This window comes from Microtus oregoni, unplaced genomic scaffold (assembly GCF_018167655.1).
Source record: "Microtus oregoni isolate MIOR12 unplaced genomic scaffold, Mior012 000023F_ref0000262, whole genome shotgun sequence".
Lineage (NCBI taxonomy): Eukaryota > Metazoa > Chordata > Mammalia > Rodentia > Cricetidae > Microtus > Microtus oregoni.
The window spans coordinates 1,285,760-1,393,550 of NW_024543082.1; the positions used below are offsets into that span (position 1 = coordinate 1,285,760).

The following is a 107,791-nucleotide window of genomic DNA, read 5'->3' on the forward strand; positions in this document are numbered from 1 at the left end:
ATATTAAAAACAAACAAACAAAAAAAAAAACAAAAGGGAAGATAAGAGAAAGGACAAGTTATCCACAAAGGACGGACAACTGGCAGACTTAAGACTGGAGTTCAGACTATAATAGTGCAGATGTTGATGGGAGACACGTGTCGGCTTAGCCTGGAAACCTTGAGAGTAAGAAATGATCATCTGCCACTGAGAGCCCTGGGTTAGCGTGGAGAGATGACTCAGGAGTCAAGGGGTCTGTTGGTCCTGCCGAGGACCGTGGTGCAGATCACAACCATCTGCAACTTCAGTTCCAGGAGATCCAATGCCATCTTCTGGCCTCTGTGGGGACCAGGGGCACATAAGGAAGGAAAACTCACCTCAGAAGAATACAGAGTGATACAAGATGTGACAGGGCTCCCAGACCTTAGCACAACTGTCTCCATGATGGAAATGCCATTCAGGCTGTAACACTCCGCATGTAGACAGTACCACCTGCCAATCTAAAAACAAAGACCTAAGCCGGGCGATGGTGGCTCACGCCTTTAATCCCAGCACTCGAGGCAGAGGCAGGTGGATCTCTGTGAGTTCGAGACCAGCCTGGTCTACAGAACTAGTTCCAGTACAGGCTCCAAAGCCACAGAGAAACCCTGTCTCGGAAAAAAAAAAAAAAAAAACAAAGACCTAATCCATCAAAGTCCATATAGTTCTGGCTGGGAAAGTCTCTAATGTACTAACCTTGCTTTTTAGCTCCTGTAGTTCTGCTTCTGGCCAATTGCTCTTGTTAACTGAAGCATATCAACCCAAGACATGGTTTCTGTGCTTAAAGGCTCATCCATCCGGAGAAAGGCTCAGAGCTACCCTGGGATCCTGAACACCCGGTGTAATTGCCAGCTGGCTAATAAAGGCTTTCTGTTGGCTTCACCCATGTTCAGGCAGCCTTCTCTGGTGAATACCCCACAACACAAGACAAATGAGAGAATGCTGCCAGGCTAGTGGCACGAGCCTGAATCCCAGCATCCTGGGGGCTGAGGCAAGAAAATCATAGCACATCTGGAGCCAGCCAGGAATACACAACGAGACCCTGTCTCAAGAAAAAAACTTTAGGACTGGAGAGATGGCTCAGTGGTTAAGAGCACTGACTGCTCTCCCAAAGGTCCTGAGTGCAATTCCCAGCAACCACATGGTGGCTCACAACCATCTGTAATGAGATCTGGTGCCCTCTTCTGGCCTGCAGGCATACATGCAGGCAGAATACTTTATACATCTTTTTTTAAAAAAGAAAAAACTTAAAAAGAGGAATTGCTGAATAAATAAATGTAAATAATGCATACAAGCTCCAAAAATCCTTTTAAAATAGTGAGAGTAAGCTTAACATGGTAGGCGGCGACCGAACGGGTTGCAGACGCCAACATGCAGATCTTTGTGAAGACCCTGACGGGCAAGACCATCACTCTTGAGGTCGAGCCCAGTGACACCATCGAGAATGTCAAGGCCAAGATCCAAGACAAGGAAGGCATCCCACCTGACCAGCAGAGACTGATATTTGCCGGCAAGCAGCTGGAGGATGGCCGGACCCTGTCGGATTACAACATCCAGAAAGAGTCCACTTTGCACCTGGTGCTTCGTCTGCGTGGTGGCATCATCGAGCCGTCCCTTCGTCAGCTTGCCCAGAAGTACAACTGTGACAAGATGATCTGCCGCAAGTGCTATGCACGCCTGCACCCCCGTGCAGTCAACTGCCGCAAGAAGAAGTGCGGCTACACCAACAACCTGCGCCCCAAGAAGAAGGTCAAATAAAGCCAGGGCATTAACTGGCCCATGACCCTGGGACCAAATAAAGTCCCCTTCCATCGAAAAAAAAAAAAAAAAGCTTAACATGGTAGCCCGTGCCTGTAATCCTAGCACTCGGGAGTCTAAGGCAGGAGGATAGAAGGCCAAGTTCAGCCTGAACTCTATACATAGCAAGGCCTTGTCTCAAAAACAAATATTTACACAGTGATTTTACAGAGAACATAAAATTTCTCTACCCAGGAATTGTATAGCAGTGTGCTGTGCAACATAAAAAAAAAAAATCCTAAACTTCAGCCAGAGCCAGTGTCACACGCCATTAAACCCAGCCACTCAGGAGGCAGGGACAGGGCATTGGGAGTGCAAGGGCAGCTACTGTTTGCTATTGTCTTAGTTACTTTTCTATCGCTGTGATAAAACATCATAACCAAGACAACTATAGGAGAAAGGGTTTATTTGGCTTACGGTTCAAGAGGGACCAGAGTCCGTCGTGGCAGGGTAGTGTGACAGCAAGCAGCAGACAAGGTGGCAGGAGCAGAAGCCAGCCGTCCCCATCCTGAACCACAAGCAAGAAGCAGAAAGGCAAAGAGAGACCAAGGAAGAAATGGCATGTGTCTTTAAACTCCGAAAACCTGCCCCCAAGCAGCACACTTCCTACAGCAGGGCCACACCTCCTAAACCTTCCCAAGTAGCATCACCGACTGGGGACCAAGTTCAGATGTCAGAGGCTGGAGGACATTCATCACTCAAACCACGGCAGCTGTGCAGTGAGACCCCGTCTCAGACGACAAATCCTGATGTCGTTTGCACCAAACTCTTCTTAGATGTGTACATCATGTTAGGGTTAATGGATTTTCTAAAAATCTAACACATTTTCCACGTGTTCAGATTTTTCTGTCCTTCTGCAAAATTTAATGTTTCGTTTTGATTTTTGAGACAGTGTTTCTCTGTGTAGCCCCGACTGTACTGGAACTCTCCCAGCATTGCGGAAGTTCGAGGCCGGCCTGGTCTACAGAGCAAGTTCCAGGACAGACAGAGCTCTGTTACATAGAGAAACCTGTGTTTAAAAAACAAACCAAAGGGCTGGAGAGATGGCTCAGCGGTTAAGAGCACTGACTGTTCTTCTAGAGGACCTGAGTTCAATTCCCAGCAACCACATGGTGGCTCACAACCATCTGTAATGAGATCTGGCACCCTCGTCTGGCCTGCAGGCATACATGGAGGCAAACTGTTGTATACATAATAAATAAATAAAATCTTTAAAAAAAAAAAAGGCTCGAAAAACCAAAAAAAAAAAAGGGAAAAGAAAAGAAATGTGCGCGCTGGGCGGTGGTGGTGCATGCCTTTAATCCCAGCACTCAGGAGGCAGAGGCAGGCGGATCTCTGTGAGTTCGAGACCAGCCTGGTCTACAAGAGCTAGTTCCAGGACAGGCTCCAAAGCGACAGAGAAACCCTGTCTTGAAAAACCAAAAAGAAGGAAAAGAAAAAAGAAAAGAAAGAAATGTACGCAAAATAAAAAAAAATGTGTGTGTGCCACCACCACCTGGCTTATTTCTTTCTTTTTAATTTATTTATTTTATCTTATTGTTTGAGTGTTTTGCCTGCATTATGTCTGTGCAGTGTGTGTGTGGTGCCCTTGGAGGCCAGAAGAGGGCACCAGATCCCCTAGAACTGGAATCACAGATGGTTGTGAACAAACATGGGAGTTGCTGGGAATTGAACCCAGGTCCTCTGCAAGAGCAACCAGTGAGTGCTCTTAACCACTGAACACCTCTTCAGTTCCTTCAGGAGAATTTTAAAATTTAATTCATAAGTATATTAGATACATCTCATTAAGTTTATTCCTAAATAGTAAGCTTTGTTGCTTTTGTTCTTCTTATCATGGTAATGAACTTAAATGAAATTTTTTCATTGGTTTTCTAATAAGGTGAGGATTTTTTCCTTTGTTTTTGTTTATTCTGTTTCTTTCTTTTTTTTTTTTTTTTTTTTTTTTTGGTTTTTCGAGACAGGGTTTCTCTGTGGTTTTGGAGCCTGTCCTGGAACTAGCTCTTGTAGACCAGGCTGGTCTCGAACTCACAGAGATCCGCCTGCCTCTGCCTCCCAAGTGCTGGGATTAAAGGCGTGCGCCACCACCGCCCGGCTGTTTCTTTCTTGTGAGAGTTTCACTATGAAGTCCTACCTTACCTGGAACTCACTGTGAACTTAAAAACTCAGAGATCTTCCTTATTTATTTATTATGTACACAATATTCTGTCTGTGTATGTCTGCAGGCCAGAAGAGAGCACCAGACCTCATTACAGGTGGTTGTGAGCCACCATGTGGTTGCCGGGAATTGAACTCAGGACCTTTGGAAGAACAGGCAATGCTCTTAACCGCTGAGCCATCTCTCCAGCCCCTGAACTTGTTTTTATTAAAAAAAGAAGACAAACTGGGTAGTGGTGGCACACACCTTTAATACCAGCACCTGGGAGACAGAGGCAGGTGGATCTCTGTGAGTTCGAGCCCAGCCTGGTCTCCAGAGTGAGTTCCAGGACAGCCAGGGTTGTTACACAGAGAAATCCAGTCTTGAGAGAAAAAAAAAGATGCAAAGTTGAAATGAGATGGGGAGGTAATGGGTGGATCTGAGAGAAGTTAGGGGAGAATTTGGGGTGAATATAATCGTCTTAGTGATTCTATTGCTGTGAAATGACCAATAACTAGGCAGGAGATAATAGGTGGGCCTTTCAGGGAGAGAGAGGAACTGGGGCAGAATCTGAGCTGTGTGGATTTCTTCAGTGAGATGCAGAGCAAGTTGGTCACATCGTACTGGGGAGCGGTAAAGAAACAGGTGCTAAAATGTAGACTAACAGAAACGGGTTAATTTAAGTTATAAGAGCCAGTTGAAAACAAGCCTAAGAAGGCCAAGCCTTCATAATTAATAATACGTCTCCATGTCATTATCCGAGAAAGAGCTGCCACTCCAATAGAGCCACTCCCTGTGAGCCAAGGGGGCCATCTTCATTCAGACCACCACAGTGACCAAAATATGTTCAATGAAATTCTCAAAAAAAACAATAAAAATATTATATTGGAGAAAGGAGAGAGAAGGGGAAGAAAAAGAGGGGAAGAAGGGAGAGAAGAGCAAAGAGACGCAGAGAAAGAAGAGACAGAGAGCACGGAGAGAGAAGAGACACAAAGAAAGAGGACTTCGCCTCTGCTCAGAGGGTTCCCCACACCCCTGCTTTCCTGACCCCATTACTTTCGCACACTCCCCCACACCCTGCCCCAGAGGACATATTTGTTTCAGCCCCTGCACCTGGGTAAACCATCCCCTCTGAGCTCTGTGGCCTATCTTGGGCCTCACTCTTGGAGACCAGCATTGTGTGGCTTTTGACAAATTGATGGAACATAGAATGGTTTCACCGCAGGACAAAATCCTTCATTCTCTTCATCTTCATTCTGGCCAACCCCTTGTCCTTTTGCTACTCCATAGCTTTGTGTTTTCCAGAAGGTCATACAGTTGGAAGCGGCTGTATGGATGCTGTAGGTCACCTCTCACCTAATAAAATACACTCAAGAGTCCTCTGTGTCGCCGAGATTGAAAGCTTATTTCTTCTTAGTACTCGATAATTTTCTGTTGTCTGGAGAGTCCGGATCATCCATCCACTGTTGAAGGTACCTTGATTATTTGCCGAGAATTGGCAACTTGGATAAAGCTGGTACAAACATTTTTGCTCGGGTTTCATGTGATTGGAAGATTTTAGTTCACTTAGTTAAGTACCAAGGGCTCAGCTGCTGCTTCGTATGGTGGTGACAAGATCTTACTTTTGTGAGAAATTGCTGAAGTGACTTCCAGACGGGCTGTGCCACTTTGCCTTCCCACCAGCAACAAACGGGCCCTTCTGTTGCTGTTCGTCCTTGCCAGATTTGGATGCTTCTTAGCTCAAGGCCCTTGGGTTTTCCAGGTATAAAACGATGCCACCTGGATAGAACCTTTCTTCCCTTTTGGAGTCGGTATCTCTCTGTTCTAGTTCCTGCCAAATTCAGAGAGCATTAAATAATACCTGTGAAATGCTTGTGTCTCTCTTGTTCCTGACATCAGACTAGGGAAAGCTTTTATTTTGTGTACGTAAACCACGATGTTGGCTCCAGTACTAAGATAAATATATCTTATAATGAGAAACTCTACACCTACTCAATAGAAGTGTCTATGCAGAATAAATTGTTGAATTTTCCACCTCTATAAGAGTAAAGTTTGTGGTGTGTGTGTGCACATGGGTGCATTCATGTGTGTGCATGCCCTTGTGTGCATACATGTATGTGCATACATGTAGAAGCCAGAGGTTGACATCGGCTGTCTTCTTCCGTCACCCTCCAGATATATCATTTCGGTTTGTTTTTGTTCTTCAATACAGGGTTCCTCTGTGTAGCTCTGGCTGTCCTGGACCTCGTTCCAGCTGTAACCACAGCATTTGGGATGCTGAGCTGTGCTGCCTGACTCTGCAGGAAGACCTCATCTTCTAAAGAAAAAGAAAAAAACAAAAAACACTGCTCAGGCTTTCTCATCTCACAGCCCTGAAAGAAACAGCTACAGAGTTTCAACAGATACAAAACCTCAGGGAACCCTGGGGGGGATGGGAGACTGTAGGAGTCAGAGGACCAGGGGTTTGCTGTGTGACTCTGTCTTTTAGTAATGGCTGAAGCTACATCCATAAGGTCTCACCAACATGTCTGTCCAGGTGTGAGCTGAACACGCATGACACCTATAGACGTGCCAAAGTGGATGAGGGAAAGACCAGCAGACCGCAACGCTGCACAAAGAACTAGAGACGACCAAGGAACACACACACACACACACAGTCTTCCCCAAGGAAGAGCACACCAACTGGTTATCCAGTACCAATGGGCAGCCCTGAAAACATATGTGAGTAACATGGATTGAGCAGGTTTTATCTATGTATTTAATTATATATATATATATATATATATATATATATATATATAGTGTGTGTGTACATAGCAACAATTAATGAAAAACAAGGACATGAATTTGAAAGAGAGAACAGTAAGTGGTATATGAAAGGGTTGGAAGGAGAACGGGAAGAGATAAATTATATAATTGTATTATAATCTCAAGAAAACAAAAGAAATCGTTTGAAAAGGAAAAGGAAAGGAGCCTCACGAAGAGAAATTCAACAGACCCTAGAAGGGAACAGGGACTTCTGCAGCAAGTGAGCAGAGACCTCACAACAAGTAAGCAAGGACAGCTACAGACTTTCTTATCTGAGCCTTTGTCTCTGAGGAGAACCACAAGACAGAGGTGGGAAAGCTGCGTGTGCAGAAACAGCTCGGCCACGATGCGCGGAAGAGACGGGTGGAGCTCCTAAGGGCAGCTGTCGGGACAAAATGCTCTTTTGATCTTCAGGTCAAACCAGGGTCTCTTTAGTGAGGACCAGGCTGAAGCCGCGCACCCAGCCTTTGGATGAGTCCCACCCACTCTCGAGGGTCATCCTGTTAATGATTTGAGACCTTCCTGGTGTGCTTCAGCTTCTTTCACAACGCGGGGGGCCCAAAGCCCTGCCTGTGGGAGCCAAGAAACAGGGAATTGAAAGTCAGCGTCACCTGGGCATGACTTGTCCTTAGAGTCCCATGAGAAAGAAAGGCTCCTGGGAACCATGGAGATCAGCCGAACGAGAAATGGGAGGCCTCACTTTGTGGCTCAAACCTCTGTGACGGTTGGCTCTCCACATAAGGTCTGGAGCAGTCTAAAATGTTCCCTTCTCCCAGCAAGGGACCCCATGCCTCTGACAGCAAGACCTGAGAACTGTAGGTTGCATAGGATTCCAGACAGGAGATCTCCATGCCTGGGTCTCTGGTCACCCCGCAGCCGGAGCTGCACGGTAATCCTACCGGCTGGTAAAGGAATCCACAGAAAGGGGACAATGTTTCACTGATATAAACCAGGGGAAAGTGCCCAGGGCAGAAGACTAGACATACATTAGGAGAACCGTATGAAATGGCCGATTCAAAAAAAAAAAACCCGCATCACTACCAGATGCAACCAAACCCCACCTTTGAGACGGAAGCACTCACAGAGGCGGATCCATGGTGCCACCTAGTGGGCATAGCGAGAGAACAGCCTGCTTCGTTGATGGTGACGTCAGATCTGTGGGGCTCCCACTGGGTTTCACAAGCTAATTAAAAAGGGCGTGGACTCTGGGAACCGTCAGAGCACTTTTGTAACATAAGCCAGACTTGAGTTCAAGGCTTCTAAGCTAGACACCAAACATTGTGAGGCCCCAGAAAGGGCACACGTATTTGAAAATCTCTGCATATCAAGATGAGAGGAACCATGAAGGCGGGTACTGTGTTTTTCTGAGACAGGGTTTCTCAGTGTAGCACTGGTTGTCCCTGGAACTTGCTCTGTGTACCTCACTGACCTCGGACTCAGAAATCCTAAGGCAGGTATTATTAAGTTGCTTTAGAAGGAACTGGAGAGGGGCTGGAGAGATGGCTCAGTGGTAAGAGCATTGCCTGCTCTTCCAAAGGTCCTGAGTTCAATTCCCAGAAACCATTAAAAAATAAAATAAAATAAAATAAAAAATAAATAAAAAAAAATAGAAGGAACTGGAGAGATGGCTCAGTAGTTAAGAGCACTGGTTGCTCTTCCAGAGGACAGGGGTTCCTCTCCCAGCACCCACACAGTAGCTCACAAATGTCTATAACTCCAGTTCCAAGGTTTCTTACTCCACCTTCAGACACCAGGCATGATGTAGTGCACAGACATACACGCAGACAAAATGCCCATACACATTCGCTGTGGAACAATCCTTCTGTGCACTGTAAATATGCGTTATTTTCATTGGTTAATAAAAAGCTGATAGGCCAGCAGCTGGGCAGGAAGTCAGCTGGAAAAGCCAAACTGAGAATGAGGGGAAGAAGGAGAGTGAAGTTGAGAGAGATGCCAGGCAGCCAGGGAACAAATGGGAAGTGTGAAAAGTAGGCAACGAGCCATGAGCCATGTGGTAAAACAAACAGCAATATGGGTTAATTTAAATGTGAAAGTTGGCTAGTGACAAGCCTGATCTGTCAGCCGAGCGTTTATAAGTAATATAAGCCTCAGGCTGGTAATTTGAAAGTGGCTGCTGGGACAGGAAACTCTGCCTACACACATTAAATAAGTAAATCCACTTAATAGCCTTTTAGAGTCTGTGAGATGGCTCAACGGATAAAAGTGCTTCTTGTCAAGTCTGACCACCTGATTTCCAGGCCCCCAAACCACAGGATGGAAGAAGAACACATGCGCGCGCTCATTCGATAGATAGATAGATAGATAGATAGATAGATAGATAGATAGATAGATGATAGATAGATAGATGATAGATAGATAGATGATAGATAGATAGATAGATGATAGATAGATAGATAGATAGATAGATAGTTGATAGATAGATAGATGATAGATAGATAGATAGATAGATAGATAGATAGATAGATAGATAGATGATAGATAGATGATAGATAGATAGATAGATAGATAGATAGATAGATGATAGATAGATGATAGATAGATAGATAGATAGATAGATAGATAGATAGATGATAGATAGATAGATAGTAGATAGATGATAGATAGATAGATAGATAGATAGTAGATAGATGATAGATAGATAGATAGATAGATAGATAGATAGATGATAGATAGATAAATGGGTTTTTCAAAGGGGTGGTTTGGAGTTTTGTTTGTTTGTTTTCTGTTTGTTTGCTTTGGTTTTATTGAGACAGGATTTCTCTGTGTGGCCCTGGCTGTCCTGGAACTCACTCTGAAGACCAGGCTGACCTTACACACAGAGATCTTCCTGCCTCTGTCTCCTGAGTGCTGGGATTCGGACCTGAACCTCAGCTGCTCCTGAGCCTGGCATGACTCAGGCCTCTGTGCCCTCCTTTGCAACTAGAGGACAGTAGGAAGGGGTGGGGTGTTGTGGGATATTTAACTGTGTAAATATGTGTTACACAATAAGGGTTAAATAAGGGTTAAACAGAGCTGGGCGGTGGTGGCGCACGCCTTTAATCCCAGCACTCGGGAGGCAGAGGCAGGCGGATCTCTGTGAGTTCAAGACCAGCCTGGTCTACAAGAGCTAGTTCCAGGACAGGCTTTCCCACAGAGAAACCCTGTCTCGAAAAACCAAAAAAAAAAAAAAAAAAAACCAAAAAAAAAAAAAAAAAGGATTAAACAGGAGAATGTTCTTACTATGACCTGTCTTCTCTTAAAACTACTGAAGTTTTTCCTTTGTTTTATTTGTGGGGTTCTCTGATTCCTGAAAATGCCATTCTTTGTTCCCATTTATTTACTGTCTTAGTTAGGGTTACTATTGCTGCGGTAAAACACTGTTGACCAAATCAACTTGGCAGCTTATGGTGCCACAGCGCAATCCATCACTGAGGGAAGTCAGTCAGGACAGGAACTCAAACATGGCAGGAACCTGGAGGCAGGAGATAATACAGAGGCCATGGAGAGGTGCTGATCACTGGCTTGCTCAGCCTGCTTTCTTATACAACACAGGACTACCTGCCACAATGATCTGGGCCCTCCCATATTGATCACTATTTAAGGAAATGTCTCATAGGCCAATCTGGTGGTGGAGACACTAATGTTGGCCTTGAACTCATGGCAATCCTTGTGCCTCAACCTCCAGATTATAGGAATTACAGGTGTGAGCCACCACACAGACACCAGTGGCTCTATAAGAAGATGGCAGAGAGGCTAGAGAGATGGCTCAGCAATTAAGAGCACTGGCTGCTCTCCCAAAGGCCCTGGGTTCAATTCCCAGCACCCTCATGGCAGCTCACAACTGTCTGTAACTCCAGTTCCAAGGGATATGACACCATCACACAGACACACATGCAGACAGCACACCAGTGCATATAAAATAAAAATACCTCATTAAAAAAGATTTTCTTGACCTCCTAGAGTATGGAAAAATTAATTTGAATGTATCAGACCCCCAAACACACTGATTCAATGTCTTCAATTACAGACCAAAACATAGGAGGAAAACCGGAAAGTAGGCAAAACTTTCTTTGATCCAAAAACATGGTCCAGGACTGGAGAGATGGCTCAGTGGTTAAGAACATTGACTGTTCTTCCAGAGGACCTGAGTTCAATTCCCAGCAACCACATGGTGGCTCACAACCATCTGTAATGAGCTCTGGCACCCTCTTCTGGCCTGCAGGCATACATGAAGGCAGAACGTTGTATACATAATAAATAAATAAAATCTTAAAAAAAAACAAAAAAAAAACAAAAAAAAAAAACGTGGTCCAAACCAGGCCTGAAAGCACAAACCTATAATTTTAGCTACTCAGGATTCTGAAGGAGGGGGAGCACCAGTTCAAAGCCTGCCTGGACTATAAAGTGACTTCAAGGGCATCTTAAATAACCTAGTGAGACCCTGTCAGAGAGAAGGGGGGGAAAAAAATCACATTTTTTTTTTTTTTGGTTTTTCGAGGCAGGGTTTCTCTGTAGCTTTGGAGCCTGTCCTGGAACTGGCTCTTGTAGACCAGGCTGGCCTCGAACTCACAGAGATCCCCTGCCTCTGCCTCCTGAGTGCTGGGATTAAAGGTGTGCGCCACCACCACCCAGCCGAAAAATCACATGTTTAGGCCAGGAGAGATGAATAAGGTACTTGCTACACAAACCTGAAGATCAAAATTCCATCCTCAAAACCCACGTAAAAAAAGACCAGGTGTGGCAAGGCGTGATGGTGTCTGCCTTTAATCCCAGAACTTGGTTTGTTGTTTTTTTGTTTTTGTTTTTGTTTTTGTTTTTTTCGAGACAGGGTTTCTCTGTGGCTTTGGAGCCTGTCCTGGAACTAGCTCTGTAGACCAGGCTGGCCTCGAACTCACAGAGATCCGCCTCCCTCTGCCTCCCGAGTGCTGGGATTAAAGGTGTGCGCCACCATCGCCCGGCTAATCCCAGAACTTGGGAAGCAAAAGTAGGCGGATCTCTGTGAGTTCAAGGCCAGCCTGATCTACACAGTAAATTCCAAGACAGCTAGGGATACATAAGGAAATTCTATCTCAACAATACACACACCCCCCCCCCAAAAAAAGAAAAGAAAGTCAGGTGTATACGCTTGAAATTCCAGTATTGGGGAGGCAAAGAGGAGGTCCCTGAGTACGGTGGGGGGGTTAAAGAGGAGGTCCCTGAGTACCGGGTAATATTCTTTTTTAAAAAATGCTCCAAGACCCCAGCGGCAGTAGGCAGCAGAAATGCTGTAGGTCCCAAATGGTGGTAGCGGGCCATGTGGCTACAGGCAGCGGGCCCTGGGAGCAGCCAGTCCCAGGCAGAGACGGCTGCTGGTCCCAGAGCAGTGGTGGCGGGCCATGTGGTGGCAGGCAGCGGGCCCTGGAAGCAGCCAGTCCCAGGCAGAGATAGCAGGCCCTGGGAGCAGCCAGTCCCAGGCAGAGACGGCTGCTGGTCCCAGAGCAGTCGTGGCGGGCCTGTGGCAGCAGGCAGAGAGCCCCAGGCAGAGATGGCTGCTGGTCCCAGAGCAGTGGTGGCGGGCCATGTGGCAGCAGGCAATGGGCCCCAGGCAGAGACGGTTGCTGGTCCCAGAGCAATGGCTGGTCCCAGGCAGGGAGATACATGGCAGGTGGGCAGGAGACAGAGACATGGATAGACACAACTTGCAGAGTGAGGTTGAATGTTTCTTCAGGGGGTTGTGGAGAGGAAAGAGTGAAGGAGAGAGAGAGAGAGAGAGAGAGAGAGAGAGAGAGAGAGAGAGAGAGAGAGAGAGAAGAGGAGAGACAGAAAAGGGGGAAGCGGAGAAGTGGGGAGAGAGGCAGAAGCAAAGCTGCCTCTCCAAGAGGAAGATGGAAAAGAAAGCAAGCTCAGGCCAGAAGCTGGAGATCAGCCTGCCTCAGTGGATGGGGAAGGGAGTGGGCGTGGCTTGTCTCTTAAAGAGACAGAATACCATAAACGGGGGGGGGGGGGGGCAAAGAGGAGGTCCCTGAGTATGGGGGGGGGAAGAGGAGGTCCCTAGGACTTACTGACCAGTTAGCCCAGCCCAACCTTCTGGCTGAGCTAGAACTCAGTTACAAACTACCTCAAAAAACAAGATGCGAAGCTTGCCCCCCCCCCCCCTTCTCTCTTTCTCTTAGAGACAGGGCTTCTCTGTGTAGTCGTGGCTGTCCTGGAACTTGCTCTGTAGCCCAGGCTGGCCTGTAACTCAGAGATCTGCCTGCCTCTCCTCCCTAGCTCTAGCATTAAAGGCGTGTTGAGGGGGGTCCTGCAGATGTCATCAGAGAAGAGAACCGTGCAAAGAAATAAAACTGAAACCCGGTGCAGACTGACTTCATCAACCTGGATCACACTTCGGGAGTCTAATGCCAGGCGGTTCACTGTCTGCATATTTAAACACAGTACAATCTGGGAAAGGTCTCCAGGCAACAGTCAGCCCAATTCCAGGTGCACAATAAGCTTAAGACGTGACTACACAGAAACTCCTTTACAAAGTACATGTGAGAGGCCGGGCGGTGGTGGCGCACGCCTGTAATCCCAGCACTCGGGAGGCAGAGGCAGGCGGATCTCTGTGAGTTCGAGACCAGCCTGGTCTACAGAGCTAGTTCCAGGACAGGCTCCAAAACCACAGAGAAACCTTGTCTCGAAAAAACCAAAAAAAAAAAAACCAAAAAAAAAAAACAAAAAAAAAAAAAAAAAAAAACAAAGTACATGTGAGGGTGGGTTCTGTAGCTAAAAGGCCTAGAATCTGGTGTGGTCTCTGACCATAGCATAGAGGTCTGCAGGCCATAAAGTATTTGTGACACCTCCCCCAAGGATGGGTGACAGTCCAGGGAGGGAAGAGTCTGAGGTCATCATTCTGGGGGATTTCAGGTCTGCCTCTGTAGCACAAGGTGGGTGAAGTCTGCCTCCACAGATGGCCAAAGGTCATTAACAAAATCCACTCATTTTCTAGATCAAATTTGGGTATTTGATTTCTATCTCCTCCTTTGAGGAGACACCCTTCATGACTAGTTTCATTCCTGTTCTCTTTGTCCTTTTCTATGAGTGCAAGAACCTCTGTGCCTCCAACAGGATGTGCTACCACCGCTCCGAACCAACAGTACCAGAGGTTGACCTCTGGCACACACACTGTACACGAACATGTAAGTACACACACACAAACACACTCCACATGTGTGCACGCCCGCTTTAAGGGACAGGGGTATGGCTAAGTAGTAGAGAACTTGCCTAGCAGGTATTCAACCCCAACACCAGATCTAGCATTAGCCATAAAGGGAAAACAAATTATTTGGGGTAAGCCCAAACCAGTCTCAAATGTGGCTTAGCCACCCTTCCTGTCTCTTCCTCCCCAAGTACTGAAGTTACAGGTGTGTACCCCACACCCAGCTTGGGAAGTTTTAACACATTAAATGCTGTCACAGTTGGAATCTGGCTTTCTGAGTGTCGCTGTTGAGAAGACACAAAACGGGGGTTCACGAGTGTATCTCAGTGGTGGGGTGTTTGTCTAGCATGCATGAGTTCCTAGGCTCCATCCCTAGCAATGAAAATGTTTACAGAGAGAGATGCGAGAAGTGAGCCGAGCATGGTGTTGAGGGTCAGTAACCCCATACTCAGATGGAGGTAGGATGGTCATGAGTTCAAGACCACCCTGGGCAAGGTGAGATCCTGGAGAGAGAGAGAGAGAGAGAGAGAGAGAGAGAGAGAGAGAGAGAGAGAGAATGTGAATGAACAGAGACTCAAAGCCATGACTTTAAAAGAAATAGTGTAACTACTTTGCAAAACAAGTTCACAGCTTCCTGTAAAGGCAAAGAAGGGCTAGCCTGGTCAGGTCTGCCGGTTCGAGCCCGTATTTAGACTTACAGGGAGTACTTACAAATTTAAGGCCAGTCTGAGCTACAGAATGAGTTCAGCCTGGACAACTCAGTGATGCCCTGTCTCAAAATACAAAGTTAAAGGGGTGGTGGTGGCTGATAGCTCAGTGACAGAGCATGCGTGGTGCCCTCCTTCAGCGGGCAACGCCGCAGCGGAAGACGTACTCCACCCTCCCGCAAACCAGCCCACCCACTTCTAGGAATTTTTCCAAGAGAAATGAAAACAGATATGCACACGAGTTTTATAGACATATGAAAGTCATTTTTATTCACAGTATCCCCAGCTGGAAACAACTTTGGGACTCTGTGAGGGTGCCCCGACTGTTTAACGGGTAAGACTGAGCAGTATCTCCATGCAGAGGAAAACCCCAGTGACAAGGGGGACACTATAGAGACAATCTCTGTCAAGGACTAGAGAGTGTATGTTGCCTTAGAGGCCATTTTGAGTTCAGCATTGACTCCTTTCTGAGGTTTCTCTGTAGCTTTGGAGCCTGTCTTGGAACTAGCTCTTGTAGACCAGGCTGGCCTCGAACTCACAGAGATCCGTCTGCCTCTGCCTCCCCAGTGCTGGGATTAAAGGTGTGCACCACCACCACCTGGCTTCCAGAGCAAAGATTAATCACCTTTACAGCTTCCAGCTCTGCCCCTCCCAGGTTCTTATTTTTCAATGTTAAATTTAATATACCTTTTAAAGTTTTATTTTTATTTTATGCACATTGGGTTTTGTTGTTGTTTTATTTTAAAAGCCTATTTATTTATTTATTTATTCATTTATTTATTTAGTATACAGGGTTCTGCCTGCCTGTGTGCCTATACACCAGCAGAGGGCACCAGATCTCATAATACATGGTTGTGAGCCACCATGTGGTTGCTGAGAATTGAACTCAGGACCACTGGAAGAGCAGCTAATACTCTTAACCTCTGAGCCATCTCTCCAGTCCCCTCCCAGCTTCTTAATAAGGTTCAGACATCTAAGCCTACACTGTACCTGCCTCAGACCTGCTTGCTTTAACTAAACAAACCAATTAGAAGTTGTTTTGGTGTGTCTTTTTGGCTCTGGTGAAGTCCCTGGCCCATCTCCTTCTGGATCCCCAGCAGCTGGTTGAGGACAGTGAGGGGGAAAGGCCCCAGCCATCCCTGCCTTCCACGGGGTCTATAATATACCAGCCATAGTCAGTGTGTTTCCTTAGGTCATCTGCTCTTCAGCTCACATGCCTAACACCCCAGCCCAATTTTTTGTTATTTTGAGGGAAAGGGGGCCAGGTTTCTTCTAGGGAGGACTGTCTTTCTAGGAATAATTCAGACACCAACAAGAGAAGAGCCACACATTATGAACTTGCCATTGGGAACAAATTGCCTGTGTGGGGGATGTGTGGTCATAGGTCACACACCTAGGCAGCTGACACCCTCCACTCATCTGTAGCAGGAGAGAGACATTGTAAACATTAAGTCCAAGTCAGGAGCTCTGTCCAGTGACAGACCTCAGTGCTGAGTCAGAGGAGAATACAATCGTCTGTTGTATTCGACCACTGGGGTGGACTTCAAAGGCATTGTGCTCCGTGAAAAGAGCCAGGCACACGAGAGCAGTGGCTGACTGCTTCTGTTTAGAGGACATTCTGGGAACAACGGGGGACAGTATTAGAAATCAGAGCAGCACATGTCTGGAATTGTGGAAGAGGTCGAAAGGCTGGAAAGAGGCTAGAAGGGAGCTTTGGGGGAAATGAAAATATGTTTCTTGAACTGGGGCAGTAGTTAGTCTGACCTTCCATTTGCCAAAAGCCTCAGGTCTCAGCCAATACAAACACTTTCTGGCATTTATTGTAAATAAATATTATCTCCATATAGTAGTTCTTTAGCTTTCTTTGTTGTTTGTTTGTTTTTTAATGTGAACACTATTGTGGAGCCTGAGGGAGTACAGACAAGTGACTCTGTCCAGATCTTACTAAATCAGGATTTGGAAGAGTCAAGCCTTCCTCCACCTTGCCAATTTAGTAACCCGAGAAGCTTTAGGGAAACATCGTGCCACCAGGGGGCAGCTTCACAGCCAGCGAGCCACAAGCCCCTCCAGCAGTAGGCGGGGATACGAAGGACCGGTGGAAACTACAGGCTCCGGAGTGGTGCATAGATCTGCAGAGGTGGGCTGTGACGGGGCTGTGACGTGTCCCTGCGTGGTGGGCACTGCATCGCGTGGCTACGCTCTGCACACGGCCCTTCTCGCAAAGGCAGCATTGGTGCTAGCCTCCCCGAAGCCCCCGCCCCACAACTCTTGGGGCGGGGCCAAGACTTCTGCCACCCTTCGCTCTCCAGCAAGTAGCCGGTCCGCACCTGCACCAGGCACAAAGGGACAGCCTACGTCAGCCTGGAAGGCGCTGCCTCCAGCAACTGCCTGGAGAGCTCAGCATCCCGGGAGAACGGAACCGGCTGCAGAAGGACCACTTCCCTGTCCCACTCCCTTAGTCGATCTCCGCCCCTGGCACGGGAACCTCCTCTGCGTTCATCTTGGTTTGGTTTGGTTTGGTTTTAGTGGGGTTTGCTTTTGTTAGGGGCTAAAGACGAGCACAGGACCTCAGTCATGCTAGACTAGCTCCCTACCACGGAGAAATAAACACACACACACACACCAGCATAGGGTGACTGTTTCGAACGACAAAAGTGTGTGACTGAAAGCTAGTGTGGTGGCGCACGCCTGTAATCCAGCTCTAGAGAGGGTGAGCCGGTGGATGGCAAGTTCGAGGCCACCGAGACCCTGTCTCAAAACAAGCAAGCAAAATGTACAGTGAGAAACAGTCTGGCGAGACTACGCTAGTACTAAAAAAGGAAGCTAATCTGGCATGGGTTTACAAGGAGGCGCTGCTGACAGTATGCGCTCACGGCACTGGCAAAGTAGGATCAGTTCCTCAGGAGTCCCCACCGCGACCACGGCCGACTGCGGGACTGGGGGCGGGGGCGCACACAATTGTCCCCGTTCTTCTCCGCCCCGCCTAGCGAGTTCTCCCTGATCTCTGGCCTAATTCCCTGGTGGAAGTCCAGAGCAGGCTGTGGAGAGGGAAAACCATCGCCCCACCCCACCCTGCAATCCTCTGTCCCGCAGGCGCAGGGCGTTAGAGCCTAGGGCGCAGGCCCTCACTCCCGATGACCCTGGTAGCCAGCGCGGCAGGTGCAGCCCGAGGCAGCGCGTGGGTGAGTCAGTCCCAGTCTGGGAAGAGTGGCTGGGGACGGGATGAGGGCGCAATGCGGGCAGGCAAAGGGGATCCGCCTTTAGTTTTGCTCCGAGCCCAAGCCCACAGACCAGCAGGGGAACAGTAGCGCTCACACGCAGCTTTCCCCCAAACTGCTCTGCAGGATGTGAGAACGCTGACCGGCAGGGAACCTAGGGGACAACAAGGAACTCTTGATGACATTTTGCTGGGAAGGGAGGCTCAGGGCACTTTCCGTATTAGAGCACTGGCTTAGGGCCCAGAAGGCCTAGGCTTGTATCCTCTCCTGTTACCGGACTTGCCTCTCGGAGAGCCAGGGTCCTAGGCGGTTCCACAGCCATACTGAGTCTCCGTATCCCTATCTATAACACAGCAGCAAGGTCCCAGTGGAAATGAAACTTTAAAACGCTTCAAAGTGTGGCGAAAGATGTCTGTGTGCACCAAGAGATCCCCTAATTTTAGCTAGGAAAATAGACTGCCTTTCTCCTGAGAGAACGGGACCCAGGAGTCGCATGGGGGCAAAGGGAAAGAGAAAAGGGGACCCTGTACGCCAGCACAAAGCTTTCTTGTGGGCGGCTGGGACAGTTGCTTTCAGTCAAGAGAACATCCTTCCCCTGTCCTCAAATGTCAAGCATCTCCTCCAGACACTTTTACCTCAAACCATGGAAAGGAACTGTCAAAATGGTCAGGGACCGCCGGGAGGTGGTGGCGCAGTCCTTTAATCCCAGCACTCGGGTGGTAGAGGCAGGTGGATCTCTGTGAGTTCGAGGCAAATCTGGTCTACAGAGTGAGTTCCAGGACAGGCTCCAAAGCCACAGAGAAACCCTATCTGGGGGTGGCGGTGGGGGGGGGGGGGGGGGGGATGATGGTCAGGGCCTTGGCTTTTTCTGGTAGGAAGCAAAGTTCCCATTTGATGGCCCGGAACTGCGAGGGTGTGGTAAACTTAATGGTATGCCCCAGCTGCCCGCTCCCTTCCACTCTCCTGATGCATTTAAGGTTGGCTGTTATATTCTACGTCAATCAAAGAACAAACAGTTCCCTTCCGGCAACCAAAAAAGGAGGCTTGGAAGGTAGAGTCCCCTGAAGAGTTCAGTGCAGACTCAGGGTCAAGGTAAGGGTGGGTGAAATGCCAGCCAGCAGGAAAACAGGGTTAGAAGTCACTGCGAAGTCCAACAAGGATCCTGGAGACTAAGCGAGTTCTTGACTTAGTCTCTTAGTTCTTGGTAGTGCTGGGGCCCTTCTCCCGTGGCGTTTGAAATCCCTCCAAACGTCAAACGCTAGATCCAAGAAGATCCATCCTAAGGACCTCCGTCCTTTTTAGCAAGGACCCAGCAGCTATGGACTGGAAGATTCAGTTTGAAGGTAGGGACTTTCCTTACTACACTGGGCCACACATAATTGCAGCCCCCAGAGCAGGTAAGGTGCTGAGCATCAGAGAAACACCAGGCACCAGGAAGTGGACCCAGGCCTCTGACTCAGCGGGCAGCCTCTCCCTTCTCGGGTCCCACAGATGTCCGGTCCCCCAGCTTCCACCTTGGTGCGCTGGTTATCCCCATCTTCTCGGTCTTCACACCCACTCTCTCGCCCTAGTCTCTTCACCACCTCCTGGGAGTGGTCCCTTTCACCCAACATGTCTCCTGGCTCTGGGAGACTCACAGGCAGGGGGCTGCGGGAGACGCAAGATTTGGACCAGAGCTCGGGCAGATGTGTGTGTTCAATTGCCTGAACCAGCAAACTAAACCGGGTTGGGCGAGACTTGCCATTCCCCACCACACAGACACGGGTGTTGGCTCAGCCCCCAAGGTTGTCTGCGGGAGGAGACCACTGAGAGGGCTTCTGTAACCTGGCACCAACCTGGGGAGCCGCTGGGGTGTGTTGCGGGTCTCGAGATTCTGGCATTTGTGGTCAGTGCACCCATCTTGCCACCTCCTCTTGGGGACCTTCTGTTATTCGTGACAGATGTCCTCAGTGGGTCATCTGCACTCTGGACTGGGTCTAAGTTGGAGTCCAGTGGATCTTAGCCCCGGGGGAATCTCAGCCCAGCAGGGTAAGAAAGGATCAGGCGACTGGCAGAATGCACTGGGGTGCAGGGTGCCTCACAGGGATCTTGGCAAGGCGGCTTAGAGTTGAAGAAAAATGGATACTGAAATCAACTATTTGTTACATCTGCCTTTTTTTTATCCTTTTTTTTTTCTTTTCCCCACAATGCTAAGGTAGGCACTCATTTACAGCCGAGAAATAAATTGGTTTTGAGACTGGTTTTAAGTGCAAGTGACAGGGTAGGAACTTGAACCCCACGTTGCTTGATGCCACAGCTGCTTTTAAGCTCTATGCAATCAGAATAACAAGCAATGGCAGCAGTAGTAAGCAAAAAAGCTCCGAGGAATGTCTCCGAGGAATGTAAAAAAAAAATAAATGGTAAATGGTGAGGGGCTGGAGAGATGGCTCAGTGGTTAAGAGCACTGGCCGCTCTTGCAGATTTGCAGTTCAAATCCCAGCAACCACATGGTGGCTCACAACCATCTGTAATGAGATCTGGTGCCCCATGCAGGCAGAACACTGTATCCATAATCAATAAATATTTAAAAACAAAAACAAAATAAATGGTGTGGTTGGAGTGCCAAATTGCATCTAAAAGGGCTTTCCAGCAAAGGCGACTCACAACCAGCTATGTTCCGATGTTTGGGGTTCCATTCCTTTACAGTCGATGTTCATCACATTCACAGTAGACCCCCCCCCCTTCCGATGTTCACAGCAGGTGCCCCTCAAGACTGGGGATTCAGTTTCTCAAGGTTCAGGGTTTACTTCAGCATCTGAGACAGCAGAATGGTGCACTCTCAAGAGTGGAAGGCAGACCTAGCCCAGAGTCCACAAAAAGGGCTGCCTCTCGTGCTGGGACTTGCAAATCCCACTGCCCATCTCTGGGACTGTCTTGGGGGACGGCTTCCTCGAAGAGGTGGAGGGTTTTTTAGAAACCATGCTTTCCCGTAATTCAGTCAGACACAATTACAGAAATATGTGCAAAAGAGCAACCAGCCATAAAGTTGAGAGACGGACTATGGAAAGAGCAAGGGTTCTTGAAGAACATATGCAAGGGTTAACTATCTCAAACACAGTCAAGCAACGGTGGTGCACCCCTTTAATCCCAATACTCAGGAGGCAGAGGCAGGTGGATCTCGATGAGTTTGGGGCCAGTCTGGTCTACAGAGTGAGTTCCAGGACAAACTCCTAAGCAACACGAAGAAACCCTCTCTTGAAAAACAAAACAAAAAACAAAACTATCTCAAAAAAAAAGCTCAGAGTTTACTGGGGAAAGAAAAATGATGTTTTGTACCTGCTCCTGGAGGCAGGGTTCTTCCTGGGGGTGGCACTTTCTGGGATCCCTCCAGAGCCTGCTGGGCAGAGCCTTGTCCTTCCTACCTGACCTGTCTTATACAAGCCCTCTTACTTATCTTTCTCAGTTTACCAATCTTGCCATTTTAACCCTAGCTTTTATTTTTCCCCCTAAGATTTATTTATTATGTATACAATATTCTGCCTGCATGTATGCCTGCAGGCCAGAAGAGGGCACCAGATCTCATTGTAGATAGTTGTGAGCCACTGAACTCAGGACCTCTGGAAGAGCAGCCAGTGTACTTTACCTCTGAGCCATCTCTTCAGCCTCCAAACTTTCATTTTCTTAAATATTTATTATTTTATGTGTATGAATGTCTTGCCTGCATGTGCATACCTGTTGAACCTGGGTGGTGTTGACGTAAGCCTGTGATCCCAGCCCTCAGGAGGCTGAGGCAGGTGGATCTTTGCAAGTTCAAGGCCAGCCTGGTCTACTGAGTGAGTTCCAGGATAGTCAGGGCTACACAGAGAAACCCTGTCTTAAAAGAACAAAAAACAAATGAACAAAAAAAGAGGGGTTTGGACCCTCTGAGACTGGGGCTACAGGTGGTTGTAAGCGACCCTGTGGGTGCTGGGAATCCAATCTGCCTTCTCTACAAGAAGCTACAAATGCTCCTAACCACCTTTAACATTAATCTTTTTTTCTCTCTTTTTTTAATTTATTTATTTATTATGTATACAATATTCTGTCTGTGTGTATGCCTGCAGGCCAGAAGAGGGCACCAAACCTCACTACAGATGGCTGTGAGCCACCATGTGGTTGCTGGGAATTGAACTCAGGACCCTTGGAAGAGCAGGCAATGCTCTTAACCTCTGAGCCATCTCTCCAGCCCTCTCTAACATTCATCTTAACTGTAACATGGTTGCTCTTTGTTTTAGTTTGGTTTTTCACCTGATCTTTTTATGTCTGCCAAGTACTGGGATTACTGGATACACTACCACATGTTAACTTTTTGCTTTGTTTGTGTGTTTGTTGTTGTTTTGGCTTTTCAAGATGGGGTTTCCACATAACAGTCCTAGCTGTCCTGGAACTAGCCCTTGTAGACCAGGCTGGCCTTGAACTCACAGGAATTCACCTGCCTCTGCTTCCCAGTGCTGGAATTAAAGGTGTGCACCACCACCGCCTGGCCTTGTTTTTGTTTTGTTTTGAGACAGTATTTCTCCGGTGTCCCAGGCCTGGAACTCGAAACCCTCCTGTGTCCACCTGTCCCCCTGTCCCATGTTGGGACTACAGATGTGTGCCAATCATGCCTTAGTGTTATTGTTTCTATGTTGCTGTACGGTGTAGTCCACGTTACAGTAACCACCAAATGTCATCCTCCCAGATGTTGATCTCCAGAGTGGCACCCGTGACAGCTGTGACATCATCCCAGGCTTTCAGCCCTGTGTTTGACCTGATGTGAAGATGGCCGCCAGGGTGATCTGGGGGAGCCTTGGTCTGCTTCGGGTTGTGTGGTGTCTCCTTCCCCAGACTGGCTACATACACCCAGATGAGTTCTTCCAGTCACCCGAGGTCATGGCAGGTAAAACCCCCACGTATTTTAATAAGACTGGGGTAGCAGTCGACATTTGGTGGGGGTGAATGAGCAGGCAGAGCTGCAGCCTCTCTGGGGTTAGAACTTGAGGTGGGAATGGACATTCTTCACCCTCCGGAGGATGTTAATGAAAAAACTGCCTCTTCCGTGTTTTCCTCCTTGGGCCAACAGATCACTCAGCATGTGATTCTGGACGTGTCAGCAGAATGACTTCATAGCTGGGCTTTCCTGGTGGCTAGGGAAGCTTGCCTGACATAAGGGAAGTTGTGAAGTTGTCTCGTGCAGGCTCAAGGAGAGTCCTCTCCCTTCAGGCCAAGATTAGTAGTCACACACAAACCCTTTTCTTTCTTTCTTTTTTTAAAAAATATTTATTTATTTATTATGTATACAATATTCTGTCTGTGTGTATATCTGTAGGTCAGAAGAGGGCACCAGACCTCATTACAGATGGTTGTGAGCCACCATGTGGTTGCCGGGAATTGAACTCAGGACCTTTGGAAGAGCAGACAATGCTCTTAACCACTGAGCCATTTCTCCAGCCCCCCTTTTTTTTCTTTATGTAATTTTTTAGGTATGAATATTCTATCTGCATGTATGCCTGCATGTCAGAAGAAGGCATCCATCACAGATGGCTGTGAGTCAGCAGGTGGTTGCTGGGATTTGAACTCAGGTCCTCTGGAAGGGCAGCCAGTGCTAACTGCTGAGTCATCTCTCCAGTCCTTTTCTTTTTTAGACATGGTCTCTCTATGACACCCTGGTTGTCTTGGAGCTCACTCTGGCCTCAAACTCAGCAAGGCCCTCCTACCTCTGCCTCCCGAGTCCTTGATTAAAGGAAAGGAGTTCACCACTATTCCAGACTCACCGTCTTTTCTTTTATGAGACAAGGTCTCATGCAGCCCAGGCTGGCTTTGAACTGCCTATGTCCACGAACCTGATTCTTTGGCCCCCACTCTTAGAGTGCTGTGATCACTGGCAGGTGCCGCTATGCCTGGTTTATGCTGTGCTTGGGATTGAACCCAGGATTTTGTGCACAATGGGCAGGCAATTATTTTGTTTTTTGAGACAGGGGCTCACACTGCAGCCCAAGCTTGCCCTTAAACTCATAGCAATGCTCCTAGCAAGGCTTCTGAGTGTGAGAGTCACCACACCACCTGACTGTTATACACTTCTAGCCCACTGGTCAGACTGTATCACATGACCACATCAGTCATAAAAACAGCTGGGGAATAAAGCCCTTATATCTGGCCACGTGCCCAGCTAAAAGACTGAAGGAGATGAGAAAGATTCAAAGACACTTGGTTTGATTTTCTTTTCTTTTTTTTTTTTTTCTTTTTTTGGTTTTTTTTTGAGACAGGGTTTCTCTCTAGCTTTGGAGCCTGTCCTGAAACTCACTCTGTAGACCAGGCTGGCCTCGAACTCACAGAGATCCACCTGCCTCTGCCTCCTGAGTGCTAGAATTAAAAGCATGTGCCACCACCACCTGGCGGTTTGATTTTCTTGCCCTTTTAAGATAGCATCTCTCTATACAGTTAAGGCTGGTCTCAAATTTGTAGCATTCTCACTCAGCTTCTAAATGTTACAAGTGTGCACCAGCAGCCAGTTGTGGTGGTGCATACCAGTAGGATTTGTGAGTTCAAGGCCAGCCTGGTTCCAGGATAGACTCCAAAGCTACAGAGAAACCCTGTCTCAAAAAACCAAAAACCAAACAAACAAACAAAAAACCAAAAACAAAACAAAAGAAACAAAAAAAAACAAATGCATTAGCACACTCAGCTTGAGGACTAGGATCGTGGCATAGGAAGCCTAACTCTGCCACCCTGCTCAAGAGGTAGATTTGAAACCGGGCGGTGGTGGCGCACGCCTTTAATCCCAGCACTCGGGAGGCAGAGGCAGGCGGATCTCTGTGAGTTCGAGACCAGCCTGGTCTACAGAGCTAGTTCCAGGACAGGCTCCCAAACCACAGAGAAACCCTGTCTCGAAAAATAAAAAAAAAAAAAAAGAGGTAGATTTGAACTGTAAGGTGGATATTTCAGTCTCCTCCCTGTATTTCTGAGATAAGTCTCTTTCATGGGCATAGGCACAAACTCCCTGACCTTAAACTCTTGATCCTCCTGCCTCTGCCTCTCAAGTTATGGAGTTCTGGGCAGGTGCCACCATGCCTGGCTTCCAAGCTCATTCTTGACGGCAGAATCTTATTCACCCCACTTATGGAAGGAACCATGTTCACTCTTTCCTTGCCGTTTCTGGAGGTCCCCCACATTGTTGTCAAAGGCCCTTTCATCCTTAAACCAGCCGGGACACATACAATCCTTCTCTTGCTTTGTTTCCTTGCCTGTGTCCTCTGCATCCAGGATGGTCTCCGCTGGTCAAGAGCTGGGGAGAGAAGACAGGCCACCTGAGAGATTCTCCCACAAAGTAGCTTTACCAAAGCAGGAAACCACCTGGTGCAAGCCCAGGGGTTGTGCTGGAAGTGTCCACTAGGAGGCCTTGCAATCTTGGTGCTGACTCCTAACTCTTCCAGACACAAGCCTAAACTTCGAACTGGCTCACCCCTGCCTCTCTCTCTGCAGAGGACATCCTGGGTGTGCAGGCTTCACGGCCCTGGGAATTTTACCCCAGCAGCTCCTGCCGTACTGTGGTCTTCCCACTGCTGACCTCTGGCTCTACCTTCTGGTTGCTCAGGTTCTGGGAAGAGCTGGGGCTCTGGCCTGGTCTGGTGAGTGGCTACGTGCTGCTGGTGGGGCCCCGACTCCTCTTCACTACCCTCTCCTTTGCCCTGGACTGGGCTGTGTACTACTTGGCCCCGCTGTGGGGGTCAGATCGCTGGAATGCTATGTGCCTGCTGTCTGGGTCCTATGTCACCCTGGTTTTCTACACAAGGACTTTCTCCAACACCATCGAGGGACTGCTCTTCACATGGCTGCTGGTGCTGGTGTCCCCTTATGTGGCATGGAATCCCACATCAGAGAAGCCTACTCCAGGCCCATGGTGCCATAGTTGCCTTCTCGGTGCTGTCATGGCTGCCGGCTTCTTCAATCGCCCAACCTTTCTAGCCTTTGCTCTGGTCCCCCTCTCTCTCTGGGGCATCCACAGAACCTTGAAACCTAGCATCACGGCCTTGATCCAGGAGGCCCTGGTGCTGTTGCCAGGGGCTGCTCTTGCTGCAATGCTGTTTATAACCATGGACAGCTGGTACTTCTCCAGCCTCTCCAGATCCAGTAGCCTTGTTCTCACACCTCTCAACTTCTTGTACTACAATCTGGACCCCCAAAACCTCGCAAGGCATGGCACACATGCACGGCTCACTCACTTGGCAGTCAATGGCTTCCTGCTCTTCGGGGTATTGCATGCTCAAGCCCTGCAGGCTGCATGGCAACAACTCCATAGCTGCTTCCGTGTGTTTGTGCAAACGGGCTTCTTGGGGATGCTGGGTGCCCGTGGCCTACTGTCTAGCTCCAAGTCTCATCTCCTTCTCCTCTACTTCACACCCCTGGTCCTGCTATCTGCCTTTAGCCACCAAGAGCCTAGATTCCTGATTCCCCTCATAGTCCCTCTAGTCCTGCTTTGCAGTCCACAAACCCAGCCTATACCCTGGAAGGGCACCCTGGTCCTCTTCAATGCCCTAGGTGCTCTCATCTTTGGCTGCTTGCATCAGGGAGGCTTGGTACCCGGCCTGAAGTATCTGGAACACGTAGTCCATGCACCCGCCCTCCCGGGCACGACCACACACTACATGCTTCTCTTTACTCACACCTACATGCCTCCCCAGCACCTCCTGCACCTCTCAGGCCTGCCATCGCCTGTGGAGGTGGTGGACATGGGTGGGGCTGAGGACTGGCTCCTGTGCCAAGCCCTGAACAACTTCAGCGGACAACCAGCCTGTCGACTGGCCGGCGGGCCACAGCTCTGCCGCCTCTTTGTAGTAACTCCAGGGACCAACAGGCATGCTCTGGAGAAGTGCGGTCTTCCTCTCAAGAATGAGACCCTCCTGTTTCCTCACTTGACCCTGGAGGACCCTCCAGCCCTGTCCTCCCTACTCAGCCAGGCTTGGAGGACCCACCTTAGTCTTCACATCATAGAGCTGGAGGACGCCCTGTCATGACAAAGGAGCCATGGCCCAGGATTCAGCCATAGAAGGAAGGTGCCACCCCACCTTCTACACAGGCTGCTGGGCTGGGACACTGGAACAGACTCCCACTGCTGGCTCTTCTGGGCACAGTGACAGGTTGTTCCTCTAGGTGAGACACCAAAGATCTGACCAGTCATGGTCCCAATGCCAAGGTCCCCAAAGAAACCTAGCACACCCACTGGCACGTGTCTATTTCTACGCCATTACTTCCGATTGCTGTAATGTCTAAAATATATAGTCGCACCTGGTTATCAAAGACAGTGAACTGCTGCTGACATCCCGAGTGGGCCTGCCCAACTTCTGACAATGCCTGACTTCTTGCTACCATCATTTCCAATCTCACAGTGTGAAGTGGGGACAGAGGGGCCTCACAGCTCTAGTCCCTAGCCTGTGACTCACAAACTGACGTGAAGGAAGTCCCTTCCACTTGGCCAACCACCACCCTGACGGATGAGAGGATCCTGAGGTCAGTGTGAGCTCACGTCCCATGGTTTGATACGCATGTCTCCACAAGGCTCTTTCTCTAGGAAGCCGTAGTTGTGTTGTATTTCATAGCACTGTGGTGCCTGCAGACGCAGTGTTTGGGTAGAACCAAAACAAACCATTCTAGAAAATGCCTCCTTCTCCTCTCCTACTCCTTTTCTTGAGCAGTGGTGGAATTATCCCAGCCATTCTCTCAAAGATTGGGTAATGTAGCTCAGGAGACGAGTGCCTATTTAGCAGGCTCAAAGCTGTAGGAACTACCCCCTGCACCAAGAAGAATCACTCTCCCAGAATGAAGAACCCAGGTGCTCTCCCTCCTCAGCGCTGCCATGAGGCCCTCTTAGCCCGCCCCAGGGGGAATTGAGAACACAGACTGCTCAGAATCTGGTACCCAGTCTAAAAGCTTTTCCAACAGCTTCAAGCCTTCCAGATGCCAACGTTAACTGAGTGGCTTAAATAGAGGTCTAGAAATTGAGTTAGGAAGCCTCAAAAAGACAGGGGGGTTACATGCATGGGTCTCCCAATCACAGTTTAGTTAGCTGGCTACAGTGAGTACCCTAGCAGACCCTCGAGAGCAAGAAGAGGAAGCCAAACATCGTGTGTCACTGTATCAGAGGGGACAGAAAAGGCAGTCTCTGAGTAGCACAGATGCTGTGAAGAGTAGTGGGGGTGATCAAGACTACAGACCCTGGAGATACATGCCTGGGCTCCTCACTCTGCAAGGCTTCTGAGTTACTCGAAAAGTAGCCTCCATCCTCACACGAATGGAGTTTTAAGTCAAAAACCACACAGAATGTAAGAGCAAATATCAACAGACACTCAATGTGTTAACTATTAAGTTAGCAAGATCCTTCAGACTTATCAATCAGCTTACACATTTAATCAAAGATTGTGGCAACCTCAGGGTTATCATTCCATCCACCATCTTCCCTGTTATTCTGCTCCAGACGTAGATGCAGCAGCATTTATTCAGCTTCAGTCCCGCTTGTAGAGAGCAGGCCATGGTTGGCCATGGCTCTCAGTAGTGCAATGTTCAGGTCTAGACTCTTTTATCTCTGGTGGCCTTCGGGGTCTTTATGTCCTGCCAGTCATAGGACTAGCACATGTCCATTTGAACGTAGGCATCTGCATGTTGACAATCCGAGTCAGGATTCGAAGCAGTGCATCGTGCCCGAGATGACTCCTGAACGCAACGGTCGGTGTAGATCACTGAAGGGAGGAGGGGACGTGACCTCGGCCAGGCAGAGTCCAGTCTGTGCTTACGCCTTGGTGCCCGGGCCCTTCTGATGACCTGGGGGTGGTCCTGGACGCTCCCGGAGGCCGCGGCGGAGTTCCTGAGTGAATGTGTCCTTGAACCGCGCGACTCGGCGCCCCAAGGAGCCCGGGGACTGACCCGCGAGGGCTCGCAGGCGTCCGGCTGCATCGCGGCCGCGCAGTTGCAGCTGCAGCAGGGCGAAAGCTGTGAGTTGCGCCGCCCGCCGGATGGGCCGCGACTCGGACAGCCGCTCCACCAGCTGCGGGTTGTGCAGCAGGGCAGCCAGCAGCCGCCGGAAAATCATCGTCCTCCGAGCGCCCGGGAACCCGGAGCTCGCCGCGCTCGCTTTCCTACCGGCCACACCGGACGACGGACAAGTCGGCGCCTCCTGATGACGACACAGCCGCGGCAGGATTGGACCCGACCACGTCCGCCCACTGCAGCACGCCGCCCACATTTCCGTTTCCGCCGCCGCCAGGTTCTTCCAGCCGTGGCCGCGTCGTGGTTCGCGTCTTCGCACCATGTCCGGTGGCCTCCTGAAGGCGCTGCGCAGCGACTCCTACGTGGAGCTCAGCGAGTACCGGGACCAGCACTTCCGGGTGAGGCGGCCGGGCCACGAGAGGGGCAGGCCTTGGGTCCGAATGCTGAGGAACGGCTTGCACCTGTCTTATTGTGTCTTCCTGCCTGTTTTGTTGGGGTCCTAAAGTGCGAATGGGGTCCTAGCGGTGTTTGGATATCACTGAAGCCCTTTCTCTCCTAGGGAACCTGAGACTTGTTTTAACATTCTCTTACTGCCGCTGCGCTTACCAGCACCGATGCAGGGAGGTCCGGGTGTGGTGGCTGTGGATGGGCTTGTCCTGCTTGGGAAAGTGACTGAAATGAAGAAGGAGGTATCCCTACGATGGCTCCGTACATTATTGCCGGGTTTTGTTTGTTTTTTTCGAGACAGGATTTCTCTGTAGCTTTGGAGCCTGTCCTAGAACTAGCTCTTGTAGACCAGTCTGGCCTCGAACTCACAGATCCGCCTGCTTCAGTCTCCCGAGTGCTGGGATTAAAGGCGTGTGTCACCACCGCCCGGCTCCGTTTTTGGTTTTAATAATCAGCCAAACACTGCCGTTTGGCACTACAGCCCTTTGTTTTGTAAGACTATCCTACAAAGTGGGCAGTAAGTAGGAGACTCAAAGTTGAATCCTGTTTTTGCTGTCTGTCGGGCATCGGAAATAGACAAGCCACACGAGTCACATCAAGGTCTGGACGACAAAATCCAGTACAGCCATTGACTACACAGAGAAACCCTGGCTCACAAAACGAAAAGAAAATTAGCCTAATTTGAAAACGTCTCCTGTGTGTCTGATATGAATTTCTGCCGCTTTTTACAGGTCTCACTACTTTGAACAGTTCCACATTAACACCTAACCGTTTTCCACCTGAAGCTTCCTGGGTAAAACCAGGAAAGGACTCTTTTGTCAAAAGCTTGTAGCTCCCTTCAAACAGTAATGATTTCTGTCATGTGCATTTTCAAATGTCTTCTAAATGGAATGTATCAGGGCTGCACTGAGTGGGAAATTACATTATGCTGAAGCAGTAGACTGGATTTTACTTGTGGGAAAAGAGCAGCAGTACAAAGTGAATCCGCTAGCCCGTTGTGGTGGGGACATCTGTAGTCCTCAGTGAATCCGCTAGCCGTGTGTGGTGGGGACATCTGAAGTCCTCAGAGTGAATCCGCTAGCCGTGTGTGGTGGGGACATTTGAAGTCCTAGCTGTTCTGGAGACTGGGGCAGGAAGATCACAAGTTTGAGATCCGCCTGCACCTGTACGAAGAAATGAAGTGATTGTTTTCTCTAATGGCTCGTCTAAAGTTCTAAAACCTGAGGCTCATTTGGGTTTTTGGTTGTTTGTTTTGGGGTTGTTTTTTGAGACAGGCTTTCTCTGTGTAACCACCCTGGCTGTCCTGGATCCCCCTGCAGATCCGTCTGTGGCAGACTCAGGAACGCTGGGATGAAAGTGTACGCCACCCATCATCCGGCTGTTTATTTGTTTGAGCACACAGTGACTACTGTTCCATAGACGTCACCTGTTCAGACCTGCCGTGATCTTAAGGCAATGCTGCAGTGGGGATATAAGACCAGAATTTTACTTTATTTTGCTTTCTGAGACAAGGTCTCACTTATAGCCTGGCTGACCTGGAACTCATCATGTAAACCAGGCTGGCTTTGAACTCACCAGAGGATTAAAAGGGTATACTCCACCATGCTCAGCCCAAAACTAAGTTTGAATTCTGGATATAACTCCTGTGTTTTTCCCTTAGCTGAAACTGTTTTCCCTCACATGTACAATGGGAATAATACATTAGGACCTACCACATCATAGTTCTGAGAATTAAAGAAAACTTAAATGTAGCTTTCTCACCTGCAGGCCTTTGTGCCTTCACAGGGGCAGGCAAAATCACTTGCGTATTATAGCTCCACGTTCTTCCTTTTTAATACTGTAGCTAGGAGGGTCAGAGAGATGGCTCAGAGGTTAGCGTAGACTGTTCTTCTGGAAGACTTGGAGTCGGTTCCTAGCACCCACATGATGGCTCACAATATCTGTAACTGATTCCAGCTGATCTGCTGCCCTCTTCTGGTCTCCGAAGACACTAGCCATGCACACGGTGCACAGACAGACAGGCAGGCAAGACACCAATACGAATAAAATAATAGACCCAAACCAAACAAAAAACAAAAAAAAAAACTGGAACTTGGGAGATGGGTGTGATGATCCATTCCTGTTACTGAAGCCTGTGGTGGAGGTAGTAGCATGAATGTCACGAGTTTGAGGCCAGATTGGGCTATGGTCTTATCTCAAAAGCAAAACAAAGTAACTGGGCTACTTAGACATAGCTCAATAGGTAGAATGCTTGCCTAGCATGCAGGCAGGAAGCGCTCAGGTAGACCCTGAGCTGTACATAAACCCAGAGTGGTGAATGCCTGTAAACCCAATACTTGGAAGATGGAGGCAGGAGGATCAGAAATTCGGTGTCATCTTTGGTTACATAGTAGGTTCAGAAAAGCCTTAGCTACATGAAACCCTGTCTCAAAAGCAAAACAACAAAAAAAGACTCACCTTTTTTTTTTCTTTTTGTGGGGGAGGTGCGGTTCTAGATAGGGTTTCTCTGTGTAGCTTTGGAGCCTGTCCTGGAAAGAACTCGCTCTGTAGACCAGGCTGGCATAGAATTCACTTATACCCACCTGCCTCTGCCTCCCGAGTGCTGGGATTAAAGGTGTGCACCGCCACCGCCCAGCTTCAGAACTGCCTCTTATGGCAAGGACGAGTATGTCAGGGGTCGGATGATGCAAAGCTTTAATTTCCAGATCAGAAGGGGCATCTGTGTAACTTTAAGATTGTAACTTTAAGCAGGCTCTAGAATTTAGTTTTCAAGTTCGTTCATTTTGTGTGTGTGTTATGCTTGTGGAGGGCACAGGAAATGTCAGGAAGTGTCCCTCACTTTCACATCTGAGGACTCACTCTTGTTTCTGCTCTACACTGTGGACTCCAGGCGAGGCTGGCCTCAAGCTTCAAGGAGACTGTCCCATCTCACAGCCCTGTCTCCTGTAGGAGTGCTGGGATTGCCCATGCGAGACACCACATCCAGCTTTTCACTAGGAAGGGTTCCAGGGTCAAGCTCAACTGTCCGGCTTGCACAGCTGGCGCTTTACTGGCTGGGCATCTATAGCCCTAAGCACATCTCTTTTGAGGTTGTAATGTTTCACTTGGTCTCTATTTGAAATTCTAGGGGGACAATGAAGAACAAGAAAAATTACTGAAGAAAAGCTGTACATTATATGTTGGAAATCTTTCCTTTTATACAACTGAAGAACAGATTTATGAGCTCTTCAGCAAGAGTGGTGATATAAAGAAGATCATCATGGGTCTGGATAAGATGAAGAAAACGGCCTGTGGCTTCTGTTTTGTGGAGTATCCTTCTTGGGGCTCACCCTATGGCCCTGGCTCATCTGGAGCCTGTCCCTCCTGGGTGTTGTTTTTAAGGCACTAACTTATTATAATCCTATACTTTTCTCTCAGTTCTTCCTGAGTCATACTCTGTGAACTGGGAAACTGATAGGTGTTCTCTGTTCAGAAACTTCACAGATGAGTCTTTAAGAAAAAGGGTCTAGGGGGCTGGAGAGATGGCTCAGTGGTTAAGAGCATTGCCTGCTCTTCCAAAGGTCCTGAGTTCAATTCCCAGCAACCACATGGTGGCTCACAAACATCTGTAATGAGGTCTGATGCCCTCTTCTGGCCTGCAGGCAAACACACAGAATATTGTATACATAATAAATAAGTAAAATATTAAAAAAAAAAAAAGAAAGAAAGAAAAAGTGTCTAATCCCAGCACTTGGAAGGCAGAGACAGGTGGTCTCGGGTTCCAGTGAGTTCCAGGACAGCCAGGGGTATACAGAGAAACCCTGTCTTGAAAAATCAAAAAGCGTTCTAGTCGGGTGTGGTAACACACACCTTTAATCTCAGCACTCAAGGCAGAGTCAGGAGGAATCTCTGTGAGTTAGAGCCCAGTTTGGTCTATATATTGAGTTCCAGGACAACCTGAGCTACATGGACCCTGTCTTGCACGCACCCCCCCTCCCCGCCGCCTCAAAAAAAAAAGAATCTTGTGGTGTTGTTCAGACTAGCTCTCCACCCCTGGGCCAAAGTCCCCAGGCCACTGAGCATTAAAAGGCCCATTCCACCACAATGTTTGGTGTCTGATTTTGGAGCCCAACACATTTCTTTCATTCTTCCCCTAGACATAAAGGACCAAAGTTTTGTACCCTAGCAGCAGTAATGTAAAAGGGTTCACAGGGACAACAGGGGAAAAGATAAAAAGGCCCTTAAGAACCAGAGTGTTTCCATTTGCCTGGCAAACATGTGCTCAACATTTTTGCTAAGTTACAAAAGCAAGCTCACTGTTGCTCCTTGGTTTTGCTCTGTCAAGCGTTCATGGAACAAAAGTCATTAGATGCCTGCTGTTTGCTGGGCATTGTCTGGGTGTCAGTGCTGGGATTTCACTACATGTTGCAAGTCCAGTGTCAATTATAATTGCTTAAGTCAGTAATTGGGATTTTTTTATTTATATATAAGCATGTTTGTGTTTATGCATGATTTTCCTTTTTGGTGTTAGTGATTCTTAAATTTTTTATTATATTTGTTCATTTTATATGGGAGTGCTTTGCCTGCATGTATGTCTGTACTACGTGCATATTTGATACTCTCTGAGGTCATAAGGCAGTGTCAGATCTGGGAACCAACATATAGATTCTAGGAATTGAACTCAGGATCTCTGGAAGAACAGTCAGTGCTTTTAACCATTGAGCCATCTCTCCAGCCACCCCCACTCCCCCATGCCATTGTTTTTGTTTTGAGACAGAATCTTGGCATGAAGTCCAGGCTGGCCTCAAACTCACAGCAATCCCCCTACTTCAGTCTCCCGAGTGCTAGGATTATGAACATGAGCCACTATATTGAACTTTATCATTGTTCTTGCATAAGAAGTTTGTGGTCCAAAATTACATTGACCATATTTTTCTATTTGCAAATCAAAACATGAACCAAATAATTATTATCAGATATATAGGAAATCATGACTGACATAGTCTGGACAAAATGTCGTTTTCCTGTCCTTTCTGTGCTCCTAAGTGCTGTTGGTGTCCCTTAATGCTTACGTAAGATACTACTCGAGAGCAGATGCGGAGAACGCTATGCGGTACATAAACGGAACCCGTCTGGATGACCGGATCATACGCACAGACTGGGATGCAGGCTTTAAGGAGGGCAGGCAGTATGGACGTGGACGGTCTGGGGGTCAGGTATGCTACAAGGGCATAGCTAACCTGCCTGGGATTCCAGTTGTCAGTTTGTGGTTATTCCTTGTATGAGCTTTTGCTTTTGAGTTTTGATGGGATTTGGGGGGTTTTCCTAAGACATCTGGCATCAAACTTGAGATCCTCTTGCCTCTGCTTCCTGAATGTTGAAATCACAGATAGTGCACATCAGGACCAATGATAAGGAAATTTTAGATTTTGAAATATTCTGTACATTTAAGTGTTACTGAACTCAACTCATGCTAGGGGCCCTCCCCCTGCCACAGTGCCTACAACAAAAGCAAAATACACTCAAGTGAGTATTAATGTTTATGCCTTGTTTGTTCATGGACACCCGAAAAGGTTTAACTATGCCTGGCATGACTGTGGGATTAACAAACATCCCACGGTGCCTTTTTTTTTTTTTTTTTTTAAATTAAGGTTCGAGATGAGTATCGGGAGGACTACGATGCTGGGAGAGGCGGCTATGGCAAGCTGGCACAAAAACAGTGAGTGGTGAGAGCCCCAAGTACACAGCTCACTCTGTTGATGAACATTACCCAAGGTCTGAGCAGTATCTCTGTTGCACTGGAAGCCACTTCTGGTTTTCCTCTGAACTATTAAAGACAGAATCCAAAAGAATGCCTTTAATTCTAGTCTTATTAGGTTGATTTTTCTGTTACTAGGTCAAACCCGTAATCCTGGGCAACAGACTCAATCTGTGCCAATTAAACTGTCAGCCGGATACCACGTCCTTTAGGGAGACTGGAAAGTGTCAGATTTGACTTTACAAGTAGGTTGGTAATCTTCATGGAAAGTGAAATGATTTTAAGTTTGCATGTGTATTGCTGAGGTTTTGCTATAGTCTGTAGCTTTGCTCTAAATTGGAACAGGTGTTTGTCAACTGGATTTGCTTTTTTTTTTTCTCTTTTGGTTTTTCAAAACAGGGTTTCTCTGTAGCTTTGGCTAGACTCGAACTCACAGAGACCCACCTGCCTCTGCCTCCTGAGTGCTGGGATTAAATCCACCGCCCAGCTGGATTTGCTTTTTATATTGAAAATATAGTTGGCACAAAAGTCAGCCTTAAGTTGTCTTGTCTGCTTCTGTGCTTTGTATGTCAGGACTTGAAGTGTTCACTAAACACATTCCGCAAAATTTACAAATGTTTCACTGACAGTTTAAAACAAGAAACAACCCCTTAAAACAAAGAAACAAACCCCCAAACCCCAAGGACACTGTTGTGCGGAGAGCCTCTGCTGTCCTAAGGAGTGGGGGAACGGGGAGACATTGTCAGTAGGCAATGGGATGACAGTTCAGACACCGCCTTGACATGGAAACTGCTCTTGGGGCCTTAGGTTATTTCTTCCTGCTTTCAAAATGACCTTCAAGTTAATCGGGCTTTAAAAAGGGGCTTCAGCCAGGCCTATAATCTTGGCTATTTGAAAGGCTGAAGCAAGAAAATCACAAGTTCAAGGCCAGCCTGGGAACCTTTTGAGTCTGCCTCAAAATAGAAACAGAAAATGGGCAGGGGGAGATACAAGGCACGGTGGGTTAAGTACTCATTTGAGTGGTCCTAGGTTTAGTCCTCACGACTGCCTAAATAATTCAAGAGTTTGCGAACTGGAAGTGCTTAAGAACAGAAAGCCTCTTCCAGGAACTGTCTGGTTTTTTGTTTGTTTGGTTTTGGGTTTTTTGAGACAGGGTTTTCCTGTGTACAGTCCTAGCTTTCCTGGAACTAGCTCTTATAGTCCAGGCTGGCCTCGAACACACAGGGATTCACCTGCCTCTGCCTCCCGAGTGCTGGGATTAAAGGCATGCACCACCACAGCCCGGCCAGAACTTTTTCCTTCAAATCGTGCCTGCCGTGATCCATGCATTCATAGTAAGCTGGAGGTCTTTAGAAAGGGAGGCTAGAAAATTTTGCATTTTCTTTCTAATATTGCATATGAATAATTTTTCATGATTAAAGGGAAATCTTTCATCTGTTATTTTTTTCTTACTAGTTTTTCAAGGTTTGTGCAGAACATCTTTGAGGCTGCATTAAAAATGGTTTTCTTGGAGCTGTAACAACTATAATGGAACAACTTAGGAAGCAAACACTTAATGAGGAGATACTTGAGTTTTAAAATAAAGCTTTTATATTGTAGTTTGAACTGTTTATCTTATATTCTTTTGTAGTAAAATATAACTTAGATTTCTACAGTCTTATGACCCAAAACCGTGGGAATTTTATCTTCTGTAACAAGTTTCAATAAATTTAGACCAACTTATTCTGTGTATACTTCCTTGCCTATAAAGAAGGACATGTTTTGGGGCCCCTGTGTCCTGGAACAGAGTCTAAATAATGTACAGAATTGGTATGTCCGCTTCAGAGCTAACTGCTATGGCAGTGCATGAAGGGGAAAGGTGGGCACCCTGTGAAACACAGGATGCACCAACCAACCACTACTGAAGGGGCAGTGCAGAGAGGCTAGTTATCCAGATAATGGACAGGAAAGAAACGAGGCTGAATTAGGATAGTTCTTGGGCTTGAGGATGCTAATTCCGAAGGTCTCTTTTCATATACTCCTTTGTCTTAGGGTTTTATTGCTGTGAAGAGACACCATGACCACAGCAACTCTTAGAAAGAAAAACATTTAATTGGGTCTAGTTTACAGTTTTCAGGGGTTTAGTCCATTGTCATTATAGCAGGACATGGTGCTGGTGTCATTATCCAGGCAGACATGGTGCTGGAGAAGGAACTGAGAGTTCTGTATCTTGATCCATAGGCAGCAGGAGACTGTTCCGCAATGGGCATAGCTTGAACACAAGAGACCTCAAAGCCTGCCCCCACAGAGACACTCTTCCTCCAACGAGGTCACAACTCCTAACAGTGCTGCTCCCTACGGGGTGGAGGGGGCTATTTTCTTCCAAACACCACACTGTACTTTCTTATTTCAGGCATAATATCTGAACTATACCCCATTTTAATTAAAGAAAGTGAGCTCTGAGATGTGTGCTAAGCTTGGTGTAGTGACACATGCCTATAATCCTAACACTTGGGAGACTGAGGGGAAAAGACTAGCTAAGGATGGAACTCAAAAGGCACAGCCCATCTCTATCCCAGACAACAACAAAAAAACTAGAAAGCCCACAGAGACAGGAAGGCCGGATGTGTGAGTGAAGAATGAGAGCAGCCATCCTGGGACCTGAATCATTAGCTTCCTGTGTACTGTAAGCTGAGGTAGAAAACTTGAGACTTGGTTTAGAGTTCTGTTACCTGATATGGTGGTTAGACACCACATGTGGCTACTTAAAAATAATAAAATTGGGGCTGGAGCAATGGCACAGGGGCACTTGCTGTCTGCCAGAGGACCTGGGTTCACTTTCCAGCACTCATGTGGTGGCTCACAACTAATTGCAACCCTAGTTCCATAGGCTCCAATGCCCTCCATGAGTATGAACGCATGCATCATGGTACACTTACATGCAGGCAGAACACTCCTAAGTAAACAGCAATGACTCTTAGCCAGACGGGGCCATGCACATCTTTAGTCCCAGCTCTAGGGATTAGAGATGGCTCAGTGGTTAAAAATACTGCCTGCTCTTCCAAAGGTCCTGAGTTCAATTCCACATGGTGGCTCACAACCATCTGTAATGAAATACGGTGCCCTCTTGAGGAAGAGGACCTGGTCTTGTCCTCATCAACTTAGACCATGAAACTCAATATGGACAAGTTCAACAGAACTGCCATATATGGGCTGCCCATGCATGCTTCAGCATTGTCAGGGCATAAATTTCTTTTTTCTTTTTATTGTAGGGATTAGTGGGAGGCAGAGGTAGATGGGTCTAGAAATTGAGTTCCAGGACAGCCACAGCTATACAGAGAAACCAAAATAAATGAATATTGTAATTCTTTGCTGTTTTGAGACACTGTGCTCTAGGTATCCCTGGCTGTCCTGGAACATGGTTGGCCTTGAACTCAGAGATCCTTCTGCCTCTGCCTCCTAAGTGCTGGGATTAAAGGTGTACGCCACCACACATCGCAATAAAAAGAATAAAATTAGCCGGGTAGTGGTAGTGAATGCTAGAGGCAGGCAGATCTCTGTGACTTCGAGGCCAGCCTGGTCTACAGAGCAGGTTCTAGAACGGCCAAGACTGTTAAACAGAGAAACCTTATCTCAAAAAAAACCAAAAAAGAAAAAAAGAGAATTTGAAGCCTGAGTTTTCAGTGACACCAAGCACACTGTCTGTACTCAGTAGCCGCACGCTGGCCATTAGCTGTGATATGAGATAAACTAGAGCATGCCCATCCAGAAAGAGCTCCTGCTGCACTGCACAGCTCAGCAGAGTAGGGAGGCTTCCCACACCACTGTTCTTCAGAGCCTTACCACTGGAGACACTATGCGATAGTAGCCACCTAACAATACATGTTACTCAACACAAGAACACATGTTTATAAAGGCATTTAGTTTATTTTTCAAAAAAATATTTTGCTAGAAGGGTTGAGTACTGACTGTAATTTTACATGATCATAATCTTTCAAGCGAACAACTTGTCTAGGTCTGCTTTTGTAACCCCAAATATAATAGCACTTCTTGGGTGCTATTCCCCAGATCTTAGGTTATCTACCAGCCAGGAGGCAGAGCCTAGCACACAGCAGAAGTTGTGCTGTATAAGATTAACCTGGTCTCTTAACATATGAAGCAGAGCAGATAATCTCTGCAGATTAACTCACTGTTTCTCACCGTGACCCACTCAGACCCCCATTGCTTCTAATACGGGGACGGCAACAGTGAACCACAACGGGTAGAGAAAAGGGACAACTTACATTAGGTAGGTACTGGCTGTGTCCCCAGTTAGGTCTGTTACTGTTGTACTCCAACCATAAATTCAAGATAACCATGATATTCATATTCAATAGTAAACACAAAATACAGTGCAAAGACAAAACGCACTGTGAAATTATTGGCAGCAACTGCTTTTCTCTTCCTTGAGCAGCGAACCAAAAGTTAATTCTCATGATTGCCTAAGAAAACTAAAAGATGCATTAAATCTATATTCATTACTAGAAATGTAACAAAAGGAAAGAACACTGGAAAGAAGCAAATACAGCCAGATAAGTTTGCCAGGAGGACTGGGCAGCTTATTGAAGGCTCGTCATATATGAATAGCTTTAAGTTTGTGCAGGGTTTACATTCATCCCAGTGACATAAAGTCTGCCTACTTTATGGGCATCAAAAGTTCAGCGCCAAGCCAGTGACAGCAAAGCATTGCTGTAAACATCAAGACAAAAAATTCTGCAATCTAGGACTTGAAAGCTAAACAGAAGTTTACATGTAATCACAAGAGGAGAAAGAGCAACTATGTATTCTAAAACCAAGGCTCACTAATGACAGAAACAGACTTAGAACATACTCAGAACATCCAGCATTGAGGCTAAAGCAAGCTCAACAGTCCATCTGAAGATGCTGATCTTGTTAGAAGGAAAAGAGTAGCTACTTAGACCTGGACAACTGAGTCTCTGTTCATTCCTGCATGTTTCCGTGCTGACGTGACCATTTCTCAGACTGGAGAAGTGGCAACTCAGGCTCTGGACATTAAGGTTCTCCCAGGCATTGAAAATACTAGTACACCCATGTAACCCAAACATCAGGGAGGCTGAGGCAGAAGGACTGCAAGTTTGAGGCCAGCCTGGGGTAAACAAAGACCCTATTTCAACAAGATTCTCGAACACAACTTTAACTTCTCTATGAAAGGTCTGTTACTGGGGAAGTGAGATAATTCCTCACAAGATTTTTAAAAGTTGGAGACATTTTGAGTCAATCATCTCATCGCTGGCTGAAACAGTATAGGCACAGCAACAAAACCCATGCTATAAATTTTAAAGAAGTTCATGCTGGTGTAATTATGTCTGAAAATCTTAAGACCATATCTTTAGCTTGGTGACACAGACCTATAATCCTAGCATCTGGGAGAGGACTGGGAATTCAACGTCATCTTCGGCTACATAAAGAGTTTGAGGCTAGCCTTACACTTGAGACCCTGCTCCCCAAAGCCCTTCATAGGAGACCTTTAGGCAGTCTGGCCTGACATGGCTGGCTGTCATTCTAGCTCCTTGGGTGTCAGGAGTATAAACAAAGCCAGGCTTAGCCACAGAGTAAATTCAAGACCAACGTAGACAACTTCATGACACCCTGTCTCGAAATTCAAAAAGCACAAAGGAGGCTCAGTGGTAGAGCACTTGCCTAACACACAGTCCCCAGAACCACAAGAACAGAAGAGGTTTATCTTCCTCTAACTTTTCATCATCCCCAGTGGTGACACAACCTTTACCTGTGACAACATAAAGTGCCTCTACTCTCTTTTAATGACCTGAAGCACAAGAAATGCTGACCTGGTTTTATGCTTAGGCCTTTTGAGGCTGGGTGATTAAGGAGAGGAGTGAGCTAAGGCTACGGCCCAGGGTCCATACTGCTATTGAGGGTCAACCCTTACTGCAGCAGTAAGTCCCGCTCAGACATTTTACCTTTTTGTTTTTCAAACAACAAGAAGAAAATTGTCAGTTTTCTTCTGTCATTTACTTGGTATTTTTCTGCACAAGTTCATTACTCTTGCCTCCTTCAATTCAGAAAAAATAACTAGTTAGGCTTACTATGCATCTTACTTATTTTCCTTTAGAACATGTCACAAAAGGCCAGCCTAAAGATGCAAGATCACCACTTTCCTCCTAACAGAACAGCCTGTCCCCAGAGGATGGAGTTTTTGAGTACGGGATTCAGATTATTCTTACAGAAGCCAATAGAGCCATTCAAGATGCTGAGCCACCAGAGAAGACTAAAAACATTCCTCACGTGCTCTCCTAGAGACCTCGGTGTTGCCTCCCTTCTTCTCCCACTATGTGCAAGACCTCGCCAGTCTTCTACTCTGAATGTTTGTATCTCAGACACCTTAAAGCAGAAACATTTTTGGTAAATCTGTAATTCCTTGGAGAACATGGGAGGCAACAGAGAGAGGTGATAACTAGCAAATTACTTGTATGAAAAGCCTAATTTTCATTTAACCATTGATTTGGTGGATGCTAAGTTTTTTTTTTTTCACAAGTCAAACCCAGAAAAAAGTTTAGCATCCCAAGAAACCTTTATGAGATTTAATCCATTATTATAATTCTTAAGACCAAAGTGGAAATCTTACTGTAGGGTATATTAGTATGCACCTGTATTACCAGCCCTGGGGAGACAGACATGATTGGCCTGAGTTCCAGACCAGCCTAACTACTGTGAGTTCTAGTACAGCTTGGGCTACATAGTGAGACCTTGTCTCAAAACAACAAAACAAAAGAAACCTTTCTTTAAGGTAACTGGCCCCCAAGGATGCTGCTTTTTTTTTTCTTTTTTTCTCTCATACCTTAACTCTTTTCTCAAATCAGCACTGTACTTGCTAGCACTGTGTCCCTAAGCAGAACAGTCCCATCTCCCCTCGGAAGGAAGGCATCTCATGCTCAGAGACTCATCTGAGGGACATCAGCAAAAGGTGCCGCTCATTTAAGTAAAACATGACTGGCTTTTTCACAACCACTCCTAGCTACCCCTTTATGCCATAGGAAACATCTATTCTGAGCTACACTGTATCAAAAACATCTTGCATTTTTAGGTTCTGGGGTTAAATTTTAAACCTGTATTCAGTTCACATCTAACTATGTTTCAAAAGCTGCACCAAATCTACTAGGCTTTTTTTTAATACTCTTTACTGCATGCTCTGTCTATATGCATGCGTTTGGATAATAAATATTAAATATGGGAGGGATGTATGGAATCCATAAAGTTAAAATGAAACTAAACCGAACATTTAAAAAAGTACATGATAGCAGGAGAAATGAAGAAGGGCAAAAATAATTTGAGGTAACAATAGTGGCCCAATACCACCAATCTGAAATATCTGTAAAAATTCAGTAAGTATTTGGAGATTCAAGTAACAAACCATTTGCTCCAACATGGCCAGTCTTTCAGAGTCCCTGCTGAGTCTCAGTCCAGGAGCCGGCACTCACACAGCTCCTTATAGATCCTCTTCCGTACCCGAGGCATGTCTTCTTGAGAAAACTGGAAAGGCTGCTCTAGGGCGAGGCACTTGCAGTACTGCAAAAGAAAAAAAAAAAACAAAAAAAAAACGTGCTCTGTCCCGGAGACACCTAGATGGCATGTGTACAGTGCTCCCACCCACTGCCCTGTGCGTACACACACACGTACACACACACACACACACACGTACACACACGTACACACACACACACACACACACACACACCCCTAAAGTTAGGTCTGAAGCTGCAGAGTAACATGGGTCTTGTGAAATCATACTGTTTTTGTTTGTTTGTTGTTTCTAAAGACAGGGTTTTTCTGTGTAACAGTCCTGGCTCTTATGGGACTGTTTGTAGACCAGGCTGGTCTTGAACTCACAGAGATCTGCTTCCAAGTGCTGGAATTAAAGGCTTATGCCACTAAGTCAGCTTGAGAATCATGGTATTTTAGAGCCTGACTTCCAATGAGAATCAGCTTTCCAAGCAAGTGGACAGCTAGGCATCCTTCCACTCTGCCCAAGTACAGTTTGCTGAGCCTGTATGCACTTGGACCTCACAGGGAAAGTAACTCGAGTTTCCTTATAAACCCCCAAAATTCATGAGGTGTGAGGTGTACAGTGGGGCTACCTCCCAAGGTCTATGTAAATCTCTGCGTTCACGTGTCATTTTATTCTCCCATAAATACATGTCCTCCTCTGACACAGCTTTCTAAGATCCCCTGCGAGTCAGTTCTTCCTAAAGGTTACATCCACAATACAGCAACAAAGGGAGAGTGTTGTCTTCCCTAATACTAAACAGCAGGACCACCGTTTCTTCTCTCAAGACAAAACAAGCAGTTGGCATACTGTAAAGTAGAGTTTACCTGGAGCACAAAGACTCCACAGTCACTGTCATTTTTCTGTTGTGGAATACACTGAAGAGAAAAAGAAGACGATCATTAAAATAGATCAGGTGTCTGTCCACATAAGAAAACTGTTCCCATGGGTAAATGGGAACACTACTCCCAGGTAACTAATCTATACCTCTACTATTCAGATACCTGTAAGAGAGGCCACATGAAAAGACCTTTCAAGTGGCAACCACAATTTAAATGTGGGAAATGAGAAAAACAAATTTAAAAACCACTTTAAAGACGTAGCTATTAGTTGTGCTATCAGTTCAATGACAATGAATAAAAGTGGCCCTGAGGATCAGAATACACTAGTGCTCAGTGCTCATCCTCTGTGCTTCCTGGTTGTGATGCAATGCAACCAGATATCCCCTGTCGTGATAGACTATACTCTCCACGGAGCCACAGTTAGACCCCCCTCTTTGTCAAGGATTTCATCACAACAATGAAAAAACAATTACCTAATAAAGTTCCTCTTTATAGCCTTAACTTTTTACCTCAGATTATACAATTCTGCTGGGCTCTTTGAAGTAAATCATAAAGGCAAAGAATATGCTTCCAAAAAATTGGTTACTGCATCTAAGACAGGAATATGGAAGACTCTGAAAGGATGTAGCATACCTGGACGAGCTAGATGAATAAATCAGTAAATCAGACAATTTTTAAAAACTAAAATTCTGCCGGGCGGTGGTGGCGCACGCCTTTAATCCCAGCACTCGGGAGGCAGAGGCAGGCGGATCTCTGTGAGTTCGAGACCAGCCTGGTCTACAAGAGCTAGTTCCAGGACAGGCTCCAAAACCACAGAGAAACCCTGTCTCGAAAAACCAAAAAGAAAAAAAAATAAAAATAAAAATAAAAACTAAAATTCTACAAGTTCATTTCTTATGTGAACTAGTATGTAGGTTATTAGGAACAAAAAATAAAAAAGACTAGTATTTGGTTCAGTTAAAAGATGAACTAATCTTGATCTTTTGGGCTTAGGTTCAACATTTGTCAAAACTCTGTCTATAAAACTGGGCCAATAACCTAGACAGACCTGAGTTCAAGGACCTGCCTCTAACAATAGTTCCAATATCCAGTTTTCTTGTGTATGTAATAAAGACGCCTCTTAACCCTAAAGAACTGCCTGCCACACAGGTTGTAAGGAACAAATGAGACCATTATAAGGAAACAGCTGGAGGGCTGTGTCTGCCTCAGGGCCTCCACCAATTAGAACACCACACGGTTACTAACTACATCAAGGATGACATGATTTATGATTCTCAGCAAGTACTGGGAAACTGAGCCTCACAATGATTAAGTACTAACTAAGATTTTACTCTGATTGGCCTGGACTCTTCAGATCTCCCAGCAGGCACTGCCCTTGAGCCACTGTCCCCCTCACACGCTAGAGTCCCAGCTGTGTCAAACTTACCTTTGTAACAGCAGTCTGCCAACCCTGAAGAAATTCAGGTCTGTTTTTTTCTCTGGCTTCAGTCAGCAAATACTTTCTTATATTCTGGTTAAAAAGAAAGCACAACACACATGTTGTTCCATTAGCTGGTGAAAATATGGAAGCTGACCAATCAGAAAGGAAGGAAGAACAGCTGCAGTCTGTACAACCGCATGGCACTTGTTAGTTTCCAGCTGGAACTGTCCTTCAGGCTCCCAGTCACATCTGGACTGAAGTAGGCACTCAAGACTTGACCCTCACTTTATGAGGTCAACTTGCTACATTTGAAACCTTATCTTATATCTAAAGACAAGAGAAACATGGCAGAAAGCATTAATAGCTTAAGTTAAACAAAGAACATTCCGGCTCTCTTGTCTATTTCGCAGGTCTTTTCCCAACCCTTAACTCACTTGTAGAGATGCAGTTAACCATTTTCTCCAGGTCTACCACACGTCTGCTAACTTCTAGTTTTACTCACTCACTTAGTGGTTCTGAGGACTGAACCATGGGCCATGTGTATGGTGAGCCTGGACTCTTATCACTGAGCTATAACTCCAAATCTGACACAGATTTTGTAATACAATTAAATTTATCAAGCGGTTCCTTGGTGTTTTCTTCTTTTGTGTAAGAAGGCCTTCCCTACTCCATGAATGAATAAAACATTTTCTATATTTTATCCAAGATTTCATGTTTTGTTTTTTTTTTTTGCTTTTGAGATGGTGTCTCACTATGTGGCCCTAACTAAGCTGGAACTTAACAAATCTACTTATCTGCCTCCCAAACCCAAGGATTAAAGACATGGACCACCGTGCCCAGCATGTTCATGTTTTCTATCTATAGTATTAATGCAATCCTCTGTATTTTTCCAAATAGCAAATTTTGCCAGCTCAACAATTTGTCTTTTCTCAATTTTACCATATACTAAAATCTACACACACACACACACACACACGATTATTGGTGGATACTTTAGAGTGGATGTTCCAATCAATCTATATTCCTCAGCTGATATAAGTAACATTATATTTTAAAACTTTGATAACATGCTTTGACATCTACCGGAGGAGTCTGCCTTCACTGTGTACATGAATTGTTAGACCATCACGCCTTTCACTCGTCTGTTAGTGGGCTGGGTCTGGAGTTGAGTGAAGAGCTTGTCCAGCGTGCACAGCGCTCGGGCTCCTTTCCCAGCACCGTGTGAACCAGATGTGGGGACACACACCCAACATCTTGGCACTTGAGTACTAAGAGCAGAACCAGGAGTTCAAAGATATCCTTGGCCACATAGCAAGTTGAAGGCCAGCCTCAGCTATATTAGACCTCCTCTCAACACCAAGCATGGTACTGTATACTTATAATCTCAGGACTTAGGAGGCTGATAGCTGGGCTGTCTGTAACTCCAGTTCCAGGGTATCCGACAACCTCATGCAAGCAAAACACCAATGCATATAAATTTTTTAAAAAAATGCTGAATCCAGCCAGGTGGTGGTGGCTCACACCTTTAATCCCAGCACTCAGGAGACAGGCAGGCAGATCTCCGAGTTCACAGGCAATTTGGTTTACAGAATGAGTTCCAGGACAGCCAAGGCTAGACATAGAAACCGTGTATGGAAAGCAAAATAAATAATAAATAAAATGCTAAATCCAACTAGGACACGCCTCTCCAAAGGGGGTCTCAGATCTGACAGCTCGGTCACCTGCCCTGCCAGCTGTCCTCTCACACTGCGAAGCAGCGGCTGACGTCAGCTGTTCTGTCTAGAGCTATGATCTGTCATGGTCAAGCACAGATTAAAAATTAACATAGGCAGAATAGTAACTTACCTCTACACAAAATTTAAAATGAATGCCTTGGGAATCATAAAATGAAATAATTCGATTGGAGAGCGTCACAGTAATGAGAGACCAGTGGACTTCCAGGTGGATAGGAATCAGCAGAAGGCTCTTTTTAAACAAATCCACCTGGTGAAGAGAAAGAGCCATCACCACAGAGCCAACGCCATCATCCATCTACTGACCTTTGACCTGCTAACAATCATAAAATGGGGAAGTGGTAAAGCAGAATGTGAATAGTGTCTCATCTTAAAGGCCATGTTTGTAATTACTAAATTAAAATGCTCAAAAGTAAGACAAATAGTAAAATATTATTTTACACTTAATGTACAAAAACTAGTTTGGTCAACTGTCTGCTATGTCTTAACGTATTTATTATTACTATGAGGACGCACATGCATAATGCGTGTGTCAGAGGACAACTGTGTGCAGCTGGCTCTCTTCCACTGTGCGTGGGTGCTGGCTTCTGTTTTAGAGCAGTGCTAGGGAGCCGAGCGTACACTAGGGCTAGTATTAAATAGTACTAAAGACAACAAAGTTTAAAAAAGTAAAGATCATGCAACCTCAAGCAAATCTGTTTAAATTCAAAGATTGGTTCTTTTCCTTTTGCTTTATCTATTTTACTTGCTCTTTTATGCCGATTTCTTAAGAGTGTAACATGTAGGAAACAATAGTACCTACCTTATGCAGTTCTAAAGAATAAGAGAACAGGAATACACATACTAATGTGTTTCAGCACACTTGAACCTTACAGTCTCGGCTCCAAAGTTAAAATGGACAAAACTTGGGCTGGAGATGGCTCAGTGGTTACAAGTACCTACTGCTCTTCCAGAGGACCCAGGTTCAATTCCCAGTACCCATATGGCAGCTCACAACTGTCTGCAACTTCAGTTTCAGGGGATCTGACAAACACTTATTAAAACACTTCTTTTATAATCTATAAAAATTGCTATTTCACTCAAACTTCCAATGGATGGAGATGGTAAAGGCCCCTGCCCACAGCTGATGATCCGAGTTCAATCCAGAACCAACACTGTAGAAAGAGAACTATCTAATCTACATGGGAAGTAGAAAAAGACAAGATCTCCTGAGTAAATTGGGAGCATGGGGACCATGGGCTTAAGGGGAGGGGAGAGGAAAGGAGGGGAGCAATAAAATCAATAATAATAAAAATAAATAAATAGATAAACTTTCAAAAAAAAAAGCTGTCCTCTGGCCTCCCTACGTGAGCCATGCCATGTGGGTACCCAGACACACACACAATAAATTGATGTAATTAAAAATTCGAAAGGATAACAAAGTAGTAGGCAGTCCATAAACACCTATAAAAAGTGAGGTAGTGGAGCATCAGCACATCACGTAATCCCAGAGTTGGGAGATGATAGCAAGACTGTGCAAAGTTACCCTCTGCTAGCGTGAAAGATCCTATCTACAAAACAAATAAACACAAAGTTGGGCACAGTGGCACGTGCCTAGAGTAGAATAACACACATTTCAGACCTGCCTATGTAACTACAAATTCCTAGCTCTAAGTAAAAGTTTGGGGCCATCACGATGGTGTAGGTCAAGGTGCCTGCTGTGCCTGATGACTAGTTCTGATCCTATAGGGGAGACCTGTAGCGCAAAGGTGTTCGCTGCCTTCCATGTGCTGTGGCATGCATCACTCCTTCCCTCGACTGGTTTTCTCTTTTACTGTTTGAGAGTCTCGTACTGAGTCTGAAGCCATGCGTGGTCCTCGTGCATGAACTGTGAGCATCTTATCACTACGCTACCTCCCTGCTGCCACCTTTTATTTTTATTTTTCTTTGTTTTTTTAATATAAGTTTTTAAATTTTTTCTTTTAAAAGTGTTTTTGCACCTGAGCAGTGGTGGCACACACCTTCAATTCCAGCACTCGGGAGGCAGAGGCAGGTGAATCTCTGAGTTCAAGGCCAGCCTGGTCTACAAAGCTAGTTCCAGGGACAAAGTTTTTGCATGATATTTTATTCTGGAGTGCCATGTGGAGGTCCTAGGGACCAAATTCAGATAGGGTTGGTGGCAGGGACCTTTGCCTGTTGGGCCATCTTCCTGGCCCTTATTTTCAATTTGATTCATAATAAGAGAAGAATGTCTCTACAACTTTCTAGTGGCCAAGTATATGATCTGTTCTTACAAATATCCCTTGGGTAGAAAAATAAAAAAATGAAGCTGGTTTGGATGGCAAGTTTATGGCCAGCTTGGGTACATACATACTGTATATCTACATGGGGAATAAAGGGGAGCCAGAAACCCCACAGCTAGGTCTGGTCTTTAAAAATAACCTTCACCCGCCCCCGCCCCTCGTTTTATTTTTTGTATTTTATTTTATTTTTTGTTTTGTTTTGTTTTGTTTTTTGAGACAGGGTCTCTCTGTGTAGCTCTATCCTGGAATTCACTACACAGACCAGACTGGCCTCAAACTCTGCCTGCCTCTTCCTCCCCAGTGCTGGATTTAAGATGTGCTCTACCATGCCTGGCTTCCCCCCCATCTTAATATTTATATATATTGTGTGTGGACAATGCACGTCAAAGGTCACGTGTAATCAGAGAACCATTTCAAGAGTGAGTTCTCTCCTTCCACAATATGGGTCCCAGGGACTGACCCCAGGTTGTCAGGAGCTGTCTCACTGGCCCACACACTCTCTTGACGGGGTATACTGATCTATTAATTATATACCTATGCAGTTCTACTGAATGTATTGAGTTTGTGAGCTTACTTATTGTCTATGAGGTTTACTAAATGAGAGACATCTGCCACTAGCGATGTATTTTTTAAAGAGATTTATTTTTATTAGTATGTCTGAGTGTGTGTATACAAGCATATGCATATGTATTAGCATGTGAGTGTAGGTGTGTGAGAGGGTCAGAAGGTACGATGTAGACAAGGCTATCCTCTAGTTCTCAGCGATCCACATGCCTCTTATTCTGAGTGCTGGGAGATTGGGGATTAAGGGCAATTTATTTTCAAACATTCATTTTCATACTGTTTTGTTAATTTCTTAGCATTTAGCATATGACTGAAATATTTTTTTAGTTATCCTAGTTTGAGAATTCCGAGAATAGAATAATTTATTTTTGCTTAACAAAGTAATGATTATTTTTTGCAACTATTTCCTATGACCATGGCCAATGGTCTCTAAGCAATCATGACTATATAATGACCCTAAAGATGGTAGTGTTTAGGAGTCAAGCGTTTTATGTCTCACAAAAAAAACATGTCCCGTGACATGAATTATACACACACACACACACACACAAAAAAAAACTTCTATGTGTTGAGTGTTTTGCCTGCTAAAGTGTACTACATCTATGCCTGGTGCTCACAGAGGCAAGAGAAGGTGCCAGACATAGAAACCAAACCTAGGCCACTGCCATTTCTCCATCCCCACTAAAAATAATCATAGTAAAATAAAAAGAAAACATTTAAGAATTAATGGCATGCCTTTAATTTCTGGCTTTGTTAGAATTTTGTCAGTTTAAAATACGTTTACTGCCCAGTGGCGGCAGTGGCAAACGCCTTTAATCTCAGCACTTGGGAGGCAGAGACAGGCAGGACAGTTAGGGATACACAGAGAAACTCCATCTCGAAAACATATGTGTATATACATATATATACACACACACCATATATACATATTTACTATAGGAAATAGTGACACAAATCCATAAGGTTTACCAATGACTTAAAATTCCATGAAGCTGAGGTATCAATTTATTTGAGAATTTAATTTTACTAAAATTAGCAATCTCATAAGCATCTTTTTACAAATCTTTCTTTTTCCAGATTTCTTTAAAATAAAGACCTAGTGATTGGATCATCAAAAAATTGAAATGAACATTTGGTAAGTTTCAATATATATCATGACAACTAGCATTTACTGTGTATTTTACAATGTGTTTAGTGGTTTGCTAAATATAATCTCCTTTATTCTCCCAACAGAGTAAACCTGTAAACTCCTCTACAGAGGGCCTGACTTTCAGGATAGTTAAGCAAGTGTGCTTACATTACAGCCAGTTAAGTCACCAAACTGGAATATGAATTCTAGCTCTCTTAGATTTGTATACTTCAGACACTGTACTTGTTATAAAAATTATTTTTAGGTCTGGGGAAATGGCTCACTTGGTAAAGTATTTGTCTCCAATCCACAAAACCCTGGATTCGATCCCCGGCATACATAAAGGAGATGCTGTGCTCACACTGGGAATTGCAGCAGTCTGAGGCAGAGGCAGAGAACCGGGCATTCAGTTCAACCTCAGCTACGCAGGAATTCCAGGCCAGCTTGGAATGTCTAAATAAAGTAATAAATATTATTTCCATTGACTTAAGAGTTATTTCTGGTTTTGTTTGTTGGTTGGTTTGAGACACGATCTCATTGTATAGCCCTGGCTGGTGTGGAACTTGCTATTAAACTAGACTTGGCCCTGAACTCACAGAAATCCACCTGCCTCTATCTCCTGAGTGCTAGAATTAAAGGCACGTGTCACCTTGTCTGGCTTCTTTTTAAAATAACAACAAGAAAAAAAAGAGTTTCACATAGCTCCGACTAGCCTCAAACTTCTGGTCTTTCTACCTCCACATGGGCTTACAAGTTCAGCTAGGACTCACGTTCATTACTCCAATCCTCCTAGTCGGCTTAACATGTGAGAAGTACGCCAGGAATGGCAGCACACGTCTGCCTAGTACTCAGGAGGTCCAGGCAAAATCATCAGGAGTTTGAGGTCAGATTGAGCGTCAGAATAGCCTGAGCTACATGAGTCTGAGGCCTTTTGAAAAGACAAATGAAAAACAAAACTATTTCTATATTTATTATTGGAGTTTGAATTTACTGGTAACTGTCAAAATATCAAAAATCAACTCAAGAGGTTTCAAAAGTGTTTCCACTCAGGTGTCATGAAGAAAACCTGTAACCAACACTGGGAGGCTGAACCAGGAAGATGACGCGCTGAAGACCAGCTGAACTACATAAACCACGGCTAGGGTTGTAACTCAGGGACAAGAGTACTTCCCTGGCATATGGGAGGCCCTGGCTTCTAACCCTTGTCCACCACCGATAAACACGTTCTGACAGCGTCACTGAAGGCATATCAGCTATTTTAACCTTTAATTCTAAAACTCAGCAGTGACTTCTCCACACAGGCCCAGCAGGCTAACAGTAATGCTGCAGTCATGAACACCCAGACTGCAGCTCCTTCCTTACAGCACATTCAGATCCACACTCAAGAGTCTTATTCGTCAAACATGAAGATAAAACACAGTAAACAGTCACATGAGGGTTCTACTAACACCATAATGTCATTCCAGCTCTGATCCTCCCCCAAGAATCGCTCATCTACTTCAAATTCAGTATAAAGGAAACAATACCTTTTTAGTCCATCTCTTAACTCCATTATAGCCTTTGGTTACCAGCTGTCTGTGGAAAAAGCTGTTGAAGAAATGGACCTAGAACAGCAAACACAATCAACCAGGTTACATTAGGCCACGCCCAGATTCAACTTCACGAGAAAATATAAATTTAAGAATTTGAAAACATAAAATGAACAAAAGATAAATGAAAGTTTTTTCTTTTTTAATTTGAACATAGGATTTCTCTGTGTAGCTCTGGCTCTCTTGGAACTCATTCTGTAGAGCAGGCTGGCCTGGAACTCAGAGATCCGCCTACCTCTGTCCCATCATTGCCCCTTCTCTTCTCCCTCAATGCTGGGATTAAAGGTGTGGGCCACCATACCCAGCCTTTTCTTTCTTTTTTTTTTTTATGACTAATGTTTTTATTAAACATCTAGGCCTGGTCAGGTATGGATGCACGCCTTTAATCCTACACTCAGGAGGTACAGTAGGTGGATCTCTGTGAGTTGGAGTCCAACCTGATCTTCATAGTGACATACAGGCCACGCAAGGCTACATAGAGACCCTGTCTCAAAAACAAAAAGAGAAGAAAAATCAAGGCCTAGCTTAATTGGAAGAGTCCTTGCCTCAGAGGCACACAACCCTGAATTTGATCTCTAGGACCACAAAAACTGGGTATGGCAGCACACACCTGTAATCTTAACATGTAGAAGGTAGAGACAGGATGATCAGAAGTTCAAAACCATCCTTAGCTATAGCAGAGTTTGAGGTCAGTCCAAGTTACATGAGATTCTCTCTCAAAAGTACAGAAATAAGGGAGGAAAGGAGGCAGGAAGAAGGAAGGAAGGAAGGAAGGAAGGAAGGAAGGAAGGAAGGAAGGAGGAAGGTCAAGAGGAAGAAAATATATTACACAGTAAACAGAAGAGTCTATTCCAAATTTTTATTAACATTATTGTTAGCATCCCGTTAAATCCCAGCACTCGGGAGGCAGAGGCAGAAAGATCTCAATGAGTTCAAGGCCAGCCTGGTCTATAGAGCGAGTTCCAGGACAGCCAGGGCTACACAGAGAGACCCTGTTCAAAATAAATAAATAAATAAATAAACAAGCAAAAGGAAATAATGATTACTTTAAACTCCAGCGTGGAAATTATGAAATTACCCAATCTGAAGTGTGAGGATTTTTGGAGATTCCTCTCCAGTAACTATGAACACCTTCCTTTCCTTTCTCTTTTCCTTTCCTTTTCTTCTTTTGGGGTTTTCTTTCTTTCTTTTTCTTTTTGGTTTTTCGAGACAGGGTTCTCTGTGTAACAGCCTGGAACTCGATCTGTAGACCAGGCTGGCCTCTAACTCACTCACAGAGATCCACCTGCTTCTGCCTCCAAGGGCTGGGATTAAAGGGGTGCACAATCATTTCTATCTACAAGATTACCTTGGCCAAATGAAAGAGCAGGTCTACCGTGCTAAGCTTAGCTCTCTGTTTTACAGTGGTTTCTGCTCATCTGGGGAAGCTCACACTTATTACAGTTGTTGCCCTTCACTTGGTGCTAGAGACTGAACACAGGCTCTGTGTCTAGCACAGAAGAGCCCGATCACTGAGCTGGAGCTCTAGTCCCCGCTAACTTTAACTCTCTTTCTAGGATAGAACTGTCCACCCCCTGGGTGCTTGTGAATCTCAGGGTGTGGTCACCAGACCAGAATAATCACATCACCTGGGAATGTGAAAATCAAAATTCTTAGGCCCAGCTAAGACCTAGTAAAGCTGGAACTCCAGGGTAGGTCACAGTAGCCTGCTTTCAAATGCCTTCAGGTTAAATCTAAAGCAAATTCTTTTAATGCAACCTGGGCATAGTGGCTCTTCTCTTTACTCCTAGCACTGGAGAAGATGAAGCAGGAAGATCCCAAGTCCAACACTAATCTGGGGCAGTGAAAACTGTCTAAAAAAAAAAAAAAGCTAAGAGGCATAGGAGGCAGAAGCAAGTGGATCTCTGAGTTTGAGGCAAGCCTGGTCTATATAGTGAGCTCTGTCTCAAAATAAGAAACAAAGAAAAAAGAATTGAGTGCATCAGGGTACATCTATAACCCCAGCATTTCAGCAGTGGCAGATAAAATGGCCTTAGGTTCAATGCCAATTGACCTATAATAGTGAGTTCCAGACCAGCCAAAGATTTAATGGCAAGACCCTGTCACAAAAAACAAAACAAGTGCCAATATCATTCCCTGCCAACATGATGAACGTTCCTAAGATCCACCAGACATTCTGCAAGAAATGTGGCAAGCACCAACCCCACGAAGTGACCCACAGTACAAGGGTAGGAAAAGCGGCGTTATGACAGGAAACAGAGGCTGTGGTGGGCAGACTAAGCTTATTTTCCACAAAAAGGTAAAACTACAAAGAAGACTATGCTGAGACTGGAGTGTGCTAGCTGATTGCAGATCCAAGAGGATGCTGGCTAGTAAGAGATGCAAACAGTTTTAACTGGGGGGCAATAAGAAGAGGAAGAGCCAAGTGGTTCAGTTCTAAGCTGATCTTGTTATGAAGATGACAAAATCATGAACTTTAAGAGAAAAAAATCCAAAACAAAGAACCATTCTGCTGTTATTAGATTTTTTAATAGATTAATTTATTAAGAACTATTTATATTATTTATTTATTTTGGGGGGCAGAATTTGTCTGTATATCTCTGGCTATGCTGGGACTCAGACAAGATCCCTCTGCCTCTGCCTCTGGTACTCAGAAGTCAAAAGAGGGCACCAGATCTCCTGAACCTGGAACTGTAGACAGTTGGAAGCCACTATGTGGGTGCTAGGAATTAAACCCAAGTTCCTTGGGAAAGAAAAGTGCACTTAACCATCTCTCTAACCCCAAGACCAAGTTTTATTTAAAATCTATAACTCCTGTTGAAGATACCTTTAAAAAGAAGAAGAAGAAGTAGTAGTAGTAGTAGTAGTAGTAGTAGTAGTAGTAAGCTCCATTTGGGTGAGTTTCTCTGTGCAATACCACAATAACTTTGTCCTGGAACTCACTCTGTAGACCAGGCTGGCCTTGAACTCACAGAGATCACCTGCCTCTGCCTCCCGAGTGCTGAGATTTAAGGCATGAGCCACCACCACCCGAAAGGACACTGATTTTTTTTCTTAAGCAAAAAATTTCTCAAATAAAAAAAAAAAACAGAGATAGAAAAAAGAAAAAAAAGGAAAAAACAGAGATAGAAAAAAGAAAAAAAGGAAAAAAAGAGATAGAAAAAAGGAAAAAAAATTTTCTCGCTTTCTCTTTCTCCCTTCCACCCTCCCTCTCCTGAAACAAGGTCTTATGTAGTCCACAGTGGCCTCAAGTTTGCTATGAACCCAAGCATGATTTTGAACTTCTGACCCTCCTGCCTCTGCCTCCCAAAGTGCTGGGATAAAAGGTGGTGTATAACTGCACCCAGGTTAAGCAAAAATAATGATCGAAAATATGGCAAAGTCTAAAATGCAGAGTCAAGATATAATCCAACCCATTTAATCTAAAGAATACAGACAATTACATACTGTTTAAAAGCAAAAAAAAAAAAAAAAAAAAAAAAAAAAAAAAAAAAAAGGAACTTACTTTGTCTGGGACTGCATCCATTATCAGCTCACCATACATATTAATGACCTGTAAAATTGAAACCCGCTGATTAGTCCTGTAAGTTCTGACCATCCTGCGTTGATAGTAGTGAAGGTAGTAAAACCTGAGTCAGACTATTTTTAAAGAAAAATGGAAAGCCAACCCAAAAGGTATGTTTTACTGGCCAACATCTTGTGCAAGTTTCTACCCTGAAAACTACAAGGCACTAACCTGGTCATTCAACCAATTCTGACCATCCAGGGTCGCCAGGTCATCCATGTCGAGCATGTGCTTATTGTAGAAGATGCGGAAGTTGCACTTTTGATGTCTGGCCCGGTAGTTTGTTATTTCTCTATTGATAAATGATTTTCTAAAACAGGTTTTGAAAGAAAAGGTTAAATGCATTTTTCAACGTATAATTATTTCTTTTCTCTTAAGGGAAAAGTCATTTTTGGCAGTAACTACGGGCTTAACTTTTACATCACTGACATACCTATTAGAAAAGTCTTCATTAAAGACATCTTTTAATCTCCCAAGGACATCTTTTTCACTGAGTGGGACCAAACTTCCATACTTTTTCATAACCTCATCTAGGAATCCTTACATAAAGGAAAAAGAAAAACATGGGAAATTTTCAGCAAAGTTGTTCTCATAGCATGTAACACATCTAATAGAGCACACAACAAAAACACAGTAACGCCATTTAAAACAGAAGGCTAGAGCTGGACCCTGCTAGAGCTGGGCCCTTTGCCATTGCAACTCACAAATGCTCAAACTGCCACTTCACACTGGGTTTTCATGGTTTCAGCTGATCTTAACCCAAAGCTGTGCCAACAGTTTGGGGAGTGGTTTTCTTTTTTTGAAGCCAGGGTCCATCCATATAGAACAGAGGTTGGGTCTAAACCTCATCAGCCTCCTTACATGCTATGGTCACAGGTGTGTGCCACCATGTCCAGCTCATACTGTATTTTTAAACTCCTGACACTTAGAGGGCTTGTCAAGACTAAAGAGAGACATTTCCATAGTGTGATCTTGAAACCTGTGGTTCAGCTAGTGGAAAGGCTGAGCCAATGACTGACCACTGGGGCACAGGAATTCTGGGATAGCCAGGTGTGGCTTGAATAAGAATGACAGGCTACAGGGGGTGTGGCCTTGTTGGAGGAAGGGTATCACTGGGGGTGGGTTTTGAGGTTTCAAATGCTCATGTCAAGCAGTGTCAAGCAGATGTACAACTTTCACCTATTTCTCCAGTACTGTGTCTGCCTGTGTGCTACTAAGCTCCCCATCATAACAGACTAAACCTCTAAAATGTAAGCCCCTATTAAATGCTTTCTTTTATAAGTTACCTTGGCCATGGTCTCACTTCACAGCAATAGAACGGTGACTAAGACAACAGGGTAGCATAACAAGATGTTATCTCTTAGACAGGACGGGGAACGGAGGGAAGAGGATGAGAACAAACCATCTGGTTAAATATGCCTAGGGAACCCTAGTAGTTAATTTCTTTAAAAACAAAACCAAACAAACAACAGAAATGAAAAAAAAAACCTTTAAAATCGGTTAAGACCATCATCCCTGTATTACTTCAATTCAGTCATTGTTAACGCAACACAGAATCCGTCTCGGTGGCATATGCCTGCAATCCCATCTTGAGACAGCAACGGTAGGAGGACCGTAGCAAGTCTGAGGGCAGCTCCATCCACACAGCAGAGCAAACCTACTACTCACAAGGCTTGAATAGCCCCGTGAGGGGAGGGAGGCTTGACTGGGTAACTGAGCAAGGCCTTTCCCTCTGTGGCCTAGGCTGGCCTAAGACCTCCCAACAACCTCCAGCAGCAGCTGGGATTATACACCAGGCCAGGCTCTAGAGAGACCTGGTTTACAACAGGGATTTTTAAAAAAACAATTTTTATTATTTACTTAGCTGTGGTATAAAAGTTTTTCCAACAGAGCTACATCTACAACAATTTCAAAAGGGATTTTAGCCAGATTATAAGGCCGTCTGCCGTCAACTGATGTATATATTAATTTAATGGTTTCAATCATGGCCACTGAGCAAAGTCTCCAGTAAAAAAAAAAACCAACATTGCTTGTAAACAGCTAACAAAGAAGCTGAGGAAGGCTCAGGGGCTCACAAAGGGATGTGCTGAGAAGGAAGAGCCATGGCCTGCCAGGCTGACAGCTGATCTGGACTATGATGGGAAAACCGTAACCAGCTCCTTCTGTAGCTCCAAACCATGGTTTCTGCTAGGCTGTCAATTCAAAATGGAAAGAACTCTGCTGCACAGAGAAAGATGAAGACCCTGTATTTCCTCCTGTTCAGCTCCCACCAGAGTGGCTCCCAACTTTCTGGGAACCCAACTCAGGGCCCCAGACATGCTGGACAAACCACAGAATGTACCTCAGCCCTTTATTCCTTATTTTTATTCCATTCGTTCATTCGCTGTGTGTGTGTGTCTGTACAGTAAGGCACACCTGCCAAAAGCACACAAACAGAGGTCAAAGGACAGCACGTGGGAGATGGTTCTCAGGTCATTAGGCCTGGCAGCAAGTGCCTTCACCTTTTACCCACTGAGCCATTTTCCCAGCCCAGCCCTAGGTTTTTTAAATCATTACCTCTGATTCTTCACCCAAGTCTGTTGGAGGTTCTAAGAATAAAGCACACAACATTTTAAAATTTTTTGTTTTTGTTATGTATAAGGGTGTTTTTTCTGCTTATGTCTGTGTACTACATGTGTGCCTAATGCCTAAGGAGGCCAGAGCAGGGTGTCAGATCCTCTGGAACTGGAATTACAGATGGTTGTGAGCTGTCATTTTGGGTCTCTGCCTAAGCCAGGTCTGTTAATCATAGAGCTATTTCTCCAGCCTCAAGAGTATTTATGTCTGCTGTATTCCCAGTCTTTGTATTTTAATAGCTATCTTGTTTCTACACAGGGGTCTTAGTCTACATGAAAGAATGGAGAAATCAGGAAACCTTAATATTTTGAAAGATTGCATCGAATAGGTAGAAAGAGAGTACGAACTCCACAAAGCTGTCCTCTGACCTTCACAGGGAACATTGAGGAAGAGTGAGTAGAGAGAATATAAGGGCCACAGGGTGGGAAGAAGAGCTGTGATATGCTGTCTTCTGGACACATCATGACCATTGCACCCATGAGCTCACGGCAGCTATGGTCACCAGCACAAGGCCAACCAACAAAATCAGTCAACATCCCAACAGCACTGTCCAATTAGGACTCAGTGGGGACGGATGGAAGGAGCAAGGAGGGAAAAGAGGGATGTGTTAGGGGTGCCAGGGAGAGAAAGTTGGGGTTACATATGATCAAGTTACACTGTATAACACCAGGCGTGGTGGCTCACATCTTTAATTTCAGCATTTGGGAGACAGAGTCTGGAGCAGATTCTTTTAAGAACTGTGTAATCTGGGCATGGTGGCTATTGCCTCTTAATACCATTAATACCAGCACCAGAGAAGATGAGACAGGATGATGCCAAGTCCAAAGTAAATCTGGGATGCACAGTGAAAGAAGAAGAAGAAGAAGAAGAAGAAGAAGAAGAAGAAGAAGAAGAAGAAGAAGAAGAAGAAGAAGAAGAAGAAGGGGGAGGAGGAGGAGGAGGAGGAGGAGGAGGAGGAGGAGGAGGAGGAGGAGGCGGCCAGCACTTGGAAGGCAGATGGATCTCTGTGAGTTCAAGGATAGCCTGGTATACATAGCAAATTCCAGGACAGTCAGAGAGATACAGTAAAACCCCAACTAAAGGAAAAAAGATCCACTGTATACAGATATGGAACTGTCAAAGAAATAATAAATAATACTCAGTTAAGAAGAAAAAAGAAACAACAACAAAAACTTTAAAATTTGTCTAAACAACAAACAATGTTGTGGCACTAAAGAATGTTATATTCTGGGAGTGACAATCCTTGGCAATTACAATTAATTTGGCATCTTTATATCTAAACTGATATGGTGGTCCATGGAAGCAGAGATCATTGTATTCTGCTTGTTCCTATATTCATAGATACCAGAATTCTGACTGGTATACAAGAGCTTCTCATATATTAATAAAAGAGAAACAATCCTAAGGAGAACTAGGTAAAGAAAAACTATGTACCAATCAAATGCAGCCAAAGTCATCAGGCTGGGTAGAGCTCAGTTGACAGAATGTCTGCCTCGCATGCACAAGGCCCTGCGTTCAATCCACAGCCCCATATAAATCACGTACGGTGATAACATACCTGTAATCCAGCACTTGAGAGCATCACGAATTCAGTCATCCTCGACTGCATGCAAGTTTGAGGCCAGACTGATTTTACCTAAGATTCTGTCTAAAAACAAAGACCTGATCTTATAAAATTCTCATCTGTAATCTGTATGACTGACTGGTAAAACTTAGGTTTAAAAGGTAATTTGGCCATTCTCTTAAACTGTTTGAATATCAACATTCTTTTACCAGCAATTTCAATAACAATTTAACTTACAGAAACAATTGTGTACAAAAGTTCATTGAACCCTCATAGCAAAATCAATCCAAGTGTCCATCAGCAAACCGAGAAGGGAGCTAAGCAACATCTCCATAAGGGAGCAGTGTAAAAGGCACCACGAACATCCAATGGCCTCCAGGGAAAGCCATGTGTGGGAGGGTGAACCAAGACTTCTGGGAAGGATAATGGAGGGCAACAAAGAACAGTGCATACCGGAGAGGCAGGCTGACAGCTGCTCATCATCCACGGGAGAAGCCTTCTGACTGCCCTTGCCACCCGCCATTTGGTTTTCTGCTTTGAGTTCACTGCACACCAAGGGGGCATCCAGGGGACTTTTACAGTAAGGGTGGTCCAGCAGTTTAGAACTAAGGATGTTCTGCTTGACAGACCCATCCTCCTCCATCTGGAAGTGCTCGTTCTGAGGAGGCTCTTCAGACACAGGCCCATCCACAGCACCCACAGATGCGTCTGCTCCAGACACCGGCAGTCTTACCCTGTCGTCACTGACAGCACTTGTCCCACTCTCCTGACCCAGAGTCGGAACCGCTCTTTCCGTTTCCGAAGTGAGCTTGTTACTAGGAGGATGTTCTGTTAAAGGGATCTCGTGAATTTGCTCTGTACACTCCCACTTAGGAGAAGAGGGTGATTGGTCCCAGGCGTATGTGGTAGAGCCATTCTGTTGCTCAGGGAAGGCTTCATCTACATTGCGCTCCTTGTCCAAGAAAGGGCTTTCTTTAGTGTGACCATCAGGCACATGCAAGTTCTTTCCCTTCACCACGGCACTGCCATCCATGTCTGTAAGGTATGGCTGACACTGACAAGGGTCCTCAGGTTCTGGGGAAGGGACCGGGCTGCAACTGCCAGCCTCAGTGTTATCCCTACGGTTCTCTTGATGGTCCCCAGCAACCTTCTGTACCCAGCTCCTCTGGGCTTTTTTTAGCTTGCAAACTCTGTTTTTCGTTCTGAAGTGCTGGGATCTGAAAATCCTATACCGAAATCTAATCATGGATAATTTCTCATGCATCATAAGAGACACTTTGACTCTTCGATGTTGATTAAGTTGGAACTTTTTCGGAATCAAGGGTTTCCCATTCCTGTGGTGCTCTAGCCCTTGGTAGCAGCCATAACAGACACGCTTTCTATGTTTGTTCAAGACCACAATCTTGCTGCTCTCACCTGGACTCTGGCTCTCCCCATTGAACTTCATGGGAAAGTCTGAAGCCTGTGGGCCTGTCCTAGGTTTGTGACCACTGGTCTTACCTAAGACAGTATGTGTTGACAAGCTAGTGACTGCCGTCAGGAGCCTTTTCTCTCTGCAGTATCCATGGTCCAAGTTCTTTGCTGATGACAGTAACTTATCTGCTTGGAGTTTCAGGAAGCTCCTTGAGGAAGAAAGGAAGTGCTTGGTGTCCTTCCTGCTCACTTTGGCATACAAAGTGCTACCATTCTGAGCAGCCACTCCAGACCTGGCCTTTGCACAAAGTGGCACATCCTGAATCCATGACTTCTGGATGTGAGGACCCTTCTTACTACACTGGAAATGCCTCAGCTGTTGACCCCAAACAACCGGCCTTCCCAGCTTAGCTTTCAGAAAGCACAAGTTTTGAGGAAAATAGAACTTCTTAAAGCTTCCAAACCCAGTATTCCATTTCTCAGAAAAGGCTAAGTGAATTCCTTTTTTCCATAGAATTTTCTTCTGTTTTTTCATTTTTCTGATGCATAATGAGAACTGATGTACCTAAACAGAAAAAAATGTAAAGTTAGATTTCACTGTAAATATGCCATAAAGACATATCACAGCTAAGATCAGAAAAAATGAAAAAGAACATATGCGGGGGCTGGAGAGATGGCTCAGAGGTTAAGAGCACTGCCTGCTCTTCCAAAGGTCCTGAGTTCAATTCCCGGCAACCACATGGTGGCTCACAACCATCTGGAATGAGGTCTGGTACCCTCTTCTGGTCTGCGGTCATACACACAGACAGAATATTGTATACATAATAAATAAATAAATATTTAAAAAAAAAAGAAAAAGAACATATGCATTCCAATTTATTCTATCAGTCATAAAGAAATCCTACCTGACTGAAGGGCCCACTGCAAGGAGAAAAGGAAAGAAAAAAGACATGAACATTTAACAAGCCCTATTTTCTTTACACCTGCCTCTGATGAGGACATTTCAAGAACTGTCAGGGTACGGTCACACATGCCTTTAACACCAGCACTGGGGAAGCTGTGGCCAGGTGGACCTCAATCTCGAGTTGTAGACCAGTCTCTTCTACATAGTGAGTTCTAGGTCAATCAGTGCTGTATAGTGAGTGACACCTTTAACAAAAAACCACTGGTCGGTGGTGGTACACACCTTTAATCCCAACACTTGGGAGGCAGAAGCAGGCGAATCTCAGCAAGTTCGAGACCAGCTGGTCTACATAAAAAGTTCCAGGACAGCCAGGGCTACACAGAGAAACTCTGTCTCGAAAAAACAAAACAAAACAAAACAAAAAAAAAAAACTTGCCAGGCAGCGGTTAGTGATGCATGCCTTTAATTCCAACACTCAGGAGGCAAAGGCAGACAGATCTCTGAGTTAGAGGCCAGCCTGGTCTACAGAGCTAGTTCCAGGACGGCCAGGACTACACAAAGAAACCCTGTCTCAAAAAACAAAGCAAAAACCAAAACTTCTTAGTATATACCAGTTTTTGTGATTTATTTTTATTTTATGTGCTTGAGTATGTGGCTGCATGTATGTAGGTGCACCACTCACATGCCTACTGCCTGAGGAGGTCAGAACAGGATGTTGGACCCCCTGGAACTGTGATTATGGATGGCTGTAAGCTACCATGTGGGTGCCTAGAATTGAACCTGGGTCCTCTGCAAAAGCAACAGGTGTTTTTAACTGCTGAGTCTCTTCAGCCCGCTGCAGCAGAATCAGAAGAGAATTTCTGAGTTTTTAGCACTGGAGCCACCTTGCTAGGCACAGAGTTTGTTTCTCATTAGCTAAGTGACTTGAAGCATGTCATTCAGATTCTGTGAAAGACAGTATGGGAGAAGCACCAAATACCACTTCAGACAGATTCATATCAGCTTATTTATAATTTGCCAACAGGAAAACAACTTTTGCCGGTAATTTTTTTTGTATTTGTTTATTTATTATGTATACACTATTCTATCTATATGCCTGAAGGCCAGAAGAGGGTGCCAGACCTCTTTACAGATGGTTGTGAGCCACCATGTGGTTGCTGGGAATTGAACTCAGGACCTTTGGAAGAGCAGGTAATGCTCTTAACCACTGAGCCATCTCTCCAGCCCCTTGCCGGCAATTTTTTTTAAAGATTTATTTATTTATGTATACAACATTCCTTCCATGTCTGCCTGCATGCCAGAAGAGGACACCAGATCTCATTACAGATGGTTGTGAGCCACCATGTGGTTGCTGGGAATTAACTCAGCTGGAAGAGCAATCAATGAGTGTTCTTAACCTCTCGAGCCATCTCTCCAGCCCCTGGCAATTTTTTTTCAAAGGGAAAGTTATCTTTGGTCCACATAGCCATCAACCTCAGGAGACCAGGCTCCACTTCCACAAGTCAGAGTCTGTCTGTAAGGAACAGCACCTCGCCAGCTGCTCTCACCCAGTTACACTGGCTCTCAAGTGACTATAAGAGCCACAGACAAACACACACACACACACACACACACAGAGAGAGAGAGAGAGAGAAAGAGAGAGAGAGAGAGAGAGAGAGAGAGAGAGAGAGAATATGCCAGGAACAGCTGACAGAGGTGAGCAGTGAGCAGGATGAATGAAAACCAGACACAACGCTACAACAGTCAGTGCCAGCCTAGCCTGCAAAGGGCCTCTGTTCAATGAACAAGACACTGGGGCTGGAGACAGAGCACTTGCCCAGCCTGCACAAAGCCCTGGATTCAATCCTCAGAACCACATAAAACCATTAGTCATGAAGACGCACATGCATAATCAACTCTAACCCTCAGGAAATGAGGTAGAAAGATCAGCTCAAGGTCTGTAGGAGAAAGGTCATCAATCTTACACAGCTATGCACCCTGAAAGCTACAACCTACCAGGCAAGATGTGCCTGGAGCAACAAGCAACAGTGGCACAAAGGTTATGTGGACACCAACCAATTCCAGTGAGATCTGAGGCTTGCCCCCACAGAAAGGTATTCACACCTGGCACTATAAACCCCAGGGCTGGGCAGGTGACAAGCCCTACAAGTAGTAGAGCTCTGACGAAAGGACATGGGATCACAATGCCTTCTGGGTATTTATGTCTATACCCACAGATTGGTTGGTGCTGCTCTGTACGGAGTCAGCAGCAGTTAATACAGACTCATAGCTGAGCAAAGCGGTATAAACACGTGACTCGAATGCTTGGCTCTAAAAGGGACATCGGTAGCGTATATACCCTGCGAGGCTCAGGGAACAAGGAAGAAGGGACAAGAATGAAGAGCGCAAGATAAAATGCTGTGGACCGCTATTGTGTGGGTGTGACCCGGCTGCTGTGCCCACGAACTCACGGCAGCGATGGCTGTCTACTGAGTGCTGTACCCAGGAACTCACGGCAGCGATGGCTGTCTACTGAGTCTGTGCCCAGGAACTCACGGCAGCGATGGCTGTCTACTGAGGACTTGTACAAGACTGGGCCCAGCAACATTCCATCATGGAGGGCTCACCTACTCTTCCCTGAGGAGCTCTAGACAATCAAAGGTTACTGGGGGAGAGGGAATCATATTCTTCAGTAGAGTAGCCACTGGCTAAGTTATTCTTTCTCAAGTAATAACCCGTCACTCATGCTCCCGCAAGCAACAACTAAATGTAGTGGGACACCAGAAAAAGAGAGAGTGGTTGCACACTTTTAATCCCAGCAGAGGCAGGTGGATCTCTGTGAGTTCAAGGTCAGCCTGCTCAGCAGAGCTAGTTCCAAGATGGCCAGGGCTACAAAGAGAAACCCTTCCTCTTATATTTTTGGTTGTGAGCCTAGCCTTTAACGGCCAAGCCATCTCTTCAGCCCAAGAAACCCTTTCTCAAAAGTCAAAAAGAGGAGAGAGAGATGAAGTAGGAGGTGGGCTTGTAGGCGAGAAAGGGTTCTATGAGGGGGGATAATAGAATGAGAGATGAATACAGTCAAAGTATACTGTATTTATGTATATAAAACTGTGAAACAAGTAAATAAAGGAAGAGGAGGGAAGGGTCCAGGTCATCCTCAGCCACACGAGTTCTAAGTCAGCCTGGGGTATATAGCCTGTCTCAAAAAACGAGCCAAACACATGATTTCAGAAGTTAATGATATCTCGTATTACTAAAAGTTCTGTAGACACTAGCCACCGTGAGAGGAGTGGAAGAAACGACACATGATACACTATGAACCAGAAACCAACAGATAACGTGGAATGCAAGTTTGCTAACAATGTAGTAAGAAAAGGTTCCCATCTTCTCCACTCCCCCATACACATTATCCGTCCCCCTCTTGTGTGATTTTTTTGAGACAAGGGTTTCTCTGTAGCCCTGGCTGTCCTGTAACTAGCTCTGTAAACAGATTGGTCTCAAACTCAGATCCGCCTGCCTCTGCTGGCCCTAGTGCTGGGATTAAAGATGTGCGCATCAACTGCCAAGCCTCAATGTTACCTTTCTATACATCACTTTCCTGTGAGGAAAACACATGGAGGGCTAAATATATGTTTACCTTGGTCTCTTCTCCAAAGCCCAATGATACATTCAACACTGGACTGGGGAGGGGCAAGATCTTTCTAAATTACTCAGGCTGGCCTTGAATTAGCAAGCCTACTGCCTCTGCTTCACAGATGCTGGAATTACATGTGTGCGCCACTATGCTCAGCTAAAGATTTTGTGCATGTGTGTTTGGGTGGTTTTTCCTCTGTGTAACAACCCTGGCTGTCCTGGAATTCGCCCTATAGAATAGGCTGGCCTGGAACTCAAAGAGATTCACCAGCCCCAAGTGCTGGAATTAAAGGCATGTGCCGCCACCACCTCCTGGCTGGAAGTTAGATTTTAAAAAGGCAAAACCCGCCGGGCGATGGTGGCGCACGCCTTTAATCCCAGCACTCGGGAGGCAGAGGTAGGCGGATCTCTGTGAGTTCGAGACCAGCCTGGTCTAGAGAGCTAGTTCCAGGACAGGCTCCAAAGCCACAGAGAAACCCTGTCTCGAAAAACCAAAAAATAAATAAATAAATAAATAAAAAGGCAAAACCCCACTAGGTACGCATATCCTCCGATAATCCTAGCAGCCAGGGGACTGAGGCATGGCTCACAAGTTAAAGGCCAGCTTTGGTGATTTACAATGAGACCCTGTCAAAAATAACATGTGCGTGATGAGTGAGTAAAAGCCCCACAGACAAAGATAATGAAAGAAGATCAATAAAACCTGTAAAAGAAACAGTCACACTAGGTGGTATACACTTTTAATCTCAGCAGAGACTAGAGGGTCTCCAAGTTCAAATCTTTAATGAGTTCAGGCCAGCCTGGTCTACATAACAAGTTCCAGGTCAGTTAAGGCCACACAGCAAAACCTTGTTTCAAAAAACAAAAAGCAGATGAATGAGTAACACACTCAGCAGGTCAGAAAGGGCAATGCCCTGAAGTAAGCTACATGACCTCAGAAAGGTCCCAAATTAGAGGAAACAAATACCTATGAAGGTTAGGAATATGGACAGCTGAAAAAGGAAGGTCCCAGGAAGTCTGAAGAGGAAGTTACACCCCAGATCCTCCCTCCTGCCCTGAGAGAGAAGCTGTTCCCTTTCTTGGCGAAGATAAATCAGGAAAGCACAGTGCAGAGCAAGCTGAGAGGAATGAGTTCACGCTGTGGACTTGCCCTCCTCACCAACACTTTATAAGGATACACTGTCAATGAGACAATTCCTATCAGGACAAGAGAGGTCATTTAAAGATTGTAGATATTTAATACTCCCCTAGAAGGCCAAACAATTATTCTCCAGTGTATTCTGACATCAAAGAAATGCACTGTCCCTTTCGTCCCTAAGAATAGAAATTTAACCTTCAAAAAGGGTAAAATAGGGCTGGAGAGATTGCTCAGCAATTAAGAGAACTGGCTGTTCTCCTAGAGGGCCCAAGTATAATTCCCAGCACCCACACGGCAGCTCACAACTGTCTGTAATGCCAAGATGTGACACCAATACACATAAAATAAAAATAAATGTTTTTTTAAAAAATGGTAAAACAGATATTCTGTAAGGCCAGTTTGAAGGAGAATGATACAGTCAGTAAGAAGCACTCTTTTCAACTCATCCTCTGAGACTGTGGCAATCACTGGTTCATCCTCCAGAAAAGTTGGTTAGTTTGTAAGAAAATCCATAAGTCAACACACAGATATTCCCTCCACGTCGGAGCCCCAGCTAGCCCACTTCATTGACTTTTCAGAATGTGATATGACGTTTCTTCTAATAAAGACCAGCCATGCATTTCCATCAACTAACACACTAACAAACACAAAGTGATGGCCACCACAAAGATTAAGAGCCTGGAAAATACAATCAATGAAAAATTCTATAAAAAGCTGGGTGGTGCCTTTAATCCCAGCCCTCAGGAGGCAGAAGCAGGCAGATCTCTGTGTTCAAGGCCAGCCTGGTCTACAGAGTGAGTTCCAGGACAGCCAGAACTACAGAGAAACCCTGTCTCTGAAAAACTATATATATGCTGCTGCTTCTGGAAAACACTAACTGGTGGATGACGCCAGTGCAGCAGGAGGGCCCGGAGGACCCAGGGGCCCAGGATTAGGAGGCCGTGGTGGCTCCAGGAGGATTCGGCCACGGTTGTGGTCACTCGTGGTTGTGGTTGCAGGGCTGAAGACAAGGAGTGGATTTCCTTCACCAAGCTGAGCCGCCTGGTTAAGGACATGAAAATCAAGTAGAGAAGATCTACCTGTTCTCCCTGCCCATTAAGGAATCAGAGATTACTGATTTTTTTTTTCCTGGGAGCTTCCCTAAAGGATGAGGTTCTAAAGATCATGCCAGTGCAGAAGCAGACTAGGGCAGACCAGAAGACCAGGTTCAAGGCTTTCGTCGCTATTGGGGACTACAGCGGTCACGTAGGTCTCGGTGTCAAGTGCTCCAAGGTGGTAGCCACTGCCATCCGAGGGGCCATCATCTTGGCCAAACTTTCCATTGTCCCTGTGCGGAGAGGCTACTGGGGGAAAAAGATTGGCAAGCCCCACACTGTTCCGTGCAAAGTGACAGGCCGCTGTGGCTCTGTGTTGGTGCGTCTCATCCCTGCGCCCAGAGGCACTGACATAGTCTCCGCTCCTGTGCCCAAGAAGCTACTGAGGATGACTGCTGCACATCAGCCAGGGCTGCACTGCCACCCTGGGCAACTTTGCTAAGGCCACCTTTGATGCCATCTCTAAGACCTACAGCTACCTGACCCCCGACCTCTGGAAAGAGACTATGTTCACCAAGTCTCCTTATCAGGAATTCACTGACCATCTTGTGAAAACCCACACCAGAGTCTCTGTTCAGAGGACCCAGGGCTCCAGCCGTGGCTGTCACATAAGGGTTTTTATACAAGAAAAATAAAAGTGAATTAAGTCTGTTAAAAGAAAAAACTATATATACACACACAAAAAACTTAACAAAGTCATGACATATAAAGTGCTAATATTGCTAATACATATGTAGCGGCGTAAACGAATGCAGTCATTAAGAGTCCGTAGGCGATCTCTCCTAATTTGTGCTTTTTGTGTCTTAAATTTTTGCAAACCTATTTTATAACCTAAATAATTAACAGAATCTCCCTTCTGAATCTTTTCAGGAGCTAATTGCAATCCCCATTTAGGTAAAAATATCTTTATTTCTTCAAACAGTCTATTCAAGGTATCCATGTTTGAATCGGATAACAAGATGTCGTCCATGTAATGGTATACTATAGATTTGGGAAATTTCTTGCATATTATTTGCAATGGTTGGTTCACAAAATATTGGCACAGGGAGGGGCTATTTAACATACCCTGGGGGAGAACGGTCCAGTGGTATCTCCTCGAAGGTTGAGAATTGTTGGTGTATAAGTAGGCACTGTGAAGGCAAATTTTTCTCTATCTTCTTTTTGCAAAGGTATAGTGAAAAAACAATCCTTTAAATCAATAACTATGAGAGGCCATCCTTTTGGTAATAAAGAGGGCAAAGGAATTCCAGATTGCAGAGGGCCCATAGGTTGAATAACCTTGTTGATGGCCCTGAGATCTGTCACCATTCTCCATTTACCTGATTTTTTCTTAACCACAAATACAGGAGAATTCCAAGGGCTGGTAGATTCTTCTATATGTCCAGCATCTAATTGTTCTTGTACCAGCTGTTCTAAAGCCTGTAACTTTTCCTCAGCTAAAGGCCATTGCTTTGTCCATATTGGTTTCTCAGTCAACCATTTTAGAGGCAAGGCTGTTGGTATCTCTGAAGGGACATCAATTGCTTGTTCTTGTACAGCCCGAATGGCCGGTTTTCTCCGTTTGTAATATCTTTTAATATTATTCTCAGAAATGTAGGCTCTAGATTTAGCAGGAATGTTAATTTCGGTATTCCATTGTTGTAATAGGTCACGACCCCATAAATTCATTGCGATATTGGCTACATATGGCTTTAATTTTCCTATTTGTCCCTCTGGCCCTATACATTCAACCCATCTCGTGCTCTGCCTTACTCGAGATAGGGTTCCAATTCCCAGGAGCTGAACATTTACATTCTGAAGAGGCCAATACGGATGCCAAGATTCTGGGGTAATGATACTTACATCAGCACCTGTGTCCAGCAGGCCAGTAATAAAAATGCCATTTACACACACTCTCAGTTTAGGTCTTTGATCATTTATAGAAGTTTGCCAAAACACACGTAACTTATCTTTCTGATCATTATTGCTTGTAACAGTAGGCATGGGGCTTCCTAATTGTCCTGATGAGGCACGTTCTCTGCAGAAACTGGATATGACTGAACCATGTTTGCCATGGGGGCCTGTGAGGCCCCCCTCTCACGTTTCCCGGCTGTATCAGGTTGCCTTGTCTATCTCTTGTAGACCTGCATTCATTCGTCCAATGTCTGCCCTTTCCACATCTTCTACATAAACCTGAAGGCTGAGTCCTCCTATTTCTGTTATTTCTAGAAGATGCATTATTATTATTATTATTTCTGAAAGATGCATTATTATTATTATTATTTCTGAAAATCCGTTGTCTACAATTCCTTTTCATATGACCCATTTTTCCACAATTAAAACATTTGGTATTCTGGTGTCTCCTTTTACCCTTGGAAATTGCTTCTTCTACCCATGCTTCAGTGCCATAATCAAATGTATCAACATTGAGTGTATGCAAGACCCATTCTTCCAAAGGCGCTGATCTGAGCTTTAAAGGACCCAAAATCCTTTTGCATTCCACATTTGCATTTTCATAAGCCAAAGACTCAATCATTATACGTCTTGCTTCTGGGTCAGATATTCCTATTTGTACAGCCTTAGTTAATCTTTGTAAAAAGTCACTAAAGGGTTCTCTCTGACCCTGTTTAACTCTGACAAATGATTCCATTCTCTGTCCTGGGTCTTGTACCCTGTCCCAAGCCCTTAAGGCTGCTGTAGTACACATGGAGAGTGTGTTTTCATCCAAATTAGCTTATTCCTGAGGATCGGAAAAGAGCCCTTCACCTAGAATTTGATCTAGGGAAATGTCAATTCCCTTTGCTTTTTCCTGCTGTTCTAAGAGTCTAGCCTCTTGCCTGAATAAGCATTTCCATTTCAATTGAGGTCCACTCTCGAGTACCGCAGAGCTCAGCTGGAGCCAGTCTGAGGGGGTTGCTCTGCTTGTCGTGGCCCAAGATCTTAGCATCTCTTTAACAAAAGAGGCTTGCATCCCAAAAGTCATGACAGCCTGTTTTATTTCCTTGAGATCATTCATACGCACAGGCTCCCATGTATCCTCCTTGATGACCCTAGGGTTTTTGGAACCAATCACCTTCTCTGTTGTTATTACTGGAAAGGCAGGTAGAGCTGTAGGTAGAGCTTTGTGGAAATTGTCCCGGAGAGACTTACCCACAGATGTAGTTAAAATTTGCCTTTCTACCCTTTGCTCTTCCTCATCAGAATTTAGAAATTCCTCAATCTTTTCAATTCTATTCACCATTGCCTTCTGCAATGTCTGAATCTCCTGTCCAGAATTATGTTCCAAAGCCTTCATTGAGGATTCTAAAGTATGAAGTTTGTCCGTTAGAGATAACATCTCATCTTTGGACATAATTTTTATGGCATAAACCGTGCCTTCTTGTATTGACAATCTTTCCGTCAATCTGTCATAAGCTTTAGACAAAATCCGATTGTCACATTCAGCAGTTTTGATTCTCTCAGTTAATGTTTCATTTCCTACAGAAAGGGACTGAATCTTATGGTCCAGATCAGCTGTTCCCTCTTCCATAGTAATGAATTTCTCCTTAACATCAGCCTGAAGAACTTCAACCTGATTCTTGAGAAGATTGTTATCAGCCTGGAGAACTTCAAACTGATTCTCAAAAAGATTGTTATCAGTCTGGAGAACTTCAACCTGATTCTTGAGAAGATTGTTATCAGCCTGGAGAACTTCAAACTGATTCTTGAGAAGATTGTTATCAGCCTGGAGAACTTCAAACTGATTCTTGAGAAGATTGTTGTCATTCTCAATTGTTTTTAAGCGTTCAATCTCTACCTTAAGAATCCTGGATTCGTCTTGTAAAGACTTTATCATATTTCTATTATCAAACCATTTGGTGCCAATGAAAACTACGAATCCCAGAAGGATCCATATATGTGGGGTGATAGACACCTCTTGTAAAATCTCCCACATGGTACAATTAAAAAAATCATTAAATTCTTGAACAGTAATGTGTTCAGACATTTTATTTATAAAAGAAAATTTTTTTACCTGCAATGATCGGTTCCTGCCAGTGGTGGTCTCTGTGTTTTTGGAGCCTGTCCTAGAACTAGCTCTTGTAGACCAGGCTGGCCTTGAACTCACAGAGATCCGCCTGTCTCTGCCTCCCAAGTGCTGGGATTGAAGGCGTGCACTACCAAGGCCTGGCAGGCCTCAAACTTGTGATCCTCCTGCCTCTGCCTCCTTCAGCAAATCCTACCGGCGTGCGCCACCACAACCGGCCAAGTCACTTTGTAACAGACCAAATCTGACACTGTGGCAGCTTTTGTTGCAAAACCGCAAGTACTTGAGCTTCTGCTAATTCAGGCAGTGGGGTTCCGCTGCAAAACTTAGCCAAGGCAGGCAGAATGGGCCTGTGTCGCCAAGTGTGTCTCGGACTCGGCACTGGGGCCGGAGTCACGAACTGAAAAACATCACCCGGGAGGGTGCTGTGTTAGCTAGCGGGCTACCCGCTTGAGTCGGGGGCAAAATAGCCCGACGTTGGACGCCAAAATGTAGCGGCGTAAACGGATGCAGACAGATTGTAAGAATATATATATTTTTTTTTGTTTTTTTTTGTTTTTTTTTTGTTTTGGTTTTTCGAGACAGGAAGAATATATATATTTTTAATTTAGAAATAGACTTACGTTCCCGCGGAGACCAGGAAAGCAGAAGAGAGCTCGGAGCTTGCTCGCCAAATTTATAGGCAGACATTAGCCCGAGGCGAACACGCCCCTTAAGGGGCGGGACTTATCCCTACATACATAAAGAACTCTTAAATTAAGAAATAAAAGACAAAAAGCTTGATAACCTAATGAGAAAAAATATATAAGGAGGCAATTCATAAATAAAATTTTCTAAATAGCCCTTAAACATAGAAAAACAGTAAGACAGTCTCCTGGAGATCTCCAGTTACTTTCTTGACAGCTGGGTATATCTCTAGCCAAAAGATACTTTGTTTCCAAGGTACTACTTTGTAGCCAAGACCTACCTCAAATATGCAATCCTCCTGCTTCTGCCACCTGACTAAAAAAGGCATTTTCAAACTTTGCTGATGGAATTCCAAACTGACGTACTCATTTTGGAAGAGAATTTGGTTAAGATTTCATAAATTCCACAGAAGTATTTATCCTTTGATCTGGCAACCTTTAAGCAACCTGAACAGAAAACGCAGCTAGGACAATGACAAGGCAAAGACAATGTTGCAACAAGAGCATGGTTGAATAAACTAGTTTATCTACAGGTTGAATGAAGCTTCAACGGGGCAAGGATTCCTTCAGCAACCAGCTTGCAGTGATTTACAGGATCCATCCTTAGATGAAGGCAAAGTTCAGATGAGTTCCAAAGGAGGGAGGGGCAAGAAATGATGAGGGAAGGGCTGTTTCTCTGTATGTCTTTTTCTGCCAGTCTGGCTTTAGACAAACCTAATGCTTCACATCTTAAATGAACCTGGCATGCTTGCTTTTCCCCTCTACAAAACTGGAGATTAAACCAGGGCCTCGTGAATGCCCAGCAGGCGGCTTCACCACTGTGTTGTATCTCTTAGCCCCTGTATTTCAAATGATTAATACAACTACACCACAAAAGGAGAAAATTAACAGACAACTTCAGAAAACAGTATTTGGACAACATGCTCGAGCGCTAAAGAAAGACAAAGTGTGCATACAGATATTGCACAGTGCACAGCAAATCTGTCTTTTCATACAAGTAGGAGTCAATTCTGATATTATTGGTATCCTGAGGTTGAGCAAATAAATAAAATATGCTGTGGATAATTAAAGCTGGACTTTCCACCACTAGAGAAACAATGAAGCATGAAATGATGAGAGAAAAACTGGAGGTACCACTATGAGCTCAGAGTTTAATGCAGATACAGATATGGCAATGTACATACACAGATAAATATTTCTTGACTGTCAATGAAGCAACACAATCCCAGTAAAAAGTAAGCACCCTAACAACCAGACCTTGGTTTCAAAAGAAACGGTAGCACAGTGACTCAAACTTGAAATTCCAGCCCTCTGGAGGCCGAGACAGGAGCACAAGGAAATCAATGCCATCAATGGTCACACAGTCCAGTGGGAGGCCAGCCTGAACCTATGAACCTGAAATGTCACTGTGGTGCCAGAACATACACATAAATACTCTGTGATTGAGAGACAGAGAGACACACAGAGAAGGTTTCACTATGTAGTCTTGGCTGGCCTGAAACCTGCTATGTAGACCATGCTGACCTCGAATTCACAGAGATTAGCTTGCTTCTGCCTCTGGAGTGCTGGGATTAAAGGCATGTATCACTATGCCCCATATAATTTTAAAGGGTAACAAAACAGGTAGAAGAGACATCTTCTTTATACATAATTTCAAATAAAAAAAATATAGAATGAACAGGATATGGTGACGCACACCTTTAATCCCAGCACTGGAGTGTAGAGGCAGGTGGATCTCTTGAGTTTGAGGCCAGCCTGGTCTACAAAGTAAGTTCCAGGACAGTTAGGACTATTACACAGAGAAACCTTGCCCCAAAAAAACAAACACAAAAACAGGATGAATGGGAAAAATAGAAAAGAATAAGATCTGCTAAGAACTGACTGCCCACGTCCCAGGTGTAGCTACCCCTCCTACAGTCCAAGTACTCAGAAGGCTGAGGCAGATGGGTCACAAGTAGCCAGACTCTCAGGTCTCAGAAAAAAAGAAAAAGAAAAAAGGCGGAGTGGGGGTTGGGGGTGTAGAGGCTGGGAGATGCCTCAGTGGGAAAAATGCTTGCCACCTGTTGGGGACTGCAGACCCTCAGACCCTGAATTTTCTATGACCCCTTGCCTGCCAGAGTAAACAACCTGTTTTCCCGGGCTTGCAGCTGCTCTGGGCATGAGACCCTCATGAGTTCCTGATGGTAGGGGAGTGGTTTCTGGTGGGCTTGCAGCTGAAAAATCCTGAGAGCTAGGGCATGCCCATTAGTCAAAGACAGCCCTATATAAGCTGCCCAGGAACACAATAAAATTAGCATTCATGTTTCAAAGATGGCGCGTGTCTGTCTGTCTGTCTGTCTCTGTGTGTTTCAATCTCCAGCCCCTTGCTGGAGGTGCCACACTACCTGATTTTGGGTCCCCAGGACCCACATAAAAACTGAGCACAACACATTCCTATAATCCCAGAACTGGGTAGTAGCAGAAGACAGATCCCTAGAGCTTGATGGTCAACCAGCCAGCCAAATGGGCAGTTCACATTCAATGAGAGATTCTGTCTCAATACATAGAGTGCAGAACGGTCCAGGAAGAGACCCCACACAGGTTAGCGCAGCCACACCCCACTTGACTAGAAACTAGAAAGCAATGGAGAAATGCCTTCGAGGCTTCAAAGTTTTGACAGAAAATTATTTAACAAGAGAATTTTAGGCCCGCCTAAGAACTAATGATTGAAAAGGGAAAAAGGTTTTCAGACAGGTGATTTATCAAAGTATATACCTCCCATATACCTTTCTCAAAGAGTCCACAAGATAAGAAGTACCAGGACAAAATCAGGGAGTAAACCAAAAAGACATGGGAACCAGGCTCAGTGCTTGCCTAGCATGTGTGATGCTTTGGGTTCATTCAAATAATAACGATAATAATAGTAAAATTAAAGGTGGGAGAGAAAGGCAAAAGTTACTATGAAAACTGAAATGGAAAGGCAGGGTGGATGGCTCAGTGGTGAAGAGTACATGTTCTACCCCCAGCACTCACACAGTGCCTCACAATCACCCATAACACTAGTTCCAGGGGATCCAACGCCCTCTTCTGCTCCCCATAGGCGCCAAACAAGATGTGGTGCAGACATGCAGGCAAAATATGCATGTACGCTTTTTTAATATAAAAGATGGGGGGGGGCAACAGAGAAAAGCAAGCCGGGCGGTGGTGGCGCACGCCTTTAATCCCAGCACTCAGGAGGCAGAAGCGGGCGGATTTCTGTGAGTTCGAGGCCAGCCTGGTCTACAAGAGCTAGTTCCAGGACAGGCTCCAAAGCAACACAGAGAAACCCTGTCTCGAAAAAAAAATAATAATAATAATAAAAAGAGAGAGAAAGGATGTATAAACTGGGCTTGTAATCCCAACATTTGGGAGATGATAACTGAGATGGGGATAACTGTAAATTCAAGGCCAGCATTATCTACACAGCAAACTGCCTTCCAGCCTGAGCCACATATGGTATGTTTTAGGAGCAGAGTATCGGGAATCCGAGATATAGGAGCAAAGGACTCCTAAATAGGACGAAACATAAATGAGGCATCTCCCAGGTCTTCTCTCAAAGCCCAGAGCACAAATGCTATCTCCGAATGGGAGAAACTGATGACTTATCCTTATACCAGTGCTGTGCTCTATCGATAAGCACAAGCATCTGAGTGACTAGCTTTCTTGGATGCTGCACACTCAAAGCACAGATTGCAGCGAAGTTCCAACCACACAAGATCCTGGTATCTCTCCTGGCACCCTTCTCGATACTAAGCTTATTCTGGACAAAAGGCAAAAAGCATAATCAGGAATGTACCATGTGCCCTGAATATTCTTAAATGGCGTTTTAACCAGAGCCTCAAAAAAATGTCATTCAATTATTCCAACTAATTTGTACAGGTATAAGAACACGCCTACGTTCTGGCGGTGAGTTAATACCAAATAGCAGACTAGCGCTTCAATTCAGCTTCTCCGGACTCTTAAGTACAAACTCCCATGACCTTTCAGCATCTCACTTTCCCCAACAGAATGGCCTCACAGTGGAAATCGGGGTTAATACTGCCCAGCCCAGATAGAATAAAAAAGTAGCCTCCCACCAACCTAAAGCCCAAGAGTGCCATGCATAAGCGTGGTGGGAAGGAACCAAAGCAAGCAGCAAGCAGAGCTGTCGGATAAACTCAAACCCCTCGACTTCCGTAAGGCAGGAGCTGGGAGCCTGACAGCGATCTACAGGCAAAGCGTCCCCTGGCTTCGGAAGGAGCGGCCCGGGGAGCGGGTTTTCTAGCTGTCTGATCTCAAGGCTCTGGCTACAGAGGAAGAAGGGCCGCGGTCCCCGGAGACCAGCGCCCACTAGGCGGCCTGCGATGCGGCCGTGGGGAAGTGTGCGAGCCTCGGGCGGCGCTGAGCTGGCGTGGGGAAGGGCTGGTCAGCAGCGCCGCGGACGCCGGGGCTGCCCCGCTCTCGCTTACCTAGGTGCTTGGCTCCCGGCACCTAACCCGCTGCCTGGACGAACGCTGCGGCCACCGGGACCGCTGCCTCGCCCACGCCCACACCCGGAGAAGCCCGACCAGCCACCGGGACTCCGGCCTGCTCGCGGCCGGTGGGGCTGCCGAGCTTCCTGCCAGCAGCTGCGCTATACCGGCGCCCGCTTTCCGCGTCACCTCCTCCTCCCTTGCCCTTCCGCCAGGAGCTCCGCCCACGCCCTGTGCGAAGGGCGTGGCCAGAGACGGCTGCTTTTAGAAACGCTGGTGTGCTTCTGCTCCCGGCGTGGGTCGGCAACGGAGGATCTGGAGGAACTGCAATCTCGTGTTGGCCCAGGCCCCTCAAGGCAGGTTTCCGACTTCCGGCCATCAGCTCCCTTCAAGCTTTTGCCGTCAGAAAGGCTAAAACAAACCTGGTGGTGGTGGCGCGGTGGCGCGTGCCTTTAATTCCAGCACTTGGGAAGCAAAGGCAGGCGGATCTTAGTTCGAGGCCACCCTGCTCTACAAAGTGAATTCCAGGACAGCCGGGACTGTTACAAAAAGAAACCCTAACTCGAAAAAAAACAGAAAAAGAAAAGAAAAAAGAAAGACTAAAACAGACCACAGCCGATGTACGATCCACTGAGCCCTCGCACTCTCGCTCTGGAGGGGCGCAGGCTTTCCCACTCTACTTTCCCTGTTGATCTTTAGCCCCTAGTAATGTAACTTCTTTAACATCTCCCCAGGAGGGCAGGTCCTCCAATTCGATGGTAATTGGCCTACCAGAACTCAGAAAGTTTACAATAAAATTTCTCTTTCTGGTGGGTGCGTCAGCAATCACCCAATGTACTGTTTCTTTGTTTTTGTTTTTTTTTTGTTTTGTTTTGTTTTTTTTTTTTTGGTGTACTGTTTCTTTAAAGAGAGTCTCAGTGTGCAGCACTGACTAGCTTTGGACTCGACCCTCGGCCTCAGCCTCGTAAGCGCTACGATGGATGGATTACCGGTGTGCACCACCTTATGCAATGGTCGCGGAAATCCTTCTAGAATAAGCACTCCAATACTAATGAGAGAGGAAGAGGGGGAGGTGTCCCTGTAAACCTAAACCGGGACTGCTTCGGAAAGGTTCCGATCCCGAGGCCAGACTGTATATTCGCTTTATATCTAAAACCAGGTGGGGCAGGCACGCAAGCCAGATGTTACATAAGAGTGCATACATGTCAGTCAGCAGGATGCTAAGAGCAACAACCCATTGTTTCAGCAGGTCATTCTGTTTCAGGTAGCAAGGGAAGTCGTGCTAGGCAAATAAGTAGGTACAAACAGTAAATCACCAAATAAATCAACAAATCAGAATCTAATAATTGGTCTTTTTACCTTATTCTACTTCAAAACTTTTCATTTTCAGTCAGAGGGCTGAGGTAGAAGGACTGTCGTGAATTTGAAGGCCATCTTAGTCTACCCAGTGAGATTGATGATTAATTTCAATTGTGAACTTGATAGGATTATAACCATGCAGGCAGGAGTGGTGCTTTTAACCCCCGCACTCACGAGGAGACAGATGGATCTCTGAGTTCCTGGCCAGTCTAGTCTACACAGTGAGTTCCAGGACAGCCTGCAAATCACAGGAAGCCGGGTGGTGGTGGCGCACACCTTTAATCCCAGCACTCGGGAGGCAGAAGCAGGCGGATCTCTGTGAATTCGAGGCCAGCCTGGTCTACAAGAGCTAGTTCCAGGACAGGCTCCAAAACCACAGAGAAACCCTGTCTCGAAAAACCAAAAAAAATAAAAAATAAAAAAATAAAAAAAATAAAAAATATAAAAGAATCACAGGAAATTTCCCAGAGATAAGAAGCAAGATGTCAATCGAGATTTAACCAGGAGGCATTTAGTATATCAAAGAGACAAGATCAGAACAGAACTTTCCTTCCTCGTATTACAGTTAAAACATCACATATACAGAACAGCGAAAGCATGTGGAAGTGGCAAGAGAAAAAAAATGCCAATTCAAAACGAAAGCCTCATCCATCAGAGTATCACAAGATTATTTACCTGAAACTGAAAAGCCAGAACAACTTGGAATGATGTATTTCAAGTTCTGAAACCAGGGCTGGAGAATCGGCTCAGTAGTTAATAACCACTTGTTGCTGTTGCAAAGATCTAGGTTCAATTTCTAGCACCCACATGAAGCCTAACAACCATCTGCAGCTCCAGTTCCAGGAGACCTGGTGCCCTCCTCTGACCTCAGTGACCAGGTACTCATGTGGTGTGCGCACACACCCACGCACACACATGCACACTCAGGCGTGTGGTGCTGGCAATAAAGACTTGAGCCATCGCTGCCTGGCAAGAAGTAGCTTTCAATTCTAGCTGTGGACATGAGGGGTCTCTATGCCCAATCAAAAGACCCTGACTAAGCCGGGCGGTGGTGGCGCATGCCTTTTAATCCCAGCACTTGGGAGGCAGAGACAGGAGGATCTCTGTGAGTTTGAGGCCAGCCTGGTCTACAAGAGCTACTTCCAGGACAGGAACCAAAAGCTATGGAGAAACCCTGTCTCGAAAATTCAAAAAAGACAAAAAAAAAAAAAAGACCCTGACTAGTACACTGGATCATAAGGTAGGAACCATCTATTGGTTTCCTACAAGAAGCTCAACACGCCACACACACACACAAAACAGACACTGTGAGGGCAGAAGGGTGGGAAAAGATGTTCCCAGTAAACTGGATAGATAAGACAAGCAGATGTCACTGTCCTAATACCTGGAAATACAGAGTTCAAAGCAAAAAGTAGCGAGCCGGGGGAAAAAAGGTCACTTTATACTGTTTATGGGAACAACTCAATATGAAGACTGTTGTTTCTGGTGTTGGGTTCGTGTGGGTCCGAGGAAAGAAAAAACAGGTCCTCTAGGATGCTTTGCCGCTTTTCCAGCTTCAGGGGAGTAGCCTTTGGTAAACTGACTGACTCTAGCTTTGCAAAGGGCCTTTTGATGGGGGTGGCTGGAGACAGAGTTTTTGGTTTTTTGGTCTGTTTTTTTTTGTTTTTGTTTTTGTTTTTTGTTTTGGTTTTTCTTAGTGTATCTCTGGCTGTCCTAGAACTCACTCTGTAGACCAGGCTGGCTTTGAACTGACAGAAATCCACCGGCCTCTGCCTCACTGACTGTTGGGATTAAAGGGGTGTGCCACCACTGCCAGGCGCAAAGGTCTTTTTATTGTTATATAATTTACACCTTTAGCAAGTAAATTTCCTGTATGCCAAAACCTCAGAACATCTCTGTTTGCTGAGTCCTCCAGTAACCAAGTATCCTTCAAAGAGACAAAGCCAATACAAATTCCAAAACCACAGGACAACTCAGTTTGCCTCGGCCTCCTGCAACCAAGTTTTGCGTAGGCTTTGAACTTTAGGAAACTCTCAGATAAGATTTACATACTTCAAACAGAAGGTACCAGACACACAAGGGAGCGGTCACAAAAGGCAGACGAAAGCGAGGTGCTAACACACCAGAGTCCAACCAGCTGCAGCATTCTGCAGGAACTGCCCTAACAGAGGACATTAATATTCAAAGAAAACCTGTAGCCAATCTTAGAAAACAAGTATTACTAGATCTAAAGTCACAGGTAAAGCCCAGCACAGTAGTAGGGGGTTCCTTCAATATGCTGCTGTCACCAAATGACAGAAAAAAGGGAGAAACATCGGGATTGAATGACACCATAGATCAAATGGTATCAGACAGCTACAGAATATGAATATCCTATCTAAACACATACATTTTCTCAGCAGCCCAAGGAATTTCCGTTAAAATAGTTCATGTATTAGGACATAGTGGACTTTTTTTTGCTTTGCTTTGTTCTTGTTTTTTGAGACAGGATTTCTCTGTGTAGCTTTAGAGCCTGGTCTGAAACCCACTCTGTAGACCAGGCTGGCCTCAAACCTCAAACTCACAGAGATCCTCCTGCCTCTTGCCCTCCCAAGTGCTAGGATTAAAGTGTGTGCCACCATGGCCTTGCTGACTTGGTGGATCTTAACGAATCTAGAAAAGCTGAAATGATCAAAATGGAATAAAACTACACATCAACCAGAAGAGAAATGCTAGCGCACAGAATAACTCCCACAGAATAGACAAGCACGTGATTGAACAACAAACATGTCCTTGATGAAATGATGGAGACTTTAATCCCAGAATCCAACAGAATCTGAACTGTTCAGGGAGTTCTAATTGACTACACTAGATAATCAGAATCATTTTTTTTTTTTTTTGGTTTTTCGAGACAGGGTTTCTCTGCAGCTTTGGAGCCTGTCCTGGAACTAGCTCTGTAGACCAGGCTGGTCTCGAACTCACAGAGATCCGCCTGCCTCTGCCTCCTGAGTGCTGGGATTAAAGGTATGCGCCACCATTGCCCGGCTCAGATACATTTCTTTTGAGATTTATTTATTTATCTACTTTATATGAGTGCTCTCTCTGCATATACACCTGCACACCAGAAGAGGGAATCAAACCCCACTAGAGATGGTTGTGAGCCACCATGTGGTTGCTGGGAATTGAACTCAGGACCTCTAGAAAAACAGCCAGTGCTTAACCTCTGAGCCATCTCTCCAACCTGAAATCTCCAATAACTTAATGATTGACCTAAAGCCCTGGAAAAAGGAGAACAAATGAAACCCCCCCAACAATAGATCAGCGCAGAACAGCAGATGTGGCGGGCACGCCCCCTTAATCCCAGGACACCAGGAAAGATCTAGCTCCACAGTAAAGAGTGCCTCCTGCTTTTCATCAGACCTGAGTTCAATTCCCAGTACCCACATTAGGCAGCTCACAACCACCTGCAACCCAAGTACCAAGGGATCTGATGCCCTCTTTTGCCCTCCCAGGATACTCACATCCGTAAGGTACACACACACACACACACACACACACACACACTCACACACATTTTAAAAAGTAAAAATAAATCTCAAAAAAAAAATTTCCCCCTTTGGTTTTTTGTTTTTAGAGACAGTTTCTCTGTGTAACAACCCTAGCTGTCCTGAAACTCACTTTGTAGACCAGGCTGGCCTCGAACTCACAGAGATCCACCTGCGTCTGCCTCTTGAGTGCTGAGATTAAAGACATGCACCGTCACCGCCTGGCTTCCCCTTTGGTTTTTTGGGACAGGTTTCTTCATGTGGCCCTGACTGACCTGGAACTCACTCTGTAGACCAGGCTGGGCTTGATCTCATTCACAGAGATCTGCCTCCCTCAAAAGTGTCTGCCGCCACCACCCAGCTCAAAAACAGTCTTTAAAAAGAAGGTTAAGAGGAAGTCAGCTCCAAGAGTCTTTAAGTGCTAAGACTAGACCAGCCCTGTGATCCTGAGTGTGTCTGGACACGCAGGCTATTGTTTAGATATATAGATATTAATGAAGAAGCCTAGCAACATTGTGCAGCCATAACAGGCTGTAGACTAACAATACTGGGACTAGGCCTCACCCTTACAACAACCAGGAGAAACCACAGACTGTACCCTGCGGGGGACCAATCAGAATTGAGACAAACAAGTACTAGATGCTCCAGAACAGTAAGGCCAGCTTTCCTAACGTACATAGGTTGCCAATTTCCTTGCCGCAAAGCCTGTAGCAATCCCTGTTTGACAAGACTCCTGCTGCCCCACTCCTGCCCAATCAGAAAGAAGCTCAGCCCCCATCTAAATCCGAATTCCCCTACCCGCCCATCCTTTACTCCTTAAAAACCCTGCCATAGCTGAGCCCATGCTCTCTGATCCAACTGCTGTGTCTGAGCAGAGGGAGAGCCCACGCTCAAGCCTGCAATAAAGGCTCCCTGCTTTTGTGTACAAACTCAGACTGCTGGGGGACTCGGCGTGGCGCCTGCACCACGACGGTTTGCGAGTTGGGCAAGAGGCTGGAGATTGAAACACACACATATGCAAACACACATACATACACACACACACACACACACACACACACACACACGGGGGGGGAGAGAGGTGAGAGAGAGAGAGAGAGAGAGAGAGAGAGAGAGAGAGAGAGACGGGTTATCCTTGAAACAAGAATACCCATTTTACTGTGTTCCAGGGCAGCTTATATAGGGTTCTCCTTGACTAATGGGCACGCCCTAGCTCCCAAGATTTTTCATCAGCAAGCCCACCAGAAACCACTCCCCTGCCATCAGGAACTCATGAGGGTCTCATGCCCAGAGCAGCTGCAAGCCCAGGAAAACAAGTTCTTTATTCTGGCAGGCAGGGGGTCATAGAAAATTCAGGGTCTGAGGGTCCTCAGTCCCCAACATCTGGGGGGCTCATGACATGAGAATAACAATCACTTTGTGTCTCTCAGTAGAACTAAGAGACTAAGGCCAGGTTATGAGAGGATTCTAAAAACAGGGTGAAGGATTTAGAGGGGGGTCTAGAGTCTTTAGTGCTGTAGTAGTTGGAAAGGCCCCTTTGACCCTGGGGAATGGGGAGGACTAGGTTAGGAGGGTCCAGAAGTTCTGTGAGCACCCTAAGTAGCTTGGGAATGAAGTTTGGCTAAGACATCAAAGTTAGGAATCCAGATCAGTTACAAGATCGTTTGCTAAGCTGGGAATGGAGGGAAGGTACTGTTTAGGTTGGTTGGTGTGTTTGGGAAGGGTATATCCTGGATTACAACTATGCAGTATTCAGATATGCCAGGGGAAGAGGGAGTCGGGGGAGGCCAAGGTTAGTTTATGTAGGGGATGCTATCCAGACCTTAGGAGGGAACACTAAGTATCCCAGGTCAGCCAGAAAATTCAGGACAGTAGGGGTGTGTTGTAGAGACAGTTCAAAAAAGAGGTTCTCTACGTGTTGGAGGAGAGTGCTGGGAACAGAGTTGAGGTTTTGCAGGTTGCCAGCAAGAGCCTGGTCAAAGAAAAGAGGGCTACAGGGAAATCTTTGGGAAGGATTGTCCAGGACATTTGGACATCAGGGTTTGGCCAAATCAATGTGAAAAGGTCTTGACCCGGAACTGAGAAGTGAGAGGTGGAAGGAGGAATGAGGGATGGAGAGGAGGAAGATCGGCAGGCTACTGGGTGAATAGGAATTGCCACTTGGTTAAGCAGATCTTCAGCTAAGGGGAGGAAGCTGTCTGACTTGCTCAGGAGAGCTGTGTGGAGGATCTGCAGGCCATGAAGTGTGGACTTTCAGGAGTCTGATACTTACAGGTTAAATCCACTGAGTCCATAGGGAGTAAGAGGACAGAGACTTGACAAAGAAATGTGGAGGGGTCCTGTGGTTTGATTACCACAGAGGTACGGTGGATAGTGACAGTGGTGTGTGTGTGTGTGTGTGTGTGTGTGTATGTGTGTGTGTGTGTGTGTGTATGGTGTCCCAGACCTAATAGAGGGTAAGAGAGCTGTGCAGGTGTCCGGGAGGGCAGAAAATCTGAACAGCAGAGGAGGAGGGAAGGAAGTTGTTCTGGGGTCACTGAAAGATAATATGCATATGGAACTTTTCCAGAATGTTCCATCCCTGGAGAGGGTCAGACAACTGGGAAAGGGGATGCCGCAAACAGACGCTGTTTCATCTGGGACAAGGAAACCTCAGCTGAAAAAATGCTTCTATCAGACTGCCCTGCCGACAAGTCTGTGCACCATGTTCCTGATTCTTAGTAATTTATGTGAAGTCCAAGCCCAGGCTGGACGGTGGTATCCCTGGGCAAGTGCACCTGGCTTGTTTTAATAAACAAGCTTGGCCAGGCGGTGGTGGCCCATCCCTTTAATCCCAGCACCCAGGACACAGAGGTGGGCGGATCTTCATGAGTTCAAGGCCAGACTGGTCTACAGAGGGAGTTCTCAAACAGCCAAGGATACACAGAGAAACACTGTCTCAAAAAAAAAAAAAAGAAAAAGGATATTTTGTTGCAATAGAGCCTGTTAGGCCCAGGGTGAAGAAACCTGTGAGGCGCCAAAGGAGAGTCCCTAAGCATACTAGCAGGAATTTGGTCTGCTGAGGAGGGGTTAGAAAGAAAATTTTTCCCGGCAGGAAGTAGCACTAAAAGGAAGGCCATCTCACAAGTTAGACACTCTGCTCAGTGAGATGCCCCTGGAGAAGAGAGGGCCACGTCCACTGGTCTCCATGAGCAGCAGGGTCGGGGCAAGCTCTGTTGACACCAAGTGAAGGTTTCAACGTTCCCACTTTTAGCTGGATTTAGGTTTCAGTTCTCTGAGAGGGGCAAACAGGTCTTTCTCCCAACAAAGGGTCATTTAGCAAGAAATTACATTCAGGGCAGGGCGGTGGTGGCGCACGCCTTTAATCCCAGCACTCGGGAGGCAAAGGCAGGCGGATCTCTGTGAGTTCGAGGCCGGCCTGGTCTACAAGAGCTAGTTCCAGGACAGGAACCAAAGCTACAGAGAAACCCTGTCTCGAAAAAAAAAAAAAAAAAAGAAAGAAATTACATTCAGGGACAAGGCAACAAGGCCTGAGTCAGCCCCACAACTCAAGGACAGTTCCTACAACCCCCCTAAAATTTACCCAAGTATGTCCAAAGATAAAATCTCAGCCAAAAGCCGGGCGGTGGTGGCGCACGGCTTTAATCCCAGCACTCGGGAGGCAGAGGCAGGAGGATCCCTGTCTCGAAAAACCAACCCACCGGGCTGGAGAGATGGCTCAGCGGTTAAGAGCATTGTCTGCTCTTCCAAAGGTCCTGAGTTCAATTCCTAGCAACCACATGGTGGCTCACAACCATCTGTAATGAGGTCTGGTGCCCTCTTCTGGCCTGCAGGCATACACGCAGAAAGAATATTGTATACATAATAAATAAATATTTAAAAAAAAAAAAAAGAAAAACCAACCCACCAAACAAACAAACAAAAGGAGTATACTAATGTAACTGCTGCTTGCTTCTCCAGTTATGTTGGAGATGACCTTTTAAAAGGGGCCTGTGCACTCCTCTCAGGGTTGCTGCCATTTTGCACACATGAGCATACCGATGCGTGTGGGAATATTAATAAGTCCTCTCTGCTCTCATACTATTTGAGTCGGTATCTTCCTTTAGCGTTTCCTCGGACCCCCACACAAGGATTCTGAGAAGTCTACCTGATGGATGGTCGAAATGAAAGTTCTCAGAGAGAAAATTCTCCAAACTCACCCAGGGTCGAATCAGCCAGCTGTGGAAGCCTGACTACAAAGGTGACAGCCGCCATTGGAGCTGCCTGAGGAGGAAGGCGTGAGAGGAGCCAGGCCCAGTTACAGGGCAGAGAAACAGAAGTGGGAAGAGGACTACAATTTTCTTTTCTTTTCTCTTCTCGGTTTTTTTTTTTTTTTTTTTTTTTGGCCCATGGTTGGTTGTTGCTAGGAGTATCCAGGGAAACAAGACTAGCAGCAGATTGAAGAATGTGAGGTAAAAGACAAACATCCCCCCTGGGCAATTACGGGGAAGAATCTAGACAAACGAGTTACTTTAGTTTTGGGAACTGTCATTGTTTAACCAAAGTGGAGACACTTTACAAAATGGTATTGTCATGATTAACACTCATGCTTTTACACACACACACACACACACACACACACACACACACTGACAGAGAGCCAGCCAGACAGACAGACAGAGACAGAGAGAGAGATGGAGGAAGGGAGAAGAGAGAGAGAGGAGAAAGAGAGAGTTTAAATTTTCTTTGTCAGCCGGGCGGTGGTGGCGCACGCCTTTAATCCCAGCACTCGGGAGGCAGAGGCAGGCGGATCTCTGTGAGTTCGAGACCAGCCTGGTTTACAGAGCTAGTTCCAGGACAGGCTCTAAAAACCACAGAGAAACCCTGTCTCGAAAAACCAAAAAAAAAAAAAAAATTTCTTTGTCAATGATTTTTTAGCCATTTTGTCACTGAGGGCAGGGTCCAGAAACAGACATTTACAAGCTTTTGCCGTACAGCATCGGTTACTCACTTGTGCCAAAAAAACTAAAAGTTGAAGCAAAGTTTGCCATCTTCTGCCTTCATTTTGGCCTGTACTCTGGAGGGAGGCATAGTGGTAAGTTTCTTCTGGAATCTTGAATTCCATGAGAAACAAAACCTTACAGAACAGAAACCTCCACCCTGAGGGGAAGACAGTGGTTCTCAACCTTCCTAAGGCTGCTACCTTTAACACAGTTTCTCATGTTGTGGGGACCCACAGCCATGAAATTTTCATTCCTATTTCATAACTGTAATTTTGCTACTGTTATGAATTGTGATGTAAATATCTGTGTTTTCGGATGGTCTTAGGTGAGTGCTATGGGATAGTGGTCTTGTATCCTATAAAGATTTGTCACTTGTATTGGTTTAATAAAATGCTGATCGGTCAGTAGCCAGGCAGGAAGTATAGGTGGGGCAACCAGACTAGGAGAATTCTGGGAAGAGGAAAGTCTCAGACTGCAGTTGCCAACCAGACACAGAGGAAGCAAGATGAGAATGCTGCACTGAGAAAAGGTACCAAGCCATGTGCCTAAACATAGATAAGAATTATGGGTTAATTTAAGCTGTAAGAGCTAGTTAATAATAAGCTTGAGCTAATAGGCCAAACATTTTATAATAATGTAAACTTCTGTGTGTTTCTTTGGGACAGGACGGCTGCGGGACCAGGCAGGACAGAAACTTCCCTTTACAGGTGACCCGTGTGAAAGGGTCATTTGACCCCGTCCCCCAAAGGGGTCATGGCCCATAGGTTGAGAACCACTGATCTATGCGGTTAGTACTGCCCCTTCTCAAATTGACAAGCAACTTAACAATATATCAGAGCACCCTGCAGGCAGGACTGGAACTGACAATAACTCTGGAATGGCCTGGACTCCATCTTAACCAAGATTGTTTAATTATGCATACCACTTGCTGTGTATTAAAACCTAGTCCTCAAGTCAGAACCTGGAAGATGACCACTAGATTCTCCAGCACAGATGTCGGGTCATTAGGCTCCATTTATTCCTCTTCTCATTGTGACCATTGTGAATCTCCTCTCTGCTTTTTCTCATCACACTTCTCTGTAGCTGGTGTCTGTGAGACAGCAGGCAGAGCCGAACTTTGAAGGGCACTCAGGCAAAATTTTGCCCTGAAAACTCTAGTCTAAAGTCTCTTTTCCAAGACCTTTGTTTTGCAGACAAAAGATACTCAGAAGGAAACTCAGGAAGGACGATTTTATTGGAATTTAAGAAAACAGCCTGCTGGGTGGTAGTGATGCATGCCTTTAATCTTAACACTTGAGAGGCAGAGGCAGGTGGATCTCTGTGAGTTTGAGGCCAGCCTGGTCTACAAGAGCTAGTTCCAGGACAGGCTCTAAAAGCTAGAGAGAAACCTTGTCTGGAAAAAAAGAAAAGAAAAGAAAGAAAGAAAACAGCCTGCCAGGTGGTAGTGGTGCATGCCTTTAATCCTAACATTTGGGAGGCAGAGGCAGGCGGATCTCTAACTTTGAGATTAGCCTGGTCTACAGTGTGAATTCCAGGACAGCCAGGGCTACAAAGAGAAACTCTGTCTCAAGAGAGAGAGAGAGAGAGAGAGAGAGAGAGAGAGAGAGAGAGAAGGAAGGAAAGAAAGAAAGAAAGAAAGAAAGAAAGAAAGAAAACATCGTGTGCACACTTGCAATCCCAGCACCACTTGGGAGCTAGATGGAAGCAAAAAGATCCGGAGTTTAGGTCAAGCCTAGGTTACACAGGACAAAAAGATCTGGAGTTTAGGTCTAGCCTAGGTTACACAGGACACTTCTAAAAAAGGAGAAAACAAGAACAAGAGTAATGCAATGAGATTATTGGAGTGATCTGCAGGAATACGGGTGAGGGGTTAATTGCAGGAGCAGAAATGACTCAAAGACAGCTGCATCGCCAGAGCCCACCCCAGCAGGAATGATAGCTCACGAGAGCTGGAAACCTGGAGCACACTGCTCAGCCTGCAGGCAGCTGGATAGGTTGGAGAGTCTCTCTTCACATCCTCACTGCTGATAGAAGCCTGCTGAGGGTGGGACCTAACTTGGTTCATTGAGTTAGACTGGGGTGGTATACTTACTCCAGTCTGTCCATGGTTGTCGTGATATTTTGTTTGTGATCTAACAAATAAAGTTTGCCTGAAGATCAGAGTACAGAGTTAGCCATTAGTCAACCATAGAAGCCAGGTAGTGGTGGCACAGGCCTTTAATCCCAGCACTCGGGGATACAGAGGCAGATGGAGCTACATGAGACTGATCCAGACTAAAGAGAAACGGAGCTGGGCAGTGGTGACTCACACCTTTAATCCCAGCCCTTGGGAGTCACACATCTTTAATCCCAGCACTAGGGAGGTGGAGACAGAGGGGACATGGCTGGGCAGAGAGAGGAGTCTAAGGTGGGAGGAGACAGGCGCTTGCACATTCAGTCTGAGGACTTGTAGAGACAGGATACCCCATTTGGTCTGAGAATTTCGTAGAGATAAGGACTCGTGGCTATGTTTCTCTGATCTCTCTGCTTTCCCCCTCTAATATCTAACTCTGGATATTTATTAAGACCAATTAGAGTTCATGCTACACATGGTTATCTGTCTGGAGGGAGTATATGTCTGTTCACATCTCCCTGGGAATATTGCCACACAACACATGTGTGTGCACAGACATACACACACTGTCCTGGTTAGCACTGTTAACTTGACCCTGCCCACAGTCATTGAGGAAGAGAAACCTCAATGATCAGATTCAGCTGTGGGTGTGTCGGTGGGGGTTGTCTGAACTGCTGCCTGCCGAAGGAAGACACAACACCATCCCTTAGCAAGCGATGCTGGGCTCTATGAGAGAGCTAGCCGAGCTTGAGCCATGAGCAAGGCAGCAGAGCTACCGATAGCTGCTGCTGTGCTTCTCTGCTTCTGAGTTACGTGGTCAGTGGTTATGCTGCATGGAAGACATCAACCGCCAGCTGCTTTGAGTTCTTTGAGTTCTTGCCCTAGCTCCCTTCAGTTAGTGACTGTGACCTGGAAGTCTACCATGAAATAAATCCTCCGTCCGGAGAGACAGCCCAGAGGTTAAGAGCACTTCCAAAGGTCCTGAGTCCAATTCCAGCAACCATATGGTGGTTCACAACCATCTGTAATGAGGTCTGGTGCCCTCTTCTGGCCTGCAAGCATACATGCAGACAGAGCACTATATACATAATAAATACATCTTTAAAAAAAAGTTAAAAAAAGAAACCCAGTTCCCTTCTGTGAGCCGCTTTTGGTCAGAGTGTTTTACCATAGCGACAGAAAGGGAACAGGAACACACACATACATGTAGTTTGTTTGTTTGTGAGCCGGGGTTTCGCTACGTGGCTCTGGTTGTCCTGTAGCCCAGACTGACCTTGAACTCATAGAGATCTGCCTCTGCTTCTGCTGAAATTCTGGAATTAAAGATGTATGTCACTATGTCTGGAAATACACATGATTTTTAAATTTTTGTTGTTGTTTCGAGACAGAGTTTCTCTGTGTAGCCCTAGCTGTCGTGGAACTCACTCTGTAGAGCACACTGACACCAAACCCGGAAATCTTCCTGCCTCTGCCTCCAAAGCGCTGGGATTAAAGCACGTGCCACCACTGCCTGGCTAATTTTTTTAAAAATTAGAAGAAAGGTCCTGGTTTGGGGTTCAAGAGGGACACTGAAGTGGTGGGTAATCTTTTTGCAGGAGATATTTATTAGAAGAGTTACGTTCTAAGTTGTTGTTTATTTATTTAGGAAGGGATGCATTCCAGAGCATGTGTGGGTGTGGTGGTCAGAGACAGCTTCTGGGAGTCAGCTTTCTTCCTCCTGGCTCTTAGGAACTGAACTCAGGGAATCAGGCTTGACAGGGAAAGCCTTTATCTGCTGAGCCATGTCATCTGCCTGTGTCTTCTCAGGGCACATTCGCACCGCCCATTTTAGAAAGGAATCTACACTTACACACTGTAGGTAACTTAGCATGGACACACTCCTGTGGCTTGTCTGTTCTGACTGAACCTGGATTGTAAGTCTCTCAGCGGCTGTGCGAGCATGCAAACTCTAAGGCATGGACCGTCCTGAGGGGGAGGATGCAGGAGATTAGGAGAGACACTAACATCAGGAATCTCAGAGACAAGGCTGACTACTGGGTCAGAGGGTCAGGGTGCAACTTTGGAATGACTGTCTGCCTTTGTGCCCATCCGTATAAAACTCATACCAAGTTTTGGTTTGTTTTGTTTTTGAGGCACAGCCTCATACAGCCCAGGTGGCCTCATACACCTTGAACTCCTGATCCTTCTGTCTCCGCCTCCCAAGTTCTGGGATTCTGTACAGGTGCACACCACCACACCCAGCTTATTCGGTAGTTGCTAATGAACCAATCGGAGCCTTGTGTAGACCTAATGAACCAATCCAGAGCCTTGTGTAGCCCGTGAGAGCACTCCACCCACTGAGGAGTCAGGGAGTGCTCTAAAGATGTTACTACGTCACTTTCTCAAACTGCCAGCTCTCTGATGAGGAACAACTCAAGGATTCAGTTCCTGTCTCACTCACTGTGGTGACAGGCAATGCAAATTCTTTATTCTTTTTTTTTTTTTTTTTTTGGTTTTTCGAGACAGGGTTTCTCTGTGGTTTTGGGGCCTGTCCTAGAACTAGCTCTTGTAGACCAGGCTGGTCTCGAACTCACAGACATCCACTTGCCTCTGCCTCCCGAGTGCTGGAATTAAAGGCGTGCGCCACCACCACCCTGCTGGAGGGATTTTTTTAATTGAGGTTCCTTCCTGTTGACGGAGGTTTCTGTCCTGCCCTTTCCCACAGTCATTAAGTCCCAAAGAATCACACAGAGGTCTACATTAATTATAAACTAATTGGCCTAGTATCTCAGACTTCTTATTAACTCTTAAAACTTACATTAGCCCCGTTATTCTTGTCTAAGTTAGCCATTTGGCGAGGCAGTCACATCTTGCTTCCTCTGTGTCTGGGTCACAACTGCAGACTGCAGAATCCTCTTCCCAGAATTCTCCTGTTCTCGTTGCCCCGCCTCTACTTCCTGCGTGGTTGCCCCCCCTCCATACTTCTTGCCTGGCTACCAGCCAATCAGCATTTTATTAAACAAGTACACTAAACAAATGTTTACAGATAAAACCATTGTCCCACAGCACCTTCCTCTCAGACGACTTTTTCTTGGGTTAAATTGACATAAAATTAGGCAGCACATCAAGGATGACCCTGGACATCTGATCCCTCTGCCTTCTGCCTGTATTCTCTAAGTTACAGAATTACAGGCAGAGCCACTACCACATCCCATGTAGGAGGTCCTGGGAAGCAAGCTCAAGATCTCACGCCTGCTAGGAACGCTTACCAGTTGAGCTGCATCCTTCCTTTTTCTTTCTCTCTGGTTTTCTTTCCTTTTGGTTGTTAATTCTTTTATTATCTTCAGCTTTTTAACATTTATTTATTTCTGTGGGCAGGTGGGTGTATATGTGTGTGATGCATGTGTGGAGGGCAGAGGACAGTTGCCAGAACTGCTCCTCTCCTGGCCCTGCCCCTTGCTGCCTACTGAATAGGACAGGCTAGCTGGGGTGGCGCTGGAAGGCTCACCCTGGTGCTGAAGGTGGGGGGGAGAGCTGGGGGCGGGGGCTGACCCAGGCCCACCCCAACATCCACCCCATCTATAATCTGCTGGAGCACAAGAAGGCGCTGGTACTGAAGATCCAAAGCTGCAGGACTTCCATGCCAGAACAACAGGGTATGCAAGAGGAGTTCCAGTGAGGACACTGTTCTGATGGTGTAGCAGAAACCGGAGGCCTTGAACCAGACCAGTGACTCAGAGCAGTGAACACTTGCAAATGAAGATGGGCTAAAGGGTAAACTGCGTCACACTGTGTGACTCACTGTGTCACACACTGCCTCCTCAACGAGATCTTTCTTTACTTTTTATCTTGTGGGAGAGTTGCAAGGGCAGAGGGCGAATACGAAGGGACAGGGAGATGAGTGGAATCCAGATGCAGGATGCGAAATCCACAGAGAATCAATAAAAAGATTAGAATAAAGATTGGAATAAAATAAACAGATAAAAATAAAACAGTAAGGGGCTGGAGAGATGGCTCAGTGGTTAAGAGCATTGCCTCGTCTTCAAAAGGTCCTGAGTTCAATTCCCATCAACCACATGGTGGCTCACAACTATCTGTAATGAGGTCTGGTGCCCTCTTCTTGCCTGCAGGCATAGACACAGACAGAATTTGTATACATAATAAATAAGTAAACACAAAAACCAATAAAATAAAGATTAAAGTTCAATTAGAATAAAATAAAATAGCTGGGCCGTGGTGGCACACGCCTTAGTCCAAGCACTTGGGAGGCAGAGGCAAGTGGATCTCTGTGAGTTCGAGGCCAGCCTGGTCTACAGAGTGAGTTCCAGGACAGGCTCCAAAGCTACAGAGATACCCGGTCTCAAAAAAAAAAAAAATTCAACCAACCAACCAACAACAACAACAACAAGAAAAATGAAGAATTTATGTTGTTTAAGGAAAAAATTTGTTCTCTCCTTCTACCATGTGGGTCCCAAGGATGAAACTCAGGTCAGGCGGGGGAGCAACTGTCTTACTTGCTGAGTCACAGGCCCTACACCCTTTGTTGAGATAGGATCTCATGTGGCTTGAGCTGGCCTCAAACTCATGGTGTAGCTGAGCTTGGTCTCAAATTCCCAAACCTCCTCTCTCAGCCACAAGCCCGGGATTACAGGTGTGCACTGGTTTAATACTTGATTTCATTATAACCCGCAGCAAGGCTGTGCACTTCACAGAACCTTTTAGTGCAGGAATCCAAGCATGCCTGTCTTGGTGGCACAGGCCTGTGTTTCCAGCCACTCCTAAGGCGGGGGGCAGCAAGATCACAAGTCCTGGGCTGGTCTAGGCTACGGTGACTGGAGGCTGGCTTAGACTGTACCATGACTGTCTCCAAATAAAATGTGTGGGGGCGGGGAAGGTGCTGGGAATATAGCTGAGGGGCACAGTACTCGCCTAGCATGTGTAGACTCCAGGTTCACCCCCACAGTAATGGGCATGGATCCAGGAAACCTAAGCATGAACAGACTGAGTGCCAATCATCAACCTCTTCCCCCTCCCTTCAGAGTCTCCTGTCTCAAACGGCCGGCCGTGAGGGCCACGACATGACACTGGGTAAAAGGGTTTGTTGAATAAGCCTGAAGACCTCGGCTCAGTTTCCAGAATTCACATGGTGGGAGGTGTGAACCCATTCCTGCAAATCACAGCAAGTTGATGTCCACATTTACACTGTGAGATGGGAACAAACGCACAGACAGATAGACAGACACACACACACACACACACACACACGAGTAAATAAACAAAATTTTGAAAAAATGTGGCCGGGTGGTAGTGGCGTACACCTTTAATCCCAGCACTCTTGGGAGGCAGAGTCAGGTGAATCTCTGTGAGTTCAAGGCCAGCCTGGTCTACAGAGTAAGTTCCAGGACAGCCAGAGCTATGCAGAGAAGCCCTGTCTTGAAAAACAAAATGATAGATATAGATAGATAGATAGATAGATAGATAGATAGATAGATAGATAGAAAAATCAGCTATGGTACTCTGCAATTCTGAACAGGGCCAGTATTTAAACTCTTTGTTTATACCTTTCTCTGTTGGAGAAGTTTCTTCAGATTGAAAACGTTCCATCCTGCAGCGAAGCTCCTTAGACAAGAAGGTAAACAATGCAAACACAGCTTCAGGAAGTCCCTGAAACTGACTCTGTCTGGAAGAGGTTTAGACCAACTGAGGCACCTGGAAAGACCACTCTCCAATCTGTTGCATTGCCTGCAGGCTGTGCAGAGTGCCCCAGGTTCCCTGCTTCTGTGAGCTGTCACTTGTGTAGTGGTGGGCTTTGGTGCTGCAGCTGCCTTTGAAGAATTTCTGTCCTTGTAAGTAACGCATCTCTCATATTCCTGTAAATAACTTCAACAAAACTTGTGATTCAGGGCTGGAGAGACGGCTCAGCTGTTAAGAACCCTGGCTGCTCTTCAGAGGACCCGAGTTCAGTTCCCAGCACCCACCTGGCAGCTAACAACTGTCTGTGACTCCAGTTCTAGGGGACCCGACACCCTCACACAGATACATATGCAGACAAAACACCAATGAACATAAATAAAATTAAATCATTTAAAAAAAGGAACTCGTTGGTTCACCAAGTTAGACTTAATGGGATCCGTACTTTGGTCTATCATGAACTCCCAAATCTGAGGTGAGTAGAAGGGCATGCTGTGACTCACAGGGATGAGTCTGTCACACAACATCCTCCGCCCCACAAGACAGACCCACAACAGACTGTGCATGTTCACCATGGATTAATGTAATACACTAAAGCTATTAGAAAGAAACAGCTAGGCCCAGGTTGGTAAAGCATTTGGCTAACACTCAAAGGTCTGACCCCCCTACTGCCTAACCTGGGCCTTGCTGCACGTGCCTGTGATCCCTTCTTTGGAAGGTAGAAGCAGGAGGCTCAAAGGATCAAAGGTCATCCTCAGCTACACAGTAACTTTCAGGTCAGCCTGGGATACATGAGCCCGTCTTAGAACTGAACAAAAAGGGGAGTGTGTTGTGGGGAAGGTTATGTCGTTTACTAGGTAAAGTGCTTGACTAGCGTGCACAACACCCTGGCCTCCAGCATTGTACACGTGGCGTGGTGGCACGTGCCTCCAATCCCAACCCTTGGGAGGTGGAAGTAGGAAGATCAGCTATTCACGTTCATCTTTAGCTACGTACCAGGACAGCCTGGGCTAGAGACACTGTAAAAACAAAAACCCTGGCCTGGTGGCACATGCCTTGGGCCCCAGCACTCTGGAGGCAGAGGCAGGTGGATCTCTTTCAGTTTGAGATCAGTGTGGTCTAGATAGCAAGCTCCAGGCCGCTCTACATACAGAGACCCTGTCTCAAATTAAAAAACGAACAGAAAACACTGGAGGGGGAAAAAACTGGCTAGATTAGTATGGGTAACTTTTATGGCTTCTAAAATCTTCTATGTCTTCCAGGAAATATGTCCAACTTCAAGCCAGTATTTCACGCTGAATTGTTTTTGCAGGGCTAAGGATCAAATCCAGGGCCCTTAGGCACACCCCATGTACCACCATGCTACATGGCCAGCCCCCAATTGTACCATACTATATTTTCTTTTCAATAAGCACAATTTAAACTTTCCTATCCATAAGCAGTCCCCAGTACAAATTAAACCAACAAAATCTTCATATTTTCTCTATAAAGTGTTATATACTTCAATTCTGTCTGTCTATCTGTCTGTCTGTCTGTCTATCTATCTATCTATCTACCTACCTATATGTGCATGGGTATTTTGCCTGCATGTGTGTTTGTGCACAGCATGCATTTGTGGTGCCTGTGGAGGTCAGAAGATGCCGTCAGGTCCTCTGGAACTGGAGTTACAGACAGTTCTGAGCTGCCATTGTGGGTGCTGGGTATTGAACCCTGGTCCTCTAAAAAGAACAGTCAGCACTATTTTTTTTAAATCTTTTTTTTATTATTATTTATTTATTATGTATACAGTATTTTCAGTACTCTGCCTGCAGGCATGCCTGTAGACCAGAAGAGGGCGCCAGATTTCATTACAGATGGTTGTGAGCCACCATGTGGTTGCTGGGAATTGAACTCAGGACCTTTGGAAGAGCAGGCAGTGCTCTTAACCGCTGAGCCATTTCTCCAGCCCCAGTCAGCACAGTGTTACAAATTTTTTGGTTACTTATTTTTAGATGATTCATATTTTTGGTCTGTTATAGAATTTTTTGAGACATATTCCTTTTGCTCCAATCTTCTAAGTAACAGGCATGTGCCTTCTGAGTGCTGGGATTGAGTATACCACCACATGTACATGAGTGCTGGGATTGAGTATACCACCCCACATGTACATGAGTGCTCTTTCTTCCATGTACCTGAGATTGAGTGCTGGGATTAACTAGACCACGACATGTACATGAGTGCTGGGATTGAGTATACCACCACATGTACATGAGTGCTCTTTCTTCCATGTACCTGGGACTAAGGCCAGGACCTTGCACATAGGCACATATTTTAGTAAGCAGTGTTTTCACCCCACCTTTTTGCTGCTCCCCCTTTCTAAGGTAGGATTTCACTTTGTTTTTCGAGATAGGGTTTCTCTGTGTAGCTTTGGAGCCTGTCCTGAAACTCGCTCTGAAGACCTGGCTGGCCTCGAATTCTCAAAGCTGCCTCCAGAGTGCTGGGGTTAAAGGCGTGCCACCACCACCCAGCTGCACTTTTGTTTTTAAATATAGGAAGAGGAAGTGTTGCAACTGAAGAAATTGAGGGGCCAGTGTAGTAATAGGGGCGGCAGGGCTGCGTTCTCAGCACCCCAGGCCGCCTGCCCGGCTAGCTTATGCCCAAAATAATTACACAGACACTGTATTCTTTTAATCACTGCTTGGCCCTTTAGCCCTAGCCCTTACTGGCTAATCCTGTTATCCCGATCAACCCATCTCTAATAATCTGTGAGAACCGGTCTTACCGGGAAGATTTTAGCCTAGTCCATCCTGGGTCGGAGCTTCATAGCATGCGTCTGCCCAGGAGCCAGGAGCATGGCGTCTCTCTCTGAGGGGTCTCTCTCTGGCGTCTGCTCCCGAGAGAGCTGTGGAGTCTCTGACCTCACTTCCTCTTCCTCCCAGCGTTCTGATCTGTTTACTCCACCTACCTATGTCCTAACCAATAAAATGGGCCAGGGCAGTTCCTTTATTAGCCAATGACCTTCCTCCATCATTTCCCCTTTTTCGGTTTAAACAAAAAAAAAAAAGGCTTTAACATAGCAAAATTACATATAACAAAACAGTTATCAAGTAAAAGTTACAATAATCTTTATCATAACTACGGAAAACTATAACTATAACTAACTATTCTTAACTCCATCAAAGACTCCAGAAAGATATAATATTACCTAAGTAAACAAGAACTAAGAAACTTCAAACTCTAGAAATGACAAAGACATCTCGCTGCCTGGACAGTCACCCAAAGTTCTTTTGTACTGTTGGGGCATCCATTTTCAGCCTTCAGGCCCATGGTATCCAGTACACATTTCCATAAAGCAGGAAAATTCAAAGTCAGTTCAGTCACTATCTGTTGTGTCCTGCAGAATGTCTCGCAGACTCTTTCAAAATGAATCAGAAACCCCGAAAGATCATCTCACCTTAGGCAAGTTCAGTAGTCCTCTCTCTGCGGGTTCTCTGTGTCCAGTTTATGCAATAGTCCAGGCAAGAGCAGTTTCTTGCCCAAATGGCTATCAAACTCCATAACGAGCCTCTTCGATGCCCATCTTCCTCTTGAAGTAGATTGGTGCTGCCAGGAGCAGAGTGTCTCATTGTCATGAAAAGTCCTCAGTTATTAAAACATTAAATGTCCTATTCTGTAATCTTTGAAAGACATGAAGAATGTCTATCTAAAATATATCTCTATATATCTAGAAAATCTAACTAACATGACTACAAGCTTTACTATTATCGATGATTATCCATTAACAACCTATATTTCTTAATTATACAGTACATATTTAAATGAACTACACAATCACAATACCTTAATCAAAATCAGAAACACTTATACATATAACAAAATTGACCTTAAATCTCTATCAATAAAGCAAAATCTATACTAATGCAAATTATTCATATCTGTATCATATCCCCCTTTAAATGTAAAAGAACATTTATAAACAGTTTTTGGGAATTTGGGCGCAGTTATTTCTCTCCAAACTGCTTCCTGCTGAATGGGGACGTCGTTAATTTGGTCTTTCATGGTATAACCTGTGTGCTAGTTTCATCTCAGTTGGCAGTTGAGCGAAGCAATTTTTTGAAGGCGTTCACACCAACCCTTCAGGAGGGCGTGGTCCATCATACCAAATCGGAATAGAAGAAATGAACAGGGTCTCATCCTCTGTGAAAACAAAATAAGAAACTCCTTTCCAAAGTATCATATCCTTAGATCCAAATTCATAATATCTATGTTGGATTAGTTCAGCAGTATTTATAAATAAATATCTTTTAGTAGCTTTTGCTCTTTCCTCAGCATGCAAACAAATCAAAGAGAGCATAATAGCATACAGTCTCAAAATTCTCTGTGTATTTTCCATCTTTGTACAGCTTTGTTTTAACCTCTATTTCGTTTATTTTTTACTTTTAACTTTTTGCTTTTTGAGACAGGTTCTCTGTATCTTTGACCTGAAGTAACTCTGTAGACCAGGCTGTCTTTGAATTCTCAGAGATCCGCCTGTCTCTGACTCCCAGGCATTGGGATTAAAGGTGTACACTACTACACCTTGAACTCACAGAGATCTGTTTGTCTCTGCCTTCTAGGCACTGGGATTAAAGGTGTGTGCTACCACACACAACAACTCTCTTCCTTTTTTTGTTTTTTACTTTAAGAACTTAAACTTTTAGTCTGCATATATTTTTAACACACTGTAAACCATTTAAAAATTTTCTTTGTCTTTGAATCTCTCTTTACTGTATATCTCTCTTTTTCTGACCACACGAGTCTTTAATTTACCAAGCAATCTCAGTAGGACTAAAAGCGTGGCTTTGCCAGCTAGATCCAGTCCATTCCTTAGCTTTCCAGCCTCATGACGGATATACAGGCTGTAGCCATGTTTACTGCAACAACTGCATGGCATTTCAAGGTCCCTGCCAGCAAGTGAGCTACAACAGACAACACTCAAGTCCTCTTGGTAGCCGGCCCTCCTGCCTCAAACAGTCAGAGTTTCCCCTGGCAGGACAGCCCAGAAAGCCGGCATTTTTAAATGGTGCAGCTTTTTTCCTGCTACGGCTGAAAACCGAAAAGCATGCGTTCAGCTTTTCGTCAACAACGTTTAAGTGTTTCGTGGCAGGACCTCTTAATGAGCTGCAGGCTTTGCAGCTAAAGCTGAGTCAGGAAGCCTCTCTTAGATGAAAGCGCATGCTTGCCTCTAACAAGCAGAGCAGACCCGAGAACACAGCGAGTCTAGTTGCCATCAAACAAATAGTAGCCCTTTACTCCAAATGCTCTATTCAAAAGCTCTGTCTCCCGCAGGAGCCAGACAGAGATCGCAATGGAGGCACAGCCCCAGGAAGTCGTGCTTTAAAATGACACAGCGTTTTTTCTGCTACTGTTGCCGAATCAGGAAATCTCTCTACAGCAGGCCACCAACAAACAGCAAAAATCTGTGTTAAACTCTCTTTCCCTTATTTTTAAGCCTTCTCAGGTTTTTTAAATGGGTTTAGTTGTCCACACGTCTGGGCGCCAACTGTAGTAATAGGGGCGGCAGGGCTGCGTTCTCAGCACCCCAGGCCGCCTGCCCGGCTAGCTTATGCCCAAAATAATTACACAGACACTGTATTCTTTTAATCACTGCTTGGCCCTTTAGCCCTAGCCCTTACTGGCTAATCCTGTTATCCCGATCAACCCATCTCTAATAATCTGTGAGAACCGGTCTTACCGGGAAGATTTTAGCCTAGTCCATCCTGGGTCGGAGCTTCATAGCATGCGTCTGCCCAGGAGCCAGGAGCATGGCGTCTCTCTCTGAGGGGTCTCTCTCTGGCGTCTGCTCCCGAGAGAGCTGTGGAGTCTCTGACCTCACTTCCTCTTCCTCCCAGCGTTCTGATCTGTTTACTCCACCTACCTATGTCCTAACCAATAAAATGGGCCAGGGCAGTTCCTTTATTAGCCAATGACCTTCCTCCATCAGGCCAGCAAGATGGCTCAGTGTATTAAGGAGCTTGTCCCTGAGGCGAAATTGAGCTTAATCCCCAGTCACATGAGAATGGACTCCCCAAAGTTGTCCTGTGATCTCCACATGATGAGAGGAGGGAATGGACTCCCCAACGTTGTCCTGTGATCCCCACATGCATGCTGTGGCACACGCATGCCCATAAATATAAAAGCAAACAAAAAATTGAGAAAGACTGCAGCGAGGGGGGTTATGCCTATAATCCCAGCACTCAGGACTCTGATACAGGAGGATTGCTGAGAGTTTGAGGTCAGTGTAGCTACAGTGAGACTGTGTCTCAAAAAAAATCAAACAGAGGCTGGGCCTAATGACAGACACCTTTATCCCAGCACTCCAGAGCAGAAACAGGTAGACCTCTTGATTTCAAGGTCGGCTTAGTCTAGTTCCAGGGTAGTCAGAACTACATAGAGAGGCCCTGTCTCTTTTTGACGACCTTACTCTACTGACGGTGCATTTTGTTGTTGCTTTGACAGGTGTAGCCCGGCTGGACTGGGGATCACTGTGTAGACTAGGCTGGCCTTGGACTCACAGAGCATCTGTCTACCTCTGCTTCCATAATGCTGGGATTAAAGGGGTGTGTGTGTGTGCGTGTGCTGCCCCACCAGCTGGTAATGCATTTTTAAATTTAGGTTTTATTTAGAGAGAGAAGTGGGAAGGAGAGAAGCGTGGGAGGGGAAACGGGCACATGTGTGCCGCGGTGAACGTGGGATTACATGCCAGATTTCTCGGGAGTCACTTCTCTCTGCTGTAGACTCAGGTCTTCCGGCTTGCGTGGTGGCCATGTGTGCTCTCTACTGCCGTGATAAACACGACAGCCAAAAGCAACCTGGGGAAGAAAGGGTTTCTTTCACTTCACAGTTTATAATCCATCCTGGAGAGGTCAGAGTGAAGTAGAGGCCATGGATGCATGCTGATTACTGGCTTGCTCCCCACAGCTTTCTCAGTTTGCTTTAGACAACACAGGACCATCTGCCCAGGAGTGGCACTGCCCCAGTAGGCTGGGCCCCTCCCACATCAACCGTTAATCCAGAAAATGCCCCAGTCTTGCCTACAGGCCAATCTGATGGAGGAATTTTCTTAGTTGCAGTTCCCTTTTTCCAGATGGCTCTAACAACTTGATAAAAAACAAATCCGCATACCTGGCACTTTTTTAATTCACTGAGCTATATATCCTGCTGACAGAGCAATGCATTTTTTTTTTTAATTGCTTAGAACTGAGCTTGGATTCTTAGTCTCTAAGCCACCTCTCCAGCTCCAGCAATGCACTAACACTTAGGGTCTTAGTGAGCACTTAGGTGTTGTGTCTGTGTCACATGGAATCCTAAACAATCCTCAAAAGCAAAACCTAAACAAGTCCACGACAGAGCCGGTATCCAATGTAAACGCATTGGGGTTTATTGATTACAAGTTAGCACAATTCAACACACCACTGCAGCGGGTGGGGGGGAACAGCCCCAAGGCTTTAGGGTAAGGAGATGTTAAAGCAAGCACGGTGGCACAAGCCTTGGCGTTTTGGGATTGGATAAAAGTATATAACTTTTGAGCTGGGCAGTGGTTGTGCACGTCTTTAATCCCAGCACTCAGGAGGCAGAGGCAGGCGGATCTCTGTGAGTTCGAGACCAGCCTGGTCTACAAGAGCTAGTTCCAGGACAGGAACCAAATCTACAGAGAAGCCTGTTTTGAAAAACCAATATATTCTTTTGAATATGTTAGTTGGGGTATAGGGGAATTTTAAAACAGTGGCTAATCAGATGCCTACAAGGGTATTCACAGCAAGTAGATGTAAGCAGATGTGACCCTGATGGGGTCACTCTGACCAGGGCTGGCACAGCTTCTTGGGAATGTTTATGACTTTGCTAGGCTGCATTCAACCCCACCCCCACGTTAGGTCCTGTCTTATTTATTTATTTTGGTTTTTTCGAGTCAGGGTTTCTATGTGGCTTTGGAGCCTGTTTTTGTTTTTATTATGTATACAATGTTCTACCTCCATGTATGCCTGCACGCCAGAAGAGGGCACCAGATCTCATTACAGCTGGCTGTGAGCCACCATGTGGTTGCTGGGAATTAAACTCAGGACCTCTGGAAAAGCAGGCAATACTCTTAACCTCTGAGCCATCTCTCCAGCCCCTAGGTCCTGTCTAAAATGAAGTTCTTTCTCAAAATGGAGTTTGTTCTGCTCCTTCATAGGCACAAATGTAATTCTAACATTCTGGAGCTGGAGGACGAGGCTCTTAAGTTGAAGGCAACATAATGAGATCCTGTCTCAAAAGCAAATCTAAGGGTGAAGATATTAAGTGTGCATGGCATTCTCCCCATGCGGGTTTTTAGAAGACAGCAAAGCAAGAAACATCTCACCTGCCATGGAACTTAACAGGCAAAGTGACAGTAGGTGATGTCACAGACAGTTTTGGGAAACAGGTTAAGTAGCCCTAATCTGAAATGCAAAATGGCCCAAATCCAAAACTCTTTGGAGTACTGATGTGGTACCACAAACCCTCACATTTGGATCTCATGTTACATGTCACAGACACAGGTGTACTAAAAATATTACATAAAATTCCCTTCAGACTATGTGTGTAAGGTATACATGAAATGTAAGATGTCTGAACTGGGCCTGGAGAGAGGGAGGGAGAGGTAGAGGGCAAGAAAGGAAAAGGAGAGAGAGAAAAAGGAGGGCCAAGAGATTATTTATTTTTAAAACTGGGTCTATGTATCCTTCACTAGGCTAGAATTTACAGAGATCTGAGTGCTGGGATTAAAGGCATAAGCCACCATCCCTGGCATGCACAGCTTTTTAAAGTTTTTAATGACTGAATAATTTCTCCAGTCTAGCTTTTTTCTCTCCCTCTCTTCTTCTTCTTCTTCTTTTTTTTTTTTTTTAATTTTGTGCATGTTTTGTGCATGCTGGTTAGTCATGCATGGCTTCACTCTCAGGACTTGGGTGGCAGAGGCAGGTGGAGTATCTACTGAGTTCCAGGGCAGCCAGGGCTGTCTACCACGTGTTGTGTAGCTGAGTAGCTGTAAATGTGGGCACATACTTCACAGTGAGCAGGTGGAGGTCGGAGGGATAGCATCAGGTGCTGGTCCTCAACTTCGGCCTCGAGATAGTCTCTCTTTCCAAAGTAAACAAAATCTTCTTTTTTTTTTTAAATTTATTATGTATACAACATTCTGCCTCCATGTATGCCTGTAGGCCAGAAGAGGGCACCAGACCTCATTACAGATGGTTGTGAGCCACCATGTGGTTGCTGGGAATTGAACTCAGGACCTCTGGAAGAGCAGGCAATGCTCTTAACCACTGAGCCATCTCTTCAGCCCCAACAAAATCTTCTTGACAGGCAGTGGTGGTGCACATCTTTAGCCCCAGCACTCGGGAGGCAGAGGCTGGTGATCTCTAAATTTGAGGATAGCCTGGTCTACAGTTCAGGACAGCTAGAGCTACACAGAGAAACCCTGTCTCCAAAAAACAAAACCAACCACACCAAAAAACTTTGAGATAGGGTCTCCTTTTCTGCTGTGTACACCAGACCAGTGAGCCCCAATAGCTTCTCGGGATTATCCTGTCTCTATCTCCCACCTGGGATTACACATCCAGCTCCCCCACCACAGGGTTTCTCTGTGTAGTCCTAGCTGTCCTGGAACTCACAGAGATCCGCCTGCCTCTGCCTCCTGAGTGCTGCTGGGATTAAAGCTGTGCACCACCACCACCTGGCTGGCTACACATCCAGCTTTTATGTGGGTTCTGGGTATCTGAACTCAAGTCATGTTCCCAATAAGCACTTTAACCCATGGGCCCATCTCTCCCACCCAGCAACAGCTTTTCTCTCTCCTCCTTTTTTTTTTTTTTTGAGTTAGTCAGTCTTGGTGGAGGCTGTTAATTCGTTCCTGGCTGCTCAGATCTGAAATAATTACACAGAACTGTATTAATTAAAACACTGCTTGGCCAATCACTACCAAGTCAGCTATGCCCAATGAAACAGAAGTCATTCAGAAAGACGACAAAGAGCTGGTAAGGGGCCAGGGATTTGGCTCAATAGCAAATGCACCGATGCTTAAGTCTGTCCACAGTGGCAAGGAGAGAACTGACTCCTTCACACGCACACAACAAACAAGAGTTGTGAAACTTAACTAGGAAGTCATTGGCGAAGATGGCAAGTGCGGTTCTGCTGGGATCAGAGGGGAACTGTCAGAGACATCAAAGACAAGTACAGAATAAATCATAGAAATAGTTGGTATCATCCACTGAGGCACTTTTTAGCTGTTCTTAGGCAAAGGTTTTGAGACCTGCAAAAAAGTTAGAAGCCAGGGATGAGAATCTGGCCCTGGCTACTTGGGAAGCTGAGGTAAAGGCGCTGCTTAATTCTATGAGCTTATGCCCAGTCTGGGGAGCACAGAGAAGACCTTGCTGCAAAACAAACAAACAAACAAAAACAAACTGGGACTAGAGACATGAGAGTTATGAGGTGTGTGTGATAGGACCAAAGACATTGTACATATTGAAAAAAATACAATGAAATCCATTATGTATAATACATGCTAACAAACTTCAAAGAGAGAAACACATGCACATAAAGTTATACCATGTTAAGATCATGCATTAATTCATCTAAGTTCCCCCTCCCCAAAATGGGTGCGTTAGAACAGAACCAAACCCAATAATTTAATAAATACTTGACAAGCCATGCCTTGGACCCCAGTCTAAAACAATACACATTTTGTGCTTTCTTCATAGTGGGCTTTCAGGTGTCACACCAAGTTATGCACTCCACCATTACAAACAACATGACTTAAGTAATGTACTTTAGTGTTTTGGTTTTTTTATTGAACTATACATTTTTTCCACTCCCCTCTCTTCTACCTTCTTCCTGCCCCCCATGCTGCACTTCAGTCAGGTAAACATTAGTTTCTCAGATGCCCAGGCACATCAGAAGGGCAGTGGGCTGTGTCCACATATGCACTAGGAGGCCAGAGGCTGACGTCAGGTGTCAACTCTTCACCATGTATTTTGAGGTAGTGTCTTGTCACTTACGGGATTGGCTGGCTGGCTGTCAGTGAGCCCTAGGGACCTGCCCATCTCTACAGGTCTTCAGTGCTGGGACTTTATGTGTGAGGCACCACACCCAGCTCTTTACTTGGGTTTTAGGAACCCAACTCCAATCTCATGCTTGTTTGGCAAGCACTTTGCTGACTGAACTCCTAGCCCAGCTAGGAGTATTTTTAAGTTTATTCTGAATCAGATTTAGGATAAAGGATTGTGTTTTCTGTCCAACCATAGTTTATTGTATGTTCATGACTGTTTTGCTTGCATGAATGTATGTGTACCATGCCTGGTGGCCAGGGAGGTCAGAAGGCATCTGATCCCTTGCAATTGGACTTACAGATGGTTTTGAGAATGCTCTGCAAGACTAAGCACCCTTCACTCCCAAGCCATCTCTCCAGTCCTCTACTCAGGCTCTCTAAGGACCCCTCTTAATTTGGAGCTTTGGAATAGAGTTAAGATAGTGCTAACTGTGGTGGCACAGCCTGTAATCCCAGCTCCTAGAAGGCTGAGCAGATCAGGAGTTCAAGACAAACCTTGGCCAGCTTGGGCGACATTGAGTTTAAACAAACAAATATGGTACCATGACACCATGAACTGGTCTAAAACAGTCATCATTAAAAACACTAGCATAATGGGTGGGGATGCAGTTCAGCTGGTGGAATCCTTGTTAACATATGTGAAATCCAGCATCTGAGTGCTTGTACTTCGTGAGATTGAATATGGTGGATATGTCTGTAATCTCAGCACTTGGAAAAGAGGCAGGAGAAGTTTGTTACCCTAGGTTGCATAGCAAGTTTGAAGACAGCCTATGCTATGTGACAGTCTGTTCCTTCCCCTTCAAAATCCTAGTATTTTCTTTGAAAACCTTTTTTGTTTCTGTTTCTTGAGACAGGGATTCTCTGTGCACCCCTGGATGTCCTGGAACTCACTCTGTAGACCAGGCTGGCCTCAAACTCAGAGATCTGCCTGCCTTTAACTCCCTAGAGCTGGATTTAAAGGCATGCGCCCCCATGCCTGGCAGAAAAATCTATTAAGACTTTTAAATATTTATTCTTTGATGTTATTCTGACAAAAAGTGGAAATTTAAGAAAAGAAAAAAATGGACATGAAAATTTATTTCTAGCTCTCAAAGAACAAAATTATTCAGTCATGAAATACAGTAGTTAAGAGCAAAGAACAGTTATGTGGGATTAAATTAAAAATAGAAGGCAATATGAAATTTGAAGACAAAACAGAAATGCTACTTTTTACTCAACTCAATTTCCACCTATCAAAAGAGAAAAACAATAAATAAATAAAAAAGTGACTACTTTCCAACCAAAAATTTTGAAGACCAATTATTTGCTTTGCTTTTTGATACAGAATGAACATGTTTGACAAGGTTACCGTGTATTTTCTTCTGCTCTTTGGGTAATACAGAATACAGCAAATGAGAAAGACTTGAGTTCTTTCAAGGAGCAGGCCAGTGCTTGACTCTGCTCCCAAATGCCACATCATCTAACCCAGCATCTTTGCCGGAGAGGTCAGCGAATGTACAGCATGTTTGGATTTTCCTTACACATGCTACATTACAGAAAAACCACTAAACTATCTATCACAGGCACAAGGGTGGCCAGGAAGACCAATCTGTTTTGTATAGTGCTATGAAATTCTGTTAGAAAAACCAAAAAGAAGCGTTTAATTGGATTTTAGCAATAATTAATTTTTAAATTATGCAGTAATGTCAAATAGCAGCCTACATTCTTTCTGTTTTTATTGGAACTAGGGATCAGCTCGGAGCTTTGTGTGTGCTAGGCAAGTGATTCATCACTGAGCTACAGCTCCAGTCCCATTAACTACAGTCTGAAGCTACATTAGAAACAGTGTAAGTGCAGGACAGGGTGGTGCATACCTTTAATCCTATTACTTGGAA

The 107,791-nt window shown here is 45.4% G+C and overlaps 5 protein-coding genes and 1 pseudogene across 7 annotated transcripts; 4 read left to right on the plus strand and 2 right to left on the minus strand.

Annotated features, from left to right (window-relative positions):
• Positions 1-1,362: 1,362 nt before the first annotated feature.
• Positions 1,363-1,791, plus strand: LOC121461891 (ubiquitin-60S ribosomal protein L40-like). The gene has a single exon (XM_041673238.1). The coding sequence runs from the start codon at positions 1,390-1,392 to the stop codon at positions 1,774-1,776; it is 387 nt and encodes a 128-aa protein (XP_041529172.1). The 5' UTR covers positions 1,363-1,389; the 3' UTR covers positions 1,777-1,791.
• A 15,754-nt stretch (positions 1,792-17,545) lies between these two features.
• On the plus strand, positions 17,546-27,405 carry Pigz (phosphatidylinositol glycan anchor biosynthesis class Z). The gene is made up of 3 exons (XM_041673039.1): positions 17,546-17,823; positions 22,559-22,756; positions 25,339-27,405. The coding sequence occupies exons 2-3, from the start codon at positions 22,639-22,641 to the stop codon at positions 26,868-26,870; spliced, it is 1,650 nt and encodes a 549-aa protein (XP_041528973.1). The 5' UTR covers positions 17,546-17,823; positions 22,559-22,638; the 3' UTR covers positions 26,871-27,405.
• An 840-nt stretch (positions 27,406-28,245) lies between these two features.
• On the minus strand, positions 28,246-29,026 carry Ncbp2as2 (NCBP2 antisense 2 (head to head)). Its single transcript, XM_041673043.1, has one exon. It carries the CDS (start codon positions 28,937-28,939, stop codon positions 28,640-28,642), a length of 300 nt encoding a protein of 99 aa, XP_041528977.1. The 5' UTR covers positions 28,940-29,026; the 3' UTR covers positions 28,246-28,639.
• Ncbp2 (nuclear cap binding protein subunit 2) lies at positions 28,996-50,995 on the plus strand. 3 transcript variants are annotated; one of them, XM_041673041.1, is made up of 6 exons: positions 28,999-29,234; positions 32,411-32,592; positions 34,340-34,478; positions 34,914-34,981; positions 50,482-50,539; positions 50,638-50,995. In XM_041673041.1, the coding sequence occupies exons 1-5, from the start codon at positions 29,157-29,159 to the stop codon at positions 50,489-50,491; spliced, it is 477 nt and encodes a 158-aa protein (XP_041528975.1). In that variant the 5' UTR covers positions 28,999-29,156; the 3' UTR covers positions 50,492-50,539; positions 50,638-50,995. The 3 variants fall into 3 exon arrangements, with proteins under 3 accessions (XP_041528974.1, XP_041528975.1, XP_041528976.1); XM_041673040.1 differs by lacking the exons at positions 50,482-50,539; positions 50,638-50,995 and adding an exon at positions 35,159-36,757 and having other exon boundaries at positions 28,996-29,234; XM_041673042.1 differs by lacking the exons at positions 50,482-50,539; positions 50,638-50,995 and having other exon boundaries at positions 29,004-29,234; positions 34,914-36,756.
• Senp5 (SUMO specific peptidase 5) lies at positions 38,451-77,334 on the minus strand. Its single transcript, XM_041673038.1, has 10 exons — positions 77,184-77,334; positions 60,321-61,845; positions 56,121-56,226; positions 55,859-55,997; positions 55,628-55,675; positions 52,060-52,137; positions 46,671-46,808; positions 44,832-44,915; positions 43,391-43,441; positions 38,451-42,586 (listed from the first exon to the last, which is right to left on the minus strand). The coding sequence occupies exons 2-10, from the start codon at positions 61,813-61,815 to the stop codon at positions 42,476-42,478; spliced, it is 2,250 nt and encodes a 749-aa protein (XP_041528972.1). The 5' UTR covers positions 61,816-61,845; positions 77,184-77,334; the 3' UTR covers positions 38,451-42,475.
• LOC121461771 lies at positions 67,819-68,640 on the plus strand (annotated as a pseudogene).
• Positions 77,335-107,791: the final 30,457 nt, after the last annotated feature.

What these genes read in the sequence shown, in the direction of transcription:
- LOC121461891 (XM_041673238.1), top strand. Translation starts at nt 1,390, where the DNA reads ATGCAGATCTTTGTGAAGACCCTGACGGGCAAGACCATCACTCTTGAG.
- Pigz (XM_041673039.1), top strand. Translation starts at nt 22,639, where the DNA reads ATGGCCGCCAGGGTGATCTGGGGGAGCCTTGGTCTGCTTCGGGTTGTG. An exon ending in GTCACCCGAGGTCATGGCAG is followed by an intron (nt 22,757 to 25,338) that starts GTAAAACCCCCA and finishes CTCTCTCTGCAG; the next exon opens with AGGACATCCTGGGTGTGCAG.
- Ncbp2as2 (XM_041673043.1), bottom strand. Translation starts at nt 28,939, where the DNA reads ATGATTTTCCGGCGGCTGCTGGCTGCCCTGCTGCACAACCCGCAGCTG.
- Ncbp2 (XM_041673040.1), top strand. Translation starts at nt 29,157, where the DNA reads ATGTCCGGTGGCCTCCTGAAGGCGCTGCGCAGCGACTCCTACGTGGAG. An exon ending in ACCGGGACCAGCACTTCCGG is followed by an intron (nt 29,235 to 32,410) that starts GTGAGGCGGCCG and finishes TTGAAATTCTAG; the next exon opens with GGGGACAATGAAGAACAAGA. An exon ending in GTGGACGGTCTGGGGGTCAG is followed by an intron (nt 34,479 to 34,913) that starts GTATGCTACAAG and finishes TTTTAAATTAAG; the next exon opens with GTTCGAGATGAGTATCGGGA.
- Senp5 (XM_041673038.1), bottom strand. Translation starts at nt 61,815, where the DNA reads ATGAAAAAACAGAAGAAAATTCTATGGAAAAAAGGAATTCACTTAGCC. An exon ending in TTAAGAGATGGACTAAAAAG is followed by an intron (nt 46,809 to 52,059) that starts GTATTGTTTCCT and finishes TCTCTTCACCAG; the next exon opens with GTGGATTTGTTTAAAAAGAG. An exon ending in GGCAGACTGCTGTTACAAAG is followed by an intron (nt 43,442 to 44,831) that starts GTAAGTTTGACA and finishes TTTTCTCTTCAG; the next exon opens with TGTATTCCACAACAGAAAAA.